This window comes from Sinohyriopsis cumingii, chromosome 14 (assembly GCF_028554795.1).
Source record: "Sinohyriopsis cumingii isolate HCF-2022 chromosome 14, ASM2855479v2, whole genome shotgun sequence".
NCBI classification, from domain to species: domain Eukaryota; kingdom Metazoa; phylum Mollusca; class Bivalvia; order Unionida; family Unionidae; genus Sinohyriopsis; species Sinohyriopsis cumingii.
In genome coordinates, this window is record NC_142974.1 from 63,464,756 (window position 1) to 63,588,862 (window position 124,107).

Consider the following 124,107-nt stretch of genomic DNA (forward strand, 5'->3'; position numbering starts at 1 on the left):
TACAAATTGGATATGTTTCTACATGTTAATTGGAATGATTGAAGTTTGTATTCAATCAAGGCTTCGTCTTCCGATAGTACTCCTATTCTAAAAACAATAACCAAAAAGAGGAAGAAGGCAAAGAAAAGAATCCAACGCTTCCAATCCTGAAACCTGGAACTAATGAATGACGAAACTGATATAACCAAAACAACGCATTAGAATACTATCGTTTAAAAACAGAGGATTTCTGATGAAGCGTGTGTCACTTTGTAACATAAATATGTTCTTTCGATAATGGAAATTGGATGAAACTGTGGTGGAACATTTACACATTGAACCCGTACCAATTATTAAATTCCCTTATCTTATAAATAGTAGTTTTCCTTCCAGCTGACCCATAAAAGTTGTGTTTTTTAAAGCAGACGAAGCCACGAGATTACCTGTTGCTAGCTTTAAATGAATTTCATAAGATAAAATACCAGATCGAATTCCGGATGATGCTAACGGATTACATATTGGATATTGACCTAGATAATCCTGATAATCTGCATGACTAAAAGAGTGGTTACCAGTTGGTATCTAAATCTTTAACAACTAGAATAAGGTCGCTAAATAACATTCAAACCAAAAATGGCACAGTATCATATAAGGAAGTTTGTCTAATGTGCATGAACAAGACAATATGTGGTATAATACCGCACTCCACAATGATGTTCAAATCTTGGTCTGAAAATAACAACGGTACATAGGGATACGACACTGCTGTGTTAAACTAGTAACTGAAAATAGCAAGAACCAACAGTTTTTTACAAACTTTATCAAATAACCTATTTATTTATAATTCAAAGTTACAAATTCAAAAGGGAATTAAATTATTGTGGATTAAATCCAACAACAGTTCTAAAAGTTATATCACAAGACCAAACGTGTACAGTTCAAGTGGTGTTCTGTGCAAATTCCTGTGTCGTTTGTGTCAATATGGCTATAGTCTCTGAGGTGCTGAAGTGTAATTGGTCTGAAATAAGGCTTTGTGTCAACAGTCTTTTGATGCATCGCAATAATATAATCAAAAATGTCATTGACTGAGTTCACTATAATTCCAAACTGTAGATTTAGTCTAAGAAGTATTAATGCGCACCTTGTAATTACAGTGAATAATTAAAATAATTGGAAATTCCTAAAACAAAAGCTGAACGCGACAAAAGGACTTATTCTGCTTAGGGTGTTAGAACAAAGTCAGTTTAAATGGATAGTTTCATATATTCAATTCAATACCAATTTTAGAACTCAATCTAAACATGAATTTTAAAAAGATGTTTCAGGTTACTGAATATAAACAATGAAAAACAAGAGGGAAGAAAAATTCCGTGGAATTAGATCGGTCAAATGAAAATTTTAAAAGAAGGCGATTGTTAGAAGCTCCCTAATTCAGAACTATAACAATGATGGGCAACCGGTCGCTACTAATCGCGAAAAATCCAATTTCATCAAAACTATTCTGGCTAATCCATATTTGATCTGTCGTTAACGCTACATGCATATAACCTTTTTAAAATAAATTACAAATAAATACGTAATGTTGTTCTTAGAATAGAAAAGACAACCATACTTAGTTTCCCAAGTATGCGAGGAATGTAAATTCATTCTCTTATTTGCCTTCTAACTTATATTTTTCCTCTCTTGTCAATATCTATACTACATTATTTCTATCGAAAACTGTAATAATAGAAAAAATTATTAAACATTATTCCCCATCTTAAAACCGAAAGAAATGAATATTTTGACTTACAAATCGTTACGTACAGAGTATGGATTTCTATAATTCAAACGTATTGGGGTATTCCTTTTAAAAAATAGACCATAAATGTTGTAATATACAGCAATTCAAAATTTAACATGAAACCGCACATATCTATGTTTAATTCAGATTTCAAAACTAGACTTTTTAATATATATTTTTTGGTAAACTGCCCATGGAAATATTCCATATCAAATGATCAAACGAATTAGGCATGTAAATGTTCAAATACAGACCATACAATTTTCCGCATAGATTCACAGTTAAAATTTCCCCATATGAATTGATCATAAAAGTTTTCGTATAAAGGGATCACATAGAGTCCATATAAAGTAACCTTATAAGAGTCCACATAAATTGTAGCGGTTGGAAATATGAAAGCTATTATTATAAAAGCAAGACGGAGAAACAGAGACGGAGAGAATTAGAGAGACAGAGAATAAACCATCTTCGATAAGTTAAAGAATTTATGAATAGCTTGCTATTAATGCCGCATTCTGGTTATATTGGAAAAATACATATAAAGAGTATTCATATTTGTAGGCACAATTTGTATAAAGACTCCACAAGTAACTATCGTTTTAACGGTAAGTACTCACACAATACTCTCTCTCTCTCTCTCTCTCTCTCTCTCATATAAATTCCTAATACATTTAATAAATACTAGTTGCATTTGTTTTCAGTTTAGAGAGAATATCCATACAAAAAATGGTGCACTCATGTTACTACCGACTTATTTGGTAGTATATGTTTTAAAGAAGTATAGCACTGGGCGTAATGTTTGTTTCCGTTTCACCCAAACAAGCTCCTGCTGATTTCATCGACCATGTTATCGGATTATATGCTTCTTCACATCCATAGCCGTCCTCTCGGGAACAGTGGTTGCTCAGCGATTAATGTGACGGACTAGAGAGCGTGTTCGAATCCTACCTTGGACCAACCTAAATTCCTGTCATTAAGGAAGGCACTTTACTCCAATTGACTGGGCACTTAATAACCTACTGTGCCGTAAAACACGGATTCAGTGTCATAATTATCAAGATGTATGAGAGTTCTTATCCCGATATGTTTTGCACAAAGATTCAAAATAACATCTAAAGATATAAGCCTATAAATCCACCAGGAACTTTGGTCCTCATTTGAGACATAAGGCATCTTCAACACAACCCATATTCAAATGCCACCGTACTTCAAAAATCGCATTTTATGGCTCACAACGAGGTCTTCTGAGATAGGTTTCAATAGGGTTGTATGCTTTAGTTGGTTCTTTCTATCTGAACTTCAGGTGAGTATGAGATAGCAAAAACCTATTTTCTTAGTTAACTTTAAATGATGTAAGAAGTTACCATTGCCAACGGCACTCCTTTTCGGACAACAAGACAAAAAATATACTCCTAAACCGATGACAAAAATAATGACGAAAATGAAAAGATAACAAATAGCTTTCCTTAACGTCCTAGTTAGCATAGTTAATTTTCGTTACAAAATCATTTATTAAGAGAAGGTTGCTTCGTTCAAATCACATGAAATTCTAGAACGTTCACCAACATTCGGAAAACGGTTCGGATTATAACGCAAAATAGGAGGACGTACCTCCTTAATCCGACTAACTACAGAAACTGATGTTATGTTATAGCACACAAATCTCTATAATAAAACTTTCAAGGCTGAAAAATGGTGTACCCATTTCACTAACGTCAACATCTCGAAAAATAATATAACCATGCATTGTTTCTGCTAATGTATTCTACTTTGCATAACCCCGTGTGTTTTTCGATGAGCAGTGACTCCTTGTGACTGTAAGTATACATACATGCATACATACATACATACATACATACATATATGTGTGTGTGTGTGCGTGAGAGAGAGAGAGAGAGTTTCAAATCTAAGATGACGTTTAAAATACTGTCAAGTGGTGCTAAAGGTAGTCTTAACATCCTAACATTTAAAATTTGACATGTCAGACACGATAAAGTACAGCGTTGTTATTACGTCGGTGTTCTTTGTAATAGGATCATTTAAACACTAGATGTCATCTTTAAAAACTTGCGGATGGTTTTTACACAGGTATGTTTGGTGCAGTTTTATTTTATATTATGATTCCATTGAAAACCGACTTTTTGTGTGATTTGGGTGGGTGTGTGATTTGGATTTTTAACGTATCTTTAACAATTTTTCAGTCATATTGCTACGATGTCTGCAATGTGGCAGTTTATAGTGATGTCTAGCACTGGGGCATCATGCCGCAGACATGTAGCATGATGTCCCACCCAGTCACATTATTCTGACACCAGGCCTACCAGTCCTAACAATATCCTCTTAATGCTGAGCGCCAGGCGAGACAGCTGTTAGTACCATTTTTGTAAGTCTTTGGTATGACTCGGTCGGTGATCGAACCCACGATCTCACGCATCCGAGGCGGACGCTCTAACCACTAGGCCATCGGAGCGGCCGGAATTTTTGTTACATGACAATAGGTTACGTGATCTGAAATAACTCCAGATATTATATGGTCATGACGTCTAAAGTATGCCTTAGTACAGTTGTAGTTAGCTTTGTTTTGGATGCTCAGCGCTTAAGTGCAATTATACTTGTTTAATTTATCAGGTTATTCTCTCTCTCTCTCTCTCTCTCTCTCTCTCTCTCTTGCTTCTAATATTGTCATTCCATGCAACGGTAATTGCGCAGAATCATATTTATTTTCACCCGGGTGTTATATTATGCTGCGATCTATGCCTGCGTTTATCACCGCAAAGGGGGGATGTTTAATCTAAGTAATGACATCGTATCACCAAAACGCATCTGATTACATATTTGTAAATAAATACCATCGTATTATCGGTCTGGCTTCTTGTAATGATTGGGGGGGGATACTGCAACGGTCATCAACGATTAGTTCAGAGGCTAACCTTGATGGCTGTTGATTGGTTGACGTTTTATAACAAGTAGAATGTGCAGAAATTATTTTTATTTACTGTTTTTTAGCACTTCTGTATGGAATTATTTCACATTTCCTTTCCGCAGTCGACACTATTTACAATGGAAAGACAGTAGCAATATCCTCACGCCTCTCAACCATGAAGGAAGTAAATGTCCTTACCAGAAACGTTACTTGTTCTATTTCGATTATGCGGCAAGAAGACAATCTGATCAAAGTGACTGATAGTTTTGATAGCTGAACCTTTACATATAAAATAAACATTTTAGCAGTATATAGTAGTATCGTGATAAACTTCTGAGCTCACGCAAACAAACTTGCATAGTTGCATCTAGCTTACGCTCATATTTACGTTCTCTCGAGAAAACAAAGATCGCTATCGGCATGTTTCTAGTGACCATATATATAGTAATGTAACTCTCTATATCAACGTAATTGTGGTGACATTGGGTTTTCATTTTACGCATTCACTGGCTCTGCTTGTACAATGTATGAAGTACAACGTATGTAGAATTCCATTCCACTGAATGAAGTGAAACAATTCCCATATATTGAGCATGAACACGCGTATGTATGTAATCAATATATTGTACTATTATATTTGAGAACAGCTTATGAGTTGTCATCGGAAGACTTTAAGAATGTGATCATAATCTGTACACTTCTTTCTTTTTTTCATTCCAGGTATAAGCAATATGAGAGGAGTATGTGACTTAGGTAAAAGAACTTCGGTTGTCCAGGCACGTGATTATGTTTGGACGATGCTAGCAGCAACACACGAACTTGGACACAAGTAAGTAAACTCCTGGTGTCATATTTGTCTCCCGCACTTACATCTATTCTCTTAGCACTCAGGGTGTCCTCTTTGTTTCCTGTACCACCATCTAATCCCTTAGCACTCAGGATGTCATCTTTGTCTCCTGTACTACCATCTAATCCCTTAGCACTTAGGATGTCCTATTTGTCTCCCGCACTTACATTTACTCCCTTGGCACTCAGGGTGCCCGGCGTTGGATGCCTGATTTATCAAAGTACAAATGTCAGTGGCTACCAATCTAAGGTCAGCTTGTTCTTCCTGGTTTCCGGTTTCCAGCATCTCAGGTACCAAATCACGATATCATTTGGGCCGTTGAGGTAAAGTAATTGCAATTAAATCTTCAAATGACAGCATGGATTTAAAAACAATGTATAGTCGTCAAGCTCTTGTAGATATTATTAAAAAATTGTGTTTGGTTTACGTTCCTCTCTCTCTCTCTCTCTCTCTGAGACAAGGTACAGTTGATGAAAACATAACATAGAAGTAAGATGTGAGATGTTGATGAGAAATGACTGGGATATGATGAATATACAGAGACTTTAAATGTTATATAGTATATAAACCATAGAAATGTTCTTGAGAATTGGACGGACTGTACGCGTCGAAAAACAAAGATGCGATTAGGTGATCATTCCACTCTTGCAGGATCAGGATCATTAGTCTGCCAATAGGGCCATTGGATCCATTATTGTTTTATGAAACATGACTAAATGGAATATGACATGAAAACTGTTTGTCCTAACACATCAATGTAAAATACTAAGAAAGATATATTTAAATAGAATATCAGCAATCATTAAATACTGACATTAAAATATTTCTTAAAATGTATGGATAAAGTATGCTTTTACTATGGAAAAGTAATATATATATATATATATATATATATATATATATATATATATATATATATATATATATATATATCTGTGTGTAGTCGGACATATACCCAGAGTCGTTTCATTTCTAGTCTTGGAGCAGAACATGACGGCGAGGGTGAAGCCGCTGCGTGTAAGTCTGAGGATCAATTTATTATGACTTCCAATTCTCAACGAGTCAGCAGACACAGAACATACATCAAAAACATGTGGACTTTCTCAAACTGCTCCGTGGAATCGTTCATGAAGACACTACAGAACAAGTATGTATAATGTATAGAGAGACACATAACATCATACAAGTGCATTCGTTTCATACATTTCTTGATGCGGGTACCTGACTTGACCAATGACCGATTAGGAGGGGCGCAACCGAGTTCATTTTGGAGTATTGGTCTGGTTAAGACCTCAACAATTAAGAAACAATGTGATAATATTGACTTAAACGTTACGTGTCCTCACGAGAAAAAATAAATTTCCGTTGCGATGTCAATCTATGTGTGTACACACTTATAATACATATTTTAACAAAATTATATGTGTGCTTCTCTCCGTATGTCTTTGCGCAGATACACAAAGAATGTACTTATTATGTACTTACGCATGGAGGAAAATTAGCCGGTAGCTTGGAAGCTAGGCACCTTATTGTATTGTGTATTTTTCACAGCAAACAGTCTATTTTCTTTTTCAGAGAGTGCGTAAAAAATCCAGGTTCAGTCTACAACGTAGATGAACACACGATGTTTATGAGGAAACAACCAGGAGATGTGTTCACGCCTCAGGAACAGTGTTCTCTTGTTTATGGACTAGGATCTGTCTATTATGGGGTATGTACTTTGAGTGAGTCTATTAGCGCGTGTATGTACGTACACGTGCGTATTCGTGTTATCATTTTCAGGGAAGAGAATACATTAATATAAGCGATGTCAACTTTATGTAATGACATAAATATATGTATATTAGGTTCAATGATACATCAGCCATATTCTGGCTATATAGAACTAAGTACATGTTATTTGGTATAAATTGGAAACTTAAAAACAATTGTTCCATTGATATGGAAGATACGATAACAGTTAAATGATTGAAATATGCAATGTAGACGATTAAAGTAAATATGTATATAAAATAAATGACAGAGGGAAAAAATATCAAATTCCTAGATATAATATTATTTGATTATTATTAGTAGTAATAGTAGTAGCTGGAAGTATATAATGTTTGTTTACTCTGCGTGTACCACTGAATTAGCAGAATATGAAAATATTTTGCGATGTGTTAGAAGCATGCGCAGAAGACTGTCCAATGAAATTTATATGGAGTTAATGTGGAACTAACTGTTCATGTTTTATTAGTCTATATAGGATAGGTTAAGCTCAGAAGCTCCCTATTAGAACCATGAATATACGAGTATGGCCTCGAACATACAGACACGAGGTTTATCGACGTTGCGATCGATGATAGGTGGACTCGTGTGGACTAAAATCACTGATACAAACACGTGTGAGAAACTCCTCAGTGTGGCACAAAGTAATGAATTGTGGAGGTGCAGGATTGTAAGCCCACAAACATATCGGTGTGAACAGGTTACCAATTAATCGATTTTTACAGCATGTAATGTGTTTCCTGTTTGCGGTCTCCAGTGTCCCGGATCCGTACATGTCCACGGTGGTTGTCTATTTCAACCAGCACCACCTGACGCTCCGCCATGAAAATTATTTTGTTTCGATAGTCACTGAAATAAGCTTGGCAACTGCAGTGGACACTTTCTTCCACCGCGGGAATTTCTAAATAGAACTGTATTCTCAAATTAAGCCATAATGAAATAAATGGTCCAGCACTCTGTAACACCTGTTATAGCCCCGACAGCAAATCAGACTGGTACACCGATGTTGGTCGCGGCGATCATTTCGCGAGTAAAACGTCTTTCCTCTCGTAGCTATTGTTAACCTATGATTAGTAGTTTTTACGTCGGTAACTTTCTGGGTCCATAACTGTTATATACGTTATCACATAGCATAATTTCTAGCTACGCTGACCATGTTCAGAATCGCCATACCGAATTCGTTCCGTCTTCGCCCAAGAACTGATACATGGACCAGCGCGTCCTAGTTGAATAATAGTAGAGATTTTTCTCTTCTTAGCCGAGTTTATGCTGCTGCTACATAATTGACGGGGAATGTAACTGTGCTGGATATATCGGTGAATTTGGCTTAAAAGTAGAGTGGCTTAATGGCTGGCGGTGCTATCTGCGACAGGGTGTTTTCACGTTCTCATGCAACGAGTGTAAGATCGTGCTGACACAACTGTTTACTGGTCCCAACGGTCGATTTCTATTTCGCATGTAACAAGATTATATCTCAGTGGGTACAAGGGTTTTTCAATCATATAAGATTGAAGCAGATATGTATCGAGAAGTGGACCAAAATTACCGTCGATTTTTGAATTCGTTATCACTAGATCCATCACATAATCTGCAAATTTCGCAACATCATCGCCACGCGGTTGTTCATAATCTATCATATATATATATATATATATATATATATATATATATATATATATATATATAATTTTAAAAGCGTCAAAGACGGTCAAGTATACGTATGGAATTATATCTGAATGATATAAAATAATGATATCGATCTACAAAGATTTTGATGCATTGTTGTTGGTTCGTAACGTGGTGTTACTGGAATACCAGGCTTGATGTTTATCAATGTGGTTCAATGATCCCAATCATCACAATAACCTGATACGATAAATAGATACGATTCAGACTCGTGCACTGTTCGGAAGTGAGGTTTAGGTTTCTATTAGTGCCGGAAAAGAAACAAATTTCGACCAGTGCTCTTGTGCTGTCTGTTTTGTTTTCTCTGCTACGCTGGTCAGCAGTCCTTGGCATGCTCTAAATGAAGTTTCTAGGAATGTTGGTGAAGGCACCTCGCATAGTCTTTGATAAAGGCATTTGACACACCAGAGTCTCTGATTTCCAAGTTCTCGCTTATCTCTGCCAAATTAATCACGATAGTACCAACCACATTTTCCAGAACCATCTCTGATGCAAATGCGACGGCCCCTAATAAAGCTGCAAGTAAAATGTTTTTGTTTTCTTTTATAAATGACCCTAAATAAGCCACGGGAGAGTGAGTAGTCAAAATCATTATTTATCTTGCTCCGCCAAAACTGCCGGTAATACCATTATAATGCTAGCCCCTATCTAATGACACGGGTACAGTTATGTAATCATTATACGCGTAATACCTCTTTTGTCACCATTTTGCTTAAGAGATTTTTAATGAAACCAGGTAAGAAAGCCGAAGTACAGATACATGTAGTTTACTAACATTATAAAGCCAGCTCATATCTAATAACAACGGTACGGTTATGTAATTATTACAAATGCAAAAGTACTAGTGTAAACATGTTGCAAGTAACTTTTGCAAAGAAAACAGGAATTTCAATTTCAAGGAACTAAACATAACTTAGTACATATACTATAAAGGACATTACGCATTGATCATAAAAGACCGATTTTGTACTACAGCAAGTATTTTCTATTTCAATGAGATACCATGTTTATTAAATTTATTTTGAAACTAATTGTCTTATTTCACTGCAGTATAATATTTTTCCCGACTCAAGGCCTTTGCTCCAAAATGGAAGTCACGTTATAAGAGTTTAATTTTATTTTTTATTTCGATATAACACAAAACCTTGCTAGAATAACGAATAAAACCGATATGAAGAATTACGTAATAAATTTGATATGATTTTTTCTTAAATATCTTGTTGCAATTCAAGGCCATTTGCTATTCCCAAGGCAGAAGCTTCCACAACTTTACAATGTTAACCATTAACTATATTATGGTAGACCTTAACATAAAGTTAAATATTTATAACTTTATAAATAAATTTACTGTTTATTTACAATAAATAATAACTTTATTATTGTTACCAATTTAACAATACTGGTTAAATGATTACATTTAATAATAATTAAATTATTATTTAATAATAATAATGATTATTAATTATTACATATAATAAATTAATTAATAATTAATTCATTGTTTATTAGTAATGACTAATAATTATTAATAATAATAAGTGTTTATTTGTAGTATAGGCCACTGGCCAATGATACATGACCATACATCATACAGTACAAAAAGATGTTATAGAACAAAAGAACATTGTATTTATAAGAAGTAATATACATGAAAGTAATAATTTTTGCTTTTCTCAGATATAAGTGAGACACAAGTATATACTGCACAGTAATCAATACAACGGATAGAAGGGTAACCCTAAAATTTGTGTGGAGCAAGATTTGTCATATTAATCTAAAGTCTCGTGTAGTCTTATAATAATATAATAATTGTATTAGATGTTTTTCAGATATATATATATATATATATATATATATATATATATATATATATATATATATTAAAGAGACCACTCTGTTATTAAAGTTCTCGTCACTCTTCACCTGACCCGTTTATGTGCATCACTACTTTCTCTCTCTTGAAAAGAGGCTATTGTTCAAAGCAATTTGTTTTCCATAAAAAGTTTGTTACTTACAATAACAGCCTGCCATGTAGCATCATTCTTTGTACAGTTGAAAACTCAAGAAAAATATGAATGATGCAGATTTGTGTCACCCTTACCACAAGGTTATACTTATTTCTTTCAGGTGTTTATTTGACTTAAATCAGATGGAATAAAATTCTCATTTCTCTTTTACATTAAGATCCTAATTAAGTTAATTTCCAAGATGTAAACAGCATCCTGCAGTATACAAAGGAACAGATGCAAGAAGGTCTGCACGGTACACTAACAATAAAGCTGCAAGAAGGCCTTTATAGGGCACCAATAAATTGGTCCTTACTGTTATACCAAAAGTAAATGAAAAAAAACAGATCATTACTAGTTATGACTGTTGCATACTGTTGCTCTGACTTTTATAATGGTTTTATAATTCCATTAAGCTTCTAAATATCTTCAATATGGCTTTATTCCAAAGAAACAAGACTTGGTGCATTGCAACAATGGCGAGTTCAAATATGCATTGGATTAGTATTTTAATACTAATAATTTCTAACTGCTTGAATACAGTTCAATATTAAGATTTAAGCGCTTGGTCATCATATATGATAGAAAACAAACTCCTAGATTTTAGACTGTGACAACACACAAACTTACATTCAATGAGATAGTTATAGTATTAGGTTTCCCTTAGTTAAGGATAAGATTTCCTTTGTAATATTTGTGCGGTAGCTATTTTTCTTACTATGAACCCTATGAATAGCCCGAACGTGCCACTTTTGTGCTGATATTCATGTTGTTCGGTCAATTCTGAAAGAGTAATGCAATATCGACTCAATTTATTTGAATACGAATCAAACTATTTTGAGCTAATAAACGTAACCAATGTTAGTTGTATTTTTGGTTTTTATGTTTGGTCGAAGTTAGTGCTTAATATGAAAATGATATTGGGTTTTATTGAAAATGTAAATGAGGACGGAAATAATATACAATTAACCTAATTAGCATTGTGGTGCCTTGAAATATGCTAACATCTTCTCGACAACTGTGAGCTACTTCATCAATGATCAATGCAGTCAGCAAATAAGGATTGTCTGCTGAGCCAAATGTAATGAGAAATCATAGTACTATAACTGACACTATTAGGAATTAAATCCGGTTCTACAGTAATGCAATCATGGTAACACATTACTTAGGATATTGCCTGATCGTGGTTTGTTAATTAAGTGACCTAATGAATGTTGAGCTATATATCAATGTACATTAATTTTTAAGGTTGTGTCTGAAGACCTTTGTTATCTATTGAGATGTACGCATCCAACAACGGGAGAAAAAAGGAGAATTTATATGAATGCAGCAAGAGGAACCAAATGTGGAGATAATAAGGTAATCTCCATCTGTACCTATACAGTCAAACCTCCAATAATAGCATTAAATGTGACCAACAAGAAACAAAACAAATCAAATTCAGTGGGGTATTTTACAATAATTCAAAATTCGATACCATCAGTGTTTGGGGGACATATTTATTTCCTTGAAATTCAGTCATATTTGGTTTGTATGGGTGGAAAATATAAATATTTACTTTTATGGATTATACAAACATATAACGCTTTTTGTTTTTGCAGATCTGCATTGAAGGAAGGTGTGTTTTGAAAAGTTCGCAATAGGTGAGTAGATCCCATAATGTTTTCGCTACAGGGGCACAGTTATTAACCTACCATAGTCCCATTCATTAGGATTCAGGTTCGAGCCCTACTTAGGGCAGGCAGGATAGGTAGCCACGTGTCGTCCTCTTCCAAGGTAAATTACTGAAATTCCCTTAGCACGATAAAATCGTGTACTGATGTCCAGCTAAACAACAATTAAAAACAAATATCCCCATGTAATTAATTATTAAATTTATTAATAACACATTTATTTCTAATTCATTTGTTGCTTAGTGCACTTTTGCAATTTGCAGTTTATTTGATTATAATTACGATTCTAAATGAGATGATGATGCTGATAATGATGACAATGATAATTACTCCTCTACACTATTTCTTATTGAAAATTAAATAAAAATGTTCTATATTTCACTCAAGATATTTGAATGTCAGTAAATTAAAGCACTTATTTGTTGTATTTTGCAGGTGTAGTCCTCTGCGTGCCACACTCCACCATATATATAATTGGAAACATTCTACGAATTCAGAGTGTGAATATATATATATATATATATATATATATATATATATATATATATATTCTTTCAACATTGACAACTCATACAGAGCCAATTTTTGATGTATGACTTCAACAAATATTTAATATAATTACTATATTAAAATTAAAATAGTATTTTATTGGTGTTTATTTGCTTTTAATCATATTGTAGATACACGATGAATAACTCAATGTGCTTTCCAGAGTACAATAATAGATTGCAAATAGATAGAGTGTAAGTATTCAATAACTTGACAAAGTTGTAAGATTTAATGGTTTTATATTTTGAAATTCAATGATAATAATATCCGACATTTTCACATTAGTTAAATTTTAAATTTTGGCATGAATCAGATTAAATTTTGCTGTTTGAAGGTTAGCTAATAATGTGCATTGATTTTATCAGTGACCACGTCGTTTTTCCTGCCTGCTTGATAGGGTACTTTTGGCACATCAATTGAAGTGATTTCATTTTTTTTTTTCTTTTGCTTTTACTGCCAGGTCTTGTGCATTGATTTTGTCCTCAGACCAGGCTGACACAAACAAATGAGGGACTATGTTGTCTTTCATTTCAGCTTGCAACTCTGTACTTACATGAAGCAAACCAATAATTCATTTTCCTTATAACTCAATGCCAACATTCGAGACAATACGTTATTATGTACATTGGATGACTCCATGCATACTGCAATTTTTTTTAAATAAGCGTAAACTTTCTGAACAATCAAAATGACACCCTTCTATGCATGTTCTTGAGAGAAAAGTTACAGTAACCGCTCTGGCAACCGGGTGGTTAGAGCATCCCCTCAGCTGTGGGAGGTCACGGGTTCGAATACCGGCTGAGTCATACCAAAGACTTATAAAAATGGTACTAATAGCTGCCTCCCTAGGCGCTCAGCATTAAGAGGTTAGTGTTAGGACTGGTCAGCCTGGTGTCAAGATAATGAGACAGGGTCGGACATCATGCTAAATGTCTGCATCATGATGCCCCAGTGCTAGACATCACTATAAATTGCTACACTGCAGAAATCGTAGCGATATGATGGAAAAATTGTTAAAGCTACATTAAAAATAAAAAACACACACATTTCCGATACAATGTACTTTCAAGTTGGGTAGGTGCAATTGCTTTTATCCCGGCCAGAGAAAAATAGAAATCGTGTACATTAGAGTCTTTATAAAGTTGAAAGCATTAACAGAAGTATCGGGAAATTGAAAACAAAACTACATTAAAATGACCAGAAGACTAAGTATTAAGTGAGATATCCAACTGATCCCAATAGAAGACTTGCATCCTGGATAAAAACGCGAGTTTGCAATGATTAGCCATATCAAAGAAGATTTGACTAGCAGTGTGATTATAGAGTTGTTTCTCGCAATCATGCTTCAGTAGTATCAAAGTTATATTTCCTGGGTCACTTAATATATATCACATGACATACATTTCAATTCCCCACATACATGTTTTTGTTAAAAAAATATTTTAAAAATGACCAAAATACAAAGTTTTGGGATTTTTTATTTTTAAAAAAATTGTTTTGATTTAATTAAACCTCCTTTGATTTTATTTCTATTAATTTTATCCATTTTGCTTTGTAGCAGATCTCAACAGACCTTGGCATAAACAATAAGCCAAAAAATAATTTTGCTAAATATCATGGGCTAATTACCAAACATTTGCGAATAAGCACGGCCTATGTCCTGAGCCACTGGACATGATTGGCACCCATTCCTTGGTGTTCTTCTTGACATTTAAAAAATGATCATGCACGTCGAAGTCACATTAAAACACATAGGAAACGCACTATGACACCTAAACTGGCTCAAATCCTTTTTTTAACATGAAATATTCAGCCACGAAGAGTCGATGATAACCTTTATATATTTGATTATACTAAGGAGTGCATTTTGTTTTCATGAAACCTTGTTTTCACGAAACCTTTACTCTAAATAATTTATGGAACTCATACATGCAACAGAAACACCAAAACAAGCAGCAATCCTTCTATTGTCCGACAACCGGTTTTAGAATTGATAGCCATCTCATTTAACAATATGAAGATAGATTATACAGAGAAAAAACTGTTTGGTATGAGGTCAAGTGAAATACTATAGAATTTTATCACTGGAATGATAATTTATTTGTGCTTAAGATCTAGCAGAATCAATTTGTCTTATTGCTGTGTTCATTGTTCATTTGGACTGGAATTTATTTCTTCAGATTATTTAATTCAGTGATTAATTTCTCTGGAAATACAGAGTGCTCATAAAAAATAATATTCTTGGACAGAGACATTCACTGGGATTTATAGTGAATTCAAACTTGGAATTATATTTACTGTGTTTCACCAAATAACTGTTGGTACAACAACACAATACAAACTGCCATAGGCACAGCGCCTCCTTCAGCATTGGACTTAATTTGGATTTGTACTGAAGTTTGTTCAGAACTTTAAATTATTGGGACTTGTGTCTGTAATTCTTGGATTATTTTGGTATTTAGTTTGTAATACTTTAAGTTCTTTTTTCATTTTCACTTTGTATTATAGGGAAATAAATTAGTTGTTGAATTTTAGAAAGCGTGTTGTTTTACACTCTTTTCTGTTACATATGTTAAGAGAAAAGGCTTAAAACAATGATCTTAAATTAAGTAACAAAGAAGTAAGAACCAACACACTATGTAAAACTTAACTAATAATGTTTTTTCTAAGTTTTAGAAATAAAAATGTATTAGGGTCTCAAAATAATGGGAATTAAATCCAAATTAATATAAAAAAGACATCTTTAACCTTGCAACATATTGTACTAGATCTTTGTTATTACTTCCATGTGTTTATGGAAAAAAGTACCTGCCCATATGTACCTAACTTTATATAATGTCAACTCTTATTTACGGTGATAGATGTATTTTAGATAAACATAAACTGTAGCACTATAGCAGAATGATCATCACAGGCCATCACAAACTAGTTAAGCTTTTCTGGACTGTCATTGTGCAGGCAGTACTCTTCCAGATCGTCAAAGTAGAGACCATCACGCATTAGTTTCCTGATATTTCTTGGGAGAGTTCAGTAGTATCATGGGAGTCCTGGATCTAGGTGTCATCATGGTCAACTGTAAAATAATGCAAGAAGAAAGGAGATAATTAGCCTTCTGATTTTTTCTGTGTTTAAAAGTTAAAGACAATATTCAGGTAGAAAAATTATTTAAAAAAGTACTAAAACTAAAATGGATATTAAATAATTAAGAGAAGAAATTGCTTGACCTATCTGAAAATGAATGATGGGAAAATGAATGATGGGAAAATTATGAAAGCACTTTTTCACAAATGTAATTAGGACAGATTAAATTTTACACTAAGGCTCTGCAAAATTATAGCAACCCATGAACAAAACCAAGCCCACCAAACTCTCAGATATTACAAGTTTTCAAATATGTAAATAACAGGATCAAACATAAGGAAACAAAGTTAATGAAAACTACCTTTTGGAAGAAGAAATATAATAGATTATATTTTGATTATTATTCAAGATTTATATTAGAGATTATAGATATTTTCAACAACAGCTTTTAAATATAAATGTGTTAACTTGATTCAGTCTTATAATCCATGTTGCTTAAACCACCATTATCACTCACTTTTGCAGTTGGGGCAGCATGCACCAAATGATGGTCAATTTAGGGTACATAAATATATTTGGGGTAGGAAATGAATTTTAAGAAATAATGCCAAAATATGATGTAATTATAATGTAATACATACAGTTATTTACAGATTGATTCATTAATAGTGACTTAAGGTCATCTGTTTGTTAATGCCAAATGATGTTGGAGGTCACAGGTTCAAACCCTGGTTGAGTCACATGAAAAACTTTTAAAAATGGCACTTGCAGCTGCCTTGTTGGTGTTCAGCATTAAAAGGTTAGTGTTGAGACTGGTCAGCCCGGTATCAGGATAATATGACTGTACAGGACATGACGCTCCAGTACATTGATAGGTACATCACAGTGTAGACACTGTAGCTGAAAATTTGTTAAAGCTACTTAAAAAACACACAAACATCAAAAGGCCTATAACTCTGTCCAAAATGAAGTAAACAACAATGGCAAGAAATGCATGCCATGGGTATATAATGCCAATGCATTAGGATACAGTACCTTGTGCAGGAACATGCCATGGTGGCAGATGATGGCTTTTAGTATGGGCTAATGGAGACAAATATTAACTAAATAAATCATCTACCTGTGTTGATTTTGGAAGCCTTTCAATGGACTCTGTGTTTGAAGATATAGTAGCTGTGAGTTTATGTTGTGCCACTAGACACACTTTCATTCTTATTGTAACTCTGAAATTGTAGCATTGTTCCTTCTGACTAGAGATGAGCATTATTGTCATGTCCTTGTTGGAATCCTCATTAGTCTTCTTCACTGCCTTGTATTTTGGATTGCCAAGTCGAATTTTTTGTACTAGGCACATGGAAATCTGTGGCATTTGTGGACAATTCATGATGTCAGGAATCTGGATAGAAGGGATGTCAGTCAGTAATCAAATAGGATAAAAAAATTTCACACAGTGATATGCAGCAGTCAGTATGTGTTGAAACTTCATCATTTTTTCATTTCATCACTGTTCCATCAGTACCATAACTAGTTCAAATAAACTGAATCAGATTGGCAATTATCTTAAATAGGGTATTAAACCTTCCATCTATCTATATCATTGTTAGGGACAAAATTATGTCTTTATATGACATTCATATGGAAAAAATGTACAAGAACTTTAATCCCCCAGATCATTTCAAATAAAAACAAACTGCATATATTATATGTACTTCTGTTGATGTTTTTTATTTTCCTTATTATGAGATTTATAGCTTGAAAAAAGAATGATGTCAGGAACCATGCATGATGTTTTGATTTTGTATATAAATTGCAAAATTATTGTCCAGATTTTGGGAGCTGAGTTATATTACAATGGACGATGCTGACATTATCATTTCAAGCTCCTGGGCACTGTTGAACATCACATACTCCAAGCCAAGGCTTGCACCCTGGAGAGGCCACTCCAGCCTCGCTCCTGATTGAGGAAACAATCGACCATTTTTACATTATTATATCAGGCTCCTGAAAGCTGGGTTACGTCATGAGAATCGGAGATCAGCTTTGTTCTCAATCTTGCTGTTTGTTGTATTAATGACTAAATAATGTTTGTAGTGTGTTGTATTAATGAATAAACACTGTTTGCAGTATGTTTTATTAATGACTAAATACTGTTTGCAGTGTGTTGTATGAAATACTGTTTTCATAAAAATATATCTTGCATAAGCAACTTTGCCTTGTTCATTGAACATACATGTATTTAGATTTTCTATGAGTTTTATTTGTATAAATTTTATTTTCTATTTCTTTTGACTCTATTTGATATATACTTAAACATGCATGCTGGTTATGTACCATTTTCACATGCAAATACATTGAAAACATAGGTTATTTTCCCCCATCATTTCTCTACATTATTTGTCAAAATGTCCTTACTTTATTTAAAATTGTATTTTTTCCACATTGTCTTTTCTTTCTCACAATGTACTTCATTACAATTAGCCCATCCCAAAATTCATTCCATCAGTTACTAACACACCATAAAGAATGTTAACATTAATATTAAATGAAAGGAAGCTGTTAAGCTTAAACAAAGAGTTGTTTCTAGAACAATGACCTGTCAAAGCTAAATTCTGTTTTATTGATTATTCATGCAGATATTTCATTACAACATTCATGCAATTTCCAAGGAAGAAATTTTAATTTTCAAGTACAATTAAATCTAGTAATCTTTCCCACATGAAGGTGGTACATATACAGTAGAGTGATGCAATGGATGTATGACCCCCCTCCACTGATATAGTGGGAACATAAAACTATAATAATCACATTTTCAAATTTGATATAACTGAATTTAAATTCAATTAGGACAGCAGTTATGATTATAAAACCCAATCAATTAATTATAGAAAATAAACGGTTCTCAGGTCTGTTTTCAGCAGGTTACTTTTTCTCTTCTCTTAACATGAACAAAATTACACAAGTGAAATGGCTGTGGTTGATATGATGAGGCATGGCAAGATCATTTTCAATTATAAGAACATACCTTTTTGTTGTCTCAGCTGAGATCCGTGTCACAGGATTCCACTTCTTCAATGAAGGCATTGTGGTGTTTAATTTATTCAGCAGAGGAAAATGTTTCTGTGAAACAAAAAAAGCATTGGTATAAGATAAGCAAATATGTCAACATAACATGTTTCCTTGAGACTTAGCTTAGTGCTTGTGTGTCTAGACATGTGTGTGTGTGTTGTGTGTCTAGACATATGTGTGTGTGTCTAGACATCTGTGTGTGTGTGTATATATTTGATGACTCTAGTATAGCTTCTCTGGTTAAATCATGTATGTATATTGAAGTAATTGGAAATTAGGGTTCATTGTTTAAGAGCTGTAAAATGCACTCATAATGACAGCAATTTTTTAATATTTTGTCTTAGGATTTATTATCTTTCTTTCAATACTACAACTAAATTTAATAAGTGAACAAGACAGTGGATCTTATAGCATTCAGTAAGGTAACTATGATAATTTGGTTTTGACCTTTTTATGACTCTCCAAATGAAAGGCTTCTAGAGTGCTTTCCCTTGATAGCAGAATACCCATTTGCAGTTAAACTGAAATTTAGGTACAAAACTTAATTTAAAGATTTAAAAATTCACATTGTGTAGTGAAGTAATTGTGTAGTGATGTGACCCTCCATTTTATCAAACAGTTTTAAATCTCAAACTTTACAACTTTCTGATTTTACATACCCAGTTAAAAGCTTATTTTTAATTGTGATGATGGCACTACAAAAGTTGATATTTTACTGTAGTCCCAAAATTAATGCAGTATTAATTATAACTTATAGCAATATAATACCTTAAAGCAATTAAAACTAAATCAACAAATATGGTCATCCATTTGGTTCTTTCTGGACAACACACCCATTTTTGTTTGGTTGATTTGCATTATGCTGTGCCAAATGATTAAATTTTCTTTTCTTGATATTTTGACACTAAATTGTATGTTGTACGCACTGAAAAGACCCTCAAAAGAAAAATTTCAGTACAGCAAAATTTTCTTTCATTCCATGATTGATCTCTTTGAAAGGCCTCAGGATGCCGAGTGGTCTAAAGTGCTCGCATGTACTGATCACTGCCATCTCACCTCTGATCATGTGGTTTTGAGTCTTTGGCACAGCCAATGTGGGTATGTGTAAAAACAGCCATCAGCTTCCCATGAGAAGTAGATTCTGACTGGAGTTTCCCTGGCTTCTTCCTCCTCCAGTTACACTGGCTGCCATGCATAGGCTCTCACGTACTGTGAAATGGTGTTAAACCTCAAAACAACAATAACCTCGTCGACATGTCTTTGCACACATTTAATTTGTATCATTATGCATGTGTCATTACGCATATGTCTTTATGAAAATGAACCTGTTTGAGCAATATCTTTCTCTTCGAAGATCTGGGCATGGTTTGTATGTGAGCATACAGCTGTTTATGTACCACTTGAGTCTCTTGAGAGGGTTCCAATTCATCCAAGGATTTTCTCTCTGCAGATGTGATAACCATGTTGACAGCAGTAGCACCATCATGCTAAAACAAAAAATGGTTTGATAATAGACTAAATAATGTCTCACACATATCAGCATGATATTTGTTTTAACACTTCCCAATTATTTGCCTCACCTACAAATGATTTGTTGCCATTGGTTACAAAATAATTAGAGATCAAAGACTTCACATTGTTGTTGATCAGCCAGGACCAATGTTGGTAATATCCAAAATTTGCCAATCAAACAATGCAGATCAGCCAGGACCACTGTTGGTAATACACAAAATATTCCAATAAAATAATGCAGATCTGCCATAGCCAGTTTTGGTAATACCCAAAATATGCCAATCAAATAATGCAGATCTGCCATAGCCAGTGTTAGTAATACCCAAAATATGCCAATCAATCAATGCAGATCTGCCATAGCTAGTGTTGGTAATACCCAAAATATGCCAATCAATCAATGCAGATCTGCCATAGCCATTGTTAATAATACCCAAAATATACCAATCAATCAATGCAGATCTGCCATAGCCATTGTTAGTAATACCCAAAATATGCCAATTGATCAATGCAGATCTACCATAGCTAGTGTTGGTAATACCCAAAATATGCCAATCAACAATGCAGATCTGCCATAGCCATTGTTAGTAATACCCAAAATATGCCAATCAATCAATGCAGATCTGCCATAGCCATTGTTAGTAACCCCCAAAATATGCCAATCAATCAATGCAGATCTGCCATAACCAGTGTTGGTAATACCCAAAACATGCCAATCAAACCATGCAGATCTGCCATAGCCAGTGTTGGTAATACCCAAAATATGCCAATCAAACAATGCAGATCAGGCCGAAGTTGGATGTTTAGCTTTGGCATTATGAAAATTGATAATATTCATATTAATAAACTTAGCCACTATAACAAATATAGGATTTGATTAAGAAACTGTAATTACTTAAATCGTCAAACTTAGCCACACACATACATGGTAATAGGATAGGGGTCAATAGTATTCAAGTTTTGTCCCCATCACATTACTCACTGGTGTCATGCAAATTCTATTCTGATGTATGATGACAGGTCAGTGATAATACACCTGTACATATTCTTCAAAGACATGCAAAACATTCAATCTTATATAAAATGACACCATTCTCCTACCCCTGCCCCAAGTAGATAGATCCAAACTTTAAAGCATAGTGTACATTATGCACCTTCCCCTCTCTCACTGCATCATAATGCGTATCTGAATTCCTTATCATTAATTTTGTAGGAGGTTTGACAATGATAATAACCAACCCAGGAATAGACATTCATATTATTCAATGGTAGATCTAATGTAGTTGACACATGTATTGATACATTTGCTTTCTGTATGCTGAGATGGACATTTGTATATTGCAGAACAGACTCCTGTGTTATTCTTATGGGGCTCTTCCATTGCTCACTAGAAATTTCCCACATCCACTGCATGGTCTCTTAAAATCTTGAGAAAATAAAAATTTAATTACATCAATTAAAATATGACATTTTATAGCAACATAGTGGTCTTCACACCACTTCAAGCAGGAAGGCACTAGAAGGAAAAAGCAAATAACAAAGACACTGCTCCCACCAATATACATTATTCTTTTGTGACAGGCCAACGCTAGATCTTCAAAATAAAGATTCATTATATACACCAATAAAACATTATTGAACTTATGAAAAGGGGAAGATAATTCAGCGATTTCGCGATTTTATTTTTATTTCCCTTCGTATTAAAGGTCCTCTAGTAGGATGCAATTTAACCATCGTACAAGATGAGTCACCCCCTAACAATTTAACCATCGTACAAGATGAGTCACCCCTAACATACTAGGATCAACAAATCTCTTGTAAATAATGTTACTTGGCATAAAACATTCATCAAACTAAATTAAATTTGTGATAACAAAAATGTTGAAACATATTTATGAAAGCTTTAAAAAAATAACAGGCTTTTAAAGGCATTGTTAAATTGGATTTACAATTGTAAATTGTAATTCAGTTTTGAGGACATCAGAAAAATTCTGACTGTTTATGTTAAAGTAGTTCAAAGAATAATAGACTTGTAATAGATAGCATGAATAGAAATGGTGTGTTCTCTATCAAGAAGGAGACAGGTTTGGTAAATAATTCTGATATGGAATGAAACTCCACCAGAGTCAACTGAAAAAGAAACTCAAGGACTTAAGTTTTTCATAAGTTTTTATTCAATGTTGAATTTGGTCACTCTCTTGGTGCAATAAAAAGAAATAGAAACCATTTGTCCTCACTTACAAGTCAAGTCAAACTGCAAACAACAAAGATCCTGATCTGCCATAGCATAATGTGCCTACAAATCAGGGTCTGTGATGTTTGTTCATCTGATTACACCTACTTTGAACAGAACCAGATCTGCCAGTGCATTATGCAATGGTATATCTGGATCGATGTAGTTTGCAGTGGGTCTTATAAGTGAGAATATACAGTACGTACTTGACTTTCTTCATGGTTTCAATTCTAGACATTTGATGAATGACAAATAACACAATTTTAACTTGCTGTAAAACACTTAATTGTTTTAACTAAATGACAAATTTGGATACAAAGAATTCATTTTAATAAATATTTTATTTCTGAAAAGAGAAATATTTTGAACTAAACTTAAAAATAGTATTAATTATTATTTTGAAAGTATTGGTTCTTACTTAAAATTTAGAAAACTTCAACTTAAGAGTAACTACAAATTTTCATCTGTCCCGTTTTAGTATGATTCAAGCACAAAACTTTCACCTGTCCCTACTATTTAGGTTTCAAGCGCAGACCTTCAAACATTGACAATTTAAATATAAGACAAAATGTGTAATGAGTTAAGAACAGTGTTGCATCTAAGTTTTCCTCTGAAAGAGAGAATGGGTGGGTGAAAAGTCTGTATTTTCAAGAATTGCAAACAAAATTCACCTATGAGATGGAATATATCTGTTATCCATCACAGCAATCCAATTTTTGTTATTATTTTATCAGTTGTATACCAATTATGTTCTGGGGCCCCGAGTGGCAAAGTGGTCTTAAAGGTGCTCACTGTTACAGATCACTGTAATCTCACTTCTGTGTTGGTTCGAGTTTTAGGCATGGCCAGTGTGGGTTGGTGGTTCTTTCTGGGGATTTCCCTGGTTCTTCCTCCACCATTTATACTGGCTACCATGTATAGCCTACCTTGTGCTGAAAAATGGCATTAAACCCTACAACAACAACAACCACCATTTATAGTCTGCTCTATTGTGCTTTTTCACATAATTCTCCTTTCCTATTCAAAGTAAGATAGCACATTAAGATTGGAACTCAAGATGAACTGAAACTATTTTTCCCAATTTGTTTTTTATCAGGTACCTGTTACCTATGATATTGAAGCATTACCTTTTTTTCTGAGAGCTATCTTCTATAGGTACATTTTGCAAATTAACAAATTAATGTATTTGTGATAAAAACAGATGAGTCTTCTAACTAAAAATGGATGTTCTTTAAATGTGATTTTTACCTTCTCTGGACAGATCAAGCTAGGAGCAAAGACCATTCCAAGAGAGTGTAGAGTCATCACATTCTCTGATACATTGCTAACCTTGTGTTGAATGTCAGGCAAACATTCCAGAAGAATGGCATTCTGACGTGGGATCAGGATAAAAAGCAGTTGAAGTGCCTTTATCTGTGTGTCCTTCACCTTGGATCTGTCTTCACCTGGTGCCACAATGTTACTCATATCTGAAAAAGGTGAAATGTAAAAAAATTTAATTAATGAGTTGTCTTCCCTGTATATTTATACTTATGCATTTCACATGTGTCTGACAAAGAACATGAACACTGATGCTACCGCTAATGAAATGGTGTTGGAAATATGTCATACAGGAGCCATCAAAATAATGGCTTGTTTTGTTTACTGTTTATAAGCCATGTCGGCTGTTAGAACAATATTTTGGCCTGTTGCTTCAAAATGAAAACAATTTTGTGCCACTTCTTTGTCAGTTTTGAATGTATCATGAATCTAGTTTTTAATTAATTGCAAATATATTAACTTATATTCTTATAATATGTGACTTTGTTAGAAAAACTTACCCACAATCTGGCAGTGGGCTTCAAAATGGCAGTGGGTTTCAAAATGTTTCTGTCAAAAGTGGCTCTGTAAGTTCACTGATGCAACTCTTCAGCACAGTGGCACAGTGGCACAATCATGAGGAGAAAATCTTCCATCATCCAGATGAAGATTGGCATCCTGATTCACCCATTCCTTCAGAAGTCGATGATGGGCCACATTACCAGTTTTTCTGAGTAGACCCTCCATTCTGACGTCTGAAATTATTGTTATAATTGAATAATTTTACAAATGGTGTGCTAAAGAGAAATGTTTGTACTTTGTATTAAGCATTATATGTAATTATTTTGGCAAAATAAGTCTTAACTATATAAACTGTTTTATGATAACATTTTAACTTTAGAGCTGGAACAGGCTGTGTGTTGCTTTAGTTGTTGGATATAATATTGTGGCAATTTTTTCTTTGTGAATTTCTTTTCTAAATTTGAATGCACCATGAAAAATGTCCATCCATGCATGAAATACCCAGGGTAGAGCCCTATACACTTGGTACTGATTTATACACATGAACAGTAGCAGGTTGATGTGAAAACACAAGAGTCTGAATTGAATGGAAGGGCCCATTTCAATAATTCTGATTAGTCTCAATACCATTACAAGTTGCATGGCTCTGACATAACATTTAAATGAGGCTTTCATGGAAGAAGACTGAGTTAATTTCAACAAGAAAAAAAAATAAAATGCAAATACTACAGCTTTAAAGTATTGGCAAAAGTATGCACTTTTAAACCAACATAATAAAACTTTCAAACTTATTCAGCCTGTTAGATTTCTTCATCTCACTATACATACCAAAATGTTACTCTCTCTGTATAACCCATCATAAGCCTTATTTCCTGTAAAATGGTGAAGCTTTCGAATTACTGTGTAGATTGTTGTAATGGTTAACAAAACCCAGTCAGAGATAATAATATTTAAAAATTGTGTACTCCCTACTTAAACCTCTTCAGAAATAATAAATTCTAGATTTGTGTACCCCCTACCTAATCCCTGCCAGAAGTAGTACAACTGTTTAATAAACCTTAAATATACATATGTATCATTGTTTATAATTAACCTTAATGATACATTTGCATCATTACATCACAGAAATGAACAAACCAAAAAAAACACATATTGAGAAATGACTTGAAAGATGAAAACATTTTTACTTACTCTCTGGTCACTGTACGAATTCTGACAACTGATAAATCTGTGCAATCTGGTCATGAGACAGGAATCTGTTATCCATCTATACAAATAGAAACTCTGTCAATCACGATATTTTAGCATCATTAATTTATCTTAGTCCTTAGCATATTTTCAAAGTAAAACTGACTGTAAATATTTTTTTAAACTCAACATTAAGATTAAAGTCCAGTATCTGGTCATTGTAGTAATGTATCAGAAATATAGTCCATTCACTAACTGTTTATAAAATAATAAATGAATATGTATTTTAAAAAATCATCAAACAGTGATAGTTAAAACTGTACAGAACAGAATGAACGATTTGTGTGATCACAGAGTTCATTGCACTAGGACACCAAGGTAATAAGACACTAGAACATCAAGGTAATATGACAGTAGAACACCATGGTCATATGACACTAGAACATCAAGGTCATATGACACTAGAACATCAAGGTCATATGACATTAGAACATCAAGGTAATAAGACATTAGAACATCAAGGTAATAAGACACTAGAACCTCAAGGTAATAAGACACTAGAACCTCAAGGTAATAAGACACTAGAACCTCAAGGTAATAAGACACTAGAACCTCAAGGTAATAAGACACTAGAACATCAAGGTAATAAGACACTAGAACATCAAGGTAATAAGACACTAGAACCTCAAGGTAATAAGACACTAGAACATCAAGGTAATAAGACACTAGAACATCAAGGTAATAAGACACTAGAACATCAAGGTAATAAGACACTAGAACCTCAAGGTAATAAGACACTAGAACATCAAGGTAATAAGACACTAGAACCTCAAGGTAATAAGACACTAGAACCTCAAGGTAATAAGACACTAGAACATCAAGGTAATAAGACACTAGAACCTCAAGGTAATAAGACACTAGAACATCAAAGTAATAAGACACTAGAACACCACGGTCATATGACATTAGACCATCAAGGTAATAAGACACAAAAACATCAAGGTAATAAGACAGTAGAACACCATGGTCATATGACTCTAGAACATCAAAGTAATAAGACACTAGAACACCAAAATAATAAGACACTAGAACCTCAAGGTAATAAGACACTATAACACCAAGGTAATAAGACACTAGAACACCAATATAATATGACACTAGAACCTCAAGGTTATAAGACACTAGAACATCAAAGTAATAAGACAGTAGAACACCACGGTCATATGACACTAGAACATCAAGGTAATATGACACTAGAACACCAATGTTATAAGACACTAGAACATCAAGGTAATAAGACATTAGAGCATCAAGGTAATAAGACACTAGAACATCAAGGTAATATGACACTAGAACATCAAGGTAATAAGACACTAGAACATCAAGATAATAAGACACTAGAACCTCAAGGTAATAAGACACTAGAACATCAAAGTAATAAGACACTAGAACACCACGGTCATATGACATTAGACCATCAAGGTAATAAGACACAAAAACATCAAGGTAATAAGACAGTAGAACACCATGGTCATATGACTCTAGAACATCAAGGTAATATGACACTAGAACACCAATGTTATAAGACACTAGAACATCAAGGTAATAAGACATTAGAACATCAAGGTAATAAGACACTAGAACATCAAGGTAATATGACACTAGAACATCAAGGTAATAAGACATTAGAACACCAAGATAATAAGACACTAGAACCTCAAGGTAATAAGACACTATAACACCAAGGTAATAAGACACTAGAACACCAATATAATATGACACTAGAACCTCAAGGTAATAAGACACTAGAACATCAAAGTAATAAGACACTAGAACACCAATATAATAAGACACTAGAACCTCAAGGTAATAAGACACTATAACACCAAGGTAATAAGACACTAGAACATCAAGGTACTAAGACACTAGAACAACAAGGTAATAAAACACTAGACCATCAATATAATATGACACTAGAACACCAAAGTCATATGACAACAGGACATCAAGGCAATAAGACACTGCATACAGATAGCAGTATGAAATGATACCATCATTTTGAGTTTTACAAAATAAAACATCCTTAATTCAAATCATGGAAATCAATTTACTTATGAGCACCATATATAAAAAGGTACCTTTTTTCTTGGAAAAGGGTGTGGATCACTTTTTCTTTATGGGATCCTTGTGTTTGGAAGAACTGTCAACAAAGAGTTCCTCAATTTCTTTCCCAGTGTGGTCTTGAAGAAAGGTTTGGTGAATTTTGCAAAAAGTCTCCAGCTTCTCAGGCAGACAGTTATGTAAGTGATTGACATGCTTCTCCATCTCCATCTGGTGACAACAAAGGTTTGATAAGGACATGTTATTTGACTGAAATATAAAAATGAAAAAAAATTAAAGCAATGTTGCACTTTAGAATACAGTATAATTCAGGTCCAAAAAAATACATTTCCCATCTGGAAAAAGTAAAAGGGTTTTAGTCAGAGATAAACAAAATTTTGAATTTACTCCTAATTTGAGAAACGTTTAATTAATTACAAGAATGATGAGCAACAAAAATCAGAAATTGAGAAAAATGATGTGATGCATGCATACCAATGAATAGTGTCAGGAATCCATATTAAGAAATCAGAACTGTTACTGAGAAATGGTTTTGTATTTTGTAGCCTAGATAGTGATCACATGCATAATGTTAATTTTAAAGGACAAATATGAAGGAAATCTTCAGTGAGTAAATATGTTATGATTTTTTTTATAAATTGCAAATATGGTAAAAAATCTTTTTTTAGTAAAATTGACTATTGCCAAAATTTTGAAAATGTACTTCTAAAATTAATGAAGAGTTAAATGATCTAAAACTACCAACTGTATTACCTCCCTTGATATTGTATTACCTCCCTTAATATTGTATTACTTCCCTTGACATAGACTCATTTACTGTCGTGTGGGATGTCATTCAGGAATTAGCTGACCATCCATTGTTGTAGATGTGTATTCACTGAAAATAATGCTTTATGTGCAGCATATGATCACAATCTGACGTCAGCTAAAAATATAAAAATTGAGTTAATTTTTCTTTGTCATATCATTATGATGGTCAAGAAAATATATTTACAGATTATACAGTCAATCTAGTCTTGAGAGACTACTCCATTTGACAAAAAACAACAGCATGGAATAATGGTTATAAATCATCTGTATACCTCATAGAATAATACCATACTGTGTTATAGTAAACTTAACCACAAGAATGGTATCCTAGAGAAATGTTGTATCACTTTGTAGTAAACTGAACCACGAGATTGGTATCTAAAAGTAATGTTCTATCGCCTTTTAGTCAACTTAACCAAATTACTGGTATCCTTAGATAGGTAAAGCTTAAAAGAAGAAATGTGTCAAAAGTGATTAGATATTTAATGTAGGGTCTAACATTCTTCTCTGTAAAGGATAATGAGGTTACACTCCTAATATATAAGTATTATTGAAATATTTATGAAGGACTTGACAGACTTTTCGAACATTTTGGTACCTTGGAATAACATTTTCAATGAGTATTTGTGTATTGGACTGGTTACAGTTGATGTTTGTTCCTTTAATGACATTGCTCAGCACAAGATATGATATATATGGCAGCCAGTATGATTGGTGGAGGAGAAACCAGGGAAACCCCTGGTAAAAACCACCAACTCACAGGAAACTACTGGCAGATTTCACACATACACACATTGGCTGAGCTGAGACATGAACCAACATGGACAAAGCTGAGAAGGGACTGGATAAAAATTAAATAACAAAGAAAAAAAAGATAGAAGATTGCATGTGGAATGAAGAAAACGTATCATAAGCTGTTAATATAATTCCAAAATAGAAATCAGTTTACTATGAAATGATCCATGAAAAGTCAACACAATTTATTTACTAACAAATGATCCATGAAAAATCAACACAATTTACTATAAAATGATCCATGAATAATACATATAAATTAATATTAAATGAACCAATCTTAAAAGCAGCATGACTAAAAAATGGCACTGTATATGTTCATATTTATCACATATAAATATTATCCTTTATAATTAATTAATTAATTAATTTGAAAAATAGGTCTGAATAAATAAATTAATTAATTGAACTTATACGAGCTGCTTCATGATTGTTCAAAGCTAACCTAATACACCGTAAATGAAAACAAGCTTGTTACTGTTTCCTGGGACCGTAAATGAAAACTATAGGTATGAATCACTGAATTGGGCACAATACATATATATATAGATATATCAAGTATCTATGTTATCTATGGACATTTTGAATGGCTTGTCAATCAACACTTTACACTGGATATTTCAAATCTTTATTATTATTACTAATTTCATTTCAAGAAATATTATTTATAAACCTGATAATTAAAATAAATCCATTATATGTTTAGTTGACTATGAGCACAGTTATATTAACTTATTAACATCAAGGTGAGACTGAGCATTGTCATACAGGTAAACACCAGTAACGGGAATCTCGACAATCTAATATTGTAATCAGTAGACTGTAATATTCAGGAATTCCAATTTAGGAATAGCTTGAATGCTTGTGCTACTCAGAAGTTAGATTTTATAAACATCGGACACCGGGGGGTGGGGGTAGAAAGACAAGCAGACCAATGACTCATTAAATACGTCAACAATATTAGTCCACTTCTACCAGAAATGTATCATTATGAATCCAGATGTAATGTGGATAGCCAAAATTCAAGTCATAGCACTCTGTGATACTTATCTTAAACATCAAAACCAAAACGGACAGCTTACTTTTAAGATTTATTTCTTACACGAAACAGAACTGCCTTATAAATAAATATGTACAACAGAAACAATGTTTATTCCTTGCTAATGCCACTTGAAATGCATTCTCTGCAGAAATGCCATAAAATCCAGGGAAAGTATTTGCAAGGAAACAAATAGAACATATGTTGTATGCATAATAATGTATGTATAGTATAATGTATATCTTGTATAAACAATAATTTATCTATAGAATACTGTATATCTTGTATGCATAGTAATATACTTAGAATACTGTATATATTGCATAAATAGTAATTTATATATAGAATACTGTATATCTTATATGCATAGTAATATACTTAGAATACTGTATATATTGTATAAATAGTAATTTATATATAGAATACTGTATATCTTGTATGCATAGTAATTTATATATAGAATAGTCTATATCTAGTATAGATAGTAATTTATATATAGAATACTGTATATCTTGTATGCATAGTAATATACTTAGAATGCTGTATATATTGTATAAATAGTAATTTATATATAGAATACTGTATATCTTGTATGCATAGTAATATACTTAGAATACTGTATATATTGTATAAATAGTAATTTATATATAGAATACTGTATATCTTGTATGCATAGTAATTTATATATAGAATACTCTACATCTAGTATAGATAGTAATTTATATATAGAATACTGTATATCTTGTATGCATAGTAATTTATACATAGAATACTCTATATCAAGTATAGATAGTAATTTATATATAGAATACTGTATATCTTGTATAGATAGTAATTTATATATAGAATACTGTATATCTTGTATAGATAGTAATTTACATATAGAATATTGTATATCTTGTATAGATAGTAATTTATATATAGAATACTAGTAGTGAAGGGGGCCACCCTAGCCTCAATGGCAATTAGCATTACAGGACCCCCTTGGGCCACTCTAGCCTCAAGGGAAATTTAACATGGAGAAAAACCCTGGGCCACTCTAGCCTCAACAGAAATTGAACATGGAGAAAAACCCTGGGCCACTCTAGCCTCAAGGGAAATTGAACATGGAGAAAAACCCTGGGCCACTCTAGCATCAAGGGAAATTGAACATGGAGAAAAAAAAACCTGGACCACTCTAGTGACAAGGGGAATTGAACATGGGGAATAGAGTTTGGGCTTGTCTAGGGACAAGGGGAATTTAACATGGGATTTTTTTTATTTTTTTTTTTTAAAAAAATTTAAAAAAGGGTAGGCAATCGAAAGTCATTCTCTTTTCGAGACCTATGAGTGGCCCTGAAAAGGGCCTTTGGGTTTCTTCTGCTTCTAATTTTTTCAATTTCTCCACCAATTTCTTATTTTCTCTCCTACACTCTTTCTCTTCTTTTCTTCCTTTTTTTCTCTTCTTTCTTCTTCTCCTCTTCTTTCTTCTTCTCCTCTTATTTCTTCCTCTTCTTCATTTTCTTCTTCTTTTTCAATTGTTTCATTCCATGTTCTTATCCTTATCCTTTCCTTTTCATCCTCCTTCTCCTCCTTTATTTCTTTCATCACAGCACTTATCATTTCCTTTACTTTTCTTAAGTTGTTAATCTCCATCTTTACTCGATGGGGGCTATAAGAATAGTGATCTTCATTTAGTCTCACTAGCATTTGTTCCATCATGCCCAAGTTGTCCAGGACGTCTTGCAATGTTTGCATTTTATCGAGGTGGTTTGAAGCCATCTTCTCTGTAGAATGGTTTGAACGATGAATACTGTGAGTTCTTATATTACCTAGATCATGACCAAACAACGCGCGGACGTGAAGGAAAACATCCCCTACTTTTCTCATTTCATATGATCTACTATCCACATACGTGAATCAGCAATAAACAAACCCCAAATCTACTATTTACACACGCAAATCATTAAAACTAAATCCATAATCTACTATCCACACAATCGTACGTGAACGGTTACAAAACCCTAACTATACTCTCCACATACGCTAACAAACAATAAACAAACCCATAATCTACTATTCACACAAACGTACGTGAGCGCTTACAAACACAAACACACAAGCACAAACACACAAACTCAAACACATACCCTCACACTAGGAAAAAAGAGTCAGTGTTTATATTCACACTACTCTACATACACACACATTGGCAAATCGATTGTTATTTCTTCTCTAGAGTATTGGGTAGCCCTGAAAAGGACTGTTTGTTTTTTATAAACTCCAGATGCACCTATCTAATGATGGCACCTTTCAGGCCTGGCACCGCACACACATCTTCTTCCCCAGTCTCCTTTTACCTTTCTTTTTGGGAGTGCAGAGGCGGGATAAGTGGCTTCAGAATCCCAATTTTCTGTCTCTGGGATTCTGAAATTTTCTCTCTCCTTTTCCTCCTCTTCTTTTTTTTCTTCTTTCCTCCTCCTTTTTCATCCTTGCCTCTTCGACAATGGCCTCCGCGGCCAGTTCATTTAGTATGCGCCTGGTATATTCCAGGTGCATCTGGAGTTCTAGCAGTTTCACAATTCTGGTATTCATTGTCTTGTCAACGAATGAACAGGGTAGCTAGACTGCCCAGCGAGTTTCAATTTATACTGAAAGCGCGGACGTGAAGGAAAACATCCCCCCTAAAAACATAAAATTGATCTTACCTAGATCATGACCAAACAACGCGCGGACCTAAAAGAAACACTCACTCACTTTTTTATACTACCCATTACTATTCTAAAAAATTTTCATTAATCACTTCAATATACTATCCACATACGCAAAGCAATCCAATCAAACCCCAAATCTGCTCTTCCCACACCTCTAACAGCAAAAAAAACATGATCTTAATCTAATATCCACACCAACGTACGTGAGCACTTAAAAACTCACAATCCTATACACAAACACATACACTCACACTATAAAAAAGAGTCAGTGTTTATATTCACACTACTCTACCTACACACATTGGCAAATCGATTGTTATTTCTTTTCTAGAGTATTGGGGTAGCCCTGAAAAGGGCTGGGTTTTTTTTTTTTTTTGTTTGCTATGGCAATCTTTTAGTTTCTAAGAATGCATCGTCCTCTGAGGATAGACTTTCTGACGATAGGTCTGCTTCTTCGGAAAGAGAAGAAGAACTCTTTGGTGTCGATACGACAATCGACAAAGCCTCTGTCAGGTTCAGGTTCCTGTTGCTGCTGCTGTTGTTGTTGTTGCTGTTGCTGCTGTCTCTGAAGTCTGTACTTCTCTGTCCATTCTTCTTTCTCCCTGTTCATTTCTTCTCTGAAGAGCTCTTCTATTAGGTCTTCAGTGACTTTTAACATTCTCACATTCTCTATCTCTTCTGGCTTCGGTATCAGACTGTGTCTGACCTTATGCAAATTCACGTAGGCTTCGTTTAGCTTAGCTAGTTTGGAGCACATCTTCGTAGGAGGATGAGTCGACAATGGATGGTTAGACTGGAAACTGCCCCGTCAAAGCGCGGACGTGAAGGAAAACATCCCTCCACGGTTTCCGAGCCGGAACGTTCAATGAGTGTCATGAGAGGGATAGTAAGAAGTACGAATCGAAATATTCCACACATCCTTCTTGAGGAAAGTAAACGGCTACCCAGTGGGTTCCTGGGAGATGATTGTCGTCCGTGTTGATTACATAAGCTAGATGGTCTTGCGGTTTGCGATGAGGGAGTTCATCTTTAGCACAGACGACGGGATTCCAAGAAGCCGTATACGAACTGTGGTTCAAAAGGTAATAAAGTTCCCAGGTATCCATGTTTTGTGTGTTTTTTTCTTCTTCACAGGTAATAATAAGTCATCAATTCGATCCTGACTTTTTGCTTGAAAATGTCTGACAAATAACCGTTTCTTCGTTTCGTCTCCTCACTTTGATTCAGGAGAGCTTCGACGCGATCGATCTCTTGAGTGGTTAATGTTGGACAAGAATGTTCACGCAAGTCTTTATACCACTGATGCAACACGTCTTCGTCCGAGATGAAACTCCAAGCATCGTCCAGATACTCGTCCAATTTCTCTTCTTGAGTCAGCATCATGCATTTATCGTGTTCAATTGGTCTGGGATGATCGTTTTGACATCCATAGCAATCTTTCTTGATCAATTCCGTCATTTTTTCGACCAAGTGTTTGGCAAAAGAGGAGACTAAATGCGCTTCTTGTTCTGGCCATCTTGACTTCATCATAACTTCGTCGTCTTTGTCTTGAGATTCTTTTTCCACGGTCTCCTCACATTCCATCTCCAAAGTTTCTCCACTAGGTAAAGAGGGATAACAGTCTTCCATAGTTTCTAATAGTCTAGAATGACTTCTCTCAAACTGTTGATTTCCATGGTATTATCGAATTCTGCATACAGGATGACGTTCACTGTCTCGTCCAGTGGCTTTGCAAACTAAGTTCCACACGAATCTTGCCGGATTTTATAGGGTGGAAATGTCCCTCGTCGCTGCCTTGGTCTGGAGTGAAATCGAAAGCCCACAAAGCATAACCTCCTGCATAATCCTCGTACGTAATGCCGTGACTGGTGTTGGTTCCTAACTGTCCGGTGGCTTCGTACAGGGACAAGTACGATCTCAAGTAATTCTTGTTGGTAAAGTTAGGTTCGAAAGGTCGGGTACACAAGGTTTTGCCATCGCGACTGACTTCGATCTTGGACACGCTAAAGTGTTGAAAGTAGAAAGGATTTTTAGCGATAGCTCCGTTGAAGGCTTCATTCTCGACCATACCAACGATTAAACGTTGGGTAGCTGTCCTTGGAACAAATGATCTTCGATCATGGATCGCTGTCCCTTGGGAATGGTGAAGGTTTTTACTTCCACGCGTCGTATGGGATACTTGGCGGTCGTTCTGCTCAATGTCTGACTAATGTCGTTTCCCTCTTTGGGTAACACTTCCACGCGTCGTACGTAGAGTCTGGCTTCTTGGATTTTGGTTTTGTAATCGTCAGCACCAGCCAATAAATGGAAAGCGGTACTGCTCCGATTCAGTCTCAGGCGGACATCCACCCCGTTCAGCAAATATTTCTCTTGCAACCACATGTCCAAATGCAAACGATCCATCAGTTCTAAACTTTTCTCGAGTCCTTTGATTTTTTTTTTCTTCGTTCTACAAATCCCTCATTGTGGTCTTTCTTTTCATCAGCTTCCAATAATTCAAACTGGTCTACTTCGTCAGGTTCCCATAGCACACAGGCATTGAATGAGTATTCTTGGCATCTATTCCGTACGTCAAGAGATTTTCCAGGTAGGCACGATAAGGGTAAGTATCCATGCTGCTACTGACTAGTTTGTTATTCAAGTACAAGTCCACTCCACTGAACAAGGAATGCATGAAATTGTTGACGGGAGCAACTGCTTCATCGTCTATAGGACCTCCAGTCTTATCTTGAACTTTGACTTTCAGGTACAAGTAACTGCTATTCAGATCGATGTAATCTTCGGGCTGTCCTTTGATTTCAAACTCGATGGGAGCGGAATTGGCCAATGAGGAGACCGGGTGAAATTCCACCCACTGGGATTCTTGCATGGTCATCATGGTGGGGGCCATGGCAAACAGATCCAGTTCCGACTTGGAACAAGCGCAAGACTCTCGGTGCATCTTTTTTTCTGTATTTTTTTTTTTTTTGTTCTTTCTCAATAATCGAAAACGTCTAAGTCTCGAACGGTTCTTCTTTTCTTGGTCTTTCTCGCTCTACAAGTGTGAAGTCTGGTGAAAGGGTGTTTTCTTCGTCGTCTCTTTCTGCCTTGTCCTTGCTGAATGCCTGACTCGGTAGCGTGCAGGGCATTTATAGGTGTGTCTCGTCGACCCAAAAGGTCTTTGCCCGTTTGCAGCAAGACATTTTTGCCTGCCCTCATGAAGGCTTCTTTAGGGATTTGTTTGTCGATGATGACATTTTGGAGAAATTCTTTGCCTTGCGTCAGTGCCGCATCTTTCAAGGCGTGCAATCCGCGTGTCACCATTGGTTTCAACACCGGGGCCACCGAACGAAAGGCCGATTTTAACATATCTCCTAAACCGTGTCCTCACTGTCGAGCAACCCATCGGTACACTGGATACATGACTTACGAATCGTGAGAAAACCGTTTTCGAAAATGGAGTTTCACCGTGACTTTTCCTTTGGTGAATGGAATATTTTGTCCCAAATCTCCTTTTATAGTAATGTTGACCGTGTCCAAATACGACTTGCTGACAGGCAAATAGTGAGGATGTACAAATTCGCGGTGCACGTGATAAGTGTTTCCACCTTCCTCGTCAGCATTCGTGGCAGAATCCACTTTGAAAGGAATGACACGCAGTAACGGCACAGAGGTGTGTCCCACCACGTTGTACTCCACCACATCGGAATACACGAACATCAAATTCAGTCCTTGGTTCAGTTCTACCGGGGTACGAAATAACTTGCTAAAAGACTCGTTGTCGTAAACGATTGGTAATTCGTTTTTCTTGAGCATGGTCATTCTCATGTTCATGTCTCCGCCCAACATGTCAAACAATTCAGGACAAAATAAAATGGACAGGGTTTTACTCCCGTCAAATTTCATCGAGAAGCGACGAGCTGCTTTGTGGTATGCCATGGTGACACTTTTTCTGACACTCTCCAAAGCTTCCAGAAACACGCTATTAAACCTGGTGACTATGGTGCTGACCAAATGTTGACCACTAAAATAATAGCCTGGGGGAATGAACAAGTAATAGGTGGTGTACTTTTGATTTTGTGTAGGGATTTTCTTGTCATATTTGACATGGGTATCCAAGTACTGTTGCACTTGCTCGTCATGAACTTCCACATCAAATTTATTTTGATTGGGAAGGACATTGAAGACTTGGGTAGGGTGAATGATTTCCACTAAAGCCACTTCCCAATGGGCTTCGTGATCTAATGGGATGGCCTGAGGTAATTTGGCCGTGTAACAGCACAACGTGTTGTGGGGAAACACCTCCATGGAACTGTCACTGGGTAAGGTTAAGTAAAATTGGTTTTGGTAACTCATAATTCCAGAGTTCTGTGGCTGTCCGAGGGGTTACTGGACGTCAGAGGCGTGTCTCCGCCTAAAATGGGGTTCTGGTTGTGGTTGTTATTGGAGTGGTGACTGGCACTGGCACTGGACACAAGGTTCCCGTGGTTCCCGTTCGAAGTGAATTTCAGGGAGGGATTGGGAAGCAGGTAACCGATGCAACTGCTCAATAAAATGGTCCACAATTGTTTGTCTCCTTGTTGCAAACTCAAATTGGCGATGGCTGCCCCGATGACACAATACACCACGAAGATTTGGCAGAAAAAGACGATTTGCGTTTTAGGCACACGTTCTCCACACCACACCCACAAGGGTTGTTTTTGTAAATCTTGCACAGAAGAACTAGGTGAAGGAGTGGTCGACGTAGCTGCGTCTGTGTGAAAGGGCATGATGGTCACTTCTTTTTATAGTCGATGACTTGCGAAGCGTCGATGCAAGAATCAAAACTGGGTGGATATCCTTTCCAACGTACTTTGACTTCTTTGACACGTCGTTTGCCCACTTTACGGGTTCTGCGTTCGAGAATGCTTTCGATGTCGTACACGTCGTCTTCTTTTTTGGTGACACGTTGTAACTCGGGCAAATAAAACGTTACTTTGAGCACTTCTCCGTTCATGTCTTCCAATTTATAGACGGCAGGATGACGGCCATGCACTCGTCCAGTGACACGAAACAATTCGGTCGTCCAGTTAGGTAAGTAACCTTTGTCGAAAGTGCGTTTGGTTATACCAATGCGCACCCAATCTCCTACGGCCAACATTCCACCTTTCTTGGGGACAGCCCTCGTCGGGGACGTACCAAACAGGCGCTCAAACACCAACACTTCGTTCTCGGGAGTCACTTCTTGCGGGGCACGTCCGATGCTTCGATGGTAAGATTGGTTGTACGCTTGCACCAGGTGTGGTAAGATGTCGATGTACTTCAGAGTGTGGTGATGCGTAAAATATTTCCACATGCGTTCTTTCAAAGTGCGTTGAAAACGTTCCACGATGCTGGCTTTGGTTTCGGGATTCTCGGTTGTAAAAAATTGAATGTCACGTTTCTTTAATTCTTTTTGGAAAGCTTGGTTCAGAAATTCGGTGCCTTTGTCCGTTTGCCATCGAAGAGGGTGACGGCCGCTTTGTTTCAACACCCGTTGCAGGGCTCGCACTAACTCGCTGCTCGATTTGGAAGTCAAGGGCACGACCCAGGCAAATTTGGAAAAGACGTCGATGACACAAAACAAATATTTGTAGCCACGATTGTAGCTGGCCAAATGAGAGACATCGGCTAAATCGACTTGCCATTGATGATCGATGCCTTCCACTCGGGTGCGACTTCTGGCAAACTTGCGTCGAATGGGTTTTTGTAAAGTGTAGGTAGCTTGTTCTTGTAACCATCGTTGCACTTGAGGTAAACGGAGACTTTTCAGTCGAGTTTTGGCAGCACGATACAATTTTTGAACTCCGGCGTAACCTGCAGGATTGGAGGGATCGTAGTGAATGCTGGCTAAGACTTTTTCCATCTTTTATGTTTGTTTGTGTGTTAATAAGTCACCCACTCTTCGGTGATGCTACTTTGGGTGGGTCGAAAGGGTGGTTTAGAAACGGATTTACGTGTCCGATGGGCTACGGGAGTAGAAGTCGAAGGTAGAGGTGGTGGAGGTGGCAATGGAATGGCTTTGGTTTTCTTTTCTTTTTTCACTTCTAGCTTCCCTTCTTTCTTTTTCACTTCTGTCGAAGGAGCAGTGGACATCATCTTTTTAACCCAAGCTTTCATTTCTTCTCGTTGGGGTGTGGGGGACGGGGTCAACAAGGATGCTGCAATCTTACTCGAAATGGGAGCTACTGACGGTGTTTGAAACACTTCTCGCATCTCTTCTTCCTCAGGTCTTCGTGGGGTAGCATCTCTGGTGACCCTTGGGGATGGTAGTAGTGGTGGTGGTGGTGGTGGTGGTGGTGGTAGTGATGATGGTGCTGGACTTTTCATCAAGGTCTTAAAATCTTTCAGAGTGGGTAGAGCTGTTTCGTCTAAAGCTTTCTGGTGAAAGAGTTGCAGTCGTTGCAAGAGTTGACCGTACTTTTGCGATTTTTCTGTTTCGGACAAATCTTGGCGATCCATCAAGGACTGCAATTCGTGTTGTAACTGGGACATCTCGCTCAAATTGGGATTGGGAGGTAAATGTGGGGTGCGTTGTTCTTGCCAACGATGGTATTCCATCCATCGTTTGTAAGGCACTAAAGCTAGTTTTCGTCCTTCCATGGGGCTGTCAGGGGTCAATTCTGAGATCTTGGGACTTCCGAGGGCCTTTTTATCTTGCTCCCACCAGTCCTCCCAACATGGTTCCCAAGACTCCTTTCAGTAAGGGGCCTAACAAGAGGGGTAAAATGCCTCCGCGTTGGACCAACATCTTCTTCTTTTGACGAATGGTAATTTTCTTTTGAACCATTTGGCGAAGAACGTGACGATGTTTGCCTAAGCATTGTTTCTGGTGTTTGGACAAAGGGATCGTGCCTTTCAAGACGTTCAAACAGCATTCGCACACGGTATCGATGACCTCTTTGGAGGCCGATTGAATGAGTTTTTTTCGTAGAGGTGGAGAAGCTTTGGACAGGACAGATAACATGTCTCCATGTTTGACTAAACGAGGAGGCAGTCCTTTTCTTTTCTTTCCTTGGGGTTGTTTAGAAGAGGGATGTTTTCTGGAGGGTGACATCTTCAGGAGCACCAAAACACTGATACCCTACTTGGTCACACACGTTTTTTTATACTGGAACGCGTCGCCACTGATTGTCTTTACGTCGTATCAGTTTGAGGATAGGCATGACACGTCGTGTAGGGGTACGCAACGGACTAAATCGAGCCAATTCTTGCTTGGACAAATCCAGTAAACTTTGTAACATGCCCGATCTTTCTTGAACTTTGATTTTGGGAGCATGACTTTGTGAGCAGCAGCCACTGTCACTAAATTGGAGGGTCCTGCCACTGGGGAAGTTCTTGGGGTCATCAACGGAGAAGTTCTTGGTGTGATCAACGTCTCCAAGTACTCTTCAGCTCTTGGTGTCATCAACGGAGAAGTGGATGAACGTGAGGCTGCCGGAGACGCGGTCACCGCCGTGGCAGGTCGTGGTTTGCGAGTGTAAGGTTGCGTCCTGGCCGAAGTGCCCCTCTTGCGACTAGTTTTCTTCTGTGGACTTTTCTTTTTCTGGGGACTTTTTCCCTCTTTCTTTTTCTGGGGGCTTCTTTTTCCGGGGTGGTGTCTGGTAAGAGGAGGGTCCCGCCACTGGAGAAGTTCTCCTTGGGGACCTGGTCTTTTTCTTCTTGGGGCTTCGTTTGACTTTTTTCTTGGGGAGAAGTCTGGGGACATTAGGATCCCATCTTAAGAGAGAGCGAATGATGACCCCTCCTAGAGTACCGCTCCCTCCAGGTTTCAAAATGATTTGCTTTTTGGTTTGAGTGTCGATGCGGGGATCGGCCAGTTGGACCAAAACGACTTTGTTTCGATCGAAAAAGCGTTTGGTTTGATGAGGAATCTGAATAATTCCTTAGAGTAATTGACGTGCCGTCACCGTGAACCATCGTAAGACTTCTTTGAGACTAGCTTCTAAGACACGAGCTCGTATTTGTGGATTTTTTTCTCGACTGATGCCATACAAGGCACGAATCAATTTGACGGGAAGATGCGACTGAAGGGACGTCATGTTCAAAATGTGTGTGAGACAGACGAAAAGGGTCTGAGGTTTTTATAGATTTTTTTATGTGGAGTGAAATTAAGTCGAGGACGAAGACGTGTACAGGACAGGCCCTCCGTCTTGGCACCAGTGGTGAAACAAGTGGGTACGAAATCGCAAATCCTCGGGGGTCGTAGGTTTCAAATCGACGAGTAAATAAGCGTGTGGAGTTTGAGTGGCATCGTCGTACGCCTGAGTCAGCCAAGGCGTTCCTAACTGTTTGGCTAAGACTTGCACTTGTGATTTATCTCGAGGGCTTTTAAACAAGACCAAGTAATGTGCATTGAGACTGGTGGTGCGATGGGCTTTACTTTGTTGAAACAAATTTTGGGTGATGTAAACGACACTGGCATTACGGTGATGCCCTTTGCGCGTGAACCACAGTTTAATTTCTTCTTCGTCTTCTCCTAACATGTCGTCGAAAATGACCAAATGGGTTTGACGGAAGTCAGAGACGATGCCGTCGTCTTCTTTAGGAATGCCTTCCACAAACACGATGGAATCGCCTTGACTTTCTCGCAAGAGGCTGTACGCCGATTGCCACTCTTTGTAACATCACACGATCCGCTGAGGTGGTCGATCGATCAAATGATGTTTATGTTCGATCAAACGTTTGACGAATTCGGTTTGCCTGAACCGCTAGGTCCAGCAATGAGCATGTTAAAAGGATGGCGAAGATACAAAGCCTCCCAACTGGCACGATCTAAGTGTTCGTCGATGACTTTGACAGTAGAGGAAGAGGGAGCAGAGACAGCAGAGGTAGCCATAGTGTTAGGAATGTCACTTGTGACACGAAAACAAACAAGACGAGAGTTTATATACTTTTTTCAGAACACGTTTATTGAATGTTTTAAACATGAATACGAAAGACAAAAATACATAAAAGCCAAAGGCTTAAGTACAAGGATAAAAGGCACATGATAACCATCAACGTGGAATAAAAACAAGTGTCTGTACAACATGTTTTGGGTAAAGTTCTGACCAGTTCTATAGGGGGTAAGGTCACACAAGTGTCCTCCCGAAAGGGTCTTTCAGGACTGTCCACGACAGTCCTGTTCTGAGTGACGGGTTCTTCTGGCACCGTCACTAACACAGGTTGAAAAGTAATTTTTTTCCTTGAACAACTCTCGTGCATACTGGGCCACTTCTTGGGTCCAAGCCTCAAAATCCCATTCTTTCCAGGCACGGACATCTGTCCAATGGGGGTGTAAGTCACAAGCTACACACACATCGTCATACACGTCTTGGGTAGCTAAAAGTTGACGAATCTTTTTTTTCCCGTAGAGGTCGAGAAGTATCCAGATGAAACCGCAAGGCTTTGAGCAAAAGGAGTCTTTCGTGACCATTTAAGGACATTGAGGTGGTAAGTACTGATCGTAAAGAGTCCACAAGGAATCGGCTGGTAAACGAAATCCCAGAAAACAAGTCACTAAAACACACACCACTTGTCGACCCAAATTGAATGGATACAGTTCTTGTAATAATCGATGGTAATGATCCACGGTTTGAATATGGTCACTGAGTTCCTTCCACGGAATCTGTTCAATGATATGTGACATAATCCGTGGCATGGCAGCCTGATTTTATAGTCTCTTTGTTTCGGAAGCAATAAAGGTAATTTCTAACTAGACATGTTCGTTCTCCAGTAGGGAATTTAAATGTTACATACTGTAACCGAAACGTCAGAGTTTGTCTAGATGTTTCGTCTTCCGCTAAACAGATTCCACGTAACATATGTTGGTAATCCTTTAACTCGTCTTCCTCAATACGTTGCAGTAGGTGAATCTCGAAGTAACCAAAATTACGAACGTTTAGTTCATTCACAAACTGAAAGTGTTCAACAAGGTCTGACTTCTGAAACAATTTCTGACGAATCAGTCCTCTTATACCATTCAGGTACCAGTGGTTAAAGATCTGGTGACGTAACAGATGCAATTGTTCTTTACGTTTGACTTGTATTTTCACCAGCTCTCGGTAAATCCTTTCTCTCAACTCCACAGGCAAAGCACGAATGTTCTCTTGTAAAGTATCCATGAATAGGTCAGTCCGTACAATTCACAATCTTCTCCTAGAGCAAAAGTAATCCACATAGTGAGTAATTTCTGACGACTGCCATTCAGGGTAACGTCCAAGAATGTCACTGAACTCTTTTGATGTAAACGGTCTAGAGTAATACAATAGGACGAATGCACACTTGACCCAAAGAAATCTAACACACTGGTTGACTTTTTTCACTTTCCTCTTGTGAATTTCACGGCACAAAAGTTCTACAGTGACCCATTGAGATTTCACTCTGGCAAGTCCCTGCCAAACTTCCTTGTCAATCTTCTCTTGCAGTTCTTTAGGTAATGATTCAATATCGTTTTTGAAATGAAGTTTAAATACTGGTCTCGGTGATGTCCAACATTTGACTCCTAGCCAAACTGGTTTCTTCTTCGTCAACGACATGGTAAGTTACTTTAATGTCTCGGTCCCACTAAGGGTAAGTAATGACAATTCGGTGACCATCGAGCATGTTCTACGTAGGCCGAATCTTGTGGTTCCCAGTAATGAAGTGACACACCGCAACTGAAGCACTTGACTTTATCTCCTTCGCATAGGTATGAAAAATCCGGCTCTGGCTAATTCTTCGGCGATCGGTCCTCCCAGATACTTAGGCCATTTTCCTTTGAACGATTGAAGACGATTTTCAAAGTCGCAGTATTCCGACAAACGCACAGGAAACGAATATTCGTCTTTCACAGGTTCGTTTCGATGAGGGTTGGGTGACATGGACAGGAGTTTGCTCAGGGCTGGATGACATCCGTAGGGGGGTAGACGTGAAGGTGAACATTCCCCTTTAAAACGAAACCCAGTAAAATGTCCAAGAGGACGAGTGGCATCGCTTTCGCATCCCTCAGGTTTGACACGCACAGCATCACTTTCCATGATACGGGTAGTGACACTAAAGTTCCCATGATGCTTTACGGCATCACTAAGGTCACAACGTACAGCATCGTACCCATCGCAAGGCTCACAATCGCATTCCACTTCAGAAGTCCCACACTTGAAGTGTGCCTTTCTAAACTTGTTTTGTGTTTCTCTGAAAGTATTCATCTTGTTCGCTTGGTCTTGGTAGTCACAATGAACTATCGATCTTGCCTAGAGTTCCTTTTTATATACAGACCAATACCGACGTGTCCATACGGTAAAGTGAAATGATTGGGCAGTCGCACTCGCTTCTGGTACACGATTTGATAGACTTTTTCCAAGGGTCGACTGACGATGTGGTGAGTGGGTAAACGTACAATCTTGTTCGGTTGATAGGTGGTCACTTTAAAGTTTCCATCCTCTCCCGATTGCAAGGCTTCTTTCAGTACCCCAAAGTTGACCACTCGACTGGTACGATAATTCAGAGTCAATCCTTTCACTTTGCACGTCGTGTGCACTTCTCCTTGTTTGTCCCGGTATTCGTAGCCTTAATTTTTTGGACCGCCACTGACGAAACTTAGAATCTTGTCGTCGGGATGCTCGTCTGTCCAGGCTCCTAAACGGTCTCCTTCGATGTCAGGGTGCTGTTGACTCGGGTGATGAATGTAGATGCAACTGTCCGTGTCAAAGTACAGGACGCGATCCCCTAACAGTTCTAAAGCTTCGTACAATTTTAAGCGAGCATGAGCTGTCACGTAAGCCGCAATGAAGACATTTCCAAAAGGGTCGTCTTGTACAAAGTCCAGATCTTCTTCGTAATTGACCAAGATCAAATCCTCGCGAACGACGTCCACGTGTTTCATGTATTTGGTTCTGTCGTGAATCATCTGGAAGTAGCGGGAAAGTTCTGTCAAATATTCCGTCTTGGGTAAACACGGTCGTTGTGCCATTTTACCCCACAAGCAATTTAACATCACTTTGGCAAACGATCGCCTGCCTTCGTTTTTCTCGATGTGGTCTAAAGTGATGCCTTCTTGTTCATAGTATTTCTCTTTGAATTGTACTTGGCCTTCGGGAGTGTGACACCAGGAAGGATAGCCGCTGGCTTCTTGTTTCAGTTAAAAAAAATCATCCACGTAGTCAGCGAAAATGCCTTTCTGCGTGGGGTCACCCTTGTGGTATTGTTGTGTCTTGGGAAAGTGACAAATTTCGTACACTTCTAACAGTTGGTATCCCATGTCCAGAGCTTTGAACAATTCCACGCTGACCCACGTCCCCGTCAAGGCCCGTTCTTCCTGGGTGTGATGGCAAGGCTGGTCTTGGTTGCACGTTTCGGCACAAGTACGGCACAAAGGAAACATCAGTTTGCCTTGGTAATGGTGAGGTAACACGGGATGGTACAAGTCCGTGGGCGGCAAAACTTTACACTTCATTAGACCTTCGTATTGTCGAATGTTTTTCAGGTCGACGTGTTCCGTCAGCAATTGTGGGTGCCCTACAGGAAAGCGACAATATTTGCACACGTAGGGATATAGCGAACACACGTCCAAGTATTTGATTTCTTCTCCTTTCTCTTCGTCGGCTTGGTACAGCAAACAGGTGGCATTGGTCCTTCCTCCGTACAAACTATCCCTCGGGTTCAGGGGGTCCATCAGCTTGTAACTTTCCACGAGGCGTTTAAACTCGGGATCGGTTTTCATACGGTGATCGTACTCGTGTTCCCACATTTCCACCACTTGGTATCCTTCCTGTTCTCACTTTAGGCGTCGCTGACAAGTGGCATGGTACAAGTCTTCCATGGTTCGTTGCAAAAACTTATTTTTAGTGCTACGATCAGGGTAACAGACGGGACATCCGTGAAATAAGCAACCGTTAAACTCGTACATGATCTTGGGGTTTTCTAAGTCCCAGCCATCTACCGAATACGTTCCGATGGTCTTTTCGCCTCCTCCGTTGCGGGCATGCTGAATCCATTTGTCTTCCTTGTCGCACAAGTAATGTAACCAACGTAGGGCTTTGACCGAGTATTGACGTTTGACATAGTTGGTCGTTTGAGGGCTGATGACAGCCACGGTGTTTTCAGGCATGAATCGTTGTCTGTACACTAAGGAACACGCTTTGGCAATGGTGCAAGCTTCTTTCAAAGGATCGACCCCTCCGTGTTCCATGAACAGTTCTCGAAATTTTCCACAGCAACGCCGTAAAATGTCCACGTCGGAACGACAATACTTTAGCATTTCTTCCTGAAAGTCGAAAGGGTCCGAGGCGTGAGCCTGGTACCAAGCGTAGAAAGCTTCTCGTTGTTCGGTACGCATGTTGTCGGGGTCGTAATAGTGAGCCTCAGGTAAATGGGGTAGAACGGCGTGTTGATTGGCTTCCGTATTGAAAAAGTGTGGAAAGTACCCTTTAGCCATTTCTGTCATTCCAAACGTTTTAGGCATTCGACTCAAAGGCATGGCCAAATAGCTCATCGAATCTTTAAACTGTACTTGTCCCACTTGCATGAAAATGATTTTGGCTCCGTTCAAAGTCACTTTAGGACGCTCGGTGCCTTGTTCCGTATAGTATCTCAAAAGAAACTGTCCATCGTATCCGGAGAAATTGTGAGCCATCACCGTGGCATGACAATGACAATCTCCGTAACGTTCGATGTCCTCTTGGCTCCACGTCTTGTCGATGGGGTCTAAGACCCATTGGGCAAAATCGGCTAACGTGTTAGGTCCTCGAAAGATTTTTTCACGCCCTCCAGGAATCTTTCTGCAGCGAGGGCAATGACTGAAAATAGGTTCTTGAATGCACTTCTCGCACGCTCGATGAGCCACGCAGAAATTAGGAATGTGAATGCCAGTCTCTTGCATGCATTCGAAATCGAAAAAGATGAAATTGTCTTTATTCTTCTTCTTGTGACCGTCCTCTTCCTCTTGTGGGGGTTGGTATTTTTGCACGTAACATTGATGTTCCAAGTCCACGATGTGGTGACAAATGTGACATTTTTTCTTTCCTGAACATACGTGTGCCTTGGCATTATTGGTACGTATGCCTTGTCCACACGTAGGGCACAATCTCAGCAGTTGACAAGCGCATTTCTGTTGTGAACCTTGCGTCTTCAAATGTTGTTGGTAACAGGTAGGGCTGACAAACGTGCGCAGACAAGTTGAACAAGGCACTGGTCCTTCGCTCAGACAGGGTGGAGAGGCCAAACATCCTGAGCATTTCAATCCACAATACTTGTGTTGCTCTCGATTATTATAACCATGGTCACATTTCTCACAGTAATATCTGTATCTTAGAAATCCGGTGATACTGGTAATGGTATAGAAATGTTCATCGTGATGATAAAGGTGAATGTATCCGCGCACTTCTTGAGGGTGCACTTTCAAGGTGTATCGTGGAGCTAGGACAGCTTACAATTTTTGCATTTCAGGAATGCCACAGGGTGTGTCTTTGGACAGGCCAGCTTGTTGCAACAGGAGTTCTGCTTCGTTTCGTTGCTTGGCTCGGTCCGATTGTCGAATAGTTTTCCAGGCTCTTTTCCATTCTACCGTGTCGTTCTTGTTGGCATAGGTTCGTCCCACCACGATGGCACGGGCTAAACACATCTGGTCTTGAGGGTTGTTAATTCGGACGAGACTTGTTTTGGTGTTGCGAAGGTCGTCCACCAATAAGACCTTTTTGCGTCCAGTCCCTTGAGGAGGAGAGACGTGGGTCATGTCCAGTGTGGCTTTTCCATCGGTGATGTCAAACTGGTCATCAGATTGTTGCACATGTTGAATTTTGTCCATGACTTTGGAAGTGGTCAGTTCTGCAGGGGTACTAAACTCGATCCAAACAGGGGATTTCAAACCGTCGTGTTGTATGGAAAGTCTCAAGCGATCGTCTTCTTTGGGTTGACATTGTCGCTTGAGTGTGGTGAGCAAAGAATCCCACACTCCGGTGATGAACCCTTCTGCTTTCTCTAACGGTACATCGGACTTGAAATCTTTAAACTTCACCGTGTATTTGTAAGCCGTGGTTCTAAATTTTCTAGAGGAGCGCTTTTCCGTCTCTCGAATGGAATAGTATTTTTCAGGGTTGACTAAGGGTGGCGAACTTTGTTGAGAGGGTTCGAATTCTGGTTCACTCATGTCCTCTTCAAAATCACTGGCATGAATTTGTGCCAAGACTTCACCTCTGGTACGAGGCGATAGATCACGTTTCAGCCTCTTACTTTCTTCTTCTTTCTTCTCAAATGAATTGGATCGTTTCATCTTGAGTGCAAAACGTCAAATGACTCAAGTTTAAACACCATAAACTAATTTATAGTCATGGCAGACCAGCGTATATAAAAGGGTGTGTGTCTTGTCCTTTCACTATCCATTTCACTCTCAAACCGAACACAACGATGGAAGAGACTACCCAGATGGAACGTTTCATCAGAGCTTTGCGAGGGGTCATTAGAAAATGCTCTTCAGACCAGCCGACAGACTACTCTCCTTACTTTCGAGATAAAAGTCAAGATGCTATATCTGTCAGAAGAAAGGGCATTGGTCTTCACAGTGTCCAGACCGTCAAAAAAGAAAAAAAAACAGGGGCTAGAAAAGACAAAAGTCAAGATACCTGTTATTATTGTCAAGAAAAAGGACATTGGTCTCCAGATTGCCCAAAAAAGAAACAAGAGGAGTCAGAAGAAAAGAGGGATTCTTCAGAGGAAGAGAGGGATTCTTCAGAGGAAGAAAGCAGCCAGGTAAAGAAAAAGAAACAGGAGAAGAAAAGAAGGGAAGAAAGTGAGGAGGAAGAAGAGGAAAAGCCTGTGAGGGTGAAGAAATTTAAAAAACAGAGAGAGTAAACAATGAGACAGAAGAAGTTTATGAACTTTTTAAAGTGCTCTGTTGTGAATTGTGAATTGGATTGTAACTATTGATAAAATAATACATTAATTATATAAGGTAAGTGTCTTTGAGTTTTGATTTTAAGATAAGAACGTACACTCACGCACTCATATACACGTACTATAGGGGTAAAATGGGGGGGTTTTTTTGTTTTTGTTTTTTTTTTTTTAGTTATTGGCAATTGAAATTGTATTTCTTTTCGAGAGACGTGGGTGGCCCTGAAAAGGACCTTTGGTTTTTATGGTGTAGGGGTGAGTTTAAGCAATCAACTTTAACTGTCTTAAGCCTTTGCCACGACCGAGGCCTACTTCTGGACTGCGTACTGTTGATGATGGTGATTTGGTTGAAATCACTAAGGGTGGCTTAGTCACAGGGTTGACGTGTTTAGCTCGGGAAGGTCGTATTCTCTTTGGTCGTAATAAAGAAGTCTGATACATTTGTTTCAGACTTCTTAACTCCGCTAAAATGTCCAACAGTACCGTGACCGTTTGATTTTCACCCTCTTGTTTCTTTGCTGCTACTTCTTCTTGCTGTTGTTGTTGTTTTTTCTTACCTCTTCTTCTTGCTGCTGTTGCTGTAGCAGAAAAGCTTGTTCCGCTTCCTTTTGTCGTTGTATAAATTTCTCCAATTCTTCTTTCTGTCTCTGTCTAAAATTCTCCACTTGCGGTAATGAAGAAGGTAACGAAGGTTCCGGAACAAATTCTTGCGAGGTAAGAAAATCCACAAAATCCCAATTTACCTCTTCTGAAAGTAAGTCCGGGTTCCCTTGGGCAGTCTCCACTGCTGGTGCACCCCAGTGAATCGTTTTCTGAGTTTCCGTCATGTTGAATCACTGTTGCATAGATTGACTACACACAGGCGCTAGCGAATCTATATAGACCACGTGACGTCACAGACTGCTCTCTTCGGATTGGATGCGGACTGACTGAATTTTGTAACGCGTGTTTGGATTGGTGAATGAACTCAATCCGTTTCAATCCTTCCTCTACCTATAAATAAGCGCAATTCACTGCACTGATTCACCTGTTCTCGTCGCCTCAGGATGTGGACCACAGTTGAATCATCAACCCTTGTGTCTTCAATGATGTTTAGGACGGACATGCTAATGTATGTCCGATCCAAGTGGACCGTTGTCCACAGGACAGACACCAGTCTGTGGATACGTAGGATCTACGTAGAAAGACAAGGATGCCTCAAAAGAGTGCTGATTTACGGGCAACAGTGAGACGCAGCCTAAGGACAAGAAGAAGACGAATGCGGTGCCCTTTATGTTAATGGATACATTAACATAAACCCAAAGGCCCTTTTCAGGGCCACTCATAGGTCTCGAAAAGAGAATGACTTTCGATTGCCTACCTTTTTTTTAAATTTTTTTTTTTTAAAAAAAAAAAATCCCATGTTAAATTCCCCTTGTCCCTAGACAAGCCCAATTCCCCTGGTCGCTAGAATGGCCCAGGGTTTTTTTTTCTCCATGTTCAATTTCCCTTGACGCTAGAGTGGCCCAGGGTTTTTCTCCATGTTCAATTTCCCTTGAGGCTAGAGTGGCCCAGGGTTTTTCTCCATGTTCAATTTCCCTTGAGGCTAGAGTGGCCCAGGGTTTTTCTCCATGTTAAATTTCCCTTGAGGCTAGAGTGGCCCAAGGGAGTCCTGTAATGCTAATTCCCATTGAGGCTAGGGTGGCCCCCTTCACTACTAATACTGCATATATTGTATAGATAGTAAGTTATATATAGAATACTGTATATCTTGTATATATAGTAATTTATATATAGAATAATGTATATCTTGTATACATAGTAATTTTTATATATAAGAATACTGTATATCTTGTATAGATAGTAATTTATAAATGGAATGTGTCTTGCATACATAGTAATTAATATGTGGAATACCGTATATCTTGTATACATGGTAAATTGTAAATGGAATATATATTGGATATCTAGCAAATTAAATATGGAATATATATTGTATACATAGTAATTTATTCGTTGAATGTTTGCTTTTTGGGTAAAGACTACTACATTTTAATTTTGAACTTGATGATAAAACATCAGTTATTAAACATTTCAAGATCTGCTTCGTCTAACAGCTGTAAGATCGATTTATAGGGTGTATAAATTAATTAAACCAAGATTTGTCAATAGGCGAAAGTTCACAAGTTCAGCATAAAGGCTATATTTATTTTACTCCATTAATTTGGTATAACTTGAAAACTGACAGCTATTTGAAACTGTTTAATCAACATAGACGTTTACATATTATTCAACTTTTGAATTATTCAAATACAATCAATGATACACTATGGTATTACAATATAACGGAAGTGTGTTTCGATGTTACAATGGGTTTCTGTGTTTCAATGCGCCGTTGTATATGTGGTGTACTTGGAGCAAGCAGGTCTAAACGTACCCAAGTTAAAACAAACGCAAGTTGTTATTGTTGTTGTTCTAGGGTTTAACGTCATTTTTCAGCACAATATAGGCTATACATGGCGGCCAGTATAACTGGTGGAAGAAGAACCCTGGAAAACCCAGGCAAGAACCACCGACCCACGAGAAGCTACTGGCAAGCTTTCCTACATACCCACGCTAGCAGAGCCTTGGACTCGAACCCACGCTGACAGAGGTAAGATGGCAGTGGTCCGGAACGTGAGCGCTTTAGACCACTCGGCCACTCGAGGCCCCCAAACAAACCCAAGTCAAAACGTGCTCAAACGTACCCAAGTCAAAACGTACCCAAATTAAAACAAGTCCCAACGTGCTGAGGTTCGTAAATGTGCCGTTTTGTTTTATATGTTGAAAGTTATGTATGCCATTAAAAGCAACTTCTCCGTAAGTTGTGGATAGACATGGTTGGTTTCAAATTGTTATGTTTAATCAATGTAGAAAGGACAACTTAAATCAGTGCTGTCCAACCTTTCTGACACCATGGGCCAATGAAAAATGTTTTTCTTGAAGCCGAGGGCAGCAGCAGAAAACTGAAAAGCAACGACTATATAGCTGCTCGAGTTCTAGCGGGCCATTTAAAATCAGCCCGCGGGCCGCATGTGGCCCGCGGGCCGCTGGTTGGACAGAACTGGCTTAAATAATGTAAGAACATATTGGCCTCTGAAATTTTCATTGGTACTGAGACCCCTTTATACAATTTAATTTGGAATAAGCCAAACTGGACAGACAGACGGATGGATGGATGGATGGATGGATGGGTGGATGGATGGATGGATGGATCGATGGATCGATGGATTGATAGATAGATTAGAGCTGGCTTATGAAAGAGGTAAATTCAAATCAACTTTTATTGTATCAAACACAATAGGTGTTTATACAGCAAAACATAAAATATCATTCAAATACGGATTATTCGGATATGAAATAAACTGGATGCGATGTTTTTCGTTAGTAAACACCCAGGGATAAACAACGTTTATGGACACGTCAGATTCAGAAATAGGTTAATTATGGGATGGTAACCAGTATCCGGCCACGAGACTCCGGAACGTCTGAAACCTAAATCCTTGGAGTCCGAATAGCAACATGTAACATCAATGTTTAAGATAACGCCCTCAAAATAGCAACTACAAAAATAGGTCTCAGCGTCACGTGTAGATTTCTGGTACTTCTTTAATTCATGTAATATTTGTTATCGAGTTATTCTGAATTCAGCAGTATTTGAACCAGCATAGTTCTATGTTCTTTTCAACTAATCTGATATTTATATTTCATTAATTTTATTTATCAATTGAACTTGCGACATCTGTTTTTCGAAACATTCTTAAATATATATGTGTAACATTTTTTCTTGTATATTTGATCTGGCATTTGGTTCTACGAGCTTGAACTTTGTATCTATACAAGGCTTATTAAATAGCCTTTCAGAAGATTAGATTGCAGGTCATTTTTGTACGAATTTTAAATGAGGTTGTTTTAAGTCGGTGTTCATCATTTTAGATCTTCGTCTTATTTTGGGTTATGATTCGTGACGTTTTCTCACTACATTTAATATCCTATTAATTTGTTTCGTTGAACGGGTCGATTTTCAATTCACATATCACGTTTTTACTCGTGTAAATTGTGGTTATCTTCGGATAAAAATATTTATCTCCCTATATCTCACTTATTCCATTCTATAAATTTATGATCATTGAATGTTAACATTTCTCTTCAAATATCGCACATTTAAAGACTAAAATTCTCACACTTTCCAAGACTAAATTTCTCAGTTTCATGAATTTCTGCGAGTTCGTCGGCCGAACGTATGCTAAATACCATACAGCACTCACAGGACTCACGGTACTAATTCCACTCCAATGGTAAACATATGGAAACACTATCATATTCAAAATTCAATAACTTAAAATTTATGGGTGCTGATAATGACACCTATAATTTTTCGTGCACATCTAACCTTGGTGCAAGCTTATGTGTGGAGAACACCATATGACCCGCGGCAATTTGTTTACATACATGTGCATGAAACACGTGTTATTGATTCTGCACCAAATGAATCAGGTGCTACTTTCGGTATTGAGTACTCCTGAGTCAAGCCTGTAAAAATGCTAAAATTGCATCAGTAGAAATTTGTCAATATTTTTGTTACATTACATATAGGATAAGCTCTCAAAAGATATTTTTCCTAAAATTTTAATTTTCATTATTAACCAATTATGGACCACCAAACCTGTAAATACTCTATTATTTCTTCACCCATTTCTAGACTGGTTCACAGTTCTTCCGTATAATTAGTACCGTGTGTCCTATAACCAGATTTAATTTTTTTTGAAAAAGTTGTATTTTACTCCTTGATATTAGAGCATAATTGTAAGAAAGAATTGGCCATGCTTGTGCATGGATAATAGTGCAATAGCATTATATGTGATACCAATATCTATAGTTAAATTGCATCCGCATTACATGTTGCTGTGTTGTATTGTACTTATTAATGGCTTATTCTTGTTATTAAAATAATTGTTTTCTGCCTTTGTATCTTCATGTTATCTTTCTATGGCATGCATGCTACACAAAAGAAACACAAGCATGCTGACATCAGCAAGTATGACATCACAGGGTATCAAATTACATGACGCATTGTATTTTCATCTCTCACTGGCTATAAGACAAGTTTTAAATGTTTTAAATTTCAAAATTGCATTTCTTTTCTTGCTGACTCTCACAGAAATAAGATACAGTGCATCCCTATTCACATCAATCAAACAAAACAAATAAGTGTGCTACATGAGAGGTCAAAATGATAAGAGGCCATTGCCCTTTTGTGACTAAAACAAATACACACACCCATGAAGCATCAAGAGATGCTGATATTCCAAACTTATTTAAACTATCATCACATGTGATTCATGACCCCCAAATGTTAATAAAAAGGTATGAAAGCCAAGGAAGAGTTTCATAAGCTTTATTAAACTGAATAATTAAATAACATAGTGCTACTTTTTAGTATAAAACTATGGGGAAGGGTGAATAAGCAAAGAATAGACAGAGTAACTTCTTCAAGCCTGGTAATGTTCCCCACAACAAGGGGGGGGGGGAGTGTATCAACCCAAATAACACATCAACATGAGGTATGTTACATAAGGACATCAAGAGACAAATTTGAAAAAGCTATCCAAAGTTCCTATAATGCTGACATTGATGTTGGAGACAGAAAGTGTATGCACAAACTGTTATGACTCAAGCTATTAAGTATGCTGGAGGTGGAGAAATGTGTGAAAAACTTTGCTATGCCAAGACAAGTTCATGTCTCTATGCAATATGCAGACACTGATAAAAATTGTCACTGAATACACTACTTGTTAAATTTAAGTAATAGAATTGAATTGCATATTGAAGTTGTCTAATACATAAATATATACCTACATTTACCCAAAGCTCATAAAAAGTTAAGAAAAAGTCTCAAAATCATTACTGTGGCTACTTTCCACTATAAGCAGTGTTAAATTACTTACTTTTTAATATAAAGCTGAAAAAATGCATACATTATTGAACAAAAGAGAAACAAAGCAAACATTGCAATCACTCAATTACAGTCAAAGGGGAGGTAATACACCTTGATTTGGCAAACCAAATAGCAAGCTCTAATTTACAGCTAAATGATTCCTTACTATTACTTGATGGTAAGAACAGAGCAATGTAGGTTTTATAAATAGCTTTTGTTTCAAATATAAAACCATATTTCTGACATGAAGCTTGTTTTCATTTATTCACAACAACATATATGGTGAACAAAACACATATCGCTTAGTGCACGCAGTAATCAAATGCTGAGATTTGGAATAATGTGTTCTGAGACCACAAGTTGCAACACCCTGAGTATGAAGGTTTTCTATCATGGGACTTGGTACATGAAGAAAAAAGAGATCTGGTTTGGTGGGAGAGAGCAGTATGTTCACCATGCAGTTATACATCAAGAATGTTTCAACTGTATGAAGAGAGGTTGGGGAAGAAAATCTGCCTGTGTAAAGAATGCAATACAGATAGGACTTTTGGAGACTTATATTGGGAATGAAGGGTTGAAAACTATTATTTTAAGTGAAAATATCCCTCCCTGCTCCCTCAACAAAAGGAATGCAGAAAAGTTCCAATACTGTTTGCCCAAAAATGTAATGTACCAATATGAGAAACATGCTGAACATAGAATAGGTGTCAAGGAGTTTAATTCTAGGATAAGAAATAAGACCTGTATAATTGATATTCAATGTGAGTTGACATATAATAATTCAATTTACAGGTTGAGGCAATGCAGCATGTGCAGTTTTGTGCACAGTCCTTATTTTTACAATGTTCTCTGCTTTGATCTGCTGAGTGTGTCTCTAAAGTTAAATGATCAGTACTGATACATAAGTGATTGTGAAATAAGTGGCTTACATATAAAATCTCCCCCACCCCCACCCCCTTTTGGGGAATTGTTGCATGTGTTAAATGGTATTTAACCATATAGGCCAATCTATGGGTACCATCATATGAAATTCTGCCATCAGGCCATACTATGCTCTTTTCCCTATGGCCTGAGCTATCTGCTTCCACTCTCCAGTGTATAAAACCATCCCCATCTGTCTTTTGTATAGAATTTTTCTCCAAAATCACATGCAAACCATGATAAAAAGACTCCATTATGATTGTCATATGTAAAAACCACCAAATTGATACCCTGTATGCACGTGGTAACCATGGAAACAACAAACTCCTATTATGGTCTAGGTCGCATATAGGACTCACGGTACTAATTCCACTCCAATGGTAAACATATGGAAACACTATCATATTCAAAATTCAATAACTTAAAATTTATGGGTGCTGATAATGACACCTATAATTTTTCGTGCACATCTAACCTTGGTGCAAGCTTATGTGTGGAGAACACCATATGACCCGCGGCAATTTGTTTACATACATGTGCATGAAACACGTGTTATTGATTCTGCACCAAATGAATCAGGTGCTACTTTCGGTATTGAGTACTCCTGAGTCAAGCCTGTAAAAATGCTAAAATTGCATCAGTAGAAATTTGTCAATATTTTTGTTACATTACATATAGGATAAGCTCTCAAAAGATATTTTTCCTAAAATTTTAATTTTCATTATTAACCAATTATGGACCACCAAACCTGTAAATACTCTATTATTTCTTCACCCATTTCTAGACTGGTTCACAGTTCTTCCGTATAATTAGTACCGTGTGTCCCACAGTAGGCAGCATAAAGGACAAAACTCTTTTCAGTATTGGAAACGGTCATATAAGTTATCTCCCCTTTAGTGTTAAAAGCATTAAATGTCAGGCATCAAACGCTGAAAGAATTTCAAGTAATGAAACAGATCTCAGCCTATGATTACATATATTACTAATAAAGAACCTCTTTTCAATAATCCCCCACACCCTTTTTACAAATATGCATAAAACGGGGAAAGATTAATTGAGTATGACTTTAGTCACATAGGTACTAAACGTTCGTGATATTTTCCATGCACATGGTGAGGATAGCAAGTGTATACGTCGACTGTACTTACTTAACTTTACAGAAATGTAGCATTAAAGTGTTATTCTATTTCATTTTATTTCAACTGATAAATGTGAAGTTTCCTTTGATCTGAATCGTTCGTGACAATTAACATATCCTTACTCTCGTGAATGCAAATCGCAATCGGAGACTTTGGCACACCTGAAGTTATGACCTGTATGATAGACCCATCTGGAGACAGCTGGTGAATGTTGTTAGACACATATCCAAGAACACAGATGTTGTCATATCTGTCCACAGCTACTCCACTGGGGCCTCTAAGATTGTCAGGACTGTAGGTAAACTGCTTTCTACCATCCATGTCAAAACTGACAAGTGAATTATTATGATTCACAGTAACATACACTCGTGTTTTCATGTTATTAATGGCTATGTAGCTGTCGTCATAGTCTGAAGAGTCATACTGATGTGAATACTTGACATCTCCTCTCGTGTTAATCAGACCCCAGTGACTCTTGTTACTACCACTGCAACCATTTACAACCATCTCCCCCTTCCCTGCAGCTGCTATTCCACTACAACTGTATTTGGTTGCTATCGTTCTGACTGGCCTGATGACGTCACCCACCACTGACAGAATTTGGATTTTATTCTCATTATACAACGACACTGCCACCTCCATGTCATCCAGTATACAGATGTTGCATGGTTTACCTGTCAGTGTATGACTTGTGATGAACTGATAGGAAGAGCTTAGTAGGACACATTGTTTATTTGAATAATCAGCAAGCATCAATCTTTCTCCAGGGAGGAATGTGATACCAGTATACCAAGGTGTCTTACCAGCAGCAGGGACTTTAAGATCAATTACATCAACTGTCTCTACACGACATTCTTTCGTTGGCCTTAGCAGGCATGTATGGGGTAGAGTCCTGGAGCTGGTTGTAGCTACAACCTTCCCCAATTCAGACAAAGAGAGAGACAAAATGGATTTAATCGGAGGTGCAAATTGCACTTCAAATGTTATTGCATTAGTTTTCTCGTACTTTTCTCCAACCAAATTGCAATAGGAATGTAATTGTGACTTCATTTTTTCTGCCATCAGAAATTTTTGAAAGTTGCTCCCATATTTACCTACTGCTTCAATGAGATAATGAGAATTTCTCACAGCATGACTTAGTGACAAACACTGATGATTCTCATACTGTATCCTGATAACCTCTTCTTTGTAAATTCTGTTTCCCTCTGTCTTCACGCATTTCTCTAACTCATCTAGAATGTCGTTTATTTCCTTTCTTACCTTTTTGATTTCGGCGGTTAGTCCGTTAACTTGTGTCTCAAGATTTTTAACACTGACATCGTTCATCTCCATAAATTTATTTAGATGTGTTTCGATTTTCTTCAAATCTGCAATTATTTCAACCAGCTTATTTTCGCGTAGCAGAGCAGGTAGTTCTTCTTTCAAGTCTATCACATTAGAGCAAATTTTATGGCTGTGAAAGAAGCATGCAGCACAACAGGGAACCTTGTGATCTTTGCAGTAGTATTTGATATCTTCTCCATGATGTTCCGAACATGTAAAGCCTTCGGCTACTTTCAACACATTTTCTGGGTAACAAGATAATTCCTCGACACTAACAATGGCATGATCTTTTGATAGCTTCTGTTTCCTATGTACTTTCAAACAATCTCTACACATGGCTTCTTTGCAGACTACACACAAACCTTCAGCCGGTGTAGCAGTATCCTCAGTGTTGCATGCGTCACACAAACGGTCTATTTTCGATTCCATTGAGACTACCTGTAACACTGTGTTGACGGGAAACAAAGATGCCCATTCACTTGTCGGTCTGTCCTTTACAGAGGGACTTGAGGAATCTCTACATACAGGACACTTGATATATATAAGGTTCGTATGCTTCGTAGCCTCGGTTGTTATGTGGGAATGTAAACACTTCTCGCAAAAGGTGTGGGCGCACGGCAGCTGTCTGGGTACTTTGAACTGCTCCAAGCAAATTGGACAACAAGGTCCATCTTCAGTCTCTGTATTAACAGCCGCCATCTTTAACATGAAACCATTATATAACCCTGAAAGGAAAACATCTAAATAATGTATATTTCTTCACTTGCATAACGTTGTTTTTTACTTCCTGGTTTGTCTCGTTTGGCAAGGGCATGCTCGATTGGTCAGTACAAACTCGAATAATATGGGTTTCTAATGTTCCTTCAAATCATCCAGAATTTAGATTATGTTAGGCACTACAACGTATTTACTAGATTGTTTATTCTTCATATATCAACTCGATCTGAATTATTTTTCCTTTATAATCCACCTATATTTGTTTGTCAGCAAAAAACTTTCCACTGTCTAAATTCTATTAAATCATATATTAACCTAAACAATCTTACAACATGAACCCAAAGTGAACTCACCGCGATGTTCACATCGTAGGTTATTCATGATTTTATAAGAGGTTGAACTTTAAAAAACTAGCGTGCAACGGGTCACCTATTTCTCTTCCGGCCACACATTAAAAACCTCTAAGGTATAGACAATTTAAATCAGTAGCAAGAATATATCAATCGTAGTCGACTATCACTACCAAAAAGAAAGAGGAAAATGCTCAACAATATTATGGGAACTGATTTGGAAGTAATACATTTGACCCGAGTTCATGCGGATATTTGGGCTGTTTTTATGTTCTGAAGAAAAAGAATACTGCCTTATTACCCTTTTTTCTCATTTTCATAAAAAAAGAAAATGTTTACAATAATAAATGAATGGTATACCAGAGGCAGATGTCAGTAACGTCATTTCAACTTTTTTCGGAGGGGGGAGGGCAAACTTGATGGGGGGAGCAAAACTTGATGGGGGGGGGCAAAACTTGACGGGTTGTAAATTTTCTTATATCGGCAACAGCAATTTTACATTTTACTGCCCCCCACCCCCACCCCCACCCCATGACGTCCTTGGGAGATTTTTGTGTGATTTGGAATTTTAACGTAGCTTTAAAAAAAATTAAGTCATATCGCTACGATGTCTGCAGTGTGACAGTTTACAGGGATGTCTAACAGTGAGGCAGTTTGTCACAGACATGAAGCATGGTGTTCCACCCAGTCACATTATTCTGAAACTACACCATCCAGTCCTAGCACTAACCTCTTAGTGTTGAGCGCCATTTTATAAGTCTCTGGTATGACTCGGCCGGGGTTCGAATCCACCACCTCCCGCTGACCCTATAATCACTATGGCACGGGAGCACTCCCAGAGGCAGATATGATGTAAATAGAATGGTGTGCGCGACAATTTAGGACTGTTTGTCATACTTAAATGCAGGACAAAATTATAATAGAAAAATAGTGCATCCGTCTGTCACGAAGTAAATAAGTAAGCTGTATCGATATCATGCCCTTTTACCACGAGAGTGTAGTGATTGGCCGAAACGTAGAAGGCAGCAATTTCAAAGTAAAATGCATGCTCTGAATGGAAATTAACAACACTTAGCTTCATGTAAGCTAACTATGTTTGTTCCATGCTTGCTTGGATTGTAACTATTGTTGCTAAAATTTGGGTAAATGTTGCAAAAAATTAGATCAGTAGCATTTTATTACGGACCACTTACATGTTTAGAATAAACAAAGTCGTTTTCCATTGAATAACTACTTCACTTAATTATCACTAGTTTATTAAAATAAATAATTTATGCCATAAGTATGAAATCCGTGTATTAATCAAAGTATTTGGTAAAAGAAGTCTGGTATATTTATCTTGGAGATACATTAAATATTAATTTAAAGAACAATATAATGCCCACTTGACAGGTTAGCTCTTTGTGTGGGTAGGTGGGTGAGCGGGTGTGCGCGCGCGCGCGCTTGAATTTTGTATGAACGTTTGCGTTCTTTTAGTTATTGTTATTCAGTATAATCTCACATATCTCAAATCCCCAATCTTCGGAAGAGGTCAGCTTCGGGTAACTTGAATGCAGGCGCGAGAGAATAATTCAGAATGACGGTTTTCCACATAATGTTTTAAAGATATTTAACATGTTTCACACGTATTAGTCAAAGTTATTAATTACAAGCTGAAAAAAGAATTAAATATTTTTTGTCGCTGTTGGTAGCTAGTAAAGAAAAAATCATAATTTTGGGTTAAATTAATTACGAGATGAAAGGAAATAAATATTTTTGTGTGTTTTTCAGGAGCTTTGTCTCTCTAATAGGGGTACTTTTTTCAGACTCAAGACTATGCCTCTAAATCAGACCAGATGCTGTTATGCAATACAAAATAGGGAGTAGTGTCAGTAGTGTCCTAATCCCGTTTGGGTCCTGACCAGTGACCATAGCATCCAAACCCACCCACCCCCTTGACTTGGCAAACAGTGTGCAACTATTGGACGATTAGCATTGGTGATCCATGCATTGATGACCCATGTTCCTGAGGCTGCATACGGTAATCTTGTTACCAAGAGCAGGATGGGTCGAAATTACAAGACTACATGAATCAGTGTGAAAGAAACGGGAAATCGGAAAGAGCATATATTCATATAGTGACTATTGACGTGTTTCGTCAATGGTATCGCAGGGTACGGCATCGATACGATCGCAAGGCACTCAAGTTTATCATTCGCTCGTGGCTGTGTGGAATGATTCATCTTTCAAGCTCAGCATTTGTAGTCGCAATGAATAGTCGGTTTTGGAAGTCTTTAATTTTTATACCGGTTGATATCAGCATGCCCGTACGGCAGCTTATTATGGTTTAGACGCAGCACTCGCTTCTAGTACACGATTTGATATATTTTTCCCAAACGACGACTGAAGATTTGTTGTTTTGTAACCGTACAATTTTGTGCAGCTCCAAGATCACAGTCACCCATAGTTGTTGATACTCTCCGGATTCAAAGAGCTCCATTCAACCCGTCAAAGTTCACCTCTTGGCTCTTTTGATAGTTTAGCATCAATCCGTTGACTTTGCGATTGATATGCTTTTCTCCTTCGGGCTCTAGGTAATGGTTATGTTTGGGACATATGCCAACAAAAATCAAAATCGCGTGTTTTGGGTGCTTGTCCGTCCATGTCCCTAACCGATCCCCTTCATCGTCTGAGCGAGGCAATGAATGATGCATCTGTCCGTGTCAAGGTACAGGACACGATCTCCTTAACGTTCTAAGGTTTCGTGCTATTTTACGTGACCATATAATGTCATATATGTTGCGACATTAATGACATTTCCAAACTCGTTGGGAAGTACACGATCTGGTTCTTCTTCGTCATTTATTGTCCCCATGTGCGTAGTAGTACTCCATCTTGGGTAAACTCGATATATGTGCCATTGTTTCACCACAAGCAATTGAGAATGACTTTGGCAAATAAGCTTCTTCCTGTATCCTTTCTACGTGGTTTAAAGTGATGCCTTTGATGAATCGGTACCATTCATTGAATGTTTTTCGCTCTTCAGAAGTTTGACACCAGGAAGGATAACTACAAGCAGCTTGTTTGAGATTCAAATAGGAATTGACATAGCTTCTAAATATGTACTTCTTCATGTCTTCGTAATTTTGATAAATTTCTGTGTTGGGAAACTGGTAAAATTCGTCAACACTGGATGGTGTCCTGTTGGCAAGAGACAATATTTGCACACCCAATGATACAGCGAACACACGTCCAGGTATCTGATTTATTCTCTTTGCGATTCCTTCAAGGCGTACAGGAAGCGCGTGGCATTTATTCGTCATCCAAATATTAACTAATACGGTGGTTCATAGGTTCCATAGCCGTCAGGATGCAACTTTCGGTAAAGCGTCTAAGCTCGAGATCGGTTATGAAACGTAGATCGTAGTCATTCTCCCACATTTCTATCACTCGATATCCTTGTTGTTATGCGCTTAGGCGTCAGGCGTCGTTGGTAAGTTGTCTTATACAACTGTTCGTAGGTGGCGTCTAGTAATTGGTTTCTCGCGTCTCACTGAGTGTAACGGGTAGGGCATCTGTGAGATAAGCATGCATTAAATTCGCAGACGATCTTGGGTTCTTCTAAATACCAACGATTCGCCAAATAATTATCCAGTAGTCTCTTAGCCTCCTCTGCTTCTGGCATGTTTGATCCATTTGTCTTCCTTTTCGCACAAGTAATGTAACCAGCGCACAGCTTTGGTCGAGTATCGACGTTTGATGGACCAGGAAGTGTGAGAACGTATGATGGCTAGTGTGTTAGGGCATTTCACTAATTCCGCCTGCAGTGTCTCTGGATTTGCCTGCCTTCTGTAACAGAAGTGCTGCTTCATTGTTGTTGATTGTCGAATGATCTCCCAAACTTTTTTCCAATCTTTAGTATCGCTCTTGGCAGCATATGTTCCTCCCACGACGATGACACGGGCTAAGCACATTCGGTCTTGTGTATTGCTAACTTGAACGATGCTTAATTTGGTGCTGTGAATAAGGTCGACCAATAACACTTTGCGTGGTCCGCTTCCTCTCATAGCGCAAAATATAGGTCATGAACAGTGTAGCTTTGCCATCGGTGATATACAACTCTTTGTTGGATAGCTGAACGTATCTAATTTTGTGGATGATTTTGGAGGTTGTCATTGTGAGCCATGACTTTATCTCTATTGTACATTGTTCACTAGAATCAATTATATCTATTTACCAAAGAGAGATCGCTCTGGTGACATAAGTGATCAGAACATCCGCCTCGGATGCGGTGTCATACCAAAGACTTATAAAAATGGTACTAGCAGCTGCCTCTCTTGGAGCTCAGTATTAAGAGGTTAGTGTTAGGACTTGTCGGCCTGGTGTCAGGATAATGTGACTGAATCAGATGCAAAAAAAAATCTCATTAATATGCATGAACCTCACTCACTATCAAATATACTATGTGATCTTGATAATATAAGTATATATTAAAGACTGATAAAATCTGATAAGTCTAGCACCTCCAAATTGGTAACAAATTCAGTCAACGACAAGGAATGTTCAGCTCATTAATATGCGTATGTCTCGCTTATAATCTGAGATAGTGACAATATAGATAAGTATTCCAACTTAAAGAAATCAGATAAAAACATAACCCGTACCATCGTGGCATGGTGGTAACATGCAAATGCTGACCGAAGGATAACAAACAGCGGACAAATTGGCATAACATAAACTCACTTATGGCCTGGTGAAGTAGCAGGAACAGAGAAGCAAATGCAAGACTGCCTGATCCGTATGCTTCGATCCCACTCATTATGGAAATCATCTGCGATAGTAGTATATGGGGATACTATACGTACAATGGGAATTAGCATTACAGATCCCCCCCCCCCCCGGGTCAATATACGTACAAGGGAAATTTAACATGGCGAAAAATCGTGGGTCAATATACGTACAAGGGAATTTAACATGGGAATAAATCGTGGGTCAATATACGTACAAGGGGAAATTAACATGGGGAATAGAGTTTGGGCTTGTTTAGGGACAAGGGGAATTGAATACGGGATTTTTTTTTTTAAATTTTAAATTTAAATTTAAATTTAAATTTAAATTTAGGCAATTGAAAAGTCATTCTCTTTTCGAGAAATATGGCTGGCCCTGAAAAGGGCCTTTGGGTTTTTTCTTCTTCTTCTTCTAGCTCCTTAACTTCTTCCACCATCCTCTTATTTTTTCCATCATTCCTTTCTTCTTCTTTTCTTTTTCCGGCATCCAGTCCGGGTGACCCATGGCTCGGAACTTCTCTTGGATTTTCATCCAATTGTTGTTAAGCCGCTCAAACTCTTCCTTTTTCTTTATGTTTTCCACATCTTTTCTTTCTTCCCTCCATTTCTCTTTAATCTTCTCTATTTCTTCCTCCATTACCTTTCTCATCAGATCTTCCCCTTTCTTCACCTTTTCCAATCCCCATTTTACATTTCTCCACTCTGTCCAGTACAATATTTTTTCTAGGAAGCACCGGACTTGGATGACATGATCCAGTGCTTCCTTCAAACTTCCCACTCTGAAGTAAGGTGGGTTAATGAAGCCTCTTGACTTATTGACTTCTTCTTCAATCATCCCTGCTATGATATCTCTTGCTGTCTTTAGGCCTTGAACTTGACTCGTTACAAAGTCTTTCATATCTCCATGCCTCCATTCCTCTTCTATTCTTCCTAAAACATATTCTACATCCATTATCCAGAAATAGATGTCTCTCAATAGATTAAATAGAACTGATACTTGAGTCATTTTGTCTCAGTTATTCCTTAGAATGGTTCCAACATCGAACTTTGTGGGTTCTTATAGTGAAAGCGCGGACGTGATGGAAAACATCCCCCTAAAAACATAAAAATGATCTTACCTAGATCATGACCAAACAACGCGCGGACGTGAAGGAAAACATCCCCCTACTTTCTCATTTCATATAATAAAACCAAAACTATACTCTCCACATACGCTAAGAAACAATAAATTAACCCATAATCTACTATTCACACAAACTTACTTGAGCAGTTACAAACACAAACACACATACACTCACACTATGAAAAAGAGTCAGTGTTTATATTCACACTACTCTACCTACACATTGGCAAATGGATAGTTATTTCTTTTCTAGAGTATTGGGGTAGCCCTGAAAAGGGCTGTTTGTTTGTAACTTCAGAAGCCCCTGGTTAATGGTGGCACCTTCCGGGTCTGGCACCACAGACACAACGTCTACTCCAATCATTAGTCCAATTCACATGACTCGTTTGAAGAGCAGACGGGGGGTGAGTGGCTTCACTATCCCACTCCTCCGTGTGCGGAATAGTGAACACTTCTTCTTCTTCCCTCTGTCTTCTTTGTCTTTGTCTTCGTTGTGATTGTGGTTCAGCTACAGGCTGGCGAGATGTCCTTGACTCAGGTGTCACCTTGCACACGGGGTTCATCATAGGGTGACACCTGATCTCTCTCTTTCTTTCATTCTCTTCTTTCATTTTTCTCTCCTCCTCCTCCTGTTATATTCTCACTTCTTCCACAAGGGCCTCCGCAGTCAGCTCGTTCAGTAGGTATCTGGCATACTCCAGATGCATCTGAAGTTCCATCAATTTAGTCAGTCTGCTGCTCATTCTACTCCTTTTTTACTGTTGAACAATCAACAAGGGTAGCTAGACTGTCCAGCGAGTTTTAATTTATACTGAAAGCGCGGACGTGAAGGAAAACATCCCCCTAAAAACATAAAATTGATCTTACCTAGATCATGACCAAACAACGCGCGGACCTAAAAGAAACATTCACTTACTTTTTTATACTACCCATTCCTATTCTAAAAATTTTTTTCATGAATCACTTCAATCGACTATCCACATACGCAAAGCAATCCAATCTAACCCCAAATATACACCTCAAACACCAAAAAAATGACATCATTTTAATCTACTATCCATACCAACGTACGTGTGCACTTACAAACACAATCACATACCCTCACATTTTTAAAAAAGAGTTAGTGTTTATATTCACACTACTCTACTTACACACATTGGCAAATTGATCGTTATTTCTTTTCTAGAGTATTGGGTAGCCCTGAAAAGGGCTGTTTTTTTGTTTGCTATGGCAATCTTTTTTTAGTTTCTAAGAATGCGATGTCCTCTGAGGATAGACTTTCTGGCGATAGGTCTGCTTCTTCGGAAAGAGAAGAAGAACTCTTTGGTGTCGATACGACAATCGACAAAGCCTCTGTCAGGTTCAGGTTGCTGCTGCTATTGTTGTTGTTGTTGTTGTTGCTGCTGTTGTTGTTGATGCTGCTGCTGCTGTCTCTGAAGTCTGTACTTCTCTGTCCATTCTTCTTTTTCCCTGTTCACTTCTTCTCTGAAGAGCTCTTCTATCAGGTCTTCAGTGACTTTTAACATTCTCACATTCTCTATCTCTTCTGGCTTCGGTATCAGACTGTGTCTGACCCTATGCAAATTCACGTAGGCTTCGTTGAGCTTAGCTAGTTTGGAGCACATCTTCGTAGGAGGATGAGTCGACAATGGATGGTTAGACTGGAAACTGCCCCGGTTCTTAAAGTCAAAGTGCGGACGTGAAGGAAAACATCCCCCACACGGATTTCGAGTCGCAACGTTCAGTGAGTGTTATGGAAGGGATAGTAAGAAATGAAAGAGCATGAATCCAACATTCTTATAGCTAAACAAACCACAAAGGCATTTTTTTTCAAAACACAACATTTTTTTATTCAATAATCACTTAACACTAAACAACAACTCTAACATATTTTAAACAATAATCCAACATGATAACATCAAACATTTTTTTCTTCAAAATATCAAACATTTTTCTTCAAATACAGTCTACTTTAAACAGGGCTGACAACGTTGTGAATGAAATTGTGATTTCCACTGTTGGAAATCATTAGGCCATTGATGGACACTACGTTTCCTAGCTTGAGACAGAAGATAAGCATAATGGTCACAGAACCATCGATCTAATCTCACATCGTTTCTAGAAGAAGAACGAGGATCAAAATGAGTCACTAAATGTTCTAAAGAATAGCCCAGGCTGCGATGATGCAGAAAATACACACAGTACTGTCCACACACCAAGGAATCTGTGCCTTGTAATTTCACATTATTGAATCGGGTGGTTTGAGCATTTCTTCTCATAAAGTCGATGATATCGTCTTCCAAAGGAGGCAATCCGTACGAATCGAAATATTCCACACATCCTTCTTGAGGAAAGTAGACGGCTACCCAGTGGGTTCCTGGGAGATGACTGTCGTCCGTGTTGATCACGTAAGCTTGATGGTCTTGAGGTTTGCGATGAGGGAGTTGATCTTTAACACAGACGACAGGATTCCAAGAAGCCGTATACGAACTGTGGTTCAAAAGGTAATAAAGTTCCCAGGTATCCATTTGTGTTTTTTTTCTTCTTCTTCACAGGTAATAATAAGTCATCAATTCGATCCTGACTTTTTGCTTGAAAATGTCTGACAAATAACCGTTTCTTCGTTTCGTCTCCTCACTTTGATTCAGGAGAACTTCGATACGATGGATCTCTTGAGTGGTTAATGGTGGACAAGAATGTTCATGCAAGTCTTTATACCACTGATGCAACACGTCTTTGTCCGAGATGAGACTCCAAGCTTCGTCCAGATATTCGTCCAATTTTTCTTCTTGATTTAACATCAGGCATTTATCATGTTGAATTTGACTGGGATGATCGTTTTGACATCCATAGCAATTTTTCTTGACCAATTCCGTTTTTTTTTCAGCCAAGTGTTTGGCAAAACAGGAGACTAAATGGGCTTCTTGTTCTGGCCATCTCGACTTCATCATGATTACTTCTTCTTCTTCCACAGTCTCCTTACATTCCATGTCCAAAGTTTCTCCACTAGGTAAAGAGGGATAACAGTCTTCCATGGCTTCTAGTAATCTAGAATGACTTCTCTCAAACTGTTGATTTCTATCGTATTATCAAATTCGGCATACATGATGACGTTCACCGTTACATCAGGGTCTCGGTTTGCAAACTGAATTTCCACACGAATCTGGCCAGATTTTATAGGGTGGAAATGTCCCTCGTCGCTGCCTTGGTCAGGAGTGGTCAGGAGTGAAATCGAAAGCCCACAAAGCATAGCCTCCTGCGTAATCGTCGTACGTAATGCCGTGACTGGTGTTGGTTCCTAACTGTCCCGTGGCTTCATACAGGGACAAGTACGACCTCAAGTAATTCTTCTTCTCAAAATCAGGTTCGAAAGGTCGGGTACACAAGGTCTTGCCATCGCGACTGACTTCGATCTTGGACATGCCAAAGTGTTGAAAGTAGAAAGGATTTTTAGTGATAGCTCCGTTGAAGGCTTCATTCTCGACGATACCAAGGATTAAACGTTTGGGTAGCTGTCCTTGGAACAGATGATCTTCGATCATGGATCGCTGTCCCTTGGGAATGGTGAAAGTTTTCACTTCCACACGTCGTATGGGATACTTGGCAGTTGTTCTGCTCAACGTCTGACTGATGTCGTTTCCCACTTTAGGTAACACTTCCACACGGCGTACGTAGAGTCTGGCTTCTTGGATTTTGGTTTTGTAATCGTCAGCACCAGCCAATAAATGGAAAGCGGTACTGCTCCGATTCAGTCTCAGGCGAACATTCACCCCGTTCAGCAAATATTTCTCTTGCAACCACATGTCCAAATGCAAACGGTCCATCAGTTCTAAACTCTTTCCATCTTTGATTCTGTCTCTTCGTTCTACAAATCCCGCATTGTGTTCTTTCTTTGTATCAATTTCCAATTCTTCAAACTGGCCTTCATCGTCACCTTCCCATACCACACAGGCATTGAGATGAGTGTTCTTGGCGTCTATTCCGTACGTCAAGAGATTTTCCAGGTAGGCACGGTAAGGGTAAGTATCCATGCTGCTGCTGACCAGTTTGTTATTCAAGTACAAGTCCACTCCACTAAACAAGGAATGCATGAAATTGTTGACGGGAGCTACTGCTTCATCGTCTATAGGACCTCCAGTCTTATCTATAACTTTGACTTTCAGGTACAAGTAACTGCTATTCAGATCGATGTAATCTTCGGGCTGTCCTTTGATTTCAAACTCGATGGGAGCAGAATCGGTCAATGAGGAGACGGGGTGAAATTCCACCCATTGGGATTCTTGCATCGTCATCATGGTGGGGGGCATGGCAAACAGATCTAGTTCCGTTTTGGAACAGGCGCAAGACTCTCGGTGCATCATTTTTTCTCTTTCTCAATAATCGAAAACGTCTAAGTCTCGAACGGTTTTTCTTTTCTTGGCCTTTCTCGCTTGAAGTCTGGTGAAAGGGTGTTTTCTTCGTCGTCTCTTTCTGCCTTGTCCTTGCTGAATGCCTGACTCAGTAGCGTGCAGGGCATTTATAGGTGTGTCTCGTCGGCCCAAAATGTCTTTGCCCATTTGCAGCAAGACATTTTTGCCTGCCCTCTTGAAGGCTTCTTTAGGGTTTTGTTTGTCAATGATGACATTTTGGAGAAATTCTTTGCCTTGCGTCAGTGCCGCATCTTTCAAGGCGTGCAATCCGCGTGTCACCATCGGTTTCAAAACCGGGGCCACCGAACGAAAGGCCGATTTTAACATATCTCCTAAACCGTGTCCTCGCTGTCGAGCAACCCCTCGGTACACTGGATACATGACTTACGAGTCGTGAGAGAACCGTTTTCGAAAATGGAGTTTCACCGTGACTTTTCCTTTGGTGAATGGAATATTTTGTCCCAAATCTCCTTTTATAGTAATGTTGACCGTGTCCAAATACGACTTGCTGACAGGCAAATAGTGAGGATGGACATATTCGTGGTGAACGTGGTAAGTGTTTCCACCTTCTTCGTCAGCGTTCGCGGCAGAATCCACTTTGAAAGGAATGACACGCAGTAACGGCACGGAGGTGTGTCCCACCACGTTGTACTCCACCACATCGGAGTACACAAACATTAAACTCAGTCCTTGGTTCAGTTCTACCGGGGTACGAAAATACTTGGCAAAAGTCTCGTTGTCGCCAATGATTGGTAATTCGGGTTTTTGTTCTACTTTCTTCCTCAGCTCCATGTCTCCGCCCAACATGTCAAACAATTCAGAACAAAATAAGAAAGACATGACTTTACGCCCCTCAGGAAATTTCATCAGGAAGCGACGAGCTGTTTTGTGGTACTCCAGGGTGACGATACCTTTATTGACACTTTCCAAAGCTTTCAGAAACACGCCATTAAACCTAGTGGCTATGGTGCTGACCAAATGTTGACCACTAAAATAATAGCCTGGGGGAATGAACAAGTAATAGGTGGTGTACTTTTGATTTTGTGAACGAATTTTCTTGTCATATTTGCTGTGGGTATCCATCCACTGTTGCAATTGCTCGACATAAACTTCCACATCAAACTTATTTTGATTGGGAAGGACATTGAGGACTTGAGTTGGGTGAATCATTTCTACTAAAGCCACTTCCCAATGGGCTTCGTGATCTAACGGGATGGCTTGAGGTAATTTGGCCGTGTAACAGCACAACGTGTTGTTGGGAAACACCTCCATGGAACTGTCACTGGGCAAGGTTAAGTAAAATTGGTTTTGGTGACTCATAATTCCAGAGTTCTGTGGCTGTCCGAGGGGTTATTACTGTACGTCAGAAGCGTGTCTCCGCCCAAAATGGGGTTCTGGTTGTTGGAGTGGTGACTGGCACTGGCACTGGACACAAGGTTCCCGTGGTTCCCGTTCGAGGAGAATTTTAGGGAGGGATTGGGAAGCAGGTAACCGATGCAACTGCTCAATAAAATGGTCCACAATTGTTTGTCTCCTTGTTGCAAACTCAAATTGGCGATGGCTGCCCCGATGACACAATACACCACGAAGATTTGGCAGAAAAAGACGATTTGCGTTTTAGGCACACGTTCTCCACACCACACCCACAAGGGTTGTTTTTGTAAATCTTGCACAGAAGAACTAGGTGAAGGAGGAGTGGTCGACGTAGCTGCGTCTGTGTGAAAAGGCATGATGGTCACTTCTTTTTATAGTCGATGACTTGCGAAGCGTCGATCCAAGAATCAAAACTGGGTGGATATCCTTTCCAACGTACTTTGACTTCTTTGACACGTCGTTTGCCCACTTTACGGGTTCTGCGTTCGAGAATGCTTTCGATGTCGTACACGTCGTCTTCTTTTTTGGTGACACGTTGTAACTCGGGCAAATAAAACGTTCCTTTGAGCACTTCTCCGTTCATGTCTTCCAATTTATAGGCGGCAGGATGACGGCCATGCACTCGTCCAGTGACGCGAATCAGTTCGGTCGTCCAGTTAGGTAAGTAACCTTTGTAGAAAGTGCGTTTGGTTTTGCCAATGCGTACCCAATCTCCTACGGCCAACATTACACTCTTCTTGGGGACAGCCCTCGTCGGGGACGTACCAAACAGGCGCTCAAACACCAACACTTCATTGTCGGGAGTCACGTCTTGCGGGGCACGTCCGATGCTTCGATGGTAAGATTGGTTGTACGCTTGCACCAGGTGTGGTAAGATGTCGATGTACTTCAGAGTGTGGTGATGCGTAAAATATTTCCACATGCGTTCTTTCAAAGTGCGTTGAAAACGTTCCACGATGCTGGCTTTGGTTTCGGGATTCTCGGTGGTAAACAAATGAATGTCACGTTTCTTTAATTCTTTTTGGAAAGCTTGGTTCAAAAATTCGGTGCCTTTGTCCGTTTGCCATTAAAGAGGGTGACGACCGCTTTGTTTCAGCACTCGTTGCAGGGCTCGCACTAACTCGCCGCTCGATTTGGAAGTCAAGGGCACGACCCAGGCAAATTTGGAAAAGACGTCGATGACACAAAACAAATATTTGTAGTCACGATTGTAGCTAGCTAAATGAGAGACATCGGCTAAATCGGCTTGCCATTGATGATCGATGCCTTCCACTCGGGTGCGACTTCTGGCAAACTTGCTTCGAATGGGTTTGTGCAAAGTGTAGGTAGCTTGTTCTTGTAACCATCGTTGCACTTGAGGTAAACGGAGACTTTTCAGTTGCGTTTTGGCAGCACGATACAATTTTTGAACTCCTGCGTAACCTGCAGGATGCGAGGGATCGTAGTAAATGCTGGCTAAGACTTTTTCCATTTTTTGTGTTTGTTTGTGTGTTAATAAGGCACCCACTCTTCGAAGAGGCTACTCTTTTTCTCTTGGAGTATTTTCTTGGATTGCAATGCTTTGCGTGTGCGACCGGCAATAGGTGTTGAAGAGGAGGAGGAGGATGTCTGAGCAGGGGATATCGGTTCTTGTTTCACTTCTGTCTTCACTTCTGTCTTCACTTTCTTTTTCTCTTGTGATGAAGAAGGGGTGGCCATCATCTTTTTAATCCATCCAATTCTGGAGGTAGGCGGTGTTGTTAACTTGCGTATTTTTTCTGGTGGAGTTTGAAACCCTTCTTCTTCTTCTTCTTCTTTTCCTTTTTCTGTCTTGCTCACTGGTACTGGTGGTACTGGTACTGGTACTGGTACTGGTGATGGTGCTGGACTTTTCATCAAGGTCTTAAAATCTTTCAGAGTGGGTAGAGCTGTTTCGTCTAAAGTTTTCTGGTGAAAGAGTTGCAGTCGTTGCAAGGGTTGACCGTACTTTTGCGATTTTTCTGTTTCGGACAAATCTTGGCGATCCATCAAGGACTGCAATTCGTGTTGTAACTGGGACATCTCGCTCAAATGGGGATTGGGAGGTAAATGCGGGGTGTGTTGTTCTTGCCACCGATGGTATTCCATCCATCGTTTGTAAGGCACTAAAGCTAGTTTTCGTCCTTCCATGGGGTTGTCAGGGGTCGATTCTGAGATCTTGGGACTTCCGAGGGCCTTTTTATCTTGCTCCCACCAGTCCTCCCAACATGGTTCCCAAGACTCCTTTCAGTATGGGGCCTAACAAGAGGGGTAAAATGCCTCCACGTTGCACTAACATCTTCTTCTTTTGACGAATGGGAATTTTCTTTCGAACCATTTGGCGAAGAACGTGACGATGTTTGCTTAAGCATTGTTTCTGGTGTTTGGACAAAGGGATCGTGCCTTTCAAGACGTTCAAACAACATTCGCACACGGTATCGATGACCTCTTTGGAGGCCGATTGAATGAGTTTTTTTCGTAGAGGTGAAGAAGCTTTGGACAGGACAGATAACATGTCCCCATGTTTGACTAAACGTGGTGGTAGTCCTTTCCTTTTCTTTCCTTGGGGTTTTCTGGAGGGTGAGATCTTTGAGTCTTCAGGAGCACCAAAAAAAACACTGATACCCCCGACTTGGTCAGACACCTTTTTTATACTGGAACGCGTCGCCACTGATTGTCTTTACCTCGTATCAGTTTGAGGATAGGCATGACACGTCGTGCAGGGGTACGCAACGGACTAAATCGAGCCAATTCTTGCTTGGACAAATCCAGTAAACTTTGTAACATGCCCGATCCTTCATGGACTTTGATTTTGCGAGAAGGTACTTTGTGAGCAGCAGCCACTGCCACTAAATTGGAGGGTCCTGCCACTGGGGAAGTTCTTTTTGGGGTCATCAACGGAGAAGTTCTTGGTGTGATCAACGTCTCCAAGTACTCTTCAGTTCCTGGTGTCATCAACGGAGAAGTGGATAAACGTGAGGCTGCCGGAGACGCAGTCACCGACGTGGCAGGTCGTGGTTTGCGAGTGTAAGGTTGCGTCCTGGCCGAAGTGCCTCTCTTGCGACTAGTTTTCTTCTGTGGACTTTTCTTTTTCTGGGGACTTTTTCTCTGTTTCTTTTTCTGGGGGCTTCTTTTCTTTTTCCGGGGTGGTGTCTGGTAAGAGGAGGGTCCCGCCACTGGAGAAGTTCTCCTTGGGGACCTGGTCTTTTTCTTTTTCTTCTTGGGGCTTCGTTGGACTTTTTTCTTGAGTATAACTTTGGGGGCATTAGGATCCCATCTTAAGAGAGAGCGAATGATGACCCCTCCTAGAGTACCGCTCCCTCCAGGTTTCAAAATGATTTCTTTTTTGGTTTGAGTGTCAATGCGGGGATCAGCCAGTTGGACCAAAGCGACTTTGTTTCGATCGAAAAAGCGTTTGGTTTGATGAGGAATCTGAATGATTCCTTGGAGTATTTGACGTGCCGTCACCGTGAACCATCGTAAGACTTCTTTGAGACTAGCTTCTAAGACACGAGCTCGTGTTTGTGGATTTTTTTCTCGACTGATGCCACACAAGGCACGAATCAATTTGACGGGAAGATGCGACTGAAGGGACGTCATGTTCACACTGTGTGTGAGACAGACGAAAAGGGTCTGAGGTTTTTATAGATTTTTTGATGTGGAGTGAAATGAAGTCGAGGACGGAGACGTGTACAGGACATGCCCTCCGTCTTGGCACCAGTGGTGAAACAAGTGGGTACGAAATCGCAAATCCTCGGGGGTCGTAGGTTTCAAATCGACGAGTAAATAGGCGTGTGGCGTTTGAGTGGCATCGTCGTACGCCTGAGTCAGCCAAGGCGTTCCTAACTGTTTGGCTAAGACTTGCACTTGCGATTTATCTCGAGGGCTTTTAAACAAGACCACGTAATGCGCATTGAGACTGATAGTGCGATGGGCTTTACTTTGTTGAAAAAAATTTTGGGTGACGTAAACGACACTGGCATTACGATGATGCCCTTTGCGCGTGAACCACAGTTTAATTTCTTCTTCGTCTTCTCCTAACATGTCGTCGAAAATGACCAAATGGGTTTGACGGGAGTCAGAGACGATGCCGTCGTCTTCTTTAGGAATGCCTTCCACAAACACGATGGAATCTCCTTGACTTTCTCGCAAGAGGCTGCACGCCGATTGCCACTCTTTGTAACACCACACGATCCGCTGAGGTGGTCGATCGATCAAATGATGTTTATGTTCGATCAAACGTTTAACGAATTCGGTTTTGCCTGAACCGCTAGGTCCAGCAATGAGCATGTTAAAGGGATGGCGAAGATACAAAGCCTCCCAAGTGGCACGATCTAAGTGTTCGTCGATGACCTTGACAGTAGAGGAAGAGGGAGCAGAGACAGCAGAGGTAGCCATAGTGTCAGGAATGTCACTTGTGACACGAAAACAAACAAGACGAGAGTTTATATACTTTTTTTCAGAACACGTTTATTGAATGTTTTTTTTCAAACATGAATACGAAAGACAAAAATACATAAAAGCCAAAGGCTTAAGTACAAGAATAAAAGGCACATGATAACCATTAACGTGGAATAAACACAAGTGTCTGTACAACCACATGTTTTGGGTAATGTTTTAACCAGTTCTGTAGTAGGGGGTAAGGTCACACAAGTGTCCTCCCGAAAGGGTCTTTCAGGCCTGTCCACGACAGTTCCGTCCTGGGTGACGGGTTCTTCTGGCACCGTCACTAACACGGGTTGAAAAGTAACTTTTTTCCTTGAACAACTCTCGTGCATACTGGGCCACTTCTTGGGTCCAAGCCTCAAAATCCCATTCTTTCCAGGCACGGACATCTGTCCAATGGGGGTGTAAGTCACAAGCTATACACACATCGTCATACACGTCTTGGGTAGCTAACAGTTGACGAATCTTTTTTTCCCGTAGAGGTCGAGAAGTATCCAGATGAAACCGCAAGGCTTTGAGCAAAAGGAGTTTTTCGTGACCATTTAAGGCCATGGGGGTATGGTAAGTACTGATCGTAAAGAGTCCACAAAGAATCGGCTGGTAAACGAAATCCCAGAAAACAAGTCACTAAGACACACACCACTTGTCGACCCAAATTGAATGGATACAGTTCTTGTAATAATCGATGGTAATGATCCACGGTTTGAATATGGTCATTGAGTTCCTTCCACGGAATCTGTTCAATGACATGTGACATAAGTCGTGGCATGGCAGCCTGTTTTTATATTCTCTTTTTTTCGGATGCAATACACGTACTTTCTAGCCAGAGATCTTCGTTCTCCAGTAGGGAATTTAAATGTTACATACTGTAACCGAAACGTCAGAGTTCGTTTAGAAGTTTCGTCTTCCGTTAAGCAGATTCCACGTAACAAATGTTGGTAATCCTTTAACTCGTCTTCCTCAATAGGTTGCAGTAAGTGAATGTCGAAGTAACCAAAATTATGAACATGTACATCATTGGCGACCTCAAAGTTTTGAACAATGTCTGACCACTGAAACAATTTCTGACGAATCAGTTTTCTTATACCATTCAGGTACCAATGGTTAAAGATCTGGTGACGTAACGGATGCAATTGTTCTTTACGTTTGACTTGTATTTTGACCAGTTCTCGGTAAATCCTTTCTCTTAACTCCTCAGGCAAGCCCAAAATGTTCTCTTGTAAAGTATCCATAAGTATATACACTGTTTTTGGAATCGTTGGGTGGTGCCCAATAGCCTCGTTTAACTTTGTGCCTAATGTAATATCCACTCATAATCAGTCTTCTTGTACTTTGGAACAGAGCATAATTTAAAAACGGTTCAATCACTTTGAGTTTGCGTTTCACTTGTATTTTGATCAGTTCTCGGTAAATGCGTTCTCTCAACTCCACAGGTAAAGCACGAATGTTCTCTAGCAAAGTATCCATGAATAGGTCATACTAAATCCTCTTTGGTCTGACACAAGACATGTACTGTTTGCACAGACATGGTTTCAATTCATTGTCGAATCTAAATCGTTTAGTCACTAATTTACACGTTACAATTCGTTCAGAAGTTTCCTCTTTCACCAAGTCGACATTGTGTTCAAGATGTTGGTAATTCGTTAACTCTTCCTCTGGAATTCGATGCAGTACGTTTACAATGTAGTAGATAGAATCGTCCATACCGAACCATTCCTTTTTAAAACCAGGGGGTCGTTGATCAATGTCTGTCCAATGGAACACTTTCAACTCAATTAGTCCTTGTATAGCCTGAAGGTACCAGTGGTTCAAACACCGGTGACGTAACGGATGCAATTGTTCCTTACGTTTCACTTGTATCTTGACCAGTTCTCGGTAAATGCGTTCTCTCAACTCCACAGGCAAAGCACGAATGTTCTCTTGTAAAGTATCCATGAACAGATTATTATGGTAAAGTTACTTCAATGTCTCGGTCCCACTAAGGGTAAGTAATGACAATTCGGTGACCATCGAGCATGTTCTACGTAGGCCGAATCTTGCGGTTCCCAGTGGTGAAGTGACACACCGCAACTGAAGCACTTGACTTTATCTCCTTCGCCCAAGTAGAAAAATCCGGCTCTGGCTAATTCTTCGGGGGTAGGTCCTCCCAGATACTTAGGCCATTTTCCTTTGAACGATTGAAGACGATTTTCAAAGTCGCAGTATTCCGACAAACGCACAGGAAACGAATATTCGTCTTTCACAGGTTCGTTTCGATGAGGGGTGGGTGACAGGAACAGGAGTTTGCTCAGGGCTGGATGACATCCGTAGGGGGGTAGACGTGAAGGTGAACATTCCCCTTTAAAACGAAACCCAGTAAAATGTCCAAGAGGACGAGCGGCATCACTTTCGCATCCCTCAGGTTTGACACGCACAGCATCACTTTCCATGATAGGGGCAGTGAGAACAAAGTTCCCATGATGCTTTACGGCATCGCTAAGGTCACAACGTACAGCATCGTACCCATCGCAAGGCTCACAATCGCATTCCACTTCAGAAGCCCCACACTTGAAGTGTGCCTTTCTAAACAACTTGTTTTGCATTTCTCTGAAAGTATTCATCTTGTTCGCTCGGTCTTGGTAGTCCCAATGAACTATCGATCTTGCCTAGAGTTCCTTTTTATATACAGACCAATACCGACGTGTCCATACGGTAAGGTGAAATGATTGGGAAGTCGAACTCGCTTCCTGTACACGATTTGATAGACTTTTTCCAAGGGCCGACTGACGATGTGGTGAGTGGGTAAACGTACAATCTTGTTAGGTTGGTGAGTGGTCACTTTAAAGTTTCCATCCTCTCCCGATTGCAAGGCTTCTTTCAATACCCCAAAGTTGACCACTCGACTGGTACGATAATTCTGAGTCAGTCCTTTCACTTTGCACGTCGTGTGCAGTTCTCCTTGTTTGTCCCGGTATTCGTAGCCGTAATTTTTGGGACCGCCACTGACGAAACTTAGAATCTTGTCGTCGGGATGCTCGTCTGTCCAGGCTCCTAAACGGTCTCCTTCGATGTCAGGGTGATGTTGAATCGGGTGATGGATGTAAATGCAACTGTCCGTTTCAAAGTACAGGACGCGTTCCCCTAACAGTTCTAAAGCTTCGTACAATTTTAAGCGAGCATGGGCTGTCACGTAAGCCGCAATGATGACATTTCCAAAAGGGTCGTCTTGTACAAAGTCCAGATCTTCTTCGTAATTGACCAAGATCAAATCCTCTCGAACGACGTCCACGTGTTTCATGTATTTGGTTTTGTCGTGAATCATCTGGAAGTAGCGGGAAGGTTCTGTCAAATATTCCGCCTTGGGTAAACACGGTCGTTGTGCCATTTTACCCCACAAGCAATTTAACATCACTTTGGCAAACGATCGCCTGCCTTCGTTTTTCTCGATGTGGTCTAAAGAGATGCCTTCTTGTTCATACTATTTCTCTTTGAATTGTACTTGATCTTCGGGAGTGTGACACCAGGAAGTATAGCCGCTGGCTTCTTGTTTCAGTTTCAAAAAGGCATCCACGTAGTCGGCGAAAATGCCTTTCTGAGTAGGGTCACCCTTGTGGTACTGTTGTGTCTTGGGAAAGTGGCAAATTTCGTACACTTCTAACAGTTGGTATCCCATGTCCAGAGCTTTGAACAATTCTACGCTGACCCAGGTTCCCGTCAAGGCACGTTCTTCCTGGCTGTGATGGCAAGGCTGATCTTGGTTGCACGTTTCGGCACAAGTACGGCACAAGGGAAACATCAGTTTGCCTTGACAATGGTGAGGTAAGACGGGATGGTATAGGTTCGTGGGAGGCAAAACTTTACACTTGATCAAGCCTTCGTATTGTCGAATGTTTTTCAGGTCGATGTGTTCCGTTAACAATTGCGGGTGCCCTACAGGAAAGCGACAATATTTGCACACGTAGGGATACAGCGAACACACGTCCAAGTGTTTGATTTCTTCTCCTTTCTCTTCGTCGGCTTGGTACAGCAAACAGGTGGCATTGGTCCTTCCTCCGTACAAACTATCCCTCGGGTTCAGCGGGTCCATGAACTGGTAACTTTTCACGAGGCGTTTAAACTCGGGATCGGTTTTCATACGGTGATCGTATTCGTGTTCCCACATTTCCACCACTTGGTATCCTTGCTGTTCTAACTTTAGGCGCCGCTGACAAGTGTCCTGGTACAAGTCTTCCATGGTTCGTTGTAAAAACTGATTTTTAGTGCTACGATCAGGGTAACAGACGGGACATCCGTGAAATAAGCAACCGTTAAACTCGTACACGATCTTGGGGTTTTCTAAGTCCCAGCCATCGACCGAATACGTTCCGATGGTCTTTTCGCCCCCTCCGTTGCGGGCATGCTGAATCCACTTGTCTTCCTTGTTGCACAAGTAATGTAACCAACGTAGAGCTTTGACCGAGTATTGACGTTTGACATAGTTGGTCGTTTGAGGACTGATGACAGCCACACTGTTTTCAGCATGAATCGTTGGCGGTACACTAAGGAACAGGCTTTGGCAATGGTGCAAGCTTCTTTCAAAGGATCGACCCCTCCGTGTTCCATGAACAGTTCTCGAAATTTTCCACAGCAACGCCGTAAAATGTCCACGTCGGAACGACAACACTTTAGCATTTCTTCCTGAAAGTCGAAAGGGTCCGTGGCGTGAGCCTGGTACCAAGCGTAGAAAGCTTCTCGTTGTTCGGTACGCATGTTGTCGGGGTCGTAATAGTGAGCCTCAGGTAAATGGGGTAGAACGGCATGTTGATTGGCTTCCGTATTGAAAAAGTGTGGAAAGTACCCTTTAGCCATTTCTGTCATTCCAAACGTTTTAGGCATTCGGCTCAAAGGCATGGCCAAGTAACTCATCGAATCTTTAAACTGTACTTGGCCCACTTGCATGAAAATGATTTTGGCTCCGTTCAAAGTCACTTTAGGACGCTCGGTGCCTTGTTCCGTACAGTATCTCAAAAGAAACTGTCCATCGTATCCGGAGAAATTGTGAGCCATCACTGTGGCATGACGATGACAATCTCCGTAACGTTCGATGTCCTCTTGGCTCCACGTCTTGTCGATGGGGTCTAAGACCCATTGGGCAAAATCGGCTAGCGTGTTCGGTCCCCGAAAGATTTTTTCAGGCCCTCCAGGAATCTTGCTGCAGTGAGGGCAATGACTGAAGATAGGTTCTTGAATGCACTTCTCGCACGCTCGATGAGCCACGCAGAAATTAGGGATGTGAATGCCGGTCTCTTGCATGCATTCGAAATCGAAAAACATGAAATTGCCTTTCTTCTTGCAACTGTCCTCTTTCTCTGGTGGGGGTTGGTATTTTTGCACGTAGCATTGGTGTTCCAAGTCCACGATGTGGAGACAAATGTGACATTTCTTTTTTCCTGAACATACGTGTGCCTTGGTACTATTGGTACGTATGCCTTGTCCACAGGTAGGGCACAATTTCAGGAGTTGACAAGCACATTTCTTCTGTGGACCTTGTGTTTTCAAATGTTGTTGGTAACAGGTAGGGCTGACAAACGTGCGCAGACAAGTTGAACAAGGCACTGGTTCTTCGCTCAGACAGGGTGGAGAGGCCAAACATCCTTGACATTTCATTCCACAATGCTTGTGTTGCTCTCGATTGTTATAACCATAATCACATTTCTCACAATAATAACCGTATCCCAGGAATCCGGTGATGGTGGTAATGGTATCGAAATGGTCATCGTGATAATAAACATGAATGTATTTTCCGTCCTTAAAATCTTGGCCTCGAAACAACAGAGGCCCGTGCATTTCTTGAGGGTGCACTTTCAGTGTGTAGCGTGGAGCTAGGACATCTTGCAATTTTTGCATCTCAGGAATGCCACAGGGTGTGTCTTTGGACAGGCCAGCTTGTTGCAACAGGAGTTCTGCTTCGTTTCGTTGATTGGCTCGATAGGAACGTTGAATAGTGTTCCAGGTTCTTTTCCATTCTACCGTGTCGTTCTTGTTGGCATAGGTTCGTCCCACCACGATGGCACGGGCTAAACACATCTGGTCATGAGGATTGTGAATTTGGACAAGGCTACGCTTAATGCTGCGAAGCTCGTTCACCAATAACATCTTTTTGCGTCCGGTCCCTTGAGGAGGAGAGACGTGGGTCATGTCCAATGTGGCTTTTCCATCGGTGATGTCAAACTGGTCATTAGATTGTTGCACGTGTTGAATCTTGTCCATGACTTTGGAAGCGGTCAATTCTGCAGGGGTGCTAAACTCGATCCAAACAAGGGATTTCAAACCGTCGTGTTGTATGGAAAGTCTCAAGCGATCGTCTTCTTTGGGTTGACATTGTCGCTTGAGTGCAGTGAGCAGAGAATCCCTCACCCCAGTGATAAACACTTCTGCTTTCTCTAACGGCACTTCAGCCTTGAAATCTTTAAACTTCACCGTGTATTTGTAAGGCGTGGTTCTAAATTTTCTAGAGGAGCGCTTTTCCGTCTCTCGAATGGAATAGTATTTTTCAGGGTTGACTAAGGGTGGTGAACTTGGTTTAGAGGTTTCAAATTCTGGTTCACTCATGTCCTCTTCAAAATCACTGGCATGAATTTGTGCCAAGATTTCAGCCCTGGTACGAGGCGATAGATCACGTTTCTGCCTCTTACTTTCTTCTTCTTCTCCTTCTTTCTTCTCGAATGAATAGGATCGTTTCATCTTGAGTGCAAAACGTCAAATGACTCAAGTTTAAACACCATAGACTAATTTATAGTCATGGCAGACCAGCGTATATAAAAGGGTGTGTGTGTCTTGTCGTTTCACTATTCATTTCACTCTCAAGCCGAGCACAACGATGGAAGAGACTAATCAAATCGAACGTTTCGTCAGAGCTTTGCGAGGGGTCATTAGAAAATTCTCTTCAGACCAGCCCACGGACTACTCTCCGTCCTTTCGAGATAAAAGTCAAGATACTTGCTATATCTGTCAGAAGAAAGGGCATTGGTCTTCAGAGTGTCCAGACCGTCAAAAAAGAAAAAAAACAGGGGCTAAAAAAGACAAAAGTCAAGATACCTGTTATTATTGTAAAGAAAAGGGACATTGGTCTCCAGATTGCCCAAAAAAGAAACAAGAGGAGTCAGAAGAAAAGAAGGATTCTTCAGAAGAAGAGAGGGATTCTTCGGAAGAAGAGAGGGATTTTTCAGAGGAAGAAAGCAGACAGGTGAAGAAAAAGAAACAGGAGAAGAAAAGAAGAAGGGAAGAAAGTGAGGAGGAAGAAGAGGAAAAGAGTGTGACGGTGAAGAAATTTAAAAAACAGAGAGACTTAGCAAGGAGACAGAAGAAGTCAACGAACTTTTTATTAAAGTGTTGTGTTGTGAATTGTGAATTGGATTGTAACAATGGATAATAGAATAAATTAATGATATAAGGTAAGTGTCTTTGAGTTATGATTCTAAAATAAGAAGCTACACTCACGCACTCATACAAAGACACGTACTATAGGGGTAAAATGGGTTGAATTTTTTTTGAGTTATTGGCAAATTGAAATTGTATTTCTTTTCGAGAAATGTGGGTGGCCCTGAAAAGGGCCTTTTTCTTTATGGTGTAGGGGTGAGTTTAAGCAATCAACTTTAACTGCCTTAAGCCTTTGCCACGGCCAAGGCCTACTTCTGGACTGCGTAATGTTGATGATGATTGGGTTGAAATCACTAAGGGTGGTACGGTAGGCTTAGTCACAGGGTTAACGTGTTTAGCTCGGGAAGGTCGTATTCTCTTCGGTCGTGATAAAGAAGTATGATACATTTGTTTCAGACTCCTTAACTCCGCTAAAATGTCCAACAGTACCGTGACCGTTTGATTTTCACCCTCTTGTTTCTTTGCTGCTGATACTTCTTCTTGCTGTTGTTGCTATTGTTTTTTTCTTACCTCTTCTTCTTGCTGCTGTAGGAGAAAAGCTTGTTCCGCTTCCTTTTGTCGTTGTATAAATTTCTCCAATTCTTCTTTCTGTCTCTGTCTAAAATTCTCCACTTGCGTTAATGAAGAAGGTAACGAAGGTTCCGGAACAAATTCTTGCGAGGTAAGAAAATCCACAAAATCTCAATTCACCTCTTCTGAAAGTAAGTCCGGGTTCCCTTGGGCGGTCTCCCCTGCTGGTGCACCCCAATGGATCGTTTTCTGAGTTTCCGTCATGTTGAATCACTGTCGCATAGATTGACTGCACACAAGCGCTAGCGAATCTATATAGACCACGTGACGTCACAGACTGCTCTCTTCGGATTGGATGCGGGCTGACTGAATTTTGTAACGCGTGTTCGGATTGGTGAATGAACTCAATCCGTTTCAATCCTTCCTCTACCTATAAATAACCGCAGTTCACTGCATTGATTCACCTGTTCTCGTCGCTTCAAGATGTGGACCACAGTTGAATCATCCACCCTTGTGTCTTCCATGATGTTCCGGACGGACATGCTCATGTATGTCCGATCCAAGTGGACCGTTGTCCACAGGACAAACACCAGTCTGTGGATACGTAGGATCTACGTAGAAAGACAAGGATGCCTCAAAAGAGTGCTGATTTACGGGCCAACAGTGAGACGCAGCCTAAGGACAAGAAGAAGACCAATGCGATGCCCTTTATGTTAATGGATACATTAACATAAACCCAAAGGCCCTTTTCAGGGCCAGCCATATTTCTCGAAAAGAGAATGACTTTTCAATTGCCTAAATTTAAATTTAAATTTAAATTTAAATTTAAAAATTTTTTTTGAAAAAAAAAAAAATCCCATATTCAATTCCCCTTGTCCCTAAACAAGCCCAAACTCTATTCCCCATGTTAATTTCCCCTTGTACGTACATTGACCCACGATTTATTCCCATGTTAAATTCCCTTGTACGTATATTGACCCACGATTTTTCGCCATGTTAAATTTCCCTTGTACGTATATTGACCGGGGGGGGTCTGTAATGCTAATTCCCATTGTACGTATAGTATCCCCATATACTACTTGCGATATACATGATGAAAGTATGTATTCCAAGCTGGATCTAACTTGGATCAGAAATTTGTGTTCCAGAATGGTAACAAACTCAACCAATTAGACGCAATATCACCACATTAATATGAGTGTACCTTACTCTTAATACCAAATGTATCATAGATATTGATGGCAAAATCTTAAATTCCAGGTTTGTTAGGTAAGTTAAAAGTTCCTAAACGTAACTCCCTATTCCTAAACCGATCGCTCACTCCTTTCCCAAGACAGTGACCTTATCATCGGAATGGAAATTCTGTAACACACACTAATGTCAGAAATTTGTGTATGTTTGACCTTTAACCCTCACCAATCAGGGCCTCCTGGTGATGGAGCTAATAATGACCTCCCTCTTCCGAGATCTTGATATTCAGCAGACAAGTATACTTTCTGTAGACAAGCTGTTTAAGAATGCTAATTTTAAATGTGTGTAAATTATGCACAACAATTTAGTTTTAAGCATTTAATAACACAGACAGATGGACAATCGGCAACATCTTAGCACAGATGCATTTTAAACAAGCGTGGGTATAATAGCACAACTATACCTACCACTGCAGATAACGTGGGCCTCAATCCTACTACTGTAGCTAACATGGGCGTCAATCCTACCACTGTTGATAAAATGGACCTCAATCCTACCACTGCAGATAACGTGGACCTCAATCCTACCACTGTAGATAAAGTGGACCTCAATCCTACCACTGTATATAAAGTGGGCCTCAATCCTACCACTGTATATAAAGTGGGCCTCAATCCTACCACTACAGATAACGTGGACCTCAGTCTTACCACTGTATATAATTTGGGCCTCAATCCTACCACTGCAGATAACGTGGACCTCAACCATACCACTGTAGATAATGTGGGCCTCAATCATACCACTGTAGATAACTTTGGTGTCAATGTATGATCCCTATCTCAAGGCCTCATCACATCAGCTATTTTTTCTTCTCATATTCTCTTGTAAATGTGTGTGTGTGTGTGTGTGTGTGTGTGTGTGTGTGTGTGTGTGATTTGGATCTTTGTACTTAGCTTTAACAATTTTTCAGTCATATTACAACGATGTCCGCAGTTTACACAGTTTATAGTATGATGCCGCAGACACGTAGCATCATGTCCCACCCAGTCACATTATCCTGATGACACCAGGCCAAGTAGTCCTAGCACTAATCTCTTAATGCTGAGCACCTAATGAAGCAGCTGTACTATTTTGCATCAGTTTTTGGTATGACTCAGCTGGAGTTCGAACCCGCGACCTCCCGCATCCGAAGCGTATGTTTGAACCACTAAGCCACTGTAGTGTTTTATTATGAGCAAACCGTGTGCATATTAAGTGAATTATGTATAGCTAAGAAGGGCAAATATTTGAAATACGTTTGTAAAATCAATGAACTCTTACAATCATGGGACAATACATGATGAATGTTTAGTGGACATATAGTAAGTGGTGATTTTAAACATAGTGATGATTTTAAACTGATGGTGATGATTTCAAGCCGACAGTAAGTAATAATTTCAGTAAGTGGTGATTTTAAAAAGACATTAAGTGTTGATTTTAAACATGTAGTAAGTGATGACTTTAAACAGACAGTAAGTGATGATTTTAAACAGAAATCAAGTGATGACTTTAACCACATACCAAGTGATGATTTTAAACATATAGTGAGTGAGGATTTTAAACAGGTAGAAAGTGATGATTTTATCAGGTAGAAAGTGATGATTTTATCAGATAGAAAGTGATGATTTTGAACAGAAAGCAATTGATGACTTTATATAGATAGTAAGTGATAATGTTAAACTAAGAATGACATGGAGCATGGTAACACACAGGTTAGCATGTTGAACTCTTAAAGAGGAGTACTGGGTTTGATTTCCATACCAAATTGAATCAGCTGCCATGTTGTATTTTTAGGCAAGATACTTTACTCTCAATGTCCATAAAACCTACACACCTTAAACAAGGCTTAAACCAAAGGTTCTCAACCTTTTCAAGTATGAGGATTCCTTCTTAACTTCAAAAAAACATTTGCGGACCCCACTTTCTGATTGTTGTAATTTTAGACTCCCTTGTAATAACCCCATGGCTCACAGGATGGAAACTACTGGTTTAACCACTATGAACCATTATATTCATCAATGCCATTGCTCACAAATTAATTAAATGTATACTGTATATTTAGTACCTAGTACAGTATAGTATTTCCATTTGCATTTTCTCCTGAAATACTTCCATAAATATTTACCAAGAGTAAAGAAACCTATGACCTTAAATAGGAGAATAAATGACAAATTCTTATTTCAATTTGTGCGAAAACCATGGGATTCTTAAGACCATAAATTAAATATTCATACTTACATATTGAAAGATCTTTGATTATTACATTCGCTAAATAATTATAGTGAAATAGATAAAACTGATATGCTCGTTGTAAAGTAGTTTACACACATTGTGTGTGTTCTTGCTAAAGAACTGTACTCAGGGTGATTGTCATCTGTCAAGTTATGTAAGCACACTTGGGCTCACTTGGGTTTCTTATCTTAAAAAAGCATACACCATTTTGGTTTTTGCTCATTTTGTATTTTATTTTTATTCTTTCTATGATTTGTCTGCAGTCAGTCTTTATTTGCTCTTCGTGTTACTGTTGTTTCACGAAACAGTTACCCTATTCAACACACCAATGAGGACAAACCAACCTCATAATTTAACAAAGAAGTGACATGGGGATTGCATATCATTTGCATTTTATATGGTAGTAACAAGCATATTGCAGATAAAATGTTTGAACTAAAGCTCTCCGTTAGTGACAGTGTTATTGAGCCACATGTACATTTACGATATTAAATAAGTTAATACCTGTAACATAATAAAGAGTGAAAATCTTCATGGTTTTTCTCAAAATCCACAGTTGTTTTTAATTGTTATTCAGCTAAATTTCAGTGAGTTATGGCCCCTATTCGCTTTGAATTTTTACCCCCATCGAAACATATTGTTGGGGGCATCTGCGTCTTGTGAACACATTTCTAGTCCTGTACATTGTTGATTCCATGATTTTACTTAGCCATTTAACACATTTATTGGTCTGTATAGTGTTGGTTCCATTATCATAGTTAGCCTTGTAACACAATACAAAGTACAGACTGATTTTATTGCACATCATTTTGTTAGCTGTTCAGGACCTATGCTATCTTCGCTTCCATTCCTAATAATGTGTCCACTATAAAGTTGGATCTCGCTTCCATGCTGTTGGCTTAAAGTCAGAAGTATAACAAAGATCATAAACTATTATTTGAAGGTGCAATATTGGCAGATGCTTGTTCATATTGTAGACATTTGAGTGCGTGTATGATGTTTTATGTTGTTATATATGATATACATTTGAGTGGTGCATCTATCATGGTATACGTGATTACGTATGATATACATTTGAGAGTATGTATAATGTTTTAAGTGGTTAAATACGGTATACATTTAAGTGCATTAACTTGTTAAATATGATGTAAAATATGATTCTTTGCTATTTATGCTTTGCTGCAGAAGCGTTTGAGGCCATATCTGAAGGCAGTGTCATAATGGAACTGCATTGAAATCTGGCAATTAAACTGGGGGACCAGACATTTGCTGGTATATATTAGAATATCAAACATAATCTAAAAATAGCTGTATTTATCGTTGATAATCTACTAGGTGTGGAGGCCCAACATTACAGTAAACCAACAAGTTTTTAAAACTTAACAGTTTAATTATTAAAGTAACAATTGAAAATGTGAGAGGAACTTATAGTTAATGAAGTGAATCCCAATTAATCCTTATAAAGGTCTTTGAAAGTCCTAAACGAATGAATAGTCCATTATAATGTTCCATACTGGAAATGAACTGGTCCTCCAAGAACGGTGACGTCGTCATGATGGCGTTGTCGAGAATTCTTTTGAATAATTTGTAACAGTTCCAGAGTAAATTTAGAGTCCAAATAATGAGCACTTTCTATCGCCACTGCACAGACGAAACCAATCTTTTTCCTCTCGAAAAATATCTAAGTACAACATAAAAAGCGTCTGCAGAGTTACAACAGGAACACTAAAAGTGGGAAGGACTCCAGAAATGGAAATGAAACTAAATGCCTAACTTTCTCGTTATATACGCCCTACATTGCGACTGTAGTTTGCAATATATACACAGAATTCTTTATGAAACTTCCATATATATTATTCATTGAAAAAAACTCCATAGGCGCCATTTTAAATCTTATCATTACGATTGTTATTACTAATTGTCAACACGTACGTAAACATCTATTTATAGATCCAACGCAATTTGCATTTTTAACAGAGCCAAATTAAGCACACCAGTTATATATATATATATTAAAAAAACATATTCTATACAGTTTACGATCATGAATAAAAATTTACGAAAATTAAACAAATTCATATTCCAGAATACACCGAAAATATAGATATACATAACAACGTTCTGTTTTAAAAACTCTAACGAAATAAATTAAATTGTACACTGAGAAAGCCAATATATCATTATCACTGGAGGGAAGTTCACTAGTAGTGGAATGACACAAAGGGACCACACAGCAAGCTCAAGCAAAGATGTAGCAACTTGATTTGAAACACGATAATAATTAAATCTTGCAAATGTAGGCCAAATATGAACACGTAGGAAGATGTAAAATCCTCCCTGAAATGATTCTGCACTGCAGATATAACTATCAGACACTTTGTCGAGCTAGACAAAATATAGACGAACATTTAGACATAGAATTAAGTGGCAATTCCTAAAGACATGATAATGTTGCAATTCCTAAAGACATAAATGATCTGATTTTATCAAACGTCAAATGCCGTGAGTATGACATTGAGCAAATAAAGGAAACGCAATAAAGAGGAAACGACCTTCATCAAATTGCGAACGAAGACAAGAAGGGACAAGTTTTTGTTTGGGTAGCAGCCAATATTAAACTTCCCGTTGGCTATTGATACGTGTTTCGTCATATACAAATTAGAAGCATTGCCAAAGCTACCACCTGTACAAAGTGCAATTGAAAAACAAGAAAGGAAAACGGTAGTGCATACAGCAGGCGAAACAGCGTAAAATAGTAGCGGCCATTTTATCTCTTAAATGTTGTATTTTTTCTATTCAGCTTATACAAATTAGATCGCAGAATTTCAAGGTAAACAAAAAATATTAAAACTAATTTACTGCGTATCGTTATAAGCAAGTTTAATTACAAGTTTATATGCGTTTGTACGTTACTGTATTTTGAATGGATGTGTGTAGCTTTTCAGTCTTACGACGCCTGACAAATGTCGATTCAAGCCGAGGCTGGGGTCACATGTGCACTCCTTGTGTTAATATATAGCACATATAAGGCGATTTCGTGTTGTCAGAGAGTTCGTCGTACTTTATTGCTAAACCGTCAGACTCCTGTGGTTATACGTAATTGTTACGCTAAAAATGTCCCAGTGATAATTCACAGATATGTAGGCTTATTTCAGCAGGCATGATTTGAACGTTCATTCACGGGGAGCACATGCTGTGTATTACCACTACGATATGTTGTCGACGGATGTTGTAAGAGACGTATTTCGAACTGATTTGACATTTTGATCACACTGCTTGTCTACTTATATCTTATGTGTAACATACCTTGTGTAGTTTGCACTTTATTTGTAATCATTCGTGTGGAAATATGTAGAATTAATTCATTAGCGTGTCTTGTGTTCGTGGGTCTTCATGTTTATACGATTACGTCACTTTCGGCATAGAATGTTTGATGCTTGATTTTGATTGGTCAATAGTTCTTTCTTGCCCGATGATCGCAAACGCTAAATTCTGATTGGTCAATATTAATACTATAAAAGGAGGTCAGCGATACAGTCGAGCATGCCTTATAGGCGCATGCGACCTTAATTCAAGAGTTAGTCGCGCATGCCCTAAGGACGAATGGGACTATAATTTAAGTGAGTAACGACCTTTGTCACTCTCCAGTCTTTGTCGAAAGCGCCAAGTACAAAAAGGCTCAAACATGTGGCTATGGCAAAAAGGCTAAAGTTGTGTGACTAATTTCATTGCATAAAATGTCACCAGCAGAGTGTTATTTCGTGACTAGTAAAATTACGTGTTTTGGACTTATCTCTTTTGGAATTTAAAAAGAAGGTGAAAAACATGCATCTGCACCTAACAACTCTATTTATATTCAGTGGCCCTATATTTTATTCTTCAAAAATTCATAAAAATTATAATCGATATTTTATTCTATTTATAGAATTTACACTTTTTGTTTGAAATTCATTTGAAAGAACTTTGTCTTTTGCTTGTGAAAATCCATTGCACCAAGATGGGTAATAAATCGTGGAGGCAGTGAACTAGGCATGCTTGGAGCCCTCTAGCACTCAAACCTGAAAATGTGAACCATACCCATAGGCTAATGTGCATCTGCACCCAAATCATAATAACAATGAGCACCAAAGAATATGGTGCTCCAGCAATAGTGAACTTTGAACCCAGATTAGGTCCTTTTATTTGTTATTCAACGCCCCCCCCCCCCGATTGAATGAATAAAGAATAAATGAGCTTATATTGAACACCAATAGCTTGCTTGACTCAATACTAACCATATTAAACTTGCATATAAGAGATAACAACATACACAGAATTATGTAATCTGTATTGATAGTTAGCTGCTTGACACACTGCATCCTTATGTACTTGCATGATTCAGCTCTGTGTTTAAAAGTGCTTTCAGTTAGAAAAGCATATGTAATTCATTGCCGATTCCTGTTCGTCATAACCTAAGTTAACAAGCTTTATAAACAAATATGTGTTCTGCTAAATGATTCAGCAAACACTAATAACGCTTTGGATCTTAACGTATTGCATTTCATAATGTTATCTATACATTAGTTACACTATAACTTCACAAACATTTCATATAAGTCACTTGATTTGTTTGGCTCATCTTTTCTGTCATTAAATACTGTTAACTTTATTTTGACGCCTCAGCTCATTAATTACACCCTCAGAATAAGATCGCTCCCTTAGAATATGATAGTATATCGTCATGTGACCCAAAGGCTGATGACAAGACGGGCCCATTAAGAACCCGTCGCCCGTCCACGAGGAGCGACGTGACGCTACCTACCTACCTATATATATATATATATATATATATATATATATATATATATATATATATATATATATATACTGTAACTTTAGTAGTTTCATTAGGACATGTAATAGATCAATAACTCTAAGGGGTTCACTATCCGATCGAAAATATACCTTTTAAAACCAGTCTGAATGATACCCTCACGTCCATGGCCTGACATGATATAATGAACTGTCTATAGACACTGATGGAGTTTCTTAATATTAGTTAAGCAAGTTGTTTAATCTTTTTCTAACCATACGTAGCTAATTGTGGGAAACATGTTTACATTCTAGAATTTCATTATGACTGCAATTCATAAATGTGCCACCTTCATCATTCTAAATGCAAGCCTTTTGCGAGTTGTTATAAAATGTAATCCTACATGCTGTATGGTACCCGGTATAGCAATAAAATGTACTCCTGCATGCTGTATGGTACCCGGTATAGCAATAAAATGTACTCCTACATGCTGTATGGTACCCGGTATAGCAATAAAATGTACTCCTACATGCTGTATGGTACCCGGTATAGCAATAAAATGTACTCCTGCATGCTGTATGATACCCGGTATAGAAATAAAATGTACTCCTGCATGCTGTATGGTACCCGGTATAGCAATAAAATGTACTCCTGCCTGCTGTATGGTACCCGGTATAGCAATAAAATGTAGTCCTACATGCTGTACAGTACCCGGTATAGCATTGATCTTTTGTTTCTTTGTTTGATTTTCGCAAACCTAGCTGCACTGAGATAGACAGAGACAGACAGATAAATGGTTACAACAGTTTAAATGTAGTAGGAAAATCGATTAACAAGAATGCAATACTTAAAAATCAGAAATGCATGACATTCTTTATTCCTGGATTTCATAATATTTAAAATTCTAAAAGTAACATAATTACGGTTGATTTGATTTTGCGATATCATGCACACTAGAAATTCTACATTATCACTCACTATTTCAGTTGTTTTAATATCTCTACCGGATGCAGAAAATTACGTGTCATTGTTTCATTTTTTTGCAGATATGTTTGAACGTCATATTCAAGTACTTTATAATGTAAATGTTTTAATAACTGGCATGATATAAGAGTGGAATCTTATAACATTTCATTTCTATTATACTTTCTATTTCATTTTTTTTCGATATTTATATTTCATTCAATAAAGGTACATACAATCACATTCATTTTCAAGCCAGGTGGTTCAGAGAAGTTTATAATAATAATAATAATAATCATCATCATAATAATAATAATAATAATGCAACCTATATGATCATAAGTAAAAGCCTTTCCGCCTAGTATTCATTGTATTTAAATATAAATATACTGACCAAGAACTTTTAAAAAAAGCCCTCTCTGCATAATAGTTTGCACATTCCCATTAAATATTCACTATATGCTTGTCTTTTGAGAAACGTAGCACTACATGTTCTTCTTATTAAATCATTTAAAAGACACAAACACATAATGTGTGCGTGTGTGTGTGTGTGTGTGTGTGTGTGTGTGTGGTTTTTAGAACTTGATTTTCACTTAATCCTCTTAACATTTTTTCACATATTAACTCTTTCATTCTGTCAACTATTTATTTAAAACTTTGTATGTATGGCAAGTTTGTCTCCATATAATTCAGAGTTTCAGAAAGCTTACGAACACGGGTTGGAAACACTGTATATGGCTCTAGTCTATATATGCATTGATCTTCTGTTCTTGTTAATGATTCAATCATTTAATGCTAAATTTTGTATTTCTTCTAAGTCATCAGAAATGTCATCAAAAATCATCAGAAATGAATCATTTTGTTGTGCATTCAAAATAGAAGAAATGTTAAACAAGCAGACATACGTGACCTTTGTGGGGACACGTGACAGACAACAAAATAAACGATTATTATTTCAATCAGCATCTTTTACATTTTATTCACCTCTGGAAATTTAGGAGAGCTATAGTTGCAATGCCTGAAAGTGAGAAATGTGTTTAGTTACATATATATCATTTATTTTCAGATAAGATTCTTCTGATAATGTGTAGCATCAACACTGTAATTTATGTGTACACAACACAGACACGTGTCATACTCACCCATATACACGTGCCATATTCATCCATAGACACGTGTCATATTCATCCATATACACGTGTCATATTCATCAATAGACACGTGTCATATTCATCCACAGACACGTGTCATATTCGTCCATAGACACGTGTCGTATTTACCCAGTGACACGCGTCATGTTCATCCATAGACACGTGTCACATTTGTCCATAGACACGTGTCATATTCATCAATAGACACATGTCATATTCATCCTACGAAAGTTAGTAAAACTATACTTTTCATAATTCGTTTTAACTGATGAATTAAGGTCACCATTTATTTACATTTTAAAATTGCTTGTATTATATCTTACAAAAACCCTCTATACGTATTTTTGTTTTCATTGGACTTTTATGTGTTTTTAACAGGTATGAAAATTTACAGGAATGTAGCGCTTAAATGAACATCTGCGATATTTTATTTCAGTTCATAAATATGTATTTTTTGGCTATCTGAACGATTCGTAATGACCAGCATATTCTTGCTCCTGTGAACGCCCATTGCACAGGGATATTTAGGCACTCCTGAAGTTATGACCTGTATGATAGACCCATAAGGAGACAGCTGATGAATGTTGTCAGGCAGGGATCCAAGAACATAAATGTTGTCATATCTGTCCACGGCTACCCCTCTGGGGCCTCTAAGATTGTCAGGGCTGTAGGTAAACTGCTTCCTTTCATGCATGTCAAAACAGACAAGCGAATTACTCTTATACATAGTAACATAAGCTAGTGTCCTCATGTTATTTAGGGCTATGCAGTGAAGGAATGAACAAGTAGAGTCGTACTGATAACAATACTTCAAATCTCCTCTCTTGGTGATAACACTAAATATACTCTTGTTATCACCACAGTCACCAATCACAGCTATCTCCTCTTTCCCAGCAGGTGTTATTGCATTGCACCTGAATTTGGTTTTCATCGTTCTGACTGGCCTGATGAAGTCACCCACCACTGACAGGATCTGGATAGTATTCTTATTATACAACGACACTGCCACCTCCTGGTCATCCAGTACACAGATGTTCCATGGTTTACCTGTTAATGTATGACTTGTGATGAACTGAAAAGAACTGCTTAGTAAGATGCACTGGCTGTTGTTATCATCAGCAATCAGCAACCTGCCATTTGGGAGAAATGCGACACCAGAATAAAATGGTTCATTACCAGTAGGGACGTCAAGATCAATTACGTCACCTATCTCCACTCGACAGTTTTTCGTTGGCCTTCCTAACCATGTTAATGGTAGAGTGTTGCAGCTGATTGTAGTTGCAATTTTCCCAAATTCAAACAAAGAGAGGGACAAAATGTATCGTATCGGAGGAGCAAATTCTATATCTAATGTTACTGTGTCAGTTTTCTCGTACTTTTCTTCAACCATTTTGAAGTAGGAATGTAACTGCGACCTCATCTTTACAGCCATCAGAAATTTTTGTAAGCTGCTCCCATATTTGTGAACTGCTTCAAGGAGATAATGAGAATTTCTCACAGCATGAATTAGCGACAAACACTGGTGATTTTCCTCCTGTTTCCTGATAACCTCTTCTTTGTAAATTCTGTTTCCCTCTGTCCTCAGCCGTTTCTCTAACTCGTCTAGACTTGTATTTATTTTCTTTCTTACTTCTCTGATCTGATCCGTTATCCAATTAATTTGGGGCTCGAGAGTATTAACAAAGGGGTCATTCATCTCCATAAACGTCTTTAAATGGTTCTCGATTGTCTTCATATTCGCAATTATTTCTTCTGGCTTGCTGTCATCTAGCAAAGCAGGGAGTTCTTCTTTCAAGTCTATCACTTTGGAGCACATTTTATGGCCGTGGAAAAAGCATGTACCACAACAGGGAAACTTGTGATCACTGCAGTAGTATTTTATATCTTCTCCGTGATGTTCCGAGCAAGCACAGCCCTCGGCAAGTTTCATCGCATTTTCTGGATTACAATCTAATTCGTCCACACTAAGAATAGTATGATCCTTTGATATTTTCAGTTTCCTATGAAATTTCAAGCAATCTCTGCACATGGCTTCTTTGCATAATGGGCAGAACCCTTCTGCCTGGGCAGTGGCACCCTCCGTGTTACAAGCGTCACACAAACGAGCTAGTTTGGATTTCTTAGGGACAAATGATTGCAAGACCAAGTCGACTGGAAACGTAGATGCCCATTCACTTATTGGCCTATCCTTGAAAGGAGGACTTGTGGAATTTCGACATACTGGACACGGAACATACGTCAGATTTGTATGCTTCTTTGCCTCTGTTGTTACGTGGGATTGTAAACACTTCTCACAAAAGGAGTGGGCGCACGGCAGCTGTCTGGGTATGCTGAATTGCTCCAAACAGAGTGGACAACTGGGTCTATCTGCACTCTCTAGTATTATGGCCGCCATCTATAACAATAAACCATAATAAAACGCTAGAAAAAGATCCACATTTATTCTGTATCATACCAATGGGAAAACAAGTTCACAAATGCTTGGTCTTTTTTATAATGTTGTTTCTTCTTCCCGTATGTACCTAGTACAAGTTAAAAGTTGACTAGTACATACATTAGACTGACAAAAGGATTATCAATACGGTATCACTCCTTCGGATGGTGAACATCTACTTATATTTATTGGCATGCCGTATATTTGAGTTGTAACTCAAAGTAACAATCTTGCCCTGTACTTGTTAAGTGTGATAGAGAGTGGAAGTTACGCACACGATTTGCAATTTGTAATGGATATATCTAATTATGAGTATTTGACTCTTTCAAAGTAACTTTGCTATTGCATAGTTATGTATCTGTTGACCTCTCTTTTCTTTTCCTTTTTTGGGGTTGGGTCGGGGGCATCTGAATTTTCCTGGGATTTTTTTTCTTTGAAGGGATCAAGAAACTCAGTCCATAAGAACTCTGTAACTGTTTGGTTGCAAGCAGGAGAGATCATAAATTATTGTAGTATGTGTGGAAATAGTGAGGATATAATATTCGTGTACTATATGTTTGGTGTGAATCATGTGCTATACACTTCCTAACGACTGTTATACGTTTCCTAGCAAATACCGTGTACGATTCTTAGCGATGTAGCCGATGACAGATTTCAGAATTATTGACCAACTGACAATTTTACAATTGATTAAACATGATGTACTCATGAACTCAGCAGCACAACTCCGTAACGAATACTAACTAAATCAGAAACTGAGCTGAACGAAATAAGTTAACCTTTGTCAGGGAAACGTAAAGTGAAGGTCAGCATACATCAATACCTATCTACTTTACAGGCAACATTACTCTGTGCCCAGCTGACTGTGAGAGACTGACCACATTAACCTTAAGATCAAGATGAATTCTAGCATAACGTGTTATTACTGAGACATTGGGGAAAATTCCCAACACCATTGGATGACCGATGAACCAGACTGATACAATATTCCATAAGTGCATGCTGAAATTCTATTCTATATCTAAAGAAGGTGGGATTAAACAAATTGAAATAAACGGTAATTTAAAACAAAAATCACCATTCTTGCTAATCCAGGATGAAGACTGATAGATAGACGGATGAATTCGTTAAGCGGACAACAAAGGTGATTGCTGTTTTGAGCAGCCTCCATGGTAGGCTCCACAAATGTGGGCAAAGCACAAACGTTATCGACATAAACTTAATATTTAGAAGACAATCGACCCACTGGCGATAGAACCTTTATATTTTCCAGTTTAAGACATTTGATAGTCGTAATTTATGTTGACATATTCATGAACTATATTTATGGCATTTATATCTCTTTAAAACTGCATCACCGTTGAGAACTAAGTACTATAAAACGCGTAATTGTGTAAAATGTATGTTTCCCCAGTTTATCTGCAAGGGCATGAAACCGACAGAGTGGGGGGAAAAATGTAACAGAAGTACGGGCAAAAACTGGATGGACAGGTGAAAGGACATGCACAAGTGTTTCCGAGCTTCTTCGTAGAAAACGGGATGTGTGTGTGTGTGTGTGTGTGTGTGTGTGTGTGTGTGTGTAAATACGAATTCGGGCGATTAGCTTAAACAATTTTGACATTATTATGTTGAAGGTGGGGAGGGGATGGGTGGGGGCAGGAATAGAACAAGATTGTTTTCTTCCTTATTTTAACTGACACTTTTCATGCTTATCTCATAAACTATAACGACAATAACAGAACTGCATATATAATGATAGTTTGTGTTTCTCAATTTCAGAAATATCGACCAATTTACATATATTTTTAAATTGTACATTACAAAGTTCTCAGCTACTGGTCTTGTTAAGCAGCTTGGAACGAATGTTTATCTTCGTGTATATGGTCATAAACACAGAACGGGAAGTAGTTGACCTGACTGTGGTTACCACAGCTGGCACACCAGTACCAGCAAGCCCCGCCCAGCCCCGTCCCCCCCCCACCCATTGGTAAAAGTTCGTACTCGGAAAGATAGCCAAATTGTCACTACGACTGGCAAAAAGAGATGTGTCTGTCTGCTGGGAAAAAATATCTTGGACTTTATATGATCCTATATATAAAAAAATCTGTCTAAATATGAGGGAGATAAATTTAAGGAGACTCGCTACCATTTCGACGCCACAAATTTTGTATGATTGTAATGCGCAAATTGCGCATTCACTGTTCATATTTTGTAATGTTTTGGCCTCAACAGATTGAAAACAAAGATACAAAACAACAACGACATCGTGGGAGAGAACATTAATCTTCCCACCGTTGTAGACGTATTCAATGCAATGTTTTTATACATCCAGATGTATAGTCCATTGGGAAAATGTTGCTTACACCTTTAAATAAAGAATATATAAAGGTTTATAAACCGAACAACAATTTGTGGTTTTGAGAAAGCAACATCCGTTGCTCGTAATATTAACTTAGGGATTTTTACACACCTGTAGTTATAGACAACGTAATGAATTTTAGGTAAATACATGTACATGTTTAGGCTCAACAGGGCTGTGATTACGGTTTATCTATTTTTTATTGGTTACCTACTGACTTTAAGAAACTGCAGGGGTGGGGCTGGATGTGTCGTTCGATTTCGGTTGCCATGTTTGACTTTTAGTACGTAAGTACGTCTATGTAAGGGAATTTCCAGTTTATTTCTTTCTTTACGGGGAAGTGGGGTGAATAGAGACTTTCCACACTTGTTGACACAACTATGAAGAGTACACAGTCATAATAACTAGCAAACTGTAATACGAATATGCATATACTTTTAATATATACTTACTATTGCGTCATCTCAAATTACTGTTGTGCACCCACCCACCCATCTCAGACCCCGAGGAGGTTGTCGCTATCGTGTAATGGTGGATATCCTAAAGTATGTGACGTTTACAAATAATTCGACAAAAGTCAGGTACATGGCAGTAACCGCTAAAAGATTTTGTCATGCAGCATAATACCGATAATTTAGTGTTTTATACGACGTCAGTGCACAGGTGATCGATGCGGACAGCACGTTTGTTGTGGACCAACGGACTCTCTGGGAAAAGCTTTTGTTACAGTCTGAAGTTTTATATACTTTTAAAGATAAGCGCCATAGCGTGTCAACCCAGAGAGGTGCAATTGTACATGTATATCGTGAACGTATATTAGAAACACAAAACCGAACATACTGAAAGTAAGACCACATTTTAAGTTAGAAAAATAACTGTACTCCAAATACATAAATACGATTTATATGGCAAGTTTGACCAAAAACAGGCAACGGCGTTAAGAAGCCTGATGCACTGAAAGTTTAAAAGGCAAACCTAAAACTGCCCAACGATTCGCTATGTACTATATCATATCATAGAAATCAATCTGAAGCTTAAAACTTCAAATATAAATAAGTTTTAAAATTAAGTTAAATTAAAGATTATATAAAAATTAAAAAATTAATGGCGTTATAAAATTTACATATGTAAGTGATCGACGGAAGTTAAATGTCAAGAATGAATGGGCAACAGAAAATCTGCTACAGCAATTGTGTACTGATTAAGTTTAATTATCATTGTCTTTAGATGCAATTTATATTATCATTTTAATTTCGTTAATTCATAAATTTATATTCATTCCATAATTTATCTCTGTATTTCTTATTTATATTTTACATGAATAAGACATTAAACAAAACCCAAGAGAAGCAATCTGAGTCAATTCCAAGCAAAGATCCTTTTATCGACGATAGTTTTAACAACTTCGACGACAGCAACATCATTGTCATCAGTGTTGCGATAAATCAAACCCCTTAATCAGAGTTGATACTGATGGACGATTGGTGAGTGTGATGTCACATGATCAGTAAACTGTGCAATCGTTTGCAGACAAACCTATCTGCAACATATCGGTGTAAATTTTAGACACTTATCGGTGTATCTCACATATCTTGAGTTACCGTCAGTTTAATTTTTTTGTGGCGATATATGCATATTTCTGAATTAAATACTATTTATCATGACTTGGAAATCCACATGGAACTGCTTAACCCTAAAACATTTGGCCATGTTAAATCTCGTTGAAGATATAGCTGTAACCAGATACCGGTAAGTGTATACACTGTTTTCAGGGGTGTTCCGGGAAGATTTGCATGCAACAAACTTGAGCATTTTAATGCACAGGTGACATCACACCCACCAATCGTCCATCAGTATCAACACTGATTTGGGGGTTTGATTTATCGGACTATGTCATCACTGAAAAGCGGCAACAGCAAAAATAAAAAATCATCAGCGTCGTCATTAATCAATCATTATAATATTCAAGCAATCATCATTATCATCAAAATCATCATCATCTTTGTCAGCAAAAAGAAGGATAAGATGTATATAAGCTGCTCAAATATAGCGTGGAATAAGTAGCTACATTATATACGGCCTAATGGGTTGGTCCCAATGGTGGAAATACATCTTTATATAGAGGAGATTCGTGATATATTTCATGCCAAGTATGTACTACATTATATAAAGCCCTGATACATCCTGATGACAGAAACTGATCAATCTCCATACAGGGTGGATTAATTATGATAGTAGTTATATGTGGGGATTGGGGGATAAATCATAATTATAAAGGCATTTATAGACCTACATGGGGATGACGTTTAGGAGACATGGTATATAGTCGAAATAGTCCAGGAATATTCTCTTAGTTTTTGGGTCAAGGTAAAAACATACTGCAATAAAAATTATTTTCGTGCAATGAATTTTTACAAGGTACCTAAAACACCATATCAAAAGTATAGGAAAAACATTTGGTGGAAGAATTGAAAATTTACGTTACAATGTTATGTACCTTTGTATTTATATACACAGCGTAATACCTAACTCAACAAACCAAATACTAAGCACTATTAAGAACAACATTCCTTTGCCAATAATAATATTAATAATGAATGTAAAACCATGAAACAAAGTCAGAGAAACATGATGCGGTTTACTATATTGTAGTACCCTAAAGGTATTGTGAAAACAGTTTTGCATGCACAAACATTGTCCATTTAATGTGTCCAGATTAAGTGATGTTAAACGTTGAGGTGTGAGATGATGTTTGACCTACGAAACTTTCGCATATTTGAGCATGTCATTTGTAACTGTCGCTGAAAACATCTACCACGTGTGAATTACTTCTTCCATTCCTGAACGTATGCCACCCACCCACCATTGTTTACATCGCCGTATGCATCTCTTATAAATGTGTACTCTGTGTTTTATACTAAACGTTAGTATAAGACCTTGCTCTGGTCCTCATAATGTCACGTTGTTGTCATGACTATTAATGAATGCGTCAAGGAATTCATCTAAAGACATGAACAGTTCTACAAGTCCTGGGACATCAACATTAAGTGGAAAGAAGTTCGCATATTAGCAATTATTGTGCCATAGTCATTTTCATGTTGGACCATGCGTGTATCATGCTGAAATTTCTCATGAATAGTTTAGGACATGAATTATCTTACCTTTCTGAAATTTGGAATATCTAAGCTCGAAATATGATGATAGTCAATAAATTAGTAAGTTCAATCATCCGGTGGTGTTTTTTTCCCGAAAAAGCGGAGACGCAGGATAGTGCTGTAATCAATGGAAATTGCATCATCAGTACATTGTACTTTCGCTCGATTCGCATCGAAATTCACTTGTCCGTTTCGTTCAGTTCTATGTAATCAGAAAAATGAATATACTGTAAAAATTTGGAGTATGCGCATTGGTTATAGCGCCCCGTTTTAAGGAATTCTTAGATTTGTGTGATTATTGGAATTCGGCGCAATGGCAATAACCCTAGCCCGAAATAATTAGCCAATTACCATGATGCCATGTTCACTGGTAGTGAATTCAGGCCAAAACCGAATGAATCTCCCTGTCTTTCCTTGACTTGACTTAATTGGATTAAAGTGGTGTTCGTCCACTAGGGACATGTACCACTGGTTACTGATGCTACATGCATCTTTTTAATTACTCCTGGGGGAAGGAATTTGAGCCACCTCCCCCAGGCTTTACTGTACTCACAGAGTACTTATTAATTGGGCCGTCAGATCGAGGTACTATTGAGTGCCTGTCGATCTGAGTGTAAGGCCAGAATGAGTGGAATTGGACCCAAGACACACTCAGTATTCAGTTGCTATGATATGATATGCGTCTAGGGGGAATGGACCCATCCTATGAATGTCCCTGTAGTAAGATAGTCCATATTAAACTCTAGTGATGTACATTGGTGGTGTGACTGCAGTGGCAGTGTTTACGGTAGGAAACCGGTAAATTACACAAAGGAATAAATAAGGTACTCGGCAGATACCGTTTATGTCGCCATGGCAGCAAATGTGGTGCAGTTATATTGACGAAATGTGCCTGGAAAGCATACATTGACTGGACTAAGGTGGCGGAGTTAAAATAGTTCCCAGTGTTGGAAGATACTCGTATATTTTCTAAAGCAGGGGTGTCAAACTCAATCGCTCAGCGGGCCAAAACTCAAATCACACGTAAGGTTGCGGGCCGAACAGGATAAACATTCAATAAGCGGAAAATTAAACCTTTTTTAAACATTAATATAAATTAAAACAGAAGAAAGTTTTAATAATAAAAAATCATTGGCATACCCATTTTCGCTCTTATGCCAATTTGTCGGAGCTGGATGTTTGGCAAGGCTGCTAATTAGGGAATTTGATTTGCACTTTATATCGCAGGGCCATTAAAAAATATTTTTGCCTAAAATTCTCTCTCGGGCCGGATATAATTGTACGCCGGGCCTGATGTGGCCCGCGGGCCTTGAGTTTGACACATGTGTTCTAAGGCGTAAACGGCTGGCGGTACAGAAACCTGATGAAGACAAACCATGCAGATGTGCGATTGATAGATATTTGGCAGGTTGGTTTAACTGTGGTCTTGCATTAATTAGAGTAAAATTTAGGTTTAGGATGGACGTCGGGCTTTCTAATTTACTGAAGTTGTATGGAAGTCTTTCGAAAGTTGGGGTAAACTAATGACTTCTAGCGAGAATCGCGCCGGGGTTTGACAACCGCTCCGTCAAGTAAGGACCCTTGCATGTGACAATACAAATAAGTTTGAAAGTATAAACGCATAGCAAGGACATTGAGAAGACAACTTAATTCTGCTTTAATTTTGTGTATTGGGGGATTTTTCCATGTAGTTCGAACAGTTGACTTGGTTACCGCCATGGTTACCCCTGAGAAGGTCAAACATAAATTGGCTAACTAAGGTCATGTGATGAGTGCAGCCAGTGCACTGGCATACAATTATCAGAGCGGCAAAGTACGAACATCCAAGTAGAAAATAATTTCGGTCATGTATTCTAAAAATAATCAAATGTGTATTTTTACATAACCGATATTAACTTTGGTACTTTAAAATCCAAAAACCGAATCAAATTAGTATGAGAAATTTTAAGTAGATTTATTAAATGATTGCTGTTGAATTTAAATGCCTTATAATTATTATACTGCAATCCTTTATATAGCCGCTGCTATCTCCCACCACACTCCTCATGGACACTTACACTTAAAAAAAAAAATCTATTGAGATCACGCTACTTTGACAGAATATGTTACAGTCAAACTAGCAAATTTAGCTGTTAATATACACACGAATTTAATAGCATAATTCATTTCACCATACTATGATGCATTATACCGTTGTCTTTTGGCATTTAGTCAAACAAGTCTGCTCTTTATTATCAGAAGTGGATAGTGTTGTGACAGACACTGTGTTTATGCAAAGTCAACATGCGAAATTAAAAAGCATGTTCTATCTCATCTTTATTACTTAATAAAACTCATTTTTACGTCCTGAACTCTGGTCTTTTTTACGTCAAACACGGTGTGTTAAAATACCATTTAGTTGTTGTTGTTGTTGAGTTTAACACCATTTTCAGCACACGAAAGGCTATTCATGGCGGCAAGTATTATGGTGGAGAAAGAACCTGGGAAAATTCCAGAAAGAAACACCGACCCATGAGAAGCAACTGGCAAGCTTTCTCACATAACCACATGAGCCGAATCTAAGACTGGAACCCACGCTGACAGAGGTGATATGGCAGTGATCCGTTAAGGAAAGCGCTTTAGACCACTCGGCCACTAGGGGCCCCCTGTATCATTCAGTACCAGGAGTCTCTACACATAGTCGCTGATGCCTATAGTTCAAGCTAATAAAAACTTCATTGGATTTAAATTTAACTCTTTAATAAAATGCTTAAAACTAAAATAACAAAAGATAATAAGTTTGTATATGTTACAAGAAAGAAAATACATTGTCAGAAATCATGTTCCAAAATTTAACATCCAATGTTTGTAATAGCGTTTAATCAGGTTGCAATAGCACACGAACATTACTTAACAACTATATAAGGCTTACTCTAGTTGTTGTTGTTGTTGTGGGGTTTAACGCCATTTTTCAGGACACGATAGGCTATACATGGCGGCCAGTATTAATGGTGGAGGAAGAACCCGGGAAATCCCCGGAAAGAACCACCGACCCTCGAGAAGCTACTGGCAAGCTTTCTCACATATCCACATTGGCCGAATCCGAGACTCGAACCCATGCAGACAGAGGTGAGATGGCAGTGATCCGTAACGGAGAGCGCTTTAGACCACTCGGCCACTCGGGGCCCCGGCTTACTCTAGTAAGGAAAGATCTAACGGCGAGCAAACGGTTTGCTATTTTCTAATGATAAATGTTACTCATAAGAATAGATCTAACGGCGAGCAAACGGTTTGCTATTTTCTAATAATAAATGTTACTCATAAGAATATATATATATATATATATATATATATATATATATATATATATATATATATATATATATATTGAATGTGTTATTACTGACTTTAACAGGAATAAACACGGTAATGAAGCCCTGTGTCAAACGCAGTTACGTTTCCACTATCATCATTGAATTAACACATGTTTCTACTTTGATATTCATTTTTAGTAATTAATATATACTTGTGCTGTTTAAAATGTAACTTACAAGTCCACTTCAAGTGATGTCCATGCGTATTGTATCATAATTCTTTATTTTTCCGTTCATTCTGTACGTCAGCTGTGTCCTGTGTCGCTCTGATCATTTCCGAAGTGTTATGTTAGCCACCTTCTGATTGGTTGCCTGTGATACGTCTTCGGCAGCGAATGGCTCTCGACAGTTGATAAAATTGCAGAAACGCGCGCCTTATTACTTTAAATACCGTTGTGTTTGAGGGTTCGGGGAGAGCTTCCTACAGTGTTCGAATTGTTTACACGTTTCTAAAATCCAACTTCTCCAACTCGGTAAAGTTCGGCAAACTTCACAAGAAATGTCGGAAGAACAGATACTCAAAATACAACACAGTTCGGTATGAAAACGATACTGATTGAACATACAATGCTACATTCCATTCAGCGTCTCTGCTTTGCTTACCTAATTCCCCTTCGATAACCTTACCGAATTTTACTACCTTTTTGATCGAGCTGTCCCGAGTTTATTTACCCTTGCTGGGATAGCTTTACTATAATTCCAATGTATATTTCATGCATAATAATTATTTTTTTATTGTAACATTAACCCGTTTGGGGTTCAGTGCATTGCAGTAATAGGAAAATCCCGACCTGACCTAATTTTACCGAGCTCCTTCATACATGTATCTGGCACTCTACTGGTGTATCCCAATGACGTAGGGGGAATTCCCATTATATTACTTGAACTGGCATGTACTTTTACATAGACTGAAGTGATTCGTAGGGGTTTTTCCATGTAGTAAACTAGCCGCATGTTAAATAATTGTACACATATTGAAAATTCAAACCAGCAACATAATTTTAATGAAGCACATGAATAAACGAGTCATTTAACCATATTTCACTCTTTCTCTTTATTAGTACCACACGAGCTCAATATCTCAGTCAATGTTATTGATAACTTATTTTGGTATCGTCGTCTCCAGAAAGTGTTTTTTGTGCTCTGTGTGTAACGTTTATGGCAAAAGCATTCCTATTGTTTGAAGATCATTAATGCTGAAATCAATAATGTCGAACTTGTACAAAACTTACACTGGCGACAGCTGTGTTAGGTGTAACTATTGTCAAATTGTCTAACGTAATATCGAAATATTCACTGTAAAAAAAAAAAAAAATACTTGGAACAGTCGTATATTAAAATAATGCTACTCAACATGCCAGTCTTCATAATCACCTGTCTCCGCCATGTCATAATCCACAGAAAGAGCAATTATCATACAATCAGAACATTGACATTCACCGCAGGCGGATGAACATTTTTGAGGATTATCTTTGCGGAATGTGGATCTTGCAGTGCTATAAACAGGCAACAGTTGAGGAAGAATATCTCCAACACGAAACTTGGTGCTGCATGGGCATCCTTATCCACAGGACTTATTTCCATCCCCACTTATTCGAGTGTAATCTATTATTAACTTGCCAGACTTTAACTTTTTTGTAGACTAGGACTGAGTGGTACTTGAATGCAGCTGATGTTGGAGGCAGAGACCTCTAATGGACAACCGATGAGGTCTGTCCTCTTAACCTTCTCGCATAAATGAAGGCAAGTTATAAATTGATTTACCACCGTAAGCAACAACCAATGCTTTTTCTCTAGCCAAAACCACTTGAAGCCCATGCAAGTTATAAATTGATTTACCACCGTAAGCAACAACCAATGCTTTTTCTCTAGCCAAAACCACTTGAAGCCCATGGAAGTTATAAATTGATTTACCACCGTAAGCAACAACCAATGCTTTTTCTCCAGCCAAAACCACTTGAAGCCCATGCAAGTTATAAATTGATTTACCACCGTAAGCAACAACCAAGGCTTTTTCTCCAACCAAAACCACTTGAAGCCCATGCAATTTACAAATTGATTTACCACCATAAGCAACAACCAAGGATTTTTCTCCAGCCAAAACCACTTGAAGACCTCTACTTACTCCTCGAGATGCCTGATCTTCATCAATAAAACACCTTTTCCAATTCCATGCAGTTGGGAGTTTGTATGAGCGAAACATGAGTGAAGGTATGTGCATTTTTCCATACCGAAGGAAGTCTTGGTGCTTTGGTTGAAATACTATTTCACAGCTTTTTTTAATGGCATGATAACAAAGGAGCATAAATATATCGGTATCATCAGTTACAACTATACTTATATTTCAATACTTATATTTCAATGGCTGTAGCAACTGCAGTCTGGCCAATATAAACATCTGCATCTTCAGTTGCATTATGATTTCACATCTAGCTTTTTCACGACATTCTCTCAGCATGTACATGAAACATAGTTTCTTCTCTTTGTTTGTCAAGAACACATTTGTGTTTACAGTGAGCACTGGTATCGTATCACAGTGAATCGATGCAGTTGTGCCTGTTGTTGCTGATTTTTTCATATGTATGATATTTTTCACTGATGCAGCCTTTTTATAACCGTCAAACACTACTGAACATCTAAAATATTTTGTCACGTGAAGCACATACAAATTGGGTATGTTTTGAAATGTCAAACCATTATTTTCAGGCAAAGAATGCAGTAAAGCTCCCACATCTAAGACATACATTGGAAGACTATCTTGCACATTTTTCAACAATGTATCAGCATGTACTGTCTGGTTTGCCTGCCTCAACACATCTGATGTTTCACGCAAGGTGACATGATAGCTGAAAAGTGCATACTTAAATAGTTCGTCGATGTCTATGTTTCTTTTCTGTCAACGAATGCCAATTTCTGAAAGAGAAGTTCCTGGTCAGTTTGGATGTCTTTTTGGTCAAATTTAAAACTGTGACATTGATACTTAGAGTGGTTCCTGTTGATTGTTCTTGAAGGAATATTTGTAGGTGTCCTGGTTTTTCACAGGTTCTGTTATCGTCTGTCCAAAGGTTGCTACAGTGTCCACATTTACCGATTGCTGTGCCAACAATCGGTAGCCTTTGTTGAGACAATTCTTCAGAAATGAATGGGTTCCTGCCTTCAAGAACTGCGCCAGTTTTTCAGCGTCTTTGCGGTCTGTCTCCATTCTTGCATGAAATGTTTCCTTGTGTTGATCACTTGTCTGGAAGACTGATCCAGCAAATTATTTCATGGCATAGTTGATTTCAGTGCAAGCTGGTATTGAATTGACCCAGACAAGCCACTAAAGTTTTGAGATACCTCAACTAATGGTAAGTCCTCCAGTGGTTTTAATGCTACGCATCAGCACTTGATCAATTATGAGGTCAGTGGAAAGGTCGCCCCAGAATCTCTACTTAGAACGTCACGGTGTCGTTCCATAAAGGCTTCATACACACTTGGATGATTTGTTTCAAGATTTGTCATTTTTTAAATTAGATATGAACCGTCTTTGCATAGAGGTTATGCCTTGCTGCAGAAAATTAAGGGCGAATCTGCCTCATGGAAGACAAGTGGAGATCCCAGTTGGTAGTTCTTTGTCCTCTTACGACACTCTTTAGGCCGTCAATTATGTCCGTGTAATGCATCTATAATAGGCGTGTTCCGCTGTATTTTGTCTGCTGTTGTACTCTCGAACTTGCTTCATATAACTAGGATTGTTTCCGCATCTTCACTCAGATCATTGTCTTGTATTGCACTTGCATACATATTCTTGACTCAGAAATCAACACATTGATTTCTCCTTCTCCAGATACAAATATAGTGTCATCTTCTGCCACTATTATATATTAGCTCACTAAAGGATTCACAGTTCTCCCCTACAGACACTTTTATAAACGCTGAAGGTGTTGGCAACTGGACATTTGATTCAAACAGAAGACTGTTCAACATGGCATCCACAAGAAAATGACCCCTTAAGCCCGTGCAATGGCTTTTCCACTCAACATGTGTCTAACTGTATTGCTGCCAAATGCGATTTCGACCATCTCTATAAATCTAGAACCATTATTTAGGTATCCAGCACGGTCTGAAAAGACTATTTCATTGTGAAGTCCATCAAGGCTTTCAATGGTGTCACGTTATTGATTTGTCAGGAAGATCAGCGTGTAATACAGACCTAACATATCACTTGGTCAAAGTCAGTCTCTGGTAGGAATGTGATAAATGATTTCCCAACATGATTCATTTGACGAATCATTTGCATGAAGCCAGACCAATTGGTCTTTAATGGGGGCTATTATCTTCTGTCTAACGGCTGTCACAGTGTCAACGATGACCGATTTCTGGGCCACCTCTCCACGTTAATTATTTTCCTACAGATTTTATCAACATTGGCACATTTAGAAGGAGCGTACAAAACGTTAACTAAGTAATGTGATACATTTGATTATCATTTGTACATGCATGTTATTAGAATAGAAAATGTTCATCAAATAGCTTATTTGTTCATGCAGTTTGGCAGATGACAGTCTATAAATATTGTTAAACATAAATACTGCCTAATAGTTGCAATAAATTGTAGCTTTTCCGATGAATGGACAATACTTGGAGAGCCAATTAGAATTTTAAAAATCACCAGACTAAGCAAGGAGCACTTAAATAGGAAAACTGAATCCTACGGAGACCTTGTCACCAAATCTAAGGAGCAAGTCTATCACGCTGACTTCAACCTTCTTGTCGGTCTCGGTATCTTGGGTTCCTTTCTCATGTGTTTCAGATCCTTGCTTTCGAGTATTCCTTGTTGAACATTAAGGGGCATTTTTCTTGTATGCTATGCCGTTATTGTACCCGTATGTCTTTAATATTAGTATTCATCTCAATGAAAATGTCACGAACCAGCAGTGGATATTCGGTATGGTCTGTATATAATGTTAAATAGGTAAATTACAAAACAGAAGAGTTGGGGTTCATGTACTACATTCAGGAAAAAGAAACCAAGTTTGATATGGCGTAGTAATATTGAAGCCGTGAGGCCGAAACTATATTCCTAGCTGTATCAAACGAGTTCATTCCCCCAATTAGGAATAAAACATTTGTGTGATTTTGGATGTATAACTTATTCCATTTTATTTACACATTCTTTTTGTTTAAAAAAATATGATGTATACTTTACAAGAATAAATTGAATGTTTGGCGTTTTATGAAAGATAGCGTACAACCCTCCACAAGAACATGTATTCAGCTGTGGCGATGCCTGTATAAACTGTACAGCTGCATCATCGGTCTGTCTGCATTTGATATATATGGATTCACTATTTAGCTTTGAATCTTTAAAACTGTTGTATGGGACGTATGAATGGATTTAATCTGCCATCACAGGCAATTAAAGTTTTTGAGGTTCCTCAAATGGAACATAGGTTTTGGCAGTTGGTGGCCTCTTCTCTTACACTATACTTAAGGAATATACGATCTACTTCCAAGCAAATTCCAGGCACGTTTTACAGAAATAGTCTAGTTCATACATAAAGCTCATTCATTTGCAGCATATTAAACTCGCTACTTTTCTGTTTTCAATGGATAAAATAAATTAATGATGTGTTAAACTTGAAGTTGTAATTTAAGCATTGAATTAAGAAATCAAAGATGTAGTCTCTATCTAACATACGGACCAAATTTGTAATATTTATTTAGACATATTTTAACAAGAAAATTCTAATCAACATTGTTGTATTGATCTGTGTTCTTTTCTTCATTTTCTAATAACAGTGGCAAGAATGTAAAATGTACACATGTAATGCCCTCATTATCCCAGAGTGATCACGCTAACACTGGTACATAACGGATGTAATACTTCTAATTTGGACCACAATCAAAACATATGCTGCTCTCTGTGACATGTCTAACTTTAAGTTTTATCATCAGACTTGCTAAGCAAATTCGATTTCTCTGTAATTTTAATAGATAAATTATAAATCTCTCCACTTTGAACTTGCTCCTAAATAATATTTGATTTTAGCAAGATGATTGTGTTCATTTAATATTTTCTGCATTGTCCGTCCAACCCTCTGCCCATTTGTCTAACCATCCACATGCCCATTTGTCTAACCATCCACATGCCCATTTGTCTAACCATCCACATGCCCATTTGTCTAACCATCCACATGCCCATCCATCTATACGTCTCTCTCGATGGATGAAAACTGTCACATTTATGTTGCATACATGTGACAGTTATTTCCGAGATGGGTATGATTTTGTGGACATCTTCCATGAGGAATGGAGTGTGTGTGTGTGTGTTAAAGTTGAAATATAAAATTTGGAATTACGCTTATACTTTTTTTCCCCAATAGTACATTTGCATGTGGTAGGAAGACACAGCAGGTATATAACAGATTTCATATATGTTGTCATTGCAAGACGACCTAACAATGTAAGTGACACAGATTGCATTCTGACCCCTTGTACATTGTTTTGGAGTGGAGTGCAAGGTGGGTTTAGGAATATGCAATGTTCCTTTGCCATCGTTTTGAAGAGCTTGTGAATATCTAGTTGTATTGATATTTGAATACAATAAAACCTGAAGAAGTCATGTATGATAATATTCATAGTTTTCACACAATAACTCCACTCCACCCCACCCCATCCCAGCAATATGCACACTCATCATAAGCTCCTGCTAATCTTAATGATTTGATATTCAATGCTATCAACATCTCAGATACATTCAGTATTAAGTGTGAGATACACTCAGGCACATTCATTATTAAGAGTGAGATACATTCCGACACATTCATTATTAAGAGTGAGATACACTCAGACACATTCAGTATTAAGTGTGAGATACACTCAGGCACATTCATTATTAAGAGTGAGATTCATTCAGACTCATTCAGTATTAAGAGTAAGATACACTCAGCCACATTCAGTGATTCATTATTAAGAGTGAGATACACTCAGACTCATTTATTATTAAAAGTGAGATACACTCAGATGCATTCACTATTAAGAATGAGATACACTCAGACACATTCAGCATTAAGAGTGAGAGATACTCATATTAATGTGTTGATCTTGCATCTAACTGGTTGACCTTGTTGCTGTTCTGGAAAACATAATTTTAATCCAATGTGTCCAGCTTTGAGCCAACTCAGAATATTGGCTTATATCATGAAGATTTCAGATGAGTTTAATGATGAGTGAGATCCAGGCATATTGATGAGTCAGTCTTGCATTTGACTACCTGTGCATAGTAGTGTACCTTGCCATAAGTGAGTTTATTGTAACACGTCTGCTGTATGTTATCCATATGCTATCTGTCCAACAACATTTGACACCCTGGGTAACCGAAGTGTAAGTCACCTTTGCATGACTTGAATGTGGATATGTGAGAATGATCAGTCATCTTTGCATGACTAATGTGGAAATGTGAGTAAGTTAGTCACCTTTTCATGACTAATGTGTATATGTGAGAAAGCTTGTTAGTAGGTTCTTGTTTGTTGTTAGATCATTCCATGGTATTCCTGGTTCTTCTGCTACAAATTATACCAGCTGCCATGTGAAGTCTATCATGTGCTGTAAAAAGGCATTAAACCCCACAAATACAAAACAACAGTCAATACTTGATTGTTAACATTATGGTGGCCATTGGATTATAAGGGTGTATAATCAAAATCTCAGAAGAGTACAAATATGTGTTAGATGAATATTAACAACTTGATCATGCCTCTCATTGATTCAGCTTGCTACCACTCTGAATGATCATTTCTATGAGTTGTAAAGACAAGAGCCTATGACCACTCAGACACTTGGGCCAATTGATTTTATTTGTTTTCAAAAAGCACTTTACTGAGTTATGACCCCTGCTGACTTTTAATTTTTCACTTTAGCTGCATAATATTGGCAGAACATTCATGTCAAATGGACAGATTTCTAATCCATTACAGTTTTTCTACCAAGATCTTATTTAGCCACGTAACAATATGAAAAATACAAACAGTACAGACAGTTAGTTGTGTTGACAGCTTACTTAGCTTACATTCCAAATATAAACAAGTGTGTATTAAGTTGGTTGAGGGTCTTTGTGTTGACATAAAATCATAAGCACATCAAATATCATAGACCCTGATTTGCTTTATTGACAGATCTGTGTTGATATCTGTGCATTTGAGTGCATATTATAAATTGTAAAACACAGTACGGTATAGAATATGATTCTAATTTTGCCAGGCTTTTGCAGCAATCCAGGCCTGATCAGTTGGTGATGTAAAGATGGGACTGCTTCAAGATTTAGCAATTAAACTGGCTGCCTAGACAGTGCTGGTATGTATCAGGACTTGACGCACAATGTTAATATGTCTAGATGTGTTATAGATGATAATCACAATGTTAATATATCTAGATGTGTTATAGTTGATAAACACAATGTTAATATGTCTAGATGTGTTATAGTTGATAAACACAATGTTAATATGTCTAGATGTGTTATAGTTGATAAACACAATGTTAATATATCTAGATGTGTTATAGTTGATAATGGCACTGCAAATACATATAGATGTTTTATAGATGATGACAATTACTGTAAATACCTATAGATGTATTATAGATGATGACAATTACTGTAAATACATATAGATGTATTATAGATGATAAACACAATGGAAATACATATAGATGTATTATAGATGATGACATCACTTTAAATACATATAGATGTATTATTGATGATAATCCACTGGGTGTGGTCTGGTATGCCCCCACCACACCGATAATAGGGGCATGTAGTGTTACCCTTCTCCACTCTTGTGTGTCTGTCACACATTGATTAGGTTTTAATGCCCCATTATAACAGTAAAAGGGGAATGTAGTGTTACCATTGTCCATCTTTCCATCTGTCACACCTTGTTAGGTAATAATGTCCCACAATAACAATAACAGGGTTATGTAGTGTTACCTTGTTCATCATTCCATATGTCACACATTGGGTAGGTTTTAATGCCCCACTATAACAGTAAAAGGGTTATGTAGTGTTACCATTGTCCATCCTTCCATCTGTCACACCTTGTTAGATAATAATGCCCCACTATAACAGTAATAGGGTTATGTAGTGTTACCATTGTCCATCCTTCCATCTGTCACACCTTGTTAGGTAATAATGTCCCACTATAACAGTAGTAGGGTTATGTAGTGTTACCATTGTCCATCATTCCATCTGTCACACCTTGTTAGGTAATAATACCCCACTATAACAGTAATAGGGTTATGTAGTGTTACCATTGTCCATCCTTCCATCTGTCACACCTTGTTAGGTTTTAATGCCCCACTATAACAGTAGTAGGGTTATGTAGTGTTACCATTGTCCATCTTTCCATCTGTCACACCTTGTTAGGTAATAATGTCCCACAATAACAATAATAGGGTTATGTAGTGTTACCTTGTCCATCCTTCCATCTGTCACACCTTGTTAGGTTTAAATGCCTCACTATAACAGTAATAGGGTTATGTAGTGTTACCATTGTCCATCCTTCCATCTGTCACACCTTGTTAGGTTTTAATGCCTCACTATAACAGTAATAGGGTTATGTAGTGTTACCATTGTCCATCTTTCCATCTGTCACACCTTGTTAGGTAATAATGTCCCACAATAACAATAATAGGGTTATGTAGTGTTACCTTGTCCATCCTTCCATCTGTCACACCTTGATTAGGTTTTAATGCCCCACTATAACAGTAATAGGGTTATGTAGTGTTACCATTGTCCATCCTTCCATCTGTCACACCTTGTTAGGTTTTAATGCCTCACTATAACAGTAATAGGGTTATGTAGTGTTACCATTGTCCATCCTTCCATCTGTCACACCTTGTTAGATAATAATGCCCCACTATAACAGTAATAGGGTTATGTAGTGTTACCATTGTCCATCCTTCCATCTGTCACACCTTGTTAGGTAATAATGCCCCACTATAACAGTAGTAGGGTTATGTAGTGTTACCATTGTCCATCATTCCATCTGTCACACCTTGTTAGGTAATAATGCCCCACTATAACAGTAGTAGGGTTATGTAGTGTTACCATTGTCCATCCTTCCATCTGTCACACCTTGTTAGGTTTTAATGCCCCACTATAACAGTAGTAGGGTTATGTAGTGTTACCATTGTCCATCTTTCCATCTGTCACACCTTGTTAGGTAATAATGTCCCACAATAACAATAATAGGGTTATGTAGTGTTACCTTGTCCATCCTACCATCTGTCACACCTTGTTAGGTTTAAATGCCTCACTATAACAGTAATAGGGTTATGTAGTGTTACCATTGTCCATCCTTCCATCTGTCACACCTTGTTAGGTTTTAATGCCTCACTATAACAGTAGTAGGGTTATGTAGTGTTACCATTGTCCATCTTTCCATCTGTCACACCTTGTTAGGTAATAATGTCCCACAATAACAATAATAGGGTTATGTAGTGTTACCTTGTCCATCCTTCCATCTGTCACACCTTGATTAGGTTTTAATGCCCCACTATAACAGTAATAGGGTTATGTAGTGTTACCATTGTCCATCCTTCCATCTGTCACACCTTGTTAGGTTTTAATGCCTCACTATAACAGTAATAGGGTTATGTAGTGTTACCATTGTCCATCCTTCCACCTGTCACACCTTGTTAGGTTTTAATGCCACACTATAACAGTAATAGGGTTATGTAGTGTTACCATTGTCCATCCTTCCATCTGTCACACCTTGTTAGGTTTTAATGCCACACTATAACAGTAATAGGGTTATGTAGTGTTACCATTGTCCATCCTTCCATCTGTCACACCTTGTTAGGTTTTAATGCCTCACTATAACAGTAATAGGGTTATGTAGTGTTACCATTGTCCATCCTTCCATCTGTCACACCTTGTTAGGTTTTAATGCCTCACTATAACAGTAATAGGGTTATGTAGTGTTACCATTGTCCATCCTTCCATCTGTCACACCTTGTTAGGTTTTAATGCCTCACTATAACAGTAATAGGGTTATGTAGTGTTACCATTGTCCATCCTTTCATCTGTCACACCTTGTTAGGTTTGAATGCCCCACTATAACAGTAATAGGGTTATGTAGTGTTACCCTGTCCATCCTTCCATCTGTCACACCTTGTTAGGTTTTAATGCCTCACTATAACAGTAGTAGGGTTATGTAGTGTTACCATTGTCCATCTTTCCATCTGTCACACCTTGTTAGGTAATAATGTCCCACAATAACAATAATAGGGTTATGTAGTGTTACCTTGTCCATCCTTCCATCTGTCACACCTTGTTAGGTTTGAATGCCTCACTATAACAGTAATAGGGTTATGTAGTGTTACCATTGTCCATCCTTCCATCTGTCACACCTTGTTAGGTTTTAATGCCTCACTATAACAGTAATAGGGTTATGTAGTGTTACCATTGTCCATCCTTCCATCTGTCACACCTTGTTAGGTTTTAATGCCACGCTATAACAGTAATAGGGTTACGTAGTGTTACCTTGTCCATCCTTCCATCTGTCACACCTTGTTAGGTTTTAATGCCACACTATAACAGTAATAGGGTTATGTAGTGTTACCATTGTCCATCCTTCCATCTGTCACACCTTGTTAGGTTTTAATGTCTCACTATAACAGTAATAGGGTTATGTAGTGTTACCATTGTCCATCCTTCCATCTGTCACACCTTGTTAGGTTTTAATGCCTCACTATAACAGTAATAGGGTTACGTAGTGTTACCATTGTCCATCCTTCCATCTGTCACACCTTGTTAGGTTTTAATGCCACACTATAACAGTAATAGGGTTACGTAGTGTTACCATTGTCCATCCTTCCATCTGTCACACCTTGTTAGGTTTTAATGCCACACTATAACAGTAATAGGGTTATGTAGTGTTACCATTGTCCATCCTTCCATCTGTCACACCTTGTTAGGTTTTAATGCCACACTATAACAGTAATAGGGTTACGTAGTGTTACCATTGTCCATCCTTTCATCTGTCACACCTTGTTAGGTTTTAATGCCTCACTATAACAGTAATAGGGTTACGTAGTGTTACCATTGTCCATCCTTCCATCTGTCACACCTTGTTAGGTTTTAATGCCTCACTATAACAGTAATAGGGTTACGTAGTGTTACCATTGTCCATCCTTCCATCTGTCACACCTTGTTAGGTTTTAATGCCACACTATAACAGTAATAGGGTTATGTAGTGTTACCATTGTCCATCCTTCCATCTGTCACACCTTGTTAGGTTTTAATGCCCCACTATAACAGTAATAGGGTTATGTAGTGTTACCATTGTCCATCCTTCCATCTGTCACACCTTGTTAGGTTTAAAATCCCCACTATAAAAAATAATAGGGTTATGTAGCATTACCCATGTCCATCCTTCTCTCTATCACACCTTGGCTAGCACTGTATGCCCCATTCTAACAATATTAGTGGTATGTGGTATTCCTCTTGCTGACCTGCCTATTACATCTTAGATTATATATGCCCTATCACGACAGTAATAGGGAAAGGTAGTGTTTTGCTTCTCCATATATCTATCACACCTTGGTTACATTTGTAAGTCACATGACAACAGTAAAAGGATCAGTTAGTGTCGCTGTTGTCCATCCATCCATGTATAACACCCAAATGATAGGTTTTGCACCTAGGTAAGTTTTCAGGCACAGTGGCAAGACAGCAATATATTTCCCAAAAGGGTAATCATGTTTAAATGTTTATTTAAAGGTTTCTTAAGAGAATTCATAACACATTATGACTGTAAATTTCCAGGATTTTGTCCTTTTAGCTCACCTGAAAGTGATAAAGGATTTTGGACCAGTTTGTTTATGACATTTATGATATGCATGCATTTTAATGAGGTGATAATGCATCTGACAAACTTAGCTTGTAATCATGTATCTGACAGACTTAGCTTGTAATCATGTATCTGACAGACTTAGCTTGTAATCTTGCATCTGACAGACTGAGCTTGTAATCTTGCATCTGACAGACTGGGCTTGTAATCTTGCATCTGACAGACTTATCTTGTAATCTTGCATCTGACTGACTTATCTTGTAATCTTGCATCTGACAGACTGGGCTTGTAATCTTGCAACTGACAGACTGGGCTTGTAATCTTGCATCTGACAGACTGGGCTTGTAATCTTGCATCTGACAGACTTAGCTTGTAATCTTGCATCTGACAGACTGAGCTTCTAATCATGCATCTGACAGACTGAGCTTGTTAACAGTACTCTGTACTTCAGATCAGATTTAGCTCAAATGTGGGATGTAAGCACTTGTATGATCAAGATCTCAGATGAGTTTGATCAGTAGAAAACTAAAAACGTAGTAATTTTGTGGTCATAAGTCTTATTTGCTGTTCTTGCAAACACCTACCAGAAGTACACTATATTTCTTAAAATATTTTAATCAGACATGCTTGCATGTACATGTATCAAGATCCCATCATGGCTGAGATTATAAATACTCCAAAAGACAAATTTCTTAATAGGTTGTGAACTGTATCATCATTATCTCTTATGAGTTAAACTATATAAGAGATCTCTGTATATTAGCTTGATGGTTGTGCATCTTATTGGTTGTGTTTGTGAACATTAGAGATCAAAGCTGAGTTTGTGAGCACTAGATATCAAAGCATATTAATTTGGTGGTCTTGAATCTTATTGAGTTTGTGAACACTAGAGATCAAATCTGATTTTGTGAACACTAGAGATCAAAGCAGAATTTGTGGATACTTTAGAGATAAATATTGATATTGTGAACACTTTAGAGATCAACTTTGAGTTTGTGAACAATTTATAGATCAAAGCTACGTCTGTGAACACTAGAGATCAAAGCTGAGTTTGTGAGCACTAGAGATCAAAGATGAGTTTGTGAGCACTTTAGAGATCAAGCATATTAATTTGGTGGCATTACATCTTTTTGGCTGAGATTGTCATCGCTCTTTATACTTTATTTCTTAACAGATTTTGGTGAAAAGTTTTATCTATACTTGTATCATCAAGATCTCAGACGATTTTAGTTATAGGTGATTTCTATGCATATTAATGGGGATCCAGCCTGTCCAGATCTAACGAATTGAACCTGCAACCTTCTGGTCATGATTCCCACAACTTAACTGCTGAGTTACCATAGTAAGGGCAGGGGGGCTGATCTCAGTGGTTTCCAATTCAGGACTGCATGGATGGATAAAGACCGTCCCCAAGAATCCCTGCTGACCAGATAGATTAACTCCCCTTGTTAATGCCAAGAAAGTGTACAAAAGTTAAGGGTGTGAGTATGTATAGTTTCTGAGGTGTAAATGAAGGCCTTGTCCACATAGGCAGTTAATCATGATGGGACAGTGCTCTTTGTTTAAATGACTTTCCATTGCTATGCACAGAAAGTGGTCCTATATATGATTTATGGAAAATGATAATTGACAACAACAGTTAGACAATGATGAAATTCCTTCCACTCTTCATATTCAATATTGGTGTAAATTTATATCATTACATATTATATTTTGTCTTGTTGTATTATATGCTTGCATTTAATTTAAAGTCTTTATTTTCCTGAAGTTTGGTTTGCAATTATTGATCTTTATGCTCTTAGCACTTAACTCATAATTTTCATAATACAATCAGTATTGTATTGACATGCCAGTATTGTATTGACATGCCAGTATTGTATTGACATGCCAGTATTGTATTGACATGCCAGTATTGACATGCCAGTATTGTATTGACATGCCAGTAAACCAACCCTAAACTTTTCATAATACAACCAGTATTGTGTTTACATGCCAGTATTGTATTGACATGCCAGTATTGTATTGACATGCCAGTATTGTGTTGACATGCCAGTATTGTATTGACATGCCAGTATTGTGTTGACATGCCAGTATTGTATTGACATGCCAGTATTGTATTGACATGCCAGTACTGTGTTGACATGCCAGTATTGTATTGACATGCCAGTATTGTGTTGACATGCCAGTATTGTATTGACATGCCGGTATTGTATTGAGATGCGCCGCCATACATAGCCTATCGTGTGCTGAAAAATGGCGTTAAACCCCACAACAACAACAACAACCATAAGGGTAGTCATGGCTAGGTTTGATTAAAGGATTTAATATACATGAACTCCCAGTGTTCTCTCTAGGTAAGTAAGCTGTGACCTTATATACAATAGATACCAGTGTTCTGTCCAGGTAAGTAAGCTGTGGCCTTATATACAGTAGATCACAGTGTTCTGTCCAGGTAAGTAAGCTGTGGCCTTATATACAGTAGATTCCAGTGTTCTGTCCAGGTAAGTAAGCTATGGCCTTATATACATTAGATCCCAGTGTTCTGTCCAGGTAAGTAAGCTATGGCCTTATATACATTAGATCCCAGTGTTCTGTGCAGGTAAGTAAGCAATGGCCTTACACACAGGAGATCCCAGTGTTCTGTCCAGATAAGTAAGCTATGACCCTATATACAGTAGATCCCAGTGTTATGTCCAGGTAAGTAAGGGGGCGCTCACCAGTTAATATGTACTTTTGAGAGAGTGACCTATGTAAGGTGAAGTAGTTCGCATTTAAAACAAGCACAATGGAGAGAATGTTGGCATACCTCTATGCTACATTATTGTAATGTGGATGATATTTCTTTGGATATTGTACTTTTGGAAATTTTACATGATTTAAGCACACTGCTAACTAAAATGGCTTCTCCCTTGTGTTAAAAATTCAGCCTGAATTAGTCTAAAGTACACTATACATAGCAGCTATTAAAATAGGGAAAATGAATTTTGCCAGACTAGACAATACCAGCTTCTGAAAGTGCAATGAATGAATTACCAAATATATAAAATGTGAAAAAAGTTATTGGCTCTTTTTTATACAATTTACCTCTGAAGTTCAGGAAGTGAAAATGACCAAGTAGAGCTAGCACTTTTTTAAAAGGTGCACATCTGGAGTAAGACCAAGCTGTATGCTCTATAACCCATAGTAAACCCATCAATCATACATGGAAATAAAGGGCATTAAAGGTTCTTTAACTTATACCTAAGATATACAAGGTCTTTTTTAAATAGCCAGTATAACCAGTGAGGAAATCCGGGGAAAATCTTTTCTTTAAAATCCTAAGCGGTGGCCTCATATGCAGGAGTTCCTAGTGTTCTGTCCAGGTAAGTAAGCTATAGCCTTATATACAGTAAATCCCAGTGTTTTATCCAGGTAAGTAAGCTGTGGCCTTATATACAGTAGATCCCAGTGTTCATTTTAGGCAAGTAAGCTATAGCCTTATATACAGTAAATCCCAGTGTTTTATCTAGGTAAGTAAGCTGTGGCCTTATATACAGTAGATCCCAGTGTTCTGTCCAGGTAAGTAAGCTATAGCCTTATATACAGTAAATCCCAGTGTTTTGTCTAGGTAAGTAAGCTATGACCTTGTACCGGTATACAGTAGATCACAGTGTTCTGTCCAGGTAAGTAAGCTATGGCCTTATATACAGGAGATCCCAGTGTTCTGTCCAGGTCAGTAAGCTATGGCCTTATACACAGGAGATCCCAGTGTTCTGTCCAGGTAAGTAAGCTATGGCCTTATATACAGTAGATCCCAGTGTTATGTTCAGTAAATCCCAGTGTTTTGTCCAGTTAAGTAAGCTATGACCCTATATACAGTAGATTCCAGTGTTCTGTCCAGGTAAGTAAGCTGTGGCCTTATATACAGTAGATCCCAGTGTTCTGTCTAGGTATGTAAGCTGCGGCCTTTAATCCCAGTGTTCTGTCCAGGTAAGTAATATGTGGCCTTATATACAGGAGATCCCAGTGTTATGTCCAGGTAAGTATGATATGGCCTTATATACAGGAGATCCCAATGTTCTTTCCAGTTAAGTAAGCTGTGGCCTTATACGCAGGAGATCCCAGTGTTCTGTCCAGGTAAGTAAGCTATGGCCTTTTATACAGTAGATCCCAGTGTTCTGTCCAGGTAAGTAAGCTATGGCCTTATACACATGAGATACCAGTGTTCTGTCCAGGTAAGTAAGCTGTGGCATTATGCAAACACTGAATTTCCCTAACCATTTTGCTATCCCTAAAACATTTTGTAATCACCAATCTTTCCCAATATCATATTTTTCCCAATAGTTGGGTAGAGAGCAGGTGTAATGTAGTAATTGTCTTTCTTTATGGGAAAACACAAAAGAAACACAACTGGATATGGGATACCTGGTCTTAGGGATTAGGAATAATTCATCCAGTGAATCCAAAGAGGAAGCTGTTTCAAGTCAAGGAAATTGTTGAAGAATTGAGTATAACTTAGAGTTACCAGATCCATCCTGCTTGAGTACTGACCATTACACATATTTTTTATGTATTGATCTTTACAAATGCAGCTTGTTTACTGACCACTAATCAAAGTATTGTGTATTGATGATTATGAATTTAATTATGAATCTTCAGACCTGCTGAAACTTACAGAATAAAAGCAAAAACTACAGAAAAATTGTTGTAGCCTAACAATCCAGATAATCGGTTCATCCATGATTGATTTGGATCCAAGTTTCATATTAGAATTAGTGAAATTAGTCAGGGAACCAGACTTAAACTTTGCAATAGTACCTCAGATGCTTTACACTGCACATGTTTTTCATGCCAAGCATCTGCATGATCAAGCTGTTCATTATAGAAATTTTTTTTAAGGTCTCACTGGATAGTTTTGTATTTTGACACCGTCCTAATTTTTAAGGTAGAAGGCATGAACATAATTATGATAAGCCTAGCTATCATAAATTCACACAGAAGCTAAACCTGTAATGTGGTTTAGATTTACTTTGAGTTAAGCTTGAAAATGGGTTGGCTTGTTTGGTGACTGCCTGTCACAGTTAGATAAGCACTGGAGATCAAATGCGTAACATGGGCTGAAAATGAACAGCTGACTTAGCTTATGTATTTACGTATGTCTGCTACAGAGGTAAATATCTACAAATCATGATGGTTGAGGGGTGATGAAAAGTATGCTAATTTGTTATGGTGCTAGTGAACTTTATTCATGCATAAGACACATATTGATTCTTTTAGCTGCCTTGTCACAGGAAAATATTCAAAATAGCCCTTTGCTTCAAAAATGAATGTAAAATAGAGGGGTTGATGGCAGTGTTGGTTCAGTATAAAAGCCACCAGTTGTATAAGGAATTAACCTGATTGCCACAGTCACATTCTCACATGCATGCTTTCAACAAAAATCATTAGTTTGTTTTTATTTGCATCTTCAGTGTAAAATTATTCTCATTTTTCTGCCATAGGTCACTGTCAGATGAAAATTCACCAGATAAACTGTCCAGTAAGACCTAAATGGCATCCAGCATGGGATGCATGGAATCGGGTCACAATGGACAGTTCTGATCTGTCAGTCAAACTGAGCACACTGACCAACTAAAAGTAAATATCATTTTCACTGCATAGTTATGCGTTGCTATCCACCATATTTGCTCACAAACATGAGACCATGAATGATTACTCATACATGGATTACACTGCAGAGGAATTTGAAAGTTTACGCAGAAAATCACTGAAAATGTATCAGAAA

At 38.2% G+C, this 124,107-nt stretch overlaps 2 protein-coding genes and 1 pseudogene across 6 annotated transcripts; all 3 read right to left on the bottom strand.

The window, feature by feature from the left end:
• Positions 1–14,678: 14,678 nt before the first annotated feature.
• LOC149783999 (uncharacterized) lies at positions 14,679–106,090 on the bottom strand. 5 transcript variants are annotated; one of them, XM_089932108.1, is made up of 10 exons: positions 105,688–106,090; positions 102,164–102,359; positions 28,253–28,484; positions 26,118–26,193; positions 24,926–25,159; positions 24,435–24,574; positions 20,689–20,850; positions 19,320–19,414; positions 17,418–17,693; positions 14,679–16,289 (listed from the first exon to the last, which is right to left on the bottom strand). In XM_089932108.1, the coding sequence occupies exons 6-9, from the start codon at positions 24,570–24,572 to the stop codon at positions 17,678–17,680; spliced, it is 411 nt and encodes a 136-aa protein (XP_089788234.1). In that variant the 5' UTR covers positions 24,573–24,574; positions 24,926–25,159; positions 26,118–26,193; positions 28,253–28,484; positions 102,164–102,359; positions 105,688–106,090; the 3' UTR covers positions 14,679–16,289; positions 17,418–17,677. The 5 variants fall into 5 exon arrangements, with proteins under 5 accessions (XP_089788234.1, XP_089788233.1, XP_089788232.1 ...); XM_089932107.1 differs by having other exon boundaries at positions 24,354–24,574; XM_089932106.1 differs by lacking the exons at positions 14,679–16,289; positions 17,418–17,693; positions 19,320–19,414; ... (3 more) ...; positions 26,118–26,193; positions 28,253–28,484 and adding an exon at positions 92,964–96,604 and having other exon boundaries at positions 102,164–102,275; positions 105,688–106,060.
• On the bottom strand, positions 54,811–59,557 carry LOC149784000 (E3 ubiquitin-protein ligase TRIM45-like). Its single transcript, XM_089932103.1, has one exon. The coding sequence runs from the start codon at positions 59,460–59,462 to the stop codon at positions 57,486–57,488; it is 1,977 nt and encodes a 658-aa protein (XP_089788229.1). The 5' UTR covers positions 59,463–59,557; the 3' UTR covers positions 54,811–57,485.
• A 2,739-nt stretch (positions 106,091–108,829) lies between the features above and the next one.
• Positions 108,830–109,571, bottom strand: LOC149784001 (uncharacterized; annotated as a pseudogene).
• Positions 109,572–124,107: the final 14,536 nt, after the last annotated feature.

Coding starts and splice junctions, on each gene's coding strand:
- LOC149784000 (XM_089932103.1), bottom strand. CDS start 59,462: ATGTTAAAGATGGCGGCTGTTAATACAGAGACTGAAGATGGACCTTGT.
- LOC149783999 (XM_089932106.1), bottom strand. CDS start 96,604: ATGGCGGCCATAATACTAGAGAGTGCAGATAGACCCAGTTGTCCACTC.